Source organism: Ranitomeya variabilis, chromosome 6, assembly GCF_051348905.1.
Source record: "Ranitomeya variabilis isolate aRanVar5 chromosome 6, aRanVar5.hap1, whole genome shotgun sequence".
Taxonomy (NCBI): Eukaryota; Metazoa; Chordata; class Amphibia; order Anura; family Dendrobatidae; genus Ranitomeya; species Ranitomeya variabilis.
The window spans coordinates 354,619,377-354,763,555 of NC_135237.1; the positions used below are offsets into that span (position 1 = coordinate 354,619,377).

The 144,179-nt window shown below is 45.0% G+C and overlaps 1 protein-coding gene across 1 annotated transcript; it reads right to left on the reverse strand.

Annotated features, from left to right (window-relative positions):
- Positions 1–1,425: 1,425 nt before the first annotated feature.
- Positions 1,426–87,887, reverse strand: DEK (DEK proto-oncogene). Its single transcript, XM_077269951.1, has 11 exons — positions 87,492–87,887; positions 38,870–39,038; positions 37,407–37,502; positions 35,408–35,517; positions 34,763–34,857; positions 34,567–34,687; positions 34,258–34,455; positions 22,345–22,480; positions 21,496–21,659; positions 2,272–2,340; positions 1,426–2,091 (listed from the first exon to the last, which is right to left on the reverse strand). The coding sequence occupies exons 2-11, from the start codon at positions 39,027–39,029 to the stop codon at positions 2,080–2,082; spliced, it is 1,161 nt and encodes a 386-aa protein (XP_077126066.1). The 5' UTR covers positions 39,030–39,038; positions 87,492–87,887; the 3' UTR covers positions 1,426–2,079.
- Between the last annotated feature and the right edge of the window lie 56,292 nt (positions 87,888–144,179).

The following is a 144,179-nucleotide window of genomic DNA, read 5'->3' on the forward strand; positions in this document are numbered from 1 at the left end:
TCAAACTTTGATTCGTCTGTCCATAACACTTTTTTCCAATCTTCCTCTGTTCAATGTCAGTGTTCTTTTGCCCATATTAATCTTTTCCTTTTACTATCTAGTCTCAGATATGACTTTTTCTTTGCCACTCTGCCCTGAAGACCAGCATCCCGGAGTCGCCTCTTCACTGTAGACGTTGACACTGGCATTTTGTGTGTACTATTTAATAAAGCTGCCAGTTGTAGACCTGGGAGGCTTCGATTTCTCAAACGACAGACTAATGTACTTGTTTTGCTGCTCAGTTGTGCAGCGGGGCCTCCCATTTCTCTTTCTACTCTGGTTAGAGCCTATTTGTGCTCTACTCTGAAGGGAGTACTACACACCGTTGTAGGAAATCTCCAGTTTCTTGGCAATTACTTGCATGGAATAGCCTTCATGTCTTAGAACAAGAATAGACTGTCGAGTTTCACATGAAAGTTCTTTTTTCCTGGCAATTTTGAGAGTTTAATGGAATCAACAAATGTTGCTCCAGATTCTCAACTAGCTCAAAGGAAGGTCAGGTTTACAGGTTCTCTAAAAAGCCAAACTGTTTTCAGTTGTGCTAACTTAGCTGCACAAGGATGTTCCAGGGTATTTTTACCATTCATTAGCCTTCTTACCGTCCATTAGCCTTCTTACACAGTTAGCAAACACAAAGTACCATAAGAACACTGCAGTAATGGTTGTTGGAAATGGGCCTCTATACACCCATGAAGATATTGCATTACAAGCCAGACGTTTTCAGATATAATAGTCATTTACCACATTAACAGTGTATAGCGTATTTCTGAATTATGGAATGTTAGCTTCAGTGGGGGAAAAAAAAACTGCTTTTCTTTCAAAAATAAGGAAATTTCTAAGTAACCCTAAACTTTTGAACAGTAGTGTAGGTTTTCATTAACCTGTTGGAAGGTTTACCTTGTATAATTAGAATATGTACCATACTCAACTTTGTCAGTTTTTAAGAAGCTAATTTAAAAAGCTTGGTTCTGTAGCCTTATCTGCCCTCTTGATTTGTCTGGTAGCAAATTTCTGACCATATGCACACATTCATTAGTTATTTGGTCAAATATAAGACCAAACTAATATAGACAATTTTTATTTTAAAGAAGTGGTGTAGGGTAGGTTAACATTCCAAACAAATGGATCTTAAATGCTTTCTAATTAATAGACACATTCATTTGTGACACCACAACATACACATCCTCCATCTTACTCCCTCTTTCCTAGTCATTCTGACCTGTGCACATTGGAATATTTCAAAGCTTTCATTACTTTCTGCTTTGACTTTTTTAGCAGAGTTTTTACGCTGATGTGAAGTAGTTTGCTCCCAGACAGATGACGACCAACCTTCACTTTTCACGCATACATTAACTGTGGTCAATATCTTTCACATATATACAAAGGTCAGAATTTTCTCTTTTTAATGGCTGGAGTTTTCCAAATTTTAAAATTTACACTTGAGTGATAAAAAGTTAAAAATAAAAATAGAAGATTACAAAAATATTAACACCTACTTGCAATGAAAAACAATCCACATTCAATATACAACCAAAAAGGTGACAATATTTTAAAACATTTACCTTAAATGTTGAAGTCTTAGAATCCCTTATTCATTTCATAGGTAAAAGTCAGTAAGAAAACAGTCATCAATTTACAATGCCGAGTTGTGTTTTTGTTTTGTAATTCTGATGTGCGTTATTTCTTTCAAGAAGAAAGTATTTTATTCAAAGCACAAATGTGTGATTGTGTAATTTTACAACATAAGTCCCTGTACAAATGGTCTCTACTATGAACAAACACTAACAAAGGATATTGAATAGGACATGGGAAAACTGACTTCAAAACAAAAAAAAAACAAGGGGAAGTTTAAAAAATAAAAATGGTAAAAAAAAAAATTATGCAATTTACAAACGTTTTAAATCAAGGACAGCAAAATCTGCTTAAAATACGCTGTACCAAAGTGGTAAAAATAATACATTTTTGCTGGTGTGATTTCTTGGTGCATGTAATCCAACAATCCATGTATTCTCCATGAATAAAAGAAATAATTTGTATGAATCAGGATATTAACTGGAAGAAAAAAAAAAGTGCAGGTTTATAATAAATCTTTAAAGACAAATATACTTTTACATCATTTTTCGTCACACTGTTAAGACTCAATAATGGAAAGTGTCCCCCAATTGCATAGGTTTAATTAGCATTTTAATTATAAATGGGGGGTATGGATGATTATAATAGGCAAACACTTACTTCTTTAACTGTGGTCTTAATGAATGCCTTTCTTGGGGACAAGTCACAGTTCGGATAGCCTTCATACACCTTAAAAATATGTGAAACATTCTATGACAATCGTGGGACATTTATACACCAGTGTAGCATGCTGTATCAGTTTGAGAAGACCCCTTCAGCACCTCCGAAAGGTATGCTCTAATACTTTTGTTCTCAAATGGTTCTGGAGCATTTTTGTTCATAGCTCTATGCTATACGGTTTATTTTTGTATCCTTCCTCAATATGTGTGAATAAATTGGCAAGTCAAATGTCAACACTCAAATTGTCTCAATCAAACTAAGAAAAACTCTTAGTTAACCCCTGACATTTGACGAACAATTACATCAGATGCAAGTTCCCAGAATTTGTTTTGAGCTCAGGAACTGAGCACATAATACCGGCAGATGATGGCTGTGATATTCTCTGCCATAGATGATAGTGGACTATTCAAACATTACCTTGCCTCTAATAACCACACATGGAGCAGAGCTCCACCTGACGCTGTTAACCTGTCAAAGGTCTCCGACAGCAGCATTTATAGTTCACTGGCAAAAGGGGGAAGGGTTGCTTCACTGTATGTGCCCATCGATGCATGACTGCACTCCTGGTGTTCACAGGAGACAGTGATTTTTTTTGCTATACACACACCAATGCAGTGACATTGCTGTAGACAGCACAAGCAATCGGATGATCGCAGTTTGAAAGTCCCTTTGTGGGACTAACCAATAGAGAAACACAAAAAAAATAAATAAGACAGACAAAACCAGGTCAAATTACCTGTCTCCTCCCTCAACCCTCACTATCTATATATATGCACACACACATATACATACAGGGGTTGGACAAAATAATGGAAACACCTAACGTTTTGGCATCATAATCTTCGAACATGTGATAAACATGCAAACCGTGACATATGGTAATGTTTTGTAGTTGAATATTTGTGTTATGTGATATGTGTATGTAAATTAACTGTTTGTTTTGCATAATTGTAAGGACATTGAAAATCTGAGAGGTCTGCCATTGGTATCAGGTTCTCATCAAAGAGGCCAAATTGTTGGTGCTCGTATGGCAGGCGCTAGTGTAACAGAAAGTGCCCGAATGCTTGGCGTGTCAAGAGGTACTGTCTCCAAAGTAATGACTGCTGCGGACGTTTTTCCTTCTCTTTCAAATGCAAAGCACAGGTCCAGCCAAAAGTCAAAGTTGACAGAGACCGTCGGACTCTAAAGCGAATTGTGACAGAGGATTGCAAGACCATGGCTCCGAAAATCACTGCTGAGCTCAATGAACACCTACAGAACCCAGTTTCCACGAAAACTGTTCGTCGGGAGCTGCACAAATCTGGATTCCACGGAAGAGCTGCAATTGGAAACATTTGTCATTAAGAGCAGCCGTTTTGTAAGCGTTTAGAATGGTGTAGAAACCTCCAGAATTGGTCCCTCGAGCAGTGGAAACATGTGATATTCTCAGACGAATCATCGTTTACCCTATTTCCGACCTCCGGCCGAGTGTACGTTTGGAGACAGCCGAAAGAAGCATTCCATCCAGACTGCCTTCCCCCAACTGTAAAACATGGTGGAGGTTCTGTGATGATCTGGGGTGCTATTTCGTGGAGATCCGCCGGGCCAATGATATCCCTTCATGGAAGAATTAGCAACCGAGATTATTTAGGCATTTTGGGCGACCAAGTGCATCCAATGGTTCAGGCACTGTTCCCGGAGGGGATCGCCTTCTTTCAGGATGATAATGCATCAATTCATACAGCTAGAATCGTTAAAGCATGGCACGAGGAACATTCTAATGAAGTTGAGCATCTCATCTGGCCCCCACAATCCCCAGACCTCAACATTATTGAGCATTTATGGTCGATTTTAGAGATTCAATTTAGACGTAGATTTCCGCCGCCATCGTCGCTCAAAGAACTGGAGGGTATTTTAACTGCAGAATGGGCTAAAACTCCTTTGGAAACAATTCACACCTTGTATGAATCCATACTTCGGAGAATTGAGGCTGTAATTGTGGCAAAAGGTGGACCTACACCATATTAAACTAACTTTTGTTGATGTTTCCAGGTGTTTCCATTATTTTGTCCAACCCCTGTATATATATAGGGGTTGGACAAGATAATGGAAACACCTGGAAAAATCAACAAAAGTTAGATTAATCTGGTGTAGGTCCACCTTTTTCAGCGATTACAGCCTCAATTCTCCGAGGTATGGATTCATGCAAGGTGTAAATTGATTCCAAAGGACTTTTAGCCCATTCTGCAGTTAAAACACCATCTAGTTCTTTGAGCGACGATGGCTGCGGAAATCGACGTCTAAGGCCTCTTTCACACTTCAGTTGTTTGGCGTCAGTCTAAATCCGCCATTTTCCTCAAAAAACGGATCCGTTGTTTTTTTTCGACGGATCCGTTTTTTCCCCCATAGACTTGCATTAGCGACGGATTGTGACGGATGGTCGTCCGTTCCATCAGTCATGCGACGGATCCGTCAAAATTTGGCGGACGTCATCTAGACATTGACGGTCATTGCAACGTTTGTCTGCGTTGAAATGGCGGATCGCGACGGATCCGTCATTTCATAGAATGGCCACCTATGGGCGACGGATCCGTCGCGACCGTCATTTCGGCGGATCAGTCGCCCCAATCTGTTTTTTCAATTTTTTTCAATTGCGCATGCTCCAAAAAGTATATACAACCGAGTAACGGATCCGTCAAAAAAAACGGATCCGTTACATCCGTTTTTTCAACTATTGTGACGGATCCGTCGATCCGTCATTATGTCGGAAGTGACAGACGCCAAAAAACTGAAGTGTGAAAGAAGCCTAACTTGAATCTCTAAAATCGACCATAAATGCTCAATAATCTTGAGGTCTGGGGATTGTGGGGGCCAGATGAGATGCTCAACTTCATTAGAATGTTCCTCGTACCATGCTTTAATGATTCTAGCTGTATGAATTGGTGCATTATCATCCTGAAAGATGGCGTTCCCCTCCGGGAACAGTGCTTGAACCATTGGATGCACTTGGTCGCCCAAAATGCCTAAATAATCTCGGCCGTTAATTCTTCCATGAAAGGATATCATTGGCCCGGCGGATCTCCACGAAATAGCACCCCAGATAGTCACAGAACCTCCACCATGTTTTACGGTTGGGAGAAGGCAATCTGGATGGAATGCTTCTTTCGGCTGTCTCCAAACGTACACTTGGCCGGAGGTCGGAAATAGGGTAAATGATGATTCGTCTGAGAATATCACATGTTTCCACTGCTCAAGGGACCAATTCTGGAGTTTTCTACACCACTCTAAACGCTTGGAAACATTTGTTATTGAGAGTAGCCGTTTTCTAATTGCAGCTCTTCCGTGGAATCCAGATTTGTGCAGTTCCCGACTAACAGTTTTCGTGGAAACTGGGCTCTGTAGGTGTTTATTGAGCTCCGCAGTGATTTTCGGAGCCGTGGTCTTGCGATTCTCTCTCACAATTCGCTTTAGAGTCCGACGGTCTCTCTGTCAACTTTGACTTTCGGCCGGACCTGTGCTTTGCTGCGGTGGTTTTTCCTTCTCTTTCAAACGCAGTCATTACTTTGGAGACAGTACCTCTTGACACGCCAAGCATTTGGGCACTTTCTGTTACACTAGCGCCTGCCATACGAGCACCAACAATTTGGCCTCTTTGATGAGAACCTGATACCAATGGCAGACCTCTTGGATTTTCAATGTTCTTACAATTATGCAAAACAAACAGTTAATTTACATACACATCACATAACACAAATAATCAACTACAAACCATTACCATGTCACGGTTTGCATGTTTATCACATGTTCGAAGATTATGATGCCAAAGCGTTAGGTGTTTCCATTATTTTGTCCAATCTATATCTCTCTCTATATATTTTTACACATACAAATAAACACATCTACACAAACACTCCTTAAAAATACACGTATGTGGTACACTCCTTAACCCCTTCACGACATGCGCTGTACTATTACTGCGCATGTCGTGTCTTCCCCTTTGATGTGGGCTCCGGCGGTGAGCCCACATCAAAGTCGCGACATGTCAGATGTTTTGTACAGCTGACATGTGCGCGCAATAGCGGTGGGTGAAATCGTGATTCACCCGCCGCTATTAAACCATTAAATGCCGCTGTCAAACGCAGACAGCGGCATTTAACCGGAGCTTCCGGCCGGGCATGACCTCATCGCCGACCCCCGTCACATGATCGGGGGTCGGCGATGCATCAGGATGGTAACCCAAGAGGTCCTTGAGACCTCTATGGTTACTAATGCCGGCCTGCTGTGAGCGCCCCCCTGTGGTTGGCGCTCACAGCACACCTGCATTTCTGCTACATAGCAGCGAACATCAGATCGCTGCTATGTAGCAGAGCCGATCGAGTGGTGCCAGCTTCTAGCCTCCCATGGAGGCTATTGAAGCATGGCAAAAGAAAAAAAAAAATGTTTTTAAAAATATGAAAAAAAAAAAAAAAAATATGAAAGTTTAAATCACACCCCTTTCGCCCCATCTAAAATAATAATAATAAAAAAATCAAATCTACACATATTTGGTATCGCCGTGTTCAGAATCGCCCGATCTATCAATAAAAAAAGGCATTAACCTGATCGCTAAACAGCGTAGCGTGAAAAAAAATTCAAAAGGCCAGAATTACGTTTTTTTGGTCGCCGCGACATTGCATTAAACTGCATTAACGGGCGATCAAAAGAACGTATCTGCACAAATGTGGTATCATTAAAAACGTCAGCTCGGCACGCAAAAAATAAGCCCTCACTCGACCCCAGATCACGAAAAATGGAGACGCTACGGGTATCAGAAAATGGCGTTTTTTTTTGTTTGTTTTTTTAACCCCTCTGTGACCTTAGACGTACTATCCCGTCGAGGTGACCTGGGCCTATCTGACCCTCGACGGGATAGTACGTCATAGCCGATCGGCCGCGCTCACGGGGGGAGCGCGGCCGATCGCGGCCGGGTGTCAGCTGCATATCGCAGCTGACATCCGGCACTATGTGCCAGGAGCGGTCACGGACCGCCCCCGGCACATTAACCCCCGGCACACCGCGATCAAACATGATCGCGATGTGCCGGCGGTGCAGGGAAGCATCGCGCAGGGAGGGGGCTCCCTGCGGGCTTCCCTGAGCCCCCCGCAGCAACGCGATGTGATCGCGTTGCTGCGAGGGTCTTACCTCCCTCCCTGCCTGCTCCAGACCCGGATCCAAGATGGCCGCGGATCCGGGTCCTGCAGGGAGGGAGGTGGCTTCACAGAAGCCTGCTCAGAGCAGGCACTGTGAAGCAGCCTGCACTTCTCGCAGATCGGTGATCTGTCAGAGTGCTATGCAAACTGACAGATCACCGATCTGTATTGTCCCCCGCTGGGGCAAAGTAAAAAAGTAAAAAAAAAATTTTCCAAATGTGTAAAAAAAAAAAAAAAAAAATAAAATTCCAAAATAATGAAAAAAAAAAAAAAATATTATTCCCATAAATACAATTCTTTATCTAAATAAAATAAAAAAAACAATAAAAGTACACATATTTAGTATCGCCGCGTCCGTAACGACCCGACCTATAAAACTGGCCCACTAGTTAACCCCTTCAGTAAACAGCGTAAGAAAAAAAAAAAAAAAACGAGGCAAAAAACAACGCTTTATTATCATACCGCCGAACAAAAAGTGGAATAACACGCGATCAAAAAGACAGATATAAATAACCATGTTACCGCTGAAAACGTCATCTTGTCCCGCAAAAAACGAGCCGCCATACAGCATCATCAGCAAAAAAATAAAAAAGTTATAGTCCTGAGAATAAAGCAATACCAAAATAATTATTTTTTCTATAAAATAGTTTTTATCGTATAAAAGCGCCAAAACATAAAAAAAATGATATAAATGAGATATCGCTGTAATCGTACTGACCCGACGAATAAAACTGCTTTATCAATTTTACCAAACGCGGAACGGTATAAACGCCTCCCCAAAAAGAAATTCATGAATAGCTGGTTTTTGATCACTCTGCCTCACAAAAATCAGAATAAAAAGCGATCAAAAAATGTCACGTGTCCGAAAATGTTACCAATAAAAACGTCAACGCATCCCGCAAAAAACAAGATCTCACATGACTCTGTGGACTCAAATATGGAAAAATTACAGCTCTCAAAATGTGGTAACGCAAAAAATATTTTTTGCAATGAAAAGCGTCTTTCAGTGTGTGACGGCTGCCAATCATAAAAATCCGCTAAAAAACCCGCTATAAAAGTAAATCAAACCCCCCTTCATCACCCCCTTAGTTAGGGAAAAATAAAAAAATTAAAAAATGTATTTATTTCCATTTTCCCATTAGGGTTAGGGCTAGAGTTAGGAATAGAGTTAGGGCTAGGGTTATTGCTAGGGTTAGGGCTAGGGTTGGGGCTACAGTTAGGGTTGGGGCTAAAGATAGGGTTAGGGTTTGGATTACATTTACGGTTGGGAATAGGGTTGGGTGTGTCTGGGTTAGAGGAGTGGTTAGGGTTACTGTTGGGATTAGGGTAAGGGGTGTTTTTGGATTAGGGTTTCCGTTATAATTGGGGGGTTTCCACTGTTCGGGCACATCAGGGGCTTTCCAAACGGGATATGGCATCCGATCTGAATTCCAGCCAATTCTGCTTTGAAAAAGGAAAACAGTGCTCCTTCCCTTCCGAGCTCTCCCGTGTGCCCAAACAGGGGTTTACCCCAACATATGGGGTATCAGCGTACTCAGGACAAATTGGACATCATCTTTTGGGGTCCAATTTCTCCTGCTACCCTTGTGAAAATACAAAACTGGGGGCCAAAAAATAAGTTTTGTGGGAAAAAAAAGATTTTTTATTTTCACGGCCCTGCGTTGTAAACTGTAGTGAAACACTTGGGGGTTCAAAGTTCTCACAACACATCTAGATAAGTTCCTTGGGGGGTCTAGTTTCCGATATGGGGTCACTTGTGGGGGGTTTGTACTGTTTGCGTACATCAGGGGCTCTGCAAATGCAACGTGACGCCTGCAGACCAATCCATTTAAGTCTGCATTCCAAATGGCGCTCCTTCCCTTCCGAGCTCTGTCATGCGCCCAAACAGTGGTTCCCCCCCACATATGGGGTATCAGCATACTCAGGACAAATTGGACAACAACTTTTGAGGTCCAATTCATCCTGATACCCTTGTGAAAATACAAAACTGGGGGCTAAAAAATCATTTTTGTGAAAAAAAAAAGAATTTTTATTTTCACGGCTCTGCGTTATAAACTGTAGTGAAACACTTGGGGGTTCAAAGCTCTCAAAACACATCTAGATAAGTTCCTTAGGGGGTCTACTTTCCAAAATGGTGTCACTTGTGGGGGTTTTTAATGTTTAGGCACATCAGGGGCTCTGCAAACGCAACATGGCATCCCATCTTAATTCCAGTCAATTTTGCATTGAAAAGTAAAATAGCGCTCCTTCCCTTCCGAGCTCTGCTATGCGCCCAAACAGTGGTTTACCCCCACATATGGGGTATCGTCGTACTCAGGACAAATTGCACAACAACTTTTGTGCTCTAATTTCTTCTCTTACCCTTGGGGAAATAAAAAAATGGGGGTGAAAAGATCATTTTTGTGAAAAAATATGATTTTTTATTTTTACGGCTCTGCATTATAAACTTCTGTGAAGCACTTGTTGGGTCAAAGTGCTCACCACACATCTAGATAAGTTCCTTAGGGAATCTACTTTCCAAAATGGTGTCACTTGTGGGGGGTTTCAATGTTTAGGCACATCAGGAGCTCTCCAAACGCAACATGACGTCCCATCTCAATTCCAGTCAATTTTGCATTGAAAAGTCAAATGGCGCTCCTTCCCTTCCGAGCTCTGCCCTGCGCCCAAACAATGGTTTACACCCACATATGGGGTATCAGCGTACTCAGGACAAATTGCACAACAATTTTTGGGGTCCAATTTCTTCTCTTACCCTTGGGAAAATAAAAAATTGGGGGCGAAAAGATCATTTTTGTGAAAAAATATGATTTTTTATTTTTACCGCTCTGCATTATAAACTTCTGTGAAGCACTTGTTGGGTCAAAGTGCTCACCACACATCTAGATAAGTTCCTTAGGGGGTCTACTTTCCAAAATGGTGTCACTTGTGGGGGGTTTCAATGTTTAGGCACATCAGGGGCTCTCCAAATGCAACATGGCGTCCCATCTCAATTCCAGTCAATTTTGCATTGAAAAGTCAAATGGCGCTCCTTTCCTTCCGAGCTCTCCCATGCGCCCAAACAGTGGATTACCCCCACATATGGGGTATCAGCGTACTCAGGACAAATTGTACAACAAATTTTGGGGTCTATTTTCTCCTGTTACCCTTGGTAAAATAAAACAAATTGGATCTGAAATAAATTTTGTGTGAAAAAAAGTTAAATGTTCATTTTTATTTAAACATTCCAAAAATTCCTGTGAAACACCTGAAGGGTTAATAAACTTCTTGAAAGTGGTTTTGAGTACCTTGAGGGGTGCAGTTTTTAGAATGGTGTCACACTTGGGTATTTTCTATCATATAGACCCCTCAAAATGACTTCAAATGAGATGTGGTCCCTAAAAAAAAAAATGGTGTTGTAAAAATGAGAAATTGCTGGTCAACTTTTAACCCTTATAACTCCGTCACAAAAAAAAATTTTGGTTCCAAAATTGTGCTGATGTAAAGTAGACATGTGGGAAATGTTACTTATTAAGTATTTTGCGTGACATATGTCTGTGATTTAAGGGCATAAAAATTAAAAGTTGGAAAATTGCGAAATTTTCAAAATTTTCGCCAAATATTCGTTTTTTTCACAAATAAACGCAACTTATATCGAAGAAATTTTACCACTATCATGAAGTACAATATGTCACGAGAAAACAATGTCAGAATCGCCAAGATCCGTTGAAGCGTTCCAGAGTTATAACCTCATAAAGGGACAGTGGTCAGAATTGTAAAAATTGGCCCGGTCAATAACGTGCAAACCACCCTTGGGGGTGAAGGGGTTAAGCAAAGTTTGGAATTTTTTTTCACCACTTAGATAAAAAATAACCTAGACATGTTTGGTGTCCATGAACTCGTAATGACCTGGAGAATCATAGCATCAGGTCAGTTTCAGCATTTAGTGAACCCAGCAAAAAAGCCAAACAAAATACAAGTGTGGGATTGCACTTTTTTGCAATTTCACCACACTTGGAATTTTTTTCCCATTTTCTAGTACAAGACATGGTAAAACCAATGATGACTTTCAAAAGTACAACTCATCCCGCAAAAAACAAGCCCTCACATGGCCATAATGACGGAAAAATAAAAAGTTAGGTCTCTGGGAAGGAGGGGAGCGAAAAACGAAAACACAAAAACGAAAAAGGGCCGCGGCATGAAGGGGTTAAAAATACACGTATGTGGTATCAATACTTCATTTAAAAATATATAAATCAAACTGATCAATAAGGTAATGTGGGGAAAAAAAAAAAAATCTACATGCCAGAATTCGTTTTATGACTGCCACAACACTGGAGGAAAAAAAAAAAAAATGCAATTAGCGAGTGATCAAAACATCGTATCTACTCCAAAAAATGGTGTTAAAAAAAAAAAAAATGCAGGCTCAGGGCTCAAAAATCAAGGCCTCACACTCACACAGCTTTATCAACCTAAAATTGAAAAAAATTTACGGGTCTCTGAAAATTGCAACTTTTTTTCTTCTTTATTGTGGATTTGTGCTTTTAATCACCACACTTGGAATTTTTTACCCCCAATTTCCAGTACATTACGTAATAAAATGAATGGCTTCATTCAAAAATACAACTTGTACCTTCAAAAACAAGACATCATATGGCTTTTCAAGGACGAGGAAGAAAAAACAAAAACATATAAACAGAAAAGTGTCAGGGATTGAAAAGGGCTCCAGAAAGATTAGATTATGGAGAACACAAATACAGCAAAAGAGCAGGGAGGTAAACTTTAAAGCGGTATTTTCAAAACATTATGGCATTATGTTACAGTGCTTTTGCAGTCATGTGTGCCATTGGATGCAATTACCAAAAATGTACTATATTTCTGAAACACTCCAAAACATACCCTTTATTCTTTGTTAGTACCTTATAGTGAGATGGCATCCATGGTAGTTTTTTTTTTTTATTTATTTAAAACCTCTCAGGGTAAACCTGGACGGCAGACCATAGCACAGTACAAGGGAACACAACAAAGTTACCGGGAAATTTACTCTTCAGCCATGTTCATACATTGCTTTTTTCTGCAGCCAAACCCTGATCTCTTGGAGGTAAAAAAGCTGCAGACAAAGCTGTGTTTTGCAGCATTTTTTCAGGATCCAAAGTACAGCTTTGCTTACACCAGACAAGCATGAACAATGCAAGGTGTTCGGCCAGGATATAACATTTTTTGGTAAAAGTAGGAATTAGTCCTACTGGTAATTATATTTCCAGGAGTCCATCATAACAGGAGGTAGGTGCTTCTCGTCCTCTAGGGAGAGAAAACACATGAGACATTAAAAGCGGCCCTGCGCTTAGTAACCCGATATTTACCCTGGTTACCACTGTAAAACATCGCTGGTATCGTTGCTTTTGCTGTCAAACACAACGATACACGGCGATCTGACGACCAAATAAAAGTTCTGAACTTTAACCAATGACCAGCGATATCACAGCAGGATCCTGATCGCTGCTGCGTGTCAAACACAACGATATCGCTATCCAGGACGCTGCAACGTCACGGATCGCTAGCGATATCGTTTAGTGTGAAGGTACCTTAAGTCTGGTGATCGCTTTAGAAAACCTAGCAACCCAGGGATTGTTTCTTAGCAGGTTTGTCAACAAAGGCGCTCAGGGCTGAGATCTGCATTCTAAAGGCCCCGTCTCACTTAGCGACACTAAAGCGATCCCGACAACGATACAACCTGTCAGGGATCGTTGCTGCGTCGCTATGTGGTCGCTGGTGACATGTCAAACAGTGAGATCTTCCCAACGATCGCTGCTGCGATCTCACTGTTTGACATCTCACCAGCGACCTGTAGCGACCTGTACAACGATGTCACATGGGAGCTATTATGACGATTCAGTGTCTGAGTCGTCAACGAGGTCGTTGGTAAGGTGTCAAACACAGCGATGTGTGCTACCCAGCGGGACCTCAACGATCAAAAAAAGGTCCAGGCCATTCCGACACGACCAGCGATCTCACAGCAGGGGCCTGGTCGCTGCTACGTGTCACACACAGCGAGATCGCTACTGAGGTCGCTGTTGCGTCACAAAACTTGTGACTCAGCAGCGATCTCGCTAGCGATCTCGCTTAGTGAGACGGGGGCTTTAGTGTATTAGGTCTTAATCCTTGTTCAAATCCTAGCTGGAGAAATTCTAGAAATTTGGATATGTCGGGCTGGGAGGAGTACCCCATGGATTCTCCAGGTAGCGGATATTCCTACTTCCCTGCATTGTTTTAACTACTCCATCTGACAGACCCTTAGAGATTCAGATATGCCTCTCAGGATCCAAGCTGTCAGATGCAGTAGGTGTATATCCTGATGTATGAGGGGCCCCTGAGACAGAAGGTTGTACCTCTCTGGAAGAGGAAGTGGATCCTCTAGAGCCATGTGGTTTAATAAGGGAAAACAACTTATTTTGGGCCAGAAGGGGCCTATTTAGTATTACTGTGGCTCGATTTTCCTGGATTTTCTGTGAGACGCTTCTGATTAATGCAAAAGGGGGGAAAAGCATATAGTATATATCCATCCCAGTTTTCAGACAGCGCATCCACATCCTCCAGGTTGGCTTCTGAATTTATAGAAAAGAAAATCGGTCACTTGTATTTCTCCAAGTTGTGACCATGTCTATAAACAGTACCCTTATCTGGAGCTTTGTTAGGGATGTCCACCAGGACAGTGAAGACTTGTGGATATGTTCATCTTTCTGTATAATACGGATGGTTGTTCTAGTCTGAGAATGGCTTCCTGCAACCCTTTGAGTGGGCCTGGCTCCACTTTTTGCTTGGGATGTAAAATCCAAGATTTTCTTTGCATACCCGACCAAAGCCCTTTTCTTCCTCTGGAAAGACTGAATTCCGTTTCGGATTTGCTACATTTTTATAAGGGGTAGGTAGGATATACTGAAATGGAGTTGAGGAGAACCCCTAAAAATACTTTCCACGTGTCTGGTTCTAAATTGGACTTCACTCAATTGATGAGGCACCCTAGATTTCATAGAGTGAGAATAGTGTCGAGAAGATCAATCACCGAGAGAAGATCAATCACCGAGAGCAGATCGTCCAAGTGTGTGACACTAACTATCCCTTTCCTTCTCAAGAAAGCTGCCACCTTAGTCATTAGTTATGTAAAAATACGAGGTGCCGAGGACAGGCCGAACGCTAGGAACTGGAATTGGTGTATTATTCCGATACTGCAGTGCAAACCTCAGGAATTTTTGACAGGCCAGATGGATGGCCACATATGCGTCTTTTAGATCTAATGTGATCCCTGAATACCTCCGTATTAATGGGATAGTTAATTTTATAGAAAATCAGGCGTGTCCAGTGAGTAGCCAAGGTAAAAAATAACTTTTAATGAAAATAAAAAAAAAATAAAAAAAAAAATAAAAATAAAAAAAAATATATATATATATATATATATATATATATATATATATATATATATATATATATATATATATATATATATATATATATATATATATATATATATATATATATATATAGTATCCAGCACTTAGTACACACTGGCTATAGAACCTAATGACGAGTTGATTTTATAGTCTCCAGTTTGAACTTCCTGTACCTGCCCCGCTGATTTAGGGGCTTTAGGTTTATAATGGTACCTCATTTTCTGGAATATCTCTTTATGAAGAAGAGAGTAGAACAGTGGCCCCGACCAACTTCCGAGAGGGGAAGGTACTGAAATGACTGCAAATTGAGGCAAAACTTTTGAGGGACAGGCTGGGTAAATTCAATTCTGCAACCTTCCCCTACAGTTTGTGGAATGCATTGATTTTCCGACATGGCCTGCCAACACTGCCACACAGAAAAAAAACTGCATCTAGCCCAGAGGTGTCAAACTGCATTCCTCGAGGGCCGCCAACAGGTCATGTTTTCAGGATTTCCTTAGCATTCCACAAGGTGCTGGAATCATTCTGTGCAGGTGATTAAATTATCACCTGTGCAATACAAGGAAATCCTGAAAACATGACCTGTTGGTGGCCCTCGAGGAATGCAGTTTGACACCTCTGATCTAGCCCTTTTGTGACGGGATGTGCTCTGTACCGTCTGAGGGGGGTACAAGACTGGAGACGATGCTCTGTACTTCCTCCCCAATCATGGATTGCATATCGGTCATAAATTAGGTTTGTTCTTCTGTAACCCTTTTCTGACCTCTGACGGGATAGTACGTCTGAGGTCAGAACCCCCGCTTTGTGCGGGCTCCGGCGGTGAGCCAGCATCAAAGCCGGGACATGTCAGCTGTTTTGTATAGCAGACATGTGCCCGCAATAGCGGCGGGTGGAATCGCGATCCACCCACCTCTATTAACTAGTTAAATGCCGCTGTCAAACGCTGACAGCAGCATTTAACTAGCGCTTCTGGCCATTGGGCCGGAAGGGAGCGCATCGCTGACCCCCGTCACATGATCAGGGGTCAGAGATGTGTCGGCATGACAACCAGAGGTCTATTGAAGACCTCAATGGTTGTTGATGCCGGCTTCCTGTGAGCGCCACCTGTGGTCGGTGCTCATAGCAATACAGCTCCTCTCTCCTTCCCTCTCCCATGTACAGCTCCCATGCACTTCTCACCTTCCTGGAAAACCTCAGCCCATCTTGCCCAAACACACCGCACAAAAAAACTTCATACACTTCCATAAACTACTTGCTTTATATCTTCCTACTCCTACTGATTTCGGGGGACATCTCCCCCAACCCCGGTGCCCCATCCCCCAACTTCAACCGCTACCCTACCTCATATCAAAACCATACTAACCTTATTAATATTACTTGCACTCCCTCACCTCTCTCTTTTAATTGTGCCCTTTGGAATCCACGATCTGTATGTAACAAGCTTCCTTTCCTGCACAACTACTTTCTGAACAACTCTCTAAATCTGTTGGCCCTCACTGAAACCTGGATCCAGGACTCTGACACTGTCTCCCCCGCTGCCATTTCTCATGGTGGCTTACAATTCTCCCATTCCCCGAGACCCACAAACAGACCTGGTGGTGGAGTCGGCATACTCCATCACGCTCATTCCCTTCTTTTGAGGTCCACACCATCAGGCTCTTTCGTCCCCTCTCCCTCAGAGTAGAGGTCATATACCGGCCCCCAGGCTCACCCACCCACTTCCTGGACCACTTCTCAGCCTGGCTGCCGCACTTCATGTCCTCAGAACTTACAACCCTTATCATGGGAGACTTCAACATCCCCATTAACAGCCCCACTTCCACATCTGCATCCCAGCTTCTATCATTAACCACGTCTCTAGGCATCTCACAGCTCTCAACCTCTGAAACACACAAAGACGGTAATACCCTGGACCTGGTCTTTGTCCGGCTCTGTTCAATCTCCTACCTAGATTACTCACCGCTTCCCCTCTCTGACCACAACATTCTGTCTTTCACACTCACAATTCCTCCCCCACCCCAGCACTCTCCTACCTACAACACATTCAGAAATCTACATGCCATTAACCCTCATACACTTTCATTCTCCCTACATTTATCATTGTCCCCAATCTCTTCTTTTTCATGTCCTGATCTGGCTGTACATCACTACAACGACACTCTTAGAAGCACCCTTGAACAAGTAGCTCCCCTCACCCTCAGAACCTCCAAACAGAGTGAAACAGCCCTGGCTCACATCGCAAACCCGATTTCTCCAGCGATGCTCTAGGAGTGCTGAACGCTTACGTAGGAAAACACACACACCAGAAGACTTCACACACTTCAAATTTATGTTAAGAACATAGAACTCTGCCCTTCACCTCGCCAAACAGACCTACTACACCACCCCGATATCCTCACTATCCAGCAACCCCAAGAAACTTTTTAACACCTTTCACTCCCTCCTCAGGCCAAAAGCACAAGATCCTATCACAGACATTTGTGCTGATGACCTGGCCTCCCACTTTATAGAGAAAATAGACAATATCCGTCAGGAAATCCGTTCCCAGACACCAAGTGCAATGACTCCCATCCCTCCCTGCATCTCCCCTGGCTCACTCTCGATCCCATCACAGAAGAAGAAGTCTCCAAGCTCCTCTCCTCTTCTCGTCCGACTACATGCACTACCGACCCCATTCCCTCACACCTCCTCCAGTCTCTCTCTCCAGTTGTCACAACACACCTAACCACAATCTTTAATCTCTCCCTCTCCTCTGGCATTTTCCCCTCCTCCTTCAAACACTCTACCATTACTAAAAAAAAAAAAACACCCTCGACCCATCCTGCACAAACAACTACAGACCGGTCTCCAATCTCCCCTTCATCTCAAAACTCTTGGAGCGCCTGATCTACTCCTGCCTTACCCGTTACCTCTCCACTCATTCCCTCCTAGACCCTTCACAGTCCGGTTTCCGCCCCCTACATTCGACAAACTGCACTTATCAAGGTGACCAATGACCTTCTGACAGCAAAATGTAACGGTGACCACTCTCTGCTCATTCTCCTCGACCTTTCTGCAGCTTTTGACACTGTTGACCACCCTCTCCTACTCTCTAGGCTCCAGTCACTAGGCATTAAGGACACTGCTCTCTCCTGGTTCTCCTCCTATCTTTCTGACCGCTCCTTCAGTGTTCTGTTCTCTGGTTCCACTTCATCTCCTCTTCCTCTCACTGTCGGGGTACCCCAGGGCTCAGTCCTTGGCCCCCTTCTCTTCTCCCTCTACACAGCCCCAATTGGACAGACCATCAGCAGATTTGGCTTTCAGTACCATCTTTATGCTGATGACACAACTATACACGTCATCCCCTGACCTTACCCCCGCTGTACTACAGAACGCCACTGACTGTCCGCAGTCTCCAACATCATGTCCGCTCTCTATCTGAAACTCAACCTCTCCAAAACTGAACTTCTGCTCCCGCCATCTACTAACCTCCCTAAATCTGTCATTTCCCTCTCCGTGGGTGGCACCATAATAACACCCCGGTAGCAGGCATGATGTCTGGGTGTTTTGTTTGACTCCGATCTCTCCTTCACATCCCATATACAATCTCTTGCCCGCTCGTGCCGCTTACACCAAAAGAACATCTCTAGAATCCGCCCTTTTCTTACCATGGAGACAACAAAAACCCTCACTGTCGCCCTGATCCACTCCCACCTGGACTACTGCAATGCTCTATTAATTGGCCTCACCCTTACTCGACTTTCCCCTCTCCAGTCCATCCTTAATGCAGCAGCCAGGGTTGTCCATCTGGCTAATCGTTACTCAGATGCATCCGCTCTTCGCCAGTCATTACAGGATACAATTTAAAGTTCTTGCTCTCACCCACAAAGCTCTCCACAGTGCGGCACCCCCATACATCTCCTCCCTCATTTCGGTCTATCGGCCTAACCGACCTCTGCAAATGACTTTCGACTAACCTCGGCCTTAATCTGTACCTCCCACTCCCGACTCCAAGACTTCTCCCGTGCTGCGCCAATCCTCTGGAATGCTCTACCACAACATATTAGGACCATCCACAACTTGCATAGTTTTAGGCGCTCCCTCAAAACACATTTGTTCAGAGTTGCCTACCACATTAACTAATCAAGGTCATTTTATGTTTGTGTGTGTAGCCCTTTCACTATCTCCATCTATCCCCCACCCCCTGAAGATGGCTGGACCATCATTGTAAATACACACCTTTATTTTGTATCTCCCCCACCTCATTGTAGATTGTAAGCTCTCACGAGCAGGGTCTTCTTATTTTGTTTTATTATTGTATTGCTAACATTGTTACCTATGATTGTTGTTTGAAACTGTAAAGCGCTGCGGAATATGTTGGCGCTATATAAAGATTATTATTATACAGCAATTCTACTACGTAGGAGCGATCTGAGCATCACTCCTATGTAGTAGAGCCGATCAAGCTATGTAAAAATTATATATATATATATATATATATTATACACACATACGTTTAGATCACCCCCCCTTTCGCCCCATTCAAAATAAAACAAAAATATAAATCAAATATACAAGTATTTGGTATCGCCGCGTTCAGAATCGCCTGATCCATCAAAAAAAAAAAAAGGGGATTAACCTGATAGCTAAACAGCAAGCGAAAAAAAAAAGAAAATTGAAACGCCAGAATTACGTTTTTTGGTTGCCGCGACATTGCATTAAAATGCAGTAACGGGCTATCAAAAGAACGTATCTGCACCAAAATGGTATCATTAAAAAAGTCAGCTCAGCACGCAAAAAATAAGCCCTGACCCAACCCCAGTTCACGAAAAATGGAGACGCTACGGGTATTGGAAAATTGCGCAATTTTTTTTTGTTTTTAGCAAAGTGTAGGTTTTTTTTTTATCCAAGTGGTAAAAAAAAATTCCAGACATATTTGGTGTCTATGAACTCAATGACCTGGAGAATCAAAATGGAAGGTCAGTTTTAGCATTTAGTGAACCTAGCTAAAAAGCGAAACAAAAAACAAGTGTGGAATTGCACTTTTTTTTGCAATTTCACAGCACTTGGAATTTTTTCCCCCGTTTTCTAGTACACGACATGCTAAAACCAATGATGTCGTTCAAAAGTACAACTTGTCCGGCAAAAAATAAGCCATCACATGACCATATTGACAGAGAAATAAAATAAAGTTATGGCTCTGGGAAGGAGGGGAGCGAAAAATTAAAACGCAAAACTGAAAAAAGCTGGGGTCATGAAGGGGTTAAAGGACTTTCATTATACATTCAGCACATAATTGCTTTTTATGTGCCTCTCAGTTTGGTGTTACATGCCAGACATCTTCTGGCTTTCTTCCTGGAGGAAGAACCAGATCCTAAAAAGAACTCTTCTGTCCTAAATTTATAAAAGACAAGAGACCTACAATTGAACTAAAAACTCTCAGGAGGGTTACTGGGGCCAATAAGATTATAAACTTACAATGCCCAGGGATTGTCCAGACGGTGTCAAGAGTGTAGGATTAACATTCATGGTCAGACGGTGTACAGCAATTACATCACCAACAACCCTTTTATAATGCTTTACCTTGCCCCAGGTGCATGGCATGCTCACTGTCCATAATGCCTTGTATTCCATGCTGAACACGCGCTGCGCCGTCTATTTCCTGTGTTTCCCCTTGAAACAGAAAGTGTATTCCAACCTGGAATGCACTTACGCTGGCAAAGTCCTCTGGAAGCAGGAAATGCGTTCCACCATGGAATGCATGCCTCATGTCTCGCCGGATGTGCCCCCAGGGGATGCAGCATGCAGAGCCCTCCACCGAGGTAAGAGGTGAAACTAGGAGTCACTTTCTGCTCTACTGACCTAGCAGAAGGACCCCTGCCCAGCGAGGTATCAGCCCGGAGCCTCTTCACAGAGGGAAGGGAAGAGATTTATCGCCTCCAATTTCCCTGAGCTCCAAAGGTAAAATCTTCACTTCATTGCGCAATGCGCATACATTTCCTGCTAGGGACAGGAAAACCACAGAGGTTGAGATGGAACAATCCCTGTCCCTAGAGGATGAGATGGACTACCTACTGTCGTGAGGGATGTCCTGGTAATTGGCAATTTGATAAAATTATTTAGTGGAACAAGAATTGTATGTCTGAAAAAATAAAATAGTGTCTATTATGAAACAAAAAAGTTCATGAGTCGATAAAAAAAAAAAAAAATACAGAATAGCAAATTAAAAAAACAAGGGAGTTTAATTGGTCAGGAAGAGGTTACCTAGGACATTGGCAGTGCATATTGTAGTTCAGGCAATGTTTACTTTCACATATCACTAATGTATCTGTACTAATCCTAATTAACCCTTAATTTGTATTAAAAAAAGCAGCAGAAACACAACATGTGAACATAGCCTTAGCTAGGGATTACTTGGATAGCTGTACCAGACCAGCCACCTTCTCAATGCTGCAAGAAAAGAGCCACCAGGATCGAGAACATAACGAATAAATATTTTCTTAAGCGTTGGCTGGCACTATAGTATTTAATAAAATATATAAAGAGGGGATGGAGTTCTATAAAAGATGACTTTACCAGGCAGATACAAGTACCTTTTTGCAGATTTGTTTCATTGTGACAGTTTCCAGATTTGCTTTAGCCAAAAGATTCTTTATGGTTTCACGTAGCTCTTCATCAGTTGGTGGTTTTTTCACCTTTTTGATGAGTGGTTCATCATCTGAGCTATCATCCTCACTCTCTGACTGAACAGCTTTTTCTGTAAAACACATTTGGCAATATGTAAAAAAAGCAATTCATGCATATGTCACAGGACAAAAAAAAAAAAAGTTTTTCTTATTATGTGGTACTTATAATCTCTAAAACTACATATGCAAGTTAAGATAAATCAGAAATTAGGTAAAATTTAATAAATCTGAGCAAACCTCCATATCGATGGGAAGGGACCTCCAGTGACAATGTTTTAGCCACAATGGGGAGTGATTGGGGTGACTACAATACTGTAACTAGCACACAATAGCACTGTTGCTTTGCAGAGCTGGGGTCTTGGGTTTAAATTCCACTAAATACAAAATCTGTGAGATTCCTCCCACATGCCAAAGACATACTAATAAAGAATCTAGATTGTGAACCCAAGTGAAGATAGTGATATGTCTGAAAAGCCCTGTAGAATATGACAATGCTATACAATCAAGCTTAATAGTTACCATCCGCAGGTTTCATGATGCAAATTCGAAAGCCTCATGTATGCCCATGAGGCTGTCTAGTTTAGGAGACCCGCGGCTGTGCATCATGGCCTTACCATACTGAAGAAGTAGCTACTCCCAATACCTCTAGACCAAAACAGACACCACAGTACTACAGGATGCATCTTAAACAGCATCACCCTTTCAGAGATCTTAGAGGGGTTTTTCAGTCAGTATAATCCAACAGTCAAAACTTACCTTTCTTGGAATTATTTTTACTTTTATTAGTAGTACTACTATCTGCTTTTTTTATGTTTGAAGACTTTGCAGCTTTCTTATTTCTGGATGTCACTTTGGGTCTGGCCTTTTCTTTCTTGGCAACCTTCTTTGGAGGCTAGAAGGCAGAGTAACAAATACCAATATTAAACCTAGCACTAAACTGCAGGAACATGACATTTAGTACATGTAACTAGAGGTGATCCTATCCGAAACAAGTTTTTTTTCCCATCATCAAAATGGCAAATTTCTTGATCACTCAAGACTCCCCAAGATTTACATGCACAGAAACAGTTTTTGACTGAAATACTGCATACAGATTCCCATTAACCCCTTCCCAACATATGACGCACCGGTAAGTCATACTTTGCCGGTATGTCATGGCAATCGTGAGGGCACAGGAGCTGTACCCCGACAATCGGCACCCGGAATGACCAGATATATAAAATAGTCATCACACAGACCCCTATAGTGAAGGCCGTAAAAATTTAAAATAAAATTATGCAGCAAACACGGTTTCATCGTATAGCCAACAAAAAAAAAAAAAGCGGAATAACATGCGATCAAAAAGTCATATTTAAAAAGTAATGGTATAGCTGAAAATGTCATCTTCTCCCATAATTTTTTTTCGAAAGAAAAAAAATTGTGTCAAAGCAGCAAAGCAAATACAAAATGTAGCATCAATAGAAAATGTTCTGTTTTTTCAATAATTTTGAAAGAATAATAATGACGTCTTATCACTTATTTTTTACACTGTTCACTGTGTGTTATAAGTGGAACAAATTCTTGACCTGCTGTTTATTTGTTCTTTCTGCCTCTGATTAATCGCAGTAAGGCTCAGGTAACATTTTCAGTTTCCGGGTAAATCTCTGAAACACGCGATTCAGACGGAAAATTCACTGTAATCAGGCAAATTGAGTCATTCTCAACTCTCGTATGGCCGGTGAACCAGCGGTGTCTGTTCCTTTTACGCATCTTTTTAGGCATGCACAAAAGCAGTCAGTCCACCAAAGTTTTGTGAACTTTTCAAAAGACAGACACTGCTGAACAAAGAGCCAGACAGAGTCCATAGTAACTCTGGTACCTCATTAATGAATAAATCTGTGGGGAGGTTTTGTCTGAATCACATTTCAGAGATGTAGATGGAAACACAAATGTAAGTGCTCAGCTTAGAACACAGGATAAATGTGAGTTGATCAAAAAAGGTTTTGTACCCCAAAATGCTACCAATTAAAGCTTCAACTCGCCTCAAAAAAAAAAAAAAAAAAAGTCTTGACTCAGATCTATCATGTGTTAATGAAATTAGGGGGCTTCCATGTTACTGGTAGCATAAAGGCTCTGGAAAAGAGCTATAGCTCCTCAACCCCCCCCCCCAAAAAAAAAAAAAAAAATTCCAGTAAATTCTGCACTCCTAAATCCAAGTCCTCCTTTTGAGCCCCACAGTGTGACTAAACCAGATTTAGCATCCACAAGTTCTGCATTACTGTAGCGATGAGAGCCCGCCTAATTTACAGGTGCGCTTCTCCACAAGCATGAACTGGGCAGAATGTACTGGGCAATACAACAGCAGTTTTGCAATTCTCACTCAGCAACATCCACTGCTGCTTGTTTCTGGAAAACACCAATGAAGTCAAAAGAGGGATTTTTGGTTCTTATCGTAAAATCTCTTTCTTGGAACCTTCATTGGGGGACACAGGTAACCATGGGTGTATGCTGCTGTCACTAGGAGGCTGACACTATGCAAATAAAGAAGAAGTAACTCCTCCCCGGCAGTATACACCCTCCGACAGGCACCAGGCAACTCAGCTGGTGCAAAAGCAGTAGTAGGAACAGGTAATATAAAACTCAACCTATGTACCAACCCACAACAACGGCCCGTTGGCCAACACGGTACAACTTCAAGGGAGGGTGCTGTGTCCCCCAATGAAGGCTCCAAGAAAGATTTTACGGTAAGAACCAAAAATCCCTCTCGCCTCATTGTGGGACACAGGTAACCATGGGACGTCCAAAAGCAGTCCCTAGGGCAGGATATTCTGCAGAAAAAGAGGAGTTAGGTCGGCCGGTGAGAAACCGCCGCCTGCAGTATCCTCCTACCCAGGCTCGCGTCCACAGAAGCCGGAGTATGCACCTTGTAGAATTTGACAAAGGTGTGAATGGATGACCACGTTGCGGCCTTGCAAACCTGCGAGGCCAAAGCTTGGTGACGAACTGCCCAGGAAGCTCCCACAGCCAGGGTAGAATGAGCCTTCACCCCCTAAGGAGGCCGTTGGTCTTGGACACGGTATGCCTCCAGAACCGCCAAACGGATCCAACGAGCAATAGTGGACTTGGAGGCGGGGAGCCCCTTTCGCCGCCCTTCCGAGACGATGAACAGAGGATCGGCCTGACGAAAAGAGGCAGTTCTGGAGAGATAAATCCGGATAGCCCTCACCACATCCAACTTGTGAAGAGATTTCTCCAAGGGATGAACCGGGGAAGGGCACAAGGAAGGGAAGACAATGTCCTCATTGATGTGAAAAGCCAAAACTACTTTTGGTAGAAAGGAAGGAACCGGACGAAAAACCACTTTGTCCTGATGCAGGACTAGAAAAGGAGAACGACAGGATAATGCCGCCAGCTCCGACACTCTTCTAATGGAGGTGATGGCGACCAAAAAGGCTACCTTCCAGAATAGAAGCGAGAAGGAAATGTCCTGAATCGGTTCAAAGGGCGCACGCTGGAGGGCGTCTAACACGAGGTTGAGATCCCAAGGCTCGACAGGAGGACGATAAGGGGGGAGCTATATGAGCGACTCCCTGGATGAAAGTCCTCACCTGAGGCAGGAAGGCCATGTCTCTTTGAAAAAGGATGGACAGAGCGGAAATCTGACCCTTCAAGGTGCTAAGGTAAAGACCCGAATCTAGACCTGCTTGAAGGAAACTGAGAAGGGATGGAAGGGAAAAGGTAATAGGAAACAGATTGTTGTCCTGACACCACCGGAAAAAGGCCTTCCAACATCTGTGGTAAATACGCGAGGAAGCCGGTTTTCTCGCTCTTATCATAGTCTGGATGACGCTACGAGAAAAACCTGCGTTCTTCAGGACCGCGGCCTCAACGGCCATACCGTTAAATTCATGGACCGAGAATTCGGGTGGAAGAGGGGCCGATAGCATGTTCACCAGTTCGGCATACCAGGCCTTGCGAGGCCAATCTGGAGCTACTAAGAGTACGGGGACCCCTTCTGTCTTGATCTTTTTTACGACCCTTGGGATCAAGGGGAGGGGTGGGAACAGATATGGCATCTGGAACGGAGTCCACGAGATCACGAGTGCGTCGCATCCGACGGCCATCGGATCCCGAGATCTGGAGACGTACTGGGGAACCTTGTGGTTTGCCCGGGAGGCCATCAGGTCGACGTCTGGGACACCCCACAGCTGGCAAATCTGGCTGAAGATAGCGGGAAGAAGAGACCACTTGCCCGCCACGATGCCCTGGCGACTTAGGATGTCGGCTTCCCAATTGTCCACCCCTGGGATGTGGACGGCTGACAGAAAGAACGTGACCCTCCGCCCAACGCAGAATTTTTGCCACTTCCGCCATGACTTGGCTGCTGCGAGTCCCTCCCTGATGGTTTATGTAAGCCACGGCTGTGGCTTTGTCCAACTGAATGCGGACTGGTTTCCCTGAAAGGAGGGACTCCCAGCAGATGAGGGCTAGGAAGATGGCTCTGATTTCCAAGAGGTTGATAGGGAGGCACGCCTCATGAGCAGACCAGCGGCCCTGGGCCGTGAGGTGGAGAGAAACCGCTCCCCAACCTTGGAGGCTGGCGTCGGTGGTGATCACCTGCCAGCGGGGAGGGAGGAATGACCACCCGCGCAGAATGGAGGTGGACAGCGTCCACCAAGAGAGTGACTGTTTCACCCTGGGCGAGAGGCAAAACGGGCGATCCAAGGAAAGTGGGTTCCTGTCCCAGGCAGACAGAAGGGCCAGCTGGAGGGGACGAGAGTGGAACTGGGCATAGGGGACCGCTTCGATAGAAGCGACCATTTTCCCCAGAACCCTAATGGTGAGGCAGAGAGACAGAAGATTCGGGCTCTTTAGCGCTCTGACGCCCCGACGAAGAGAAAGGAACTTCTCCTTGGGGAGAAAGACCTGAGCGGTATCAAAATCCATGCCCAGGAACTCCAGACGCTGAGATGGAATCAAGGAAGACTTCTGGTAATTGATTATCCAGCCAAGGCTTAGAAGCATGTCCAGAGTAAGCTGGAGGCTCTGGCTGCAATCCTGACAGGATGGACCCTTGATCAAGAGGTCGTCGAGGTATGGGATTACCAGAATCCCCTTTGAAAGTAGAATGGCCATGACAGCTGCCATGACCTTCGTAAAGACCCTGGGCGCAGACGCCAGACCGAAGGGGAGAGCCGTGTACTGATAGTGATGTTCTTGGATCGTGAACTGGAGGAATCTCTGATGCCGTACGCAAATAGGGACGTGAAGGTACGCATTTTGGATGTCCACGGAATACAGAAACTCTCCCGGTTCCATGGACGCGACCACAGAGCGTAGGGACTCCATCCTGAAGCGCCGAATCCGGAGATGGCGGTTCAACTGCTTGAGATCCAAAATTGGACGGAGAGTCGTCCTTTTTTGGAACCACGAACAGGTTTGAGTAAAAACCCGAAAACCGCTTGCAATAAGGCACCGGAACTAAGACTCCTGAGGCGAGGAGCGAATCGATGGCCTGGAGAAGCCCTGGGAGATGGGAGGGCTGTTTGGAAGGACGAGAGAGCAGGAAACGACTTCCTGGGGGAGAAGAAAATTCTATTTTGTAGCCTGACGTGACGATCTCCCTGCCCCAGGCGTCGTCGACTACCGAAAGCCAAACCTCTGAGAACAGAAGAAGCCGGCCTCCCACCCTGGAGGAATTTCCAGGTGGGGGTGAACCGTCATTTATTAGAAAACCTGTGGCTTCGAGGTCCAGATGGTTCTGAGGAGTGGCTCTTAGCTCTCCAGCGCGGGGGAGGCCTGAAAGAAGGCTTCTTCCGGTCTCCTTGTGAGGAAGAGCGGTCCTGATTGGGGTTTCCTGAGGAGGCAAAGGACAGAAAGGGACGAAAGGACTGGGGGCCCCTCCTGTTGAAGGTACGCTTTGGCTTGGACTGGGGTAAGGAGGTACTCTTACCACCCGTAGCGTCTGAGATCATTTGATCCAGCTGCGTGCCGAAGAGTCTAGAACCCTGGAAGGGTAGACCAGTGAGGGATTTTTTAGAAGCGGGATCAGCATTCCACGCTTTTAGCCAAAGAACCCAGCGAATGGCCACAATGTTGCTGTTAGCCCTAGTCGAGCAGGCCGCCGCATCAAGGGATGCATTCATGAGATATTTACCCGCAAGAGAAATCTGATCCGCCAAATCGGACAGTTCCTCAGCAGGAGCAGAGGCCAAAATGCCTCTGCGCAGGGTTTTGGCCCAGGCTAACACAGCCTTGGCTACCCAGGAGGAGGCGAAACTAGGGCAGAGGGAGGCTCCGGAAGCCTCAAATGCAGATTTTGCTAATGCCTCGATTTGTCTGTCCGTGGGGTCCTTAAGGGAAGCCGCGTCCCGAATAGACAGAACCGTCTGAGAGGATAGCCTGGACACGGGAGGGTCGACCTTAGGAGACTCGGACCATTTGTTGACCAGGTCGGAGTGAAACGGGTTTAACACGTCTAGTCGTTTCCTGCCCTGGAAACGCTTACCAGGGTTTTCCCAGTGTGTAGAGGTAGTGTTGTCGAACTCCCTGTGATTAGGAAAGATCCTAGAGGGACTTTAATCCGTTTAAACGCGACTGAGACGTCCTGAGAGCTTGCCTCATCCTCCTTAAGTTCAAGCGTCTGAACAATAGTTGAAATAAGGCTATCTACCATCTCCTGCGTTCCGGAAGTCTGATCTGCATCAGAGTCAGATTCCGACTGAAAGGATAGGTCAGACCCGACGTCCGCCTGCGAGGAGGGGGAACGGGCAGATTGGGGAACCCCGGCGTGGTCCAGGGAACTGGAAGAGGATCTAGATAAGGTCCTTTTTCTGTCTCTTGTCCGGTGATGGTCTAGGACAGGTGCGAGCGAATCGCCGTGTGAGGCGTTCGTGGCACTGGTGGCACTAGACAGAAGCGGGATACGTTCAAGTGCCTGGACCAGAGACTGAGACACCTTAGTCAGGTCAGACACTGATTGAGACATTTCAACAGCCCACTCCGGGGGAGGGGGGGTGCACTCATTCGAAGACCTAGGAGCTTCCTGAGGGACGGACACGGTGGGAGGAACGCAGGATGTGCAGAAAGGAGAAGACAGTGAGCGCAGGCGTAATGGATGGCCGTAGTGGCAAAGGCTGGAGTGGGGTCGGACATAGGTAGAGATATTACCTTGTCCAGGAGCGGAGAAGTACTGCCGGGAGGAGTGGAGCCCGGGAGGGCAGTAGCGCTGAGCCTGCTGAAGGACAGCGACAGCGGAAGCCGCAGGAGTCTGTGCCTGTGTACCCCCGGGCTAATGGTGACCCACTCGGTGTGCAGGAGACGCTGGCCGGAAGAGGAAGTCGCTGTGGAGCGCGGGAACCACGCGACGAGGTGGGCGCGTACAAGCGCCGAAGAGGAGAGAAGGAACACCCCTGAGAGCGCTGGACTCCTGGCCGCCGGAATGCAGGGCGCCGCAAGGGGGCGTGGTCGGCCGGGCGCCAAAGAAGGCTGCATGAAGCCGGAAAAAAAATGGCGGGCGCAGGTTTGAATAAGAGATTCAAAGATCTGCCATGCGGCGATATAAGAAAGAAAAAAGCCCCCTTCTTTACTCTTACCCCTGTGACTGTCGCACCCGCAAAGCTATTACCCCCTTCCATATAATGTGCTCCGGCAGGGCCCTTTAAAAGATCGTTTGCAGGGCGGGGGGCCGGGGATCATCCTGCGCTGCCTTCTACATGTTGCTTTAAGGTTCCCTACCTGATGTTGAGGAACGCATCAGGATCCCTTGCCAGAGGAGAGGGTCCTGGAATGAAGTCCTCCTTCCCGTGCCACGAAACTCCGGCGCAGAGAGGGTCACAGGAAGTGACCGCCGTCTTCCTCTCAGCCCACTCCGAGGAGAGGGATGAGGAGGGGAAAAGGGCAGGACTGGCCACCGAGAGGGTCACCCTGAACACCCGAATGGGTGACAGGGGACAAAGTCCTGCCCAGCAGGTCCGAGAGGGTGCGATGTGGGTGATACCACACTGCTCTCTCCGTCGCTAAAATTGGGGAAAACGGTGAGAAAACTGCACCCTGTTACCCTGAAGCAAATATCTGAAAAAGAAAGGAGAAATGATTAATAACAAACAACAATCCCTGTAAAAGAAATGCGGATCTGGTGTTAGATCCAGGTCCGCCTCCTACAGACACTAAGCAAAAACTGAGTTGCCTGGTGCCTGTCGGAGGGTGTATACTGCCGGGGAGGAGTTACTTCTTTATTTGCATAGTGTCAGCCTCCTAGTGACAGCAGCATACACCCATGGTTACCTGTGTCCCCCAATGAGGTGAGAAAGAAATAGTTACTACACCTGCAGATAAATTCCCAAAACGAGTTCATTTGAGGGAGGTATTCTGCTCTTTTGGCACTTTGGGGATCTGCATATGGAGTCCGCAGACTATTCTAGTACAGTTTGTTCTCTAAGAGTCAAATAGCGCTCCGTCACTCCAGAGTCTCGCTGTGTGGCCAAGCAGCACTGCACAGCCGCATATAGAGTATATCCATGTTAAGCAGAATTTGTGGGACAAATTTTGGTTCCATCTTTACTCATTTCCCAGTGTGAACATGAGAAATCTGGGGCTAAAGGAACATTTTGTTATTAAAAATGTAATTATTTTTTCTTCACTGTCCAATGGGAATCGGTGACACCAATGGTGTCAATATGATAATTGAACCATTAGATGAACTCTGAGCGGTGTGATTTGTAAAATGGGGACACGAAGGTGGGGTGGGTGTTAACGTTGAGTTCTGCTGTTCTGGTACCTCAGGGACTCTTCCAGTGGGTCGTGATACCTGCAAACCAAAATGACCAAATCTGCACTGCAATATGGCACTCCTTCCCTTCTGGGATTTGTACTGTGATTGGGAACTACTTTTCAGGCACACTGAAGTACATTTTTTCCTACTAACCCTTATATAATTAAAAGGTTGGGGCCAAAACATTTTAGTGGTAAAAATGTAATTCTCTCTTCAGTGTCCAATGGTATAAAATTATATGTGAGGCATATGTGGTGTCAACATGCTAACGGCACCCCTAGACAAATTCATTAGGGGGGTTAGCTTGCAAAACAGGGTCCCTTATAGAGGGGTTCTGTTCTGGCACCTCAGGGGGCTCTGCCAGTGTGACATGGCACCCTGAAACCATTCCAGAAAAATTGGAACTCCAATATTGTTGTTATTCATTATTATAGCACCATTTATTCCAAGGCGCTTAACATATGAAGGGGGTACACTACATGACACTCCTTCCTTTCTGAGCTTTGCACTGGGCTTCAAAAGTAGTTGTTGACCACATATGGGATATTGGAATGCTCAAGAGAAAATGCGTAGAATTGTACCGTTCATTTTCTCCTATTATTCCTTTTGAAAAATTAAAAACTTGGGGCCAGCCAATGTAACACTTTAGTGGAAAAAAAAAATGGTATTTTCCATTTAGTTAGTCCAATGTTATACAATTCTGTGAATCAACTGAGGGTTAGAAATGCTCACTACACCCTTAGATGAATTCCTAAAGAGGTGTAGTTGAAAAAATGGGGCCACTTGTGGGGATTTCTGCTATTTGTGACAAGGCATCCACAATCTATCTATTCCAGCCAAAAATGCACTCCAGCATTCAACTGGCGCTCCTTCCTTTCAGAGCCATGTCGTGTGCTCAAACACTGGTTTTCCACTACATATGGGGTATCTGTGTACTCATTAGAAATTGCACAACAAATTTGGGGATACTTTTTCTGTTAATCTTGTGAAAATGAAAAATGTGGGTCTGAAGCAACATTTTCATTTTTCTGGAAAATGTGTTTTTTTTCTTCTTCATTTTCACAGCACAACGTTCTAAAATTTTGTGAAGCGCCCGTGGGTTCAAGGTGCTCACCACACATCTAGGTAAGTTCCTTGAGGGATGTAGTTTCCAAAATGGGGTCACTTGTGAGGGCTTTCCACTGTTTAGGCACATCAGGGGTTCTGCAAATGCAACATGGTATCAGCTATCGATTCCAGACAATTTTGCAGTCAAAAGACAAATGGCACTCCTTCCATTCCAAGCCCTGCGCCCAAACAGTAGCTTCCCACCACATATAAAGTATCGGCATACTCTGGAGAAAATGTACCATACAATTATACAATTTGTTGTGCAATTTCTCCTGTTATTGTTGTAAAAATGAAAAATTTGGGGCAAAAGCAACATTTTTATGGAAATTTTTTTCCCCCTTACACATTGTTTTAATTCCTGTGAAGCACCCTCAAGAGTTTTTCTGTCACTTAGACCTCTCAAAGTCAGTTCAAATGTGTTACGGTCCGAAAAATAAAAACAATTTTTATTGTGTTAGAAAAATTAAAAACAGTTTACAGGTGCGCGTCTCCAGGTGCATGCACTGGGCACTTCAATGGCAGATATGCAGTCTTCACCAAGCCAATGATGCTTGTTTCTTGAAAACACCCAAAATGGTCACTGCACTCCTAGATAAATTCCCTGGCACTTAGGGACTCTGCATACTAATAAATACATATTATTAGTATGCAGAGTCGTCCCCCCCCCCCCCCAGTGCCAGAAGAGCAGAATTCTCCCCCCCCCCCATATATGCATATGCAGTACTGTACGGCCACATTCATTGAAAGTTTTAGTTTGTAAAACTAGGTGACGGTGGGGCCCTGCCAATGAGACATGGCACCTGAAAACCATTGCAGCAAAATCTGCACTACAATATGGTGCTTCTCCCCTTCTGATTTTTGCACTATGTCTCAAAAGTAGTTTTTGACCACGTACTCTGGACAAATTGCACCTTTCGTTTTCGCTTATTACCCCTTTTGAGAACTGAAAGCTTGGGATAAAAGCAACATTTCAGTGAAAAATTTAGTTTCCCCATTTACTCAGCCAAGGGTATAAAACGATTAAATCGTCTGAGACTTAGACATTGTCACTACACCCTTAGATTAATTCCTCAAGAAATGTAGTTTCCAAAATGGGGTCACTTGTGGGGGTTTCTGCGGTTGTCATGTCAAGGGCTCTGCAGGCGTCCATTATCTTTTCTAGCAAATTTTGCATTCAAAGAGTCAAATGGCGCTCCTTCCCTTTCGAGCTCTGCACCCAAACATCAATTTTCCACCACATATGGGGTATCTGCGTACTCAGGAGAAATTGCACAAATAGTGGAATCCATTTTCTTCTGCTACCCCTTGTGAAAATTAAACATTTGGGGCCAAATTAAAAAATTTTTGGGGGGGAGAATCAAGGTGCACAGGCAGCTAGATTAATTCCTTGATGGTTGTAGGCTTGAAAATTAGGATACTGGTGGGGGGGTTTCCACTGTTTAGGCACATCAAGGGTTCTGCAAACGTGACATGACGTCCATTATCTATTCTAGCCAATTTTGAGCTCCAAAAGTCAAAATAGTGATCCTTCCTTTTGAGCCCACCAGTGCACCCAAACAGTAGTTTTCCACCACATCAGTGTACTCAGAGGAAATTGCACAAATTGTATTGTCCATTTTCTCCTGTTACCCTTGTGAAAATGCAATATTTGATGTTAAAACAATATTTTGAGGGGAAAAAAATATAAAATTTTCATTTTTCCTTCTACACTGCTTTTAATCCCTGTGAATCATCTAGAAGCGTTAATAAACTTCTTGAATGTGGTTTTGAGCACTTTAAGGGGTGCAGTTTTAAAATGGTGTCACTTTGGGGATTTTCTGTCACATAGGCCCCCCCCTCAAAGTCACTTAAAATGTAATATTCCTAATAAAAATGGTTTTGCAAATTTGGTTGGAAAAATGGAAAAAATTGTTGAACAACTTTAATTTTTTATGAAGTTAGAAAAAGAAAGTTTCTAAAATTATGCTGATGTAAAGTAGACATGTGGAAAATGTTATTAACTACCGTATTTTTCGGACTATAAGACGCCCCCGGACCACAAGACGTACCCCAAATATTCAGAAGGAAAATAGGAGGAAAAAAAAAAAAAAAAAAAGTGTCAAATGGTGGTCCGTCTTACAGTCCGAACTCAGCTTACCGGGGGGAGATCGGCACAGAGCGTGGTGACAGGGGTTGTTCGGTGGTCCAGGCTGGTGCAGTGGCCTCCGGTAAATCCCATCTCAGGCTGGTGCAGCGGTGGTGCTCTGGGGTTCCCGGTGGTTCTGCTGGCATTTTGCAACAGGTGCGGTGGTGATGCTCTGTGGTGCGGCAGGGCTCCGCAGGCATTTTGTGAAACCCCGGAGGCCCCCGCTAATCAATTGCTGCGATGCGGTGGCCTCAGGGAAAATGGCTGCAGGGGGGGCGGCGCATGCTCAAGATCTTGGGACGAGATCTCAGTGCCGCGATCTCAATCTGAGCATATGCCGCTCCCAGCGGCCACCGCATCACAGCAATAGACCTGCGGGGGCCTCCGGGCTTTCACAAAATACCTAGCATAGATAATAATGTCTGTCTATCTTTGCATCTCTATATAAAGGAAGGTTATACCCTAAACACTTATCATGGACAGGTGATAAAATATGAGATCACTGCTAGTTTAGACCGGTGGGATCTTAGGAACAAAGGTTCCCAATTCCACATGAATGAAGCTGCGCTGTGCATATCTGAGCCCCTTTCCAATCACTACTGTGGGAATATGAGAGTGGTAGTAAACATGTGGAACCACCATAGATTGAATAGAGTAATGATCACACACTTCTCATTTGTACCTCTTCATCTTCTACTTCCTCCTCACTTTCCTGATCATCAGCTGAAGACTCCTCTTTATCCTTTGTCTCCTCCTCACTGCTAGACTCGTCAGTCAAAATTACATTGGATCTACGAGACTTTGATCTTCGAGCAGATCCAGAGCTGCTTCGTTCTTTTTTACCACCTTTAGGAGGCTTTGATTTGGATTTTGGCAGAGGCTGGAAGGGGAGCATAAATAGTTTGTTAAAAAATAATGTAACATTTTTGAAGACACTGGTAATTTGACATTCACAATGATCAACTTTCAAGACTAATAGTTTAATACATACTTTCCCAGTAGACTTTGGCTCCATGAGGAAAGTTATAATTCTAGAAACCAATTCACTGTTCGCTCCAGATTTTTCCAGATCAAGTACACCACAGATATTTTTTAAGTCGTCTTTTTTAAACCTAGGTGGGGGATACAAAAACATTGAAAAAATACAACATTCACCCATCCCCCACAATCCATCAACAAATACGTACTTCTTAAGCATATCCTCTTTCTTTTTGTATAGGTCGCTGCTTTTTTCAAATGGAAATCCATTAAACTGACCAATATTTTTCTTTACCATGTTCACCTAAAAAGAAGCAGTTATAGCAATCAGTCTTGCACCTTCCTGATATTTCTAATGAATTGCTGCATATTATACACAAAATTGAAGAACGAAAAAGTCAATTTATTTTGTATGCAAATATGTAAAAACTGTTTCATAAAAAGAATACATAGCCCAAACATCAAATCCACAGCATAGACAGTGTAATGCATGCAAACCAGATGAGATGTCCAATACCCATTCATAAATTACCAGATTATTCTGCCCATTTTCAGGTCTAATATATTCCAACCATGAAGCAAACATTTAGGATCTTCCAGGCTCCAAACCTTATTATCAGGCTGGATATTATCAGCATCTTGAAATATTTGCTAATATATTGGTTACAGTCACTGCAGGGAAACTTAAGGGAACTGGGACAAATAACTGTAAAATTATTTAATTGTGCATTTCTTAAAAGTAATGTCTAATTAAACATTTATCTGAAACAGGGGACCAATATACATGATGCTATAGCACATGTTATGATAAAAGATTAGAAATGGAGATCAAAAGTTATCCATGTCATACTTACTGTGCCCTGACGATTGAAAAGCAATCGATGTAAGAGTCTTAATTCTTCACATTTCTTTTTCTTTAAAAAGAATTGTACTCTTTCAATATCATACAGCTTTTTTCCCTTTCCTAAAAAAGGCAGGAATGAAAGAATGAAATTCCCACGCATCCTACAAACTGTTGAAGGCCAAAATCAGAGTAATTGAAAGAAATCTGAATATTAACGCATCAAGTGGAGAGATGTTCCACTGAATACAGTTAACCATGCTACCAATAAAAGTGGTCAATGCAAAAGCAATACGTGGATACATATTGACACTTGCAGGTTTTATTAAAGCTACAGATCCTCCCAATGCAAATATTCCCATAAAGGGAACCTGACAGACGATGCATGCTGCTTAAGCCACGGGCAAAATGTATTAAACAGCGGCTGTAAGATTTCAGCAAGGCATGTTTGACATGCTGCAGGGTTTCAGAGAACATACTTTACAAACTGCCGGTGATTGAGCCACCAGCTTTCAAATTTACTATAAAACATGATGTACCTCCTTTTTAATGGAATCCGTCACCGCTTTTTTGGCATATCATGTAAAAATATCATTCAATTTTGTGTCACTATGCATTATACAAGTACTTTTTATACGCCTTGACTCCCCACCAATGATACATAAATACCGTTTTTATTCATCCTGCGGTGTATGTAAATATGCTCGGTCCAGTCCGATGGGCGTGGCTTATTGTCCATCTCTCCCCCCCTCTTGGCTTGCTCTACGCATTCCCTTTAGGTAATTCCTGCGTTCGCGTAGTGTCACCGCGTGTGCGCATTCAAATGGTCCCTCACGCGTGTGCAGTATGCTTTGCCCAACTGTGGGCAAAGCCGAAAAACAGTATTGCGCATACGCGCTTGCATGCTACGGCCTTAAGTATACTTGTATACTTCCGGGCCATAGAAAACCATGGCGTATGCGCAATACTGATTTTATGCTTTGCCCACAGTTGGGCAAAGCATACTGCACATGTGCGAGAGGCCATTTGAATGTGCACAAGCGGTAACTGTACGCCATCTGTGATATTCACAGAAACGAATATGTACAGCAAGACGAGGAGGGGGTGGAGACTGACAATAAGCCCCGCCCATCAGACCGGGCCGAGCATATTTACATACATGGTGGGAGGAATAAAAACGGTATTTATGTATCATTGGTGGGGAGTCAAGAGGTATAAAAAGTACTTGTATAATGCATAGCTGACACTAAACTGAATATTTTTACATGATATGCCAAAAAAGTGGTGACAGATTCCCTTTGAGGCCATGTGCCCATGTTGCAGATTCGTGTGCGGATTTTTCCGCACCGTTTTTGCAAACTCAGCAGGTAAAATGCACTGCGTTTTACTAGTGGATTTACCACGGATTTCCTGCGGTTTTACACCTGCGGATTCCTATTGAGAAGCAGGTGTAAACCGCTGCGGAATCCGCACAAAGAATTGACATGCTGCGGAAAATACAACACTGCGCTTCCGCGCTGTATTTTCTGCACCATGGGCACTGCGAATTTAGTTTTCCATAGGTTTACATGGTCCTATAAACCGCATGGAAAACAGCTGCGAATACGCAGCGGCCAATCCGCTGCAGATCCACAGACAAATCCGCACCGTGTGCACATAGCCTAACAGTGAACACTATTCATCTCAGCTGCTGAATACCACCATGCGAACAATCAAAATGCCATATTCTGGGCACCCCTTCAGAATAAGGCCACATATGACAACACTTTGCATAGTCACAAACTGATGTTGTATCACATCATGCAGTAAGTAAGCATTGTGGATTGGTACCATTATGTATAATATTGAGGAAATATTGGGCACTTTCATACTGGATGAAAGCAGCATGAAGATTGCGTTTTACATGTTCAGCGACATAACCAATGATTGTGGACACACAATAGGCCATGACAAAAAAGCTGCCCAATGTCTATATATACTGCTATACACTACAAGTGAAATAAAGTCATTACCTTCAGTTAAGGCTGGTTCTTTTTTCACTGACGATTCAAAGCACAATCTCTCCACTTTCTTCTTTTCTCTTTTGCCCTCTACAATAAGGCTCTTTTCTGAGTGAAAAAAACAGAAATCATCCTTTTATTTAATTAAAAAAAATAAATAAAAAATAAATCTGTAGTCCTGCATGCAGAGCAACTTATTCCATTCTAAAAGACTACATACTAATCAATATAGTCCCTGCTTCACTTTGCATAACTGATGCAACCGATTACTTATTCCACTTGTCTATTCTTAAAAAGGAACAGACATGTGAAACGAGTCTTGAGCAAAATGGGGGTACTGTCCCTCAGCAAAATTTGAAATAAAGTTACAGGAAGCCACCACACGATTCATACTACCCAAACCGCAAATAGCATTAATTGTAGCTAGACAATGCTGTTCTCTGAAATACTCAAAACACTTTGAAGATACTGCCAGAGACAAGACTTGTCCGCCTCTGTCCTCGGACAACTCTTGCCACTGTCCCTTGTAAAATCTCTCCATATGTACATGCCTAAGAAAAAAAAAAGCATCAACCACCAGCAGCATTGTTAAGACCTGTCTAGGGGCAGAGCCTGACTAGTCTAATCTTCATCTATGGCTCCTGGCTGGAATTTCATAAATTAATATTACTTTCTACAACCGTGCAACCAGGTTCGGATTCATACGACCTGTGGTATGGACATAAATCACTTGACAAATTCCCTTTAAAAAAAGAAAACAAAAAAACCCTAACGATTTGTTGGTGTCAGCTCACAGCAACATCAATGACCGGCTAGAATTACACCACTAATCAGTCTTTTACAGCATATAAAAGGGTTTTTCCAAATTTTATATGGATGTTATATCCACAGCTCTCCCCAACAAAGTCATGTTGAAAAATTCCCTTAATGTTTGTATTGACCATTTAACTGAACATTGGAAACAAGTCATTGGAGATCCCCATTGGGGACAGCGATGACAATGTGTGCAAACTGTAAAGCGCTGCGGAATATGATAGCGCTAAATAAAAATAAAGATATTTATTACTTGTACTCAGAACAATGCTATACTGTTGACGTGCCAAGGAGTCAAGAGATACATGAAATGCAGGTTCACAAAGTAATGTAAATTAAACTGCACTGTGGCCAACCACAATATCAAATGAACAAAACTCTTGCTCATTTGGGGGGGGGGGGGACATTTTGCTTAGAAATCACCATTTTTAACAGCACATGTTCAGGACAAGAACATGATGCTCTATGAGCACAGAACGATGGCATTAACAATCACACTTTGTGCATGAAGCGCAGTTAACCTGTCTAACCAGTCTATTAAAGACCACAGATCAGATATCCTTTAATGTCTGCAGGTGGAGTCTAAATAAGCCCTTATTCCTAACTCCAGCATATTACATGATGTATTTCACATTTTGACAGTCTATACTAAACGTACAGACCTTTTTTCTCATCATCCTCTTCATCGTCATCTTCCTCTTCTTCATCATTTTCTTCTTCTTCACTTCCATTGGCAGTCTCGTCCTTTGCTTTCTCTTCTGTGGCCTTCTCCACAGTCTCAGATTCCTCTTTAAGTGTATCTGATGTTGCAGCTGATGACATGTTTCTCCTCTGAAAAAAAAAAATAAATAAACACCCACAAAAGGAAAACAAGCGTCAGTGTTGCAAGCAGATCTTACTAAACCCCGTGTTTTCGCAAACCCAAATCTCAATAGTGCAAACTGTATGGGGATCAAAGACTGTAGCAATGATCTTTGGTTTTACATGAGGCATTTACCATGAATGTGCAATGGCTGTTTAACCCCCTTAACAACATATGACTGCTATCAAAACATCATATCTACCCCAAAATGGAATAAACAAGAACATCGGCCCAGGGTGCAAAAAAAAAACCACACACACACACAAAAAAAAAAAAAAAAAAAAAAGAAGTCCCTCATCCAGCTCCACCTCCCAAAGATGTAAAATGTTACAGCTCTCAGAAATACGTAAGCTACTTACCGGTAGCGGTGTTTTTCAGGAGCCCATGACAGCACCACGAGAGGGGCTCCGCCCTTCAGGGACAGGAAACCTACAGACATAAAAAGGGCGGCACCTCTCTCCCGCATCAGCTGGTTTACAGAGCATGAGAGGACCTCCCTGGTTAGTAGCATATAAACAATTTAAACATAGTACAAGTCACCCGGTGAAAACTACTTAATGGAAAGAAGGTGTTGACCCCTACGAGAAAAGGGTAGGGAATATAAGGGTGCTGTCATGGGGCCCTGAAAAACACCGCTACCGGTAAGTTGCTTACGTATTTATTCAGTCGCCATGACAGCACCACGAGAGACTTTCAGAGAAGTAAAAGACTAGGGAGGGACAACTGCTTCAAGCACCCTTCTCCCAAATGTGAGATCGGAGGAGCTACCCAGATCTAGTCTATAGTGTTTAAGAAAAGTAGATGGAGAAGACCATGTGGCCGCCTTACAAATGTCTTCAATCGACACCTCTGATCTCTCCACCCAGGAAGTAGCCATGGCTCGAGTGGAGTGAGCTTTAATACCTTCCGGGATCTGAACGCCACCTGCTGAATAAGACAGAGAGATTGCCTCCCTGATCCATCTAGCTAATGTGTTTGTGGACACTCTTAAGCCCCATTCTAACTCCCTAAAAGGATACAAATAGGGAATTATCTTTCTTCCAAGAGCTAGTAGCCGAAATAAATCTTAGAAGACACCTTCTTACATCTAGAGAATGGAATTTTCGCTCTTTATCACTGTTGGGATTAGAAAAGAACGAAGGTAGAACAACTTCCTGTAATCTATGAAATTTTGAAGCGACTTTTGGAAGGTAAAGAGGATCAGGTTTCAAAATGATTATCTTCTCTAAACTGCATGTATGGAGGCTGTCTAGACAGGGCTTGTAGATTGCTAACCCTTTTTGCGGATGTAAGGGTATGTGCACACGTCCGGATTTCTTGCAGAAATTTCCTGAAGAAAACCGGTATCTTTTCTCCTTATGGAGAGTGACATACCATCTCTGGCTTGTCAAGGTAAGGAGGCTTATTCGCCGTGCAATGCTCCTTGGGAAATATAATATGCAAATTGCCTCTTCTGAGAAAAAGAGGACTTACCGTATATACTCGAGTATAAGCCGACCCGAGTATAAGCCAACCCCCCTAATTTTGCCACAAAAAACTGGGAAAACTTATTGACTCGAGTACAAGCCTAGGGTGAAAAATGCAGCAGCTACCGGTAAATTTCAAAAGTAATAATAGATACCAATAAAAGTAAAATTAATTGAGACATCAGTAGGTTAAGTGTCTTTGAATATCCATATTGAATCAGGAGCCCCATATAATGCTCCATACTGTTCATTATGGCCCCATAATATGTTCCATATTAAAATATGCCCCATATAATCCTGCATAAAGGTTAATAAAGGCCCCATAAGATGCTCCATAGACACATTTGCCCAATATAATGCTGCACAAATGCTGATTATGGCCCCATAAGATGCTCTATAAAGATATTTGCCCCTTATAGTGCTGCACAAACGTTATGGCCCTATAAGATGCTCCATACAGACACTTGCCCCATATGCCGTAGTGCCCTACAAACGTTAATTATGGCCCCATACAGACACTTGCCCCATATAGTGCTGCACAAACATTATGCCCCTATATAGTGCTGCACAAACGTTATGGCCCCATATAGTGCTGCAGGAACGTTATGGCCCCATATAGTGCTGCAGGAACGTTATGGCCCCATATAGTGCTGCAGGAACGTTATGGCCCCATATAGTGCTGCAGGAACGTTATGGCCCCATATAGTGCTGCAGGAACGTTATGGCCCCATATAGTGCTGCAGGAACGTTATGGCCCCATATAGTGCTGCAGGAACGTTATGGCCCCATATAGTGCTGCAGGAACGTTATGGCCCCATATAGTGCTGCAGGAACGTTATGGCCCCATATAGTGCTGCAGGAACGTTATGGCCCCATATAGTGCTGCAGGAACGTTATGGCCCCATATAGTGCTGCAGGAACGTTATGGCCCCATATAGTGCTGCAGGAACGTTATGGCCCCATATAGTGCTGCAGGAACGTTATGGCCCCATATAGTGCTGCAGGAACGTTATGGCCCCCATATAGTGCCGCAGGAACGTTATGGCCCCATATAGTGCCGCAGGAACGTTATGGCCCCATATAGTGCTGCAGGAACGTTATGGCCCCATATAGTGCTGCAGGAATGTTATGGCCCCCATATAGTGCCGCAGGAACGTTATGGCCCCATATAGTGCTGCAGGAACGTTATGGCCCCATAGATGCTCCATACAGACACTTGCCCCATTTGCTGCGATAAGAAAAAAATAAAAATCACATACTCACCTCTCCGTCGCTCAGGCCCCCACACTTTCAATAGTCACCTGCTCCTCGTTCCGGGCGCCGATCTGTCTCCAGCACTGACGTTCAGCAGAGGGCGCGCACTGACCACGTCACCGCGCCCTCTGACCTCAGCATCACTGCTGGAGACAGATCGGCGCCCGGAACGAGGAGCAGGTGACTATCGCGCAGCGCTGCGCTCCCCTCCCCGTATACTCACCTGGTCCTGCCGCTGTGTAGATCCTGCTTCCCCGACGCCGCAGCGCTTCATCCTGTACTCAGCGGTCACATGGTCCCGCTGATTACAGTAATGAATAGGCGGCTCCACCCCTATGGGAGGTGGAGCCGAATGTTCATTTACTGTAATGAGCGGGACCAAGTGACCGCTGAGTACAGGAAGAAGCTGAAGCTGCTGATGCCGGCGCCGGGGAAGCAGGGACCGCGCCTGGACTAGGTGAGTATTTTTAGACAGCCCCCGCTCCCCCTCCCCTGCCGACCCCCGGTATGACTCGAGTATAAGCCGAGAGGGGCAATTTCAGCCCAAAAAAGTGGGCTGAAAATCTCGGCTTATACTCGAGTATATACGGTAACTCTATAGCGCCACCTGTTGGAAGTAGCGATCCTACAAGTCACAACCCTTTAACGAGTCGTGCAATATGACTTAGGATAAAAGCCAAATCAGTATCTCAATTCGCAGACACGGTGTTTCGGGCTATTGGCCCTCGTCAGTGCGAAGCATGAGAACTGATTTGGCTAGGTGAGAGGCTCTGGACTGGGGTCTAAGGGGTATCTTTTCTCCTTATGGAGAGTGACATACCATCTCTGGCTTGTCAAGGTAAGGAGGCTTATTCGCCGTGCAATGCTCCTTGGGAAATATAATATGCAAATTGCCTCTTCTGAGAAAAGGAGGGCTTAACTCTATAGCGCCTTAGACCCCAGTCCAGAGCCTCTCACCTAGCCAAATCAGTTCTCATGCTTCGCACTGACGAGGGCCAACAGCCCGAAACACCGTGTCTGCGAATTGAGATACTGATTTGGCTTTTATCCTAAGTCATATTGCACGACTCGTTAAAGGGTTGATTGTGACTTGTAGGATCGCTACTTCCAACAGGTGGCGCTATAGAGTTAAGTACTCTTTTTCTCAGAAGAGGCAATTTGCATACTGAAGAAAACCAGAAATTTTCTGCAAGAAATCCGCATTTTTTTTTTTGCGTTTTTTTTCCGTTTTTTTCACGGTTTTTTTTAGCATTCCGCAAGCGTAATTAGCTTGCAGAATGCTAAAGTTTTCCAAGCGATCTGTAGCATTGCTTGGAAAACTGACTGACAAGTTGGTCACACTTGTCAAACATACTGTTTGACAAGTGTAACCAACTTTTTACTATAGATGCTGCTTATGCAGCATCTATAGTGAAGGATAGAATGTTTAAAAATAATAATAAAAAAAAAAATGCTTATACTCACCTGCAGACAGCCAATTTCCTCAGCGGCGTCCGTTCCTATAGCTGGTGTGTGTGCGCAGGACCTTCCATGACGTCGGTCACGTGAGCGGTCACATGACCGGTCTCGCGACCAATCACAGGACCGCGACGTCATCGCAGGTCCTTCACCGCACACCAGCTATAGGAACCGAAGCGGCAGCATGCACCTGAGAGGCGGGAAGACATCGAAGGTGAGTATATCACTATTTTTTATTTTAATTCTTTTTTTTTGACCAATTATATGGTGCCCAGTCCGTGGAGGGGAGTCTCCTCTCATCCACCCTGGGTACCAACCGCACATAATCTGCTTACTTCCCGCATGGTGTGCACAGCCCCGTGCGGAAAGTATACAGATCAATGCACTCCTAGGTGTGCGGAATCCCCACAATTCCGCATTTTTAATGAACATGTTGCTTTTCTTTCCGCGATGCAATTTTTTTGCACAAGAAATGCGGAATACACTGTAAATAATAGGAGGCATATGTTAGCGTTTTTTTCGCGTTTTTATAGCGAAAAAACGCAAAAAAACCGCGAAAAATACTGAACGTGTGCACATGGCCTAAGCGCGACTAAAAGGGCAGTTTTAAAAGATAGGATTTTAATTGGGACAGTATCAATAGGTTCAAATGGCGCTCCCATCAGGGCTGAGAGCACAAAATTTAGGTCCCATGGAGCCAATTTTTGCTTAACCCCTTCATGACCCAGCCTATTTTGGCCTTAATGACCTTGCCGTTTTTTGCAATTCTGACCAGTGTCCCTTTATGAGGTAATAACTCAGGAACGCTACAACGGATCCTAGCGATTCTGAGATTGTTTTTTCGTGACATATTGGGCTTCATGATAGTGGTAAATTTAGGTCGATAATTTCTGAGTTTATTTGTGAAAAAAATGGAAATTTTGCGAAAATTTTGCAATTTTCACATTTTGAATTTTTATTCTGTTAAACTAGAGAGTTATGTGACACAAAATAGTTAATAAATAACATTTCCCACATGTCTACTTTACATCACCATAATTATGGAAACAAATTTTTTTTTTGCTAGGAAGTTATAAGGGTTAAAATTTGACCAGTGATTTTTCATTTTTACAACAAAATTTACAAAACCATTTTTTTTAGGGACCACCTCACATTTGAAGTCAGTTTGAGGGTTCTATATGGCTGAAAATACCCAAAAGTGACACCATTCTAAAAACTGCACCCCTCAAGGTGCTCAAACCAACATTCAAGAAGTTTATTAACCCTTCAGGTGTTTCACAGCAGCAGAAGCAACATGGAAGGAATAAATTAACATTTAACTTTTTAATCACAAAAATGATCTTTTCGCAATAATTTTTTTATTTTCCCAAGGGTAAAAGGAGAAACTGGACCACGAACGTTGTTGTCCAATTTGTCCTGAGTACGCTGATACCTCATATGTGGGGGTAAACCACTGTTTGGGCGCACGGCAGGGCTCGGAAGGGAAGGAGCGCCATTTGACTTTTTGAATGAAAAATTGGCTCCAATCTTTAGCGGACACCATGTCGCGTTTGGAGAGCCCCCTTGTGCCTAAACATTGGAGCACCCCCACAAGTGACCCCATTTTGGAAACTAGACCCCCCAAAGGAACTTATCTAGAAGCATAGTGAGCACTTTAAACTCTCAGGTGCTTCACAAATTGATCCGTAAAAATGAAAGTACTTTTTTTTCACACAAAATTTATTTTAGCCTCAATTTTTTCATTTTCACATGGGCAACAGGATAAAATGGATCCTAAAACTTGTTGGGCAATTTCTCCTGAGTACGCCGATACCTCATATGTGGGGGTAAACCACTGTTTGGGTGCACGGCAAGGCTCGGAAGGGAAGGTGCGCCATTTGACTTTTTGAATGGAAAATTAACTCCAATCGTTAGCGGACAACATGTCGCGTTTGGAGAGCCCCTGTGTGCCTAAACATTGGAGCTCCCCTACAAGTGACCCCATTTTGGAAACTAGACCTCCCAAGGAACAAATCTAGATTCATAGTGAGCACTTTGAACCCCCAAGTGCTTCACAGAAGTTTATACCGCAGAGCCATGAAAATAAAAAAATTTTTCTTTTCTCAAAAGTGATTTTTTAGCCCACAATTTTTTATTTTCCCAAGGGTAACAGGAGAAATTGGACCCCAAAAGTTGTTGTCCAGTTTCTCCTGAGTACGCTGATACCCCATATGTGGGGGTAAACCACTGTTTTGGCACACGTCGGGGTTTGGAAGGGAAGTAGTGACGATTTGGAATGCAGACTTTGATGGAATGGTCTGCGGGCATCATGTTACGTTTGCAGAGCCCCTGATGTGCCTAAACAGTAGAAACCCCCCACAAGTGACTCCATTTTGGAAACTAGACCCCCAAGGGAACTTATCTAGATGTGTGGTGAGCACTTTGAACCCCCAAGTAGTGTTGAGCATTCCGATGCTGCAAGTATCGGGTATCGGCCGATACTTGCTGTATCGGAATTCCGATACCGGGATTCCGATACTCTTGTGGTATCGGGTATCGGAACAACATTAATGTTAAAATGTGTAAAATAGAGAATTAAAATAAAAAATATCGCTATACTCACCTGTCCGACGCAGCCGGGACCTCAGCGCAGGAACCGGCAGCGTTGTTTGTTTAAAATTCCCGCTTTTACATGGTTACGCGAAGTCCCGGCTTGTGATTGGTCAGGGCGGCCATGTTGCCGGGCCGCGGACCAATCACAGCAAGCCGTGACGAAAATACGTCACGGCTTGCTGTGATTGGTTAATGGCGGCCATGTTGCCGCGACGCAACCAATCACAAGCCGTGACGTCACGGGAGGCTGGACACGCGCCCTTTTTAAAATGAGCGCGTTTCCAGCCTCCCGTGACGTCACGGCTTGTGATTGGTTAATGGCGGCCATGTTGCCGGGACGCGGACCAATCACAAGCCGTGACGTCACGGGAGGCTGGAAACGCGCTCATTTTAAAAAGGGCGCGTGTCCAGCCTCCCGTGACGTCACGGCTTGTGATTGGTTGCGTCGCGGTCAACCAATCACAAGCCGGGAGGCTGGACACGCGCCCATTTCAAAATGAGCGCGTCCAGCCTCCCGGCTTGTGATTGGTTGCGCCGCGATCAACCAATCACAAGCCGTGACGTCACGGGAGGCTGGACACGCGCCCATTTCAAAATGAGCGCGTCCAGCCTCCCGGCTTGTGATTGGTTGATCGCGGCGCAACCAATCACAAGCCGTGACGTCACGGGAGGCTGGACACGCGCCCATTTTAAAATGAGCGCGTGTCCAGCCTCCCGTGACGTCCCGGCTTGTGATTGGTCAGGGCGGCCATATTGCCGGGACGCGGACCAATCACAGCAAGCCGTGACGTAATTTCGTCACGGCTTGCTGTGATTGGTCCGCGTCCCGGCAACATGGCCGACCTGACCAATCACAAGCCGGGAATTCACGTAACCAAGTAATAGCGCGATTTTTAAACAAACAACGCTGCCGGTTCCCTCGCTGAAGTCCCGGCTGCGTCGGACAGGTGAGTATAGCGATATTTTTTATTTTAATTCTTTCTTTTACACATTTATATGGTTCCCAGGGCCTGAAGGAGAGTTTCCTCTCCTTCAGACCCTGGGAACCATCAGGGATACCGTCCGATACTTGAGTCCCATTGACTTGTATTGGTATCGGGTATCGGATTGGATTCCGATACTGTGACGGTATCGGCCGATACTTTCCGATACCGATACTTTCAAGTATCGGACGGTATCGCTCAACACTACCCCCAAGTGCTTCACAGAAGTTTACAACGCAGAGCCGTGAAAATAAAAAATCATTTTTCTGTCCTCAAAAAAGATGTTTTAGCAAGCAATTTTTTATTTTCACAAGGGTAGCAGGAGAAATTGGACCCCAATATTTGTTGCCCAGTTTGTTGTGAGTACTCTGGTACCCCATATGTGGGGGTAAACCACTTTTTGGGTGCACGTCAGGGCTTGGAAGGGAAGTAGTGACATTTGAAATGCAGACTTTGATGGAATGGTCTGCGGGTGTCACGTTGCATTTGCAGAGCCCCTGATGTGCCTAAACAGTAGAAACACCCCACAAGTGACCCCATTTTGGAAACTATACCCCCGAAGGAACTTATCTAGATGTGTGGTGAGCACTTTGAACCCCCAAGTGCTTCTCAGAAGTTTATAACGCAGAGCCGTGAAAATAAAAAATAATTGTTCTTTCCTCAAAAATTATGTTTTAGCAAGTAATTTTTTATTTTTGCAAGGGTAATAGGGGAAATTGGACTGCAACAGTTGTTGCCCAGTTTGTCCTGAGTACGCTGGTACCCCATATGTGGGGGTAAACCACTGTTTGGGCGCACGCAAGGCTTGGAAGGGAGGGAGCACCATTTGACTTTTTGAAAGCAAGATTGGCTGGAATCAATGGTGGTGCCATGTTGCGTTTGGAGACCCCTGATGTGCCCAAACAGTGGAAACCCCTCAATTCTTACTTCAACACTAACCCCAACACACCCCTAACCCTAATCCCAACTGTAGCCCTAACCCTAATCACAACCCTAACCCCAACACACCCGTAACCCTAATCCAAACCCTAACCCTAATCCCAACCCTAACCCTAATCCCAACCCTAACCACAACTGTAACCCCAACACACTCCTAACCCTATCCGTAAGCCTAACCACAAGCCTAATCTTAACCCTATTTCCAACCCTAGCCCTAATTCCAACCCTAACTCTAATTCCAACCCTAACCCTAAGGCTATGTGCCCACGTTGCGGATTCGTGTGAGATTTTTCCGCACGATTTTTGAAAAATCTGCAGGTAAAAGGCACTGGGTTTTACCTGCGGATTTACAGCGGATTTCCAGTGTTTTTTTGTGCGAATTTCACCTGCGGATTCCTATTGAGGAACCGGTGTAAAACGCTGCGGAAACCGCACAAAGAATTGACATGGTGCGGAAAATACAACGCAGCGTTTCCGCACGGAATTTTCCGCACCATGGGCACAGCGGATTTGGTTTTCCATAGGTGTACATGGTACTGTAAACCTGATGGAAAACTGCTACGAATTCGCAGCAGCCAATCCGCTGCGGATCCGCAGCCAAATCCGCACTGTGTGCACATGCCCTAACCCTAACCCTACCCCTAACCCTAACCCTTGTTCTAACCCTAACCCTAGTGGAAAAAGAAAAAAAAAAATATTTTCTTTTTTTTATTATTTTGCCTACCTATGGGGGTGATAAAGGGGGGGGGGTCATTTACTATTTTTTTTATTTTGATCACTGTGAGGTTTTATCACAGTGATCAAAATGTACATGGAACGAATCTGCCGGCTGGCAGATTCGGCGGGCGCACTACGCATGCGCCCGCCATCTTGGAAGATGGCGGCGCCCAGCGAGGAGACGTACGGACACCGGGAGGATAGGCAAGTATGAAGGGGTGGTGGGGGGGGTGATCGGAGCACAGGGGGGGTGGATCCGAGCAAGGAGGGAGCGGACAGGAGGACGGGGGAGCGGGCAGGCGGACGGAGGGGACCGGACCACATAACGGAGGACTGGGGGGGCGATCGGTGGCGGTGGGCAGATCAGGTTTTCCAGCCATGGCCGATGATATTGCAGCATAGTCCATGGCTGGATTGTAATATTTCACCGTTTTTTGGGGTGAAATATTACAAATCCCTCTGATTGGCTGTTGAAAGTGAGACTGCCAATCAGAGCGATCGTAGCCACGAGGGGGTGAAGCCACCCCCCCTGGGCTGAAGCACCACTCCCCCTGTCCCTGCAGATCGGGTGAAATTGGAGTTAACCCTTTCACCCGATCTGCAGGGACGCAATCATTCCATGACGCATACGCTGCGTCACAGGTCGGATTGGCACCGACTTTCATGACGCAGCGTATGCGTCAAAGGTCTGGAAGGGGTTAATGACTGGCCTGGACCTAGTTTCAGCCTTGAAGAACCTAGATATCCAGTGATTGTTGGCTAACTTACTATTGTACAGCGCCCCCAGAGCCGACACTTGAACCCTGATAGTGCTTGTGGCTAAACCCATTTGCAATCCCTTTTGTAAGAATTCCCAAAATTTTTTAATACAAACTTTTTGGCCAACATGTGCCCCTGAGACCTCTAATAATTTCTTCCAAATTCTGACACAAATGTTTGTCGTAGACACCTTTCTACTCTTTAGTAATGTATTTACTAGGTCTCGAGAAAACCCCTTCACCTTTAGTAATGACCTCTCAAATTCCACGCCGCTAGATGTAAACTGGCGACTCGTGGATGGAGAATTGGGCCCTGGGAGAGATCTGGTATTTCTGGGAGAATCCAAGGCTGGGAAATGGACATCTTCCTCAGCCACGGAAACCATGACCTTCTGGGCCAGAACGGGGCTATCATGATTACCCGGGCCCTGTCCTCCCGTATCTTCCTCAGAACTATCGGAATTAAGTTTAGAGGGGGAAAGGCATAAGCGAGATTGAAGTGCTACGAGATTAGGAGAGCGTCCACTGCATATGGGTTTTCCTTGGGGTTTAAGGAGCAGAATCGATGCAACTCTGTTTTCCTTGCTTGCGAAAAGGTCTATGTCTGGGCACCCCCATAATTGTACAATCTGGTTGAAGATGGTCTGATTCAATGTCCAATCTCCCTGTCCGAGTTTGTTGCGGCTTAGGTAGTCGGCCACAACATTGAGCTTTCCTTTTATGTGAAGAGCCGCAAGAGATAGTAGATGATTTTCAGCCATCTGGAAAATACGATCCGCAACATCCATTAATAAGCCTGACCGAGTACCTCCTTGATGGTTAATATAGGCTACGGTCACCTGGTTGTCTGAAAAAAAAATCTGACATGTCTACCCTGTAGGGGTATAAGGAAATTACTTAAAAGAATTATTAGCGGTAGAACGCGCTTTAAGTTGGATGATTAATTCTGCTCAGATTGAGACCACAGTCCCTGGACCCAACTATTTTCCATGTGCGCTCCCCATCCCCTGGGACTAGCATCTGTAGTTACTATTCGGGACATATCGTTTGTCCAGGGAACACCTCTACGTAAATTTGAGATATGTGTCCACCAATGTAAGGATTGTATAGATTCAGTGGATAGTGAAAAAATATCATCAAGGTGACCCGACAAGTGACGGGTGTTACGTAATATGTCCCACTGTAGTGTTCTGGTGTGATATTGGGCCCAGAGGACCGCCGGGATACACGATGTGAGTGATCCTAACAGTGACATTGCTCTTCTTATAGAGACTGAAGGTTTTTTAATCACTTTAGTTACTAGTTGTTGGATCCTATCCACTTTTGCATCTGGAAGACTACATTCCTGCCTACTAGAATCTATGACAAGACCCAAAAACTAATGTACTTTTTAGAGGGTTGTAAACTGGATTTTTTAAGATTTATGATCCAACCCAATTCCTTCAACACTGAAGTCACCTTCCCTAACTGGTCAGTGCAGTGTGATTCCGAATGCCCCACGATTAATAAGTCATCTAAATAGGGAATTATTAAGATGTCCTGTTTGTGAAGGTGCGCCATGTCTTCTACCATTATTTTAGTGAATACATGGGGTGCAACCGCGACACCAAAGGGAAGTGCTCGGTATTGGAAGTGCTCTATTGTACCATTAATTGAAACTGCCACTCTAAGGAATTGTTGGTGGTCTGCGTGTATTGGGACATGATAATAGGAGTCTTAAATCTAAGACAACCATGAAGCAATTGTTAAACATAAGTTTTATTGCCGTCTTCACAGACTCCATCTTGAAGGAACCAGCAGAAATTTATTCAGACCTTTTAAGTTAATGATGGTACGGAAGGACCCATCAGGTTTTTTAATCAGGAAGAGGGGGGAATAAAACCCCTTACATCTCTGTATTGTGGGCACTTTAATCAGCACTCCTTTTTACTGAAGTTCCTGGACTTCTGATTCCAGTGCCAATTGTTCTGCAGAAGAAGAACGAATGGGTGTTAGACAAAATTTGTCCTGAGGAATCCTTTAGACCAGTTGCAATAATACTGAGGACCCACAGGCTATTGGAAATTTTCAACCAGGCAGAGTAGAAGGCTAAAAGTCTTCCCCCCCCACCTGGTCCAGCAGTCATTGAGGTTTTTTATAGTCCCGAGAGGTGTTAAAGATATACCCTCTACCTCTTTTCCTGTTACTGTCGTATCTGGATCTCTCTTTATTTGATCTTTTGCGGTTGAACCATCCTTTATTGTATTCCCGTCTGTATGAGGGTCTTCCTAGGAAGGGAAATCGTTTTTTTTTTTTATTATCGCCTGCTTTTTCTAACAGTTCATCCAGTACTGGCAAAAACAAGTGCGCCCCCTCACAGGGGATGCCACATAATTTTGATCTGGCCTGCAAATCTCCTGGCCAACACTTTATCCATAGAGCCCTACGGGCCGCATTAGAAAGGGCTGAAGATCTAGCTGCCAATTTCACCGAATCTGCCGAAGCGTCTGAAAGAAAAGCTGCTGCTTCTTGAATTATAGGAAGGGAGGATAAGATCTCATTTCTAGGAACTTTGTTTTTAAGTTGATCTTCCAGGCGGCCAAGCCACACCATTAGCAACCGTGCTGTACAAGTAGCCGCAATTGCTGGTCTCAGGGATCCTGCCGCCGTCTCCCAAGTACCCTTAAGAAAAACGTCAGCCTTTCTGTCTAACGGGTCTTTTAGATTGCCTAGATCTTCAAATGGTAGCGAGGTCTTTTTACACGCTTTGGCTACTGCAGTGTCTAGCTTCAGGGCTTTATCCCATGAGGATGATGCTTCTTCCTCGAATGGATACCTCCTCTTAAACGCTGGTGGGAGCGAACCTTTCCTCTCAGGTTTCTTCCTCTTCCTTGTGATTAAAGCGTTTATTTCATCAATCACTGGGAAAGACCTACAGGATTTTTTATCTAACCCCTTAAACATTATGTCCTGCATCGACCACTCTGACTGGGGCTCCTCAATCCCCATTGTATTATTTACTGCTTTAACCAGCCGATTAATTTTATCTAGTGGTAAGCAGGAGTGACCCGATTCAGCGTCCATGGATGAAGAGGAAGATGGAGAGGAATCTGAGCTTAGGTCGCCCGAGTCTGAACTAAAATCCGACACTGGGGATCTAATTTTTTTTCCCCCTTTTTAAAATCTGTTCTCCGGGATTTAATAGAACCCCTGATTTCTTGTCTAACCATATCTCTTAAGGTAGACATAAGGTCAGGGGCCTCGTCCTCTATAATAATAATAATAATCTTTATTTTTAAGCGTTGTATGCAAGGTTTGCACAACCTTTTCTCATAACTATCCGGGAGTGGTTCCCCACACTCGCCACTCCCTGTGTTTGGCCTTGGTGGAACACTTTCTCCCCTAATCAAGAGAAAGGGAACAAAGAGGGGCAGAGGATCACTAAGTGAACTTTCACGTAGATCACTTACCCAGAAGCGTAGTACACGGTACCGTAGTTAGTGGGGGGTCCTTTCTGACCGGCGATGTTTTGCGGCCTGAGGACTTGCTTGACTTCTGAACGCTTTTGGCTCCACCAGCGCGACTACTGCCACTAGATCGCCGCTGGGAGGTAGCATGGGTCTCTATGGGCTGAGGCTGCTGCCGCTTCTCCAGCTGCGGTGCTTCTTGCTCCGACGACTACATTTGAAAAAATGGGTCTGAGACACTCAGCAGCCGCCATATCCCTTTTTTAAATAAGCCCCCAACGGTACCGCCCCCGGATGGGGGTCAGCAGGATCTCCGCGTGACCTGCCCAGCACCAACGTGAGGATTGGCCTCCCCCTCCTGAGGGGCTGATGATAGGGTCCTCCCCCCCCCCGCCGCATTCACCGCCGAGTGATACGTCTCCAGCCGGAGCGGCTCCACCGTGCATGCCCGGCCGCGTCATCAGACTGCGCCGCTGGTCTCGCCAGGGAACGCCCCTTCCGGTCGCGACCACAGCGAGTCCATACACACCCGGACATGCCGGCACCGCCCGGATTAGAGCGCTCAGCACCACAGGACACGACCAGACCCGGAAGGAGGCGCCAGATCACGGTCCCAGGAGCAGGTACCATATACTTACCAGGTAGCTGCGGCGACGGGTCACCCAAGAAGCAAGCCGTTCCAAAGGCTGCTCTCCTCTGCTGACACCTGACAAGGCAGTCCCCCTGCTGTGTGGTGCTTCCTGCGTCCTGGACAGTCCGAGGTAGGGGCCCTACCGCTACCTGCGTTGGACCACCAGGACTGGGTAATCTTTTCTTCAACCTTCTTCACAAGGTCTGTCTGAAGAGATTCGCCTGTCAGGGACAGGAAACCAACTGCTGCGGGAGAGAGGTGCCGCCTTTTTATGTCTGTAGGTTTCCTGTCCCTGAAGGGCGGATCCCCTCTCTCGTGGTGCGGTCATGGTGACTGAATAAAATGGCAAACTAAAATTGTGTTTTTTTTAATTTCTGAATTTTCACCACTGAAATAAAAAACAAATCGATGCACGTTTAGTACTGCTGTAAGGGTACTGACATGTAGAATCATATTGGCAGGTCAATTTTCACAGCAAACTGAGAATTCTAAATATACAAAAAAAAAAACAACTAAATTTGACTTTTTGGCCACATTCGCCACAGTTATTTACCTTTAACGGTATTTCTCTGAGCCCATGATGGAACCACAGAGAGAGGGGATCCGCCCTACAGGGACAGGAAACCTACAGATAAAAAGGCGGTACCTCTCTCCCGCATCAGTTGTTTACAGAGCATAAACGGAACTTCAGATTAACAACATGGACACAAAATAATTATTATTACTATGAGCTAATGGAGACACCGTGTGTCAAAACAACCACACTAAATTAAGTGTGCACACCCACACGAAGGGAAGGCATGTACGGGTGCCGATCATGGGCTCAGAGAAACACCGTTAAGTAAATGACTATGTTTTTCTCTTTCCCCCATGACGGCACCTGCGAGACAATTGCAGAGATTGTACATCGCCTCCCGACGAGTCACCAAAGCCCCAGGGCACACCCCAGCTCCGGGCTACACGTCACAAGCAGCAGCACGCCGGAGACCATGCAGCACCTGCACAGGAATACTTACCTTCTTCTGGCACTGACCTTCAAGAACTTGGTAATCCTCCCCCGACACCACTTCACCTGCTCCACTCACTGTTGTGCAGTCCACCCCCTGGACCCACCGTGGTACATCTAGGGATCCCGCACTGGCCGAGGCAGGGTACCCCGCTGCCTGAACAACCGGCTGGGCCTGTGATCCGTTGATCCTCAAAATGTATGTCTGTATGGATAGGGTTCCCGTCGAGGACAGGAAACCAACTGATGCATGGGAGAGGTGCCGCCCTTTTAGGTCTGTAGGGTTCCTGTCCCTGAAGGGCAGATTCCCGCTCTCGAGGTGCTGCCATGGGAGACCAAATTAAAAAAAAACAAAAAACGTTGTTCCCGCCCCAAATTCTTAAACATTCACAAGGATAGCAAAAGAAAATAGACCCCAAAATGTGTGCAATTTCTCTTGAGGACGCCCATACCCAATATGTGGTTGAAATCTACAAAGTGCAAAGCTCAAAAGGGAAGAAGCGCCATATTGAAGTTCAGATTTGCTAAACTGGTTTGAGGGTGCCATGTCACATTAGGAAGGCCCCTGAGGTGCCAGAATAGTAGAACCCCCCATAAGACTTTAATGACTATTGAACACAAACTCACCACGTGTCTGGTTTCACCATGGTGACAACTAGCAGTGACCTATGTTTACAGTAGTTATAAAGGCCCCCTGAAGAAGATGGATGAAATATGCTCGTCGGGATTGAAGGTAGGCGCAACTCACATACTTTGTATATAGCGATCCACTACACAGGAAAAACAGATTTACTCATTATCTATTCTAATGGTCAATACAATGTTATGAGCAATTAATGAAATCTGAGTCGTTATTATCATTTTCATTAGGATGAACTATATGCACTTTGCATTACTTATCCTGACAGCCTGACCATTACTATTTAGGTCTGATTTGTTTATATGCACTATTGCACTTTGCACTCTTGATTTAAATTAAGATTACCAATTTAGCAAAAAGGTAATCAACAGTGTACTTGTAACACAAGTGTATTGGCGCTTATCTACTATAGAACAATTGGAAAAATAAAAGGTCCTTATTGCTTTGCGGTTTATGGTCACTTTCATTTACACTATGTTGGTATGCGGTATGTCAAGAGTGGACACCTACCACCCATTGGCTGAATAAATGACCACAACCTTTAGGGTATGTGCACACGTATTTTGGAGCTCTGCGGATTTTTCCGCAGCGGATTTGAGAAATCCGCAGGTAAAAGGCACTGCGTTTTACCTGCGGATTTACCGCGGTTTTTATGCGGATTCCTATTGTGGAGCAGGTGTAAACCGCAGCGGAATCCGCACAAAGAATTGACATGCTGCGGAATGTAACCCGCAGCGTTTTCGCGCATTTTTTTTCCACAGCATGGGCACTGCGGATTGCGGTTTCCATTGTACTGTAAACGCATGGAAAGTTGCTGCGGACCCACAGCTGCAGATCCGCAGCAAAATCCGCAACGTGTGCACATAGCCTTAAACTCGGATTTTGAAAAGGGTTGGGGAGAGATTTGTATGCACTAATTGGATAGGAGCACTCTGGCTACTTTCACATATAAGGTTTTTGCCGTCAGGCACAATCCGGCGATTTTTGAAAAAAAACTGATCCGTTTTTTTTCCCGCCGGATCAGTTTTTTTTTCTCAAAGTTGTATTAGCGGCAGATTGTGCCTGATGGCCACACATTTCATCCGGTTTTTTCTGCCAGATCCGTCCAAAATTTATTTTCCGGCGGACGGAGAAGACGTCCATATGAATGCTTTTTTTCTGTCCGGTGAAAAAACGCCCAGCGACGGTTCCAGCGATAAACGGATGAAACGTGTGGTGTATTGACTGGATCCAGCTACAGATTCAGTTTTTTCGCACTGAGCATGCCCTGTTCCTGCATATCTCTCTCTCATCCCAAAATACTGATGTGTGAAAGTAGCCTTATACATTTCATGACATGCGATTGATTACCTTTTTGTCCAAATGTTTGGAATACCAGCTAGTTCTATGAATCGCAGTCTGTAATTGATGATTAGAAGGTATATATTTATTATATTTAAATGTTGGAAACACCAGCTAATGCTATGACTCAGTTATGCAATAGGATACAATAATAGTCACATGTCCATTTCTGGGGTTTTTTGCCTGTTTCGCCATCATTGTATTTTTTTTTTTTTTTCATAGCTAGTTCATTTATTAACAGCATACAGTTACACCATTTCGAAATACAATCAAAGGCCAGCGTCACACTAGAGGGTTTTACGGACGTATGAGAGGCGCAAAAACTACACATTGCACACGGACCAATGATTTTCTATGGGGCAGCTCCTATCTGCCATATATTTCTCAGCCGTATTTTACCCCGTTATGGGGGCGAGAAAAATACGGATTACACACGGACCATGCGTGTGACTTGCGAGAAATATGCACCGGTGTTCTAGAGAAAAGCCGGCAATTCAGTGCGGTGTACAGTAAAATCACACTGACAGGTTAGAATAGAATAGATCAAATATATATATCTACTATATAATTGTCTAAGGGTCACTTCCGTCTGTCTGTCTGTAACGGAAATCCCAAGTCGCTGATTTTGCCGCGACCAATCAGCGACGGGCACAGTCCGGCGGCAAAACGGCCGGCCTTTCTTCCCCGCAGTCAGTGCCCGCTCCATAATCCCCTCCAGTCAGCCCTCACACAGGGTTAATGGCGTTAACGGACCGCGTTATGCCGCGGTGTAACGCACTCCGTTAACGCAGCTATTAACCCTGTGTGACCAACTTTTTACTATTGATGCTGCGTATGCAGCATCAATAGTAAAAAGATCTAATGTTACAAATAATAATAATTAAAAAAATGGTTATTCTCACCTTCCGACGTCGCGCGCTGTCCTAGGCAGTGCAAGCGGCAGGTTCCGGTGCCAAGGATGCTATGCGAGAAGGACCTGCCATGACGTCACGTCACACCGGAAGCTGCCGCGTGCACCGCACACAGGCGCCAGGACTTCAAGGGGCCTTCGGAAGGTGAGTATGTTTATTTTTTAAGTCTTTTTTAACCACGCATCTGGTGCCCAAATTGCTATATACTACGTGGGCTGTGTTACATACTGCGTGGGCTCTGTTATACAGGTCCTTCTCAAAAAATTAGCATATAGTGTTAAATTTCATTATTTACCATAATGTAATGATTACAATTAAACTTTCATATATTATAGATTCATTATCCACCAACTGACATTTGTCAGGTCTTTTATTGTTTTAATACTGATGATTTTGGCATACAACTCCTGATAACCCAAAAAACCTGTCTCAATAAATTAGCATATTTCACCCGGCCAATCAAATAAAAGTGTTTTTTAATATCAAACAAAAAAACCATCAAATAATAATGTTCAGTTATGCACTCAATACTTGGTCGGGAATCCTTTGGCAGAAATGACTGCTTCAATGCGGCGTGGCATGGAGGCAATCAGCCTGTGACACTGCTGAGATGTTATGGAGGCCCAGGATGCTTCAATAGCGGCCTTAAGCTCATCCAGAGTGTTGGGTCTTGCGTCTCTCAACTTTCTCTTCACAATATCCCACAGATTCTCTATGGGGTTCAGGTCAGGAGAGTTGGCAGGCCAATTGAGCACAGTAATACCATGGTCAGTAAACCATTTACCAGTGGTTTTGGCACTGTGAGCAGGTGCCAGGTCGTGCTGAAAAATGAAATCTTCATCTCCATAAAGCATTTCAGCCGATGGAAGCATGAAGTGCTCCAAAATCTCCTGATAGCTAGCTGCATTGACCCTGCCCTTGATGAAACACAGTGGACCAACACCAGCAGCTGACATGGCACCCCACACCATCACTGACTGTGGGTACTTGACACTGGACTTCAGGCATTTTGGCATTTCCTTCTCCCCAGTCTTCCTCCAGACTCTGGCACCTTGATTTCCGAATGACATGCAAAATTTGCTTTCATCAGAAAAAAGTACTTGGGACCACTTAGCAACAGTCCAGTGCTGCTTCTCTGTAGCCCAGGTCAGGCGCTTCTGCCGCTGTTTATGGTTCAAAAGTGGCTTTACCTGGGGAATGCGGCACCTGTAGCCCATTTCCTGCACACGCCTGTGCACGGTGGCTCTGGATGTTTCCACACCAGACTCAGTCCACTGCTTCCTCAGGTTCCCCAAGGTCTGGAATCGGTCCTTCTCCACAATCTTCCTCAGGGTCCGGTCACCTCTTCTCGTTGTACAGCGTTTTCTGCCACATTGTTTCCTTCCAACAGACTTACCATTGAGGTACCTTGATACAGCACTCTGGGAACAGCCTATTTGTTGAGAAATTTCTTTCTGGGTCTTACCCTCTTGCTTGAGGGTGTCAATGATGGCCTTCTTGACATCTGTCAGGTCGCTAGTCTTACCCATGATGGGGGTTTTGAGTAATGAACCAGGCAGGGAGTTTTTAAAAGCCTCAGGTATCTTTTGCATGTGTTTAGAGTTAATTAGTTGATTCAGAAGATTAGGGTAATAGGTCGTTTAGAGAACCTTTTCTTGATATGCTAATTTATTGAGACAGGTTTTTTGGGTTATCAGGAGTTGTAGGCCAAAATCATCAGTATTAAAACAATAAAAGACCTGACAAATTTCAGTTGGTGGATAATGAATCTATAATATATGAAAGTTTAATTGTAATCATTACATTATGGTAAATAATGAAATTTAACACTATATGCTAATTTTTTGAGAAGGACCTGTATACTGCATCTCTGTGCTATATACGGTACTCTGTAGCTGGGCAATATACAACGTGACTGTCCAATATACTACGTGCTCTGTGTAATATACTACGTAGCTGTGCAATATACTATGTGGCTGTGTCGGTTCTGTTATATACTACGTCGACTGCAATATACTACGTGGCTGTTATATACTACATGGCTGTGCAATATACTACGTGGCTGACCAATACACTACGTGGCTGACCAATACACTACGTACACTGTTACATACTACGTAGCTCTGTTATATACTACGTCACCGTGCAATATAGTACGTAGCCTGTGCTATATACTACCTACATATTCTAGAATACCCGATACGTTAGAAGTGTGTGTGTGTGTGTGTGTGTGTGTGTGTGTGTGTGTGTGTGTGTGTGTGTATGTGTATGTGTATGTGTGTATATATATATATATATATATATATATATAGTAGATGGAGATATCTATCTAAGGGTCTCTTCCGTCTGTAACGGTTATTCGTTCGCTGATTGGTCCGGAAGAAAATGGCCACTCCTTACTCCCCGCACTCACTGCCCGGCGCCCGCATACTGCCCTCCGCTCACACAGGGTTAATGCCGGCAGTAACGGACCGCGTTATGCCGCGGGTAACGCACTCCATTACCGCTGCTATTAACCCTGTGTGACCAAGTTTTTTACTATTGACGCAGCCTATGCAGCGCCAATAGTAAAAACATCTAATGTTAAAAATAATTTTAAAAAATTAAAAAACGATTATATACTCACCTACGCCGCCTTTCCCGCTCCTCGCGATGCAACCGGCACGTTACGGTGGCAAGGATGGTCTGGCAGAGGGACCTGCCATGACACCACGGTCATGTGACCGCGACGTCATCACAAGTCCTGTGCGGAAAGGACCTGCCGTGACGTCACGGTCATGTGACCGCGTCACGGTCACGTGACCGCAACGTCATCACACCCTGGGACCGGAAGATGCCACCTGCACCCCACACACGCAACAGAGCTACAACGCACCTGCGGAAGGTGAGTATATGTTTATTTTTTTAACCCGTGTCATACGTGGATGGGCAATATACTACATAGCTGGGCAATATTCTACCCGTGTCATACGTGGCTGGGCAATATACTACATGGGCTGTGCAATATACTACGTGGACATACATATTCTAGAATACCCGATGCGTTAGAATTGGGCAGCCATCTAAAAATATATATATATATATATATATATATATATATATATATATATATATATATATATATATATATATATATATATATATATATATATATATATATATATATATATATATACACACACACACACATACATACTCGAGTATAAGCCGACCCCCCTAATTTTGCCACAAAAAACTGGGAAAACTTATTGACTCGAGTATAAGCCTAGGGTGGAAAATGCAGCAGCTACCGGTGAATTTCAAAAATAAAAATAGATGCTCCATACCATTCATTATTGCCCCATAGATGCTCCATATAAAGCTGTGCCATATATAATGCTCCATACCATTGATTATTGCCCCATATATTATCCATATATAGCTGTGCCATATAGAATGCTCTGCACCGTTCATTATGGCCCCATAGATGCTCCATATAAAGCTGTGCCCTATATGCTCTGCACCGTTCATTATGGCCCCATAGATGCTCCATATAAAGCTGTGCCATATATAATGCTCTGCACCGTTCAGTATGGCCCCATAGATGCTCCTTATAAAGCTGTGCCCCATATACAATGCTCTGCACCGTTCATTATGGCCCCATTGATGCTCCATATAAAGCTGTGCCCCATATACAATGCTCTGCACCGTTCATTATGGCCCTATAGATGCTCCATATAAAGCTGTGCCATATACAGTGGGGCAAAAAAGTATTTAGTCAGTCAGCAATAGTGCAAGTTCCACCATTTAAAAAGATGAGAGGCGTCTGTAATTTACATCATAGGTAGACCTCAACTATGGGAGACAAACTGAGAAAAAAAAAAATCCAGAAAATCACATTGTTTTTTTATCATTTTATTTGCATATTATGGTGGAAAATAAGTATTTGGTCAGAAACAAAATTTCATCTATATCCTTTGTTGGCAATGACAGAGGTCAAACGTTTTCTGTAAGTCTTCACAAGGTTGCCACACACTGTTGTTGGTATGTATGTTGGCCCATTCCTCCATGCAGATCTCCTCTAAAGCAGTGATGTTTTTGGCTTTTCGCTTGGCAACACGGACTTTCAACTCCCTCCAAAGGTTTTCTATAGGGTTGAGATCTGGAGACTGGCTAGGCCACTCCAGGACCTTGAAATGCTTCTTACGAAGCCACTCCTTCGTTGCCCTGGCGGTGTGCTTTGGATCATTGTCATGTTGAAAGACCCAGCCACGTTTCATCTTCAATGCCCTTGCTGATGGAAGGAGGTTTGCACTCAAAATCTCACGATACATGGCCCCATTCATTCTTTCATGTACCCAGATCAGTCGTCCTGGCCCCTTTGCAGAGAAACAGCCCCAAAGCATGATGTTTCCACCACCATGCTTTACAGTAGATATGGTGTTTGATGGATGCAACTCAGTATTCTTTTTCCTCCAAACACGACAAGTTGTGTTTCTACCAAACAGTTCCAGTTTGGTTTCATCAGACCATAGGACATTCTCCCAAAACTCCTCTGGATCATCCAAATGCTCTCTAGCAAACTTTCAGACGGGCCCGGACATGTACTGGCTTAAGCAGTGGGACACGTCTGGCACTGCAGGATCTGAGTCCATGGTGGCGTAGTGTGTTACTTATGGTAGGCCTTGTTACATTGGTCCCAGCTCTCTGCAGTTCATTCACTAGGTCCCCCCGCGTGGTTCTGGGATTTTTGTTCACCGTTCTGGTGATCATTTTGACCCCACGGGGTGGGATTTTGCGTGGACCCCAGATCGAGGGAGATTATCAGTGGTCTTGTATGTCTTCCATTTTCTAATTATTGCTCCCACTGTTGATTTCTTCACTCCAAGCTGGTTGGCTATTGCAGATTCAGTCTTCCCAGCCTGGTGCAGGGCTACAATTTTGTTTCTGGTGTCCTTTGACAGCTCTTTGGTCTTCACCATAGTGGAGTTTGGAGTCAGACTGTTTGAGGGTGTGCACAGGTGTCTTTTTATACTGATAACAAGTTTAAACAGGTGCCATTACTACAGGTAATGAGTGGAGGAAAGAGGAGACTCTTAAAGAAGAAGTTACAGGTCTGTGAGAGCCAGAAATCTTGATTGTTTGTTTCTGACCAAATACTTATTTTCCACCATCAAATGCAAATAAAATGATAAAAAAAACAGACAATGTGATTTTCTGGATTTTTTTTCTCAGTTTGTCTCCCATAGTTGAGGTCTACCTATGATGTAAATTACAGACGCCTCTCATCTTTTTAAGTGGTGGAACTTGCACTATTGCTGACTGACTAAATACTTTTTTGCCCCACTGTATGCTCTGCACCGTTCAGTTTGGCCCCATAGATGCTCATTATAAAGCTGTGCCCTATATGCTCTGCACCGTTCAGTTTGGCCCCATAGATGCTCCACATAAATCTGTGCCATATACAACGCTGCTGCTGCTGCAATAAAAAAAACAAAACACATACTCACCTCTCTTGCTTGCAGCTCCCCAGTGTCCGGTCCCGGCGTCTCTCCGCACTGACTGATCAGGCAGAGGGCGGCGCGCACACTATATGCGTCATCGCGCCCTCTGACCTGAACAGTCAGAGCGGAGAAACGCCGGGAAGACAGAGCGGCGCCCGGCGTGTGGAACGTGGACAGGTAAATATGCGATACTTACCTGCTCCCGGCGTCCCGCTCCTTCCCCCGGACAGCTGGTCTCCGGGTGCCGCAGCCTCTTCCTCTATCAGCAGTCACCGGCACCGCTGATTAGAGAAATGAATATTCATTTCTCTAATGAGCGGTCCCACGTGACCGCTGTACAGGGGAAGAGCTGCGGCACCCGAAGACAGTGTGACGGGCAGGGGGAGCGTCAGGATCGCCGGGACTAGGTAAGTATGCCTCAGCGCTCTCTCCCCCTCACCCGCCGACCCTGCCACAGACCGTGACTCGAGTATAAGCCGAGAGGGGCACTTTCAGCCCAAAAATTTGGGCTGAAAATCTCGGCTTATACTCGAGTATATACGGTATAATATATATATATATCACACAGCCCACGCAGTACATATCACACACAGCCCACGCAGTACATATCACACACAGCCCACGCAGTACATATCACACACAGCCCACGCAGTACATATCACACACAGCCCACGCAGTACATATCACACACAGCCCACGCAGTACACATCACACACAGCCCACGCAGTACATAAAACCAGGGCTGTGGAGTCGGAGTTAGTTTTGGTCGGAGTCTGTAGAAATGTACCGACTCCAGCTTTAAAAAAAAATGTATTAATATTTCATAATTGAACTTTCATATGAATTTTATAAATGTTACTTAAATATATATGTTCTATCAAACTATGAACAACAGTGATAAGCAGTTCTGCTGGAGATAAAAACATTTCTTACTTCTAGTGTGCCAGGCCATGTGCACACATTCAGTATTTTTCGCGTTTTTTTCACTATAAAAATGCGAAAAAAACGCTTACATATGCCTCCCATTATTTTCAGTGTATTCCGCATTTTTTGTGCACATGCTGCATTTTTTTCCGCAAAAAAAATAGCATCGCGGAAAAAAAAGCAACATGTTCATTAAATTTGCGGAATTGTGGGGGTTCCGCACACCTAGGAATGCATTGATCTGCTTACTTTCCGCATCTGGCTGTGCACACCATGCGGGAAGTAAGCAGATCATGTGCGGTTGGTACCCAGGGTGGAGGAGAGGAGACTCTCCTCCACGGACTGGGCACCATATAATTGGTAAAAAAAAAAAAAAAGAATTAAAATAAAAAAATAGTCATATGCTCACCCTTCTGATGGCCCCGGAGTGTTCCCGCCTCTCAGCGGTGCATGCTCTCTCTTCCGTTCCTATAGATGGTGTGGTTCAGGACCTGCGATGACGTCGCTGTCTTGTGATTGGTTGCGTGACCGTGACGTCATCGAAGGTCCTGAACCACACCATCTATAGGAACGGACGATGCTGAGGAGGTCGGCTGTCTGCAGAGGGTGAGTATATCCATTATTATTTTTAACATGATATCTTTTTACTATTGATGCTGCATAAGCAGCATCTATAGTAAAAAGTTGGTCACACTTGTCACAGTATGTTTGACAAGTGTGACCAACCTGTCAGTCAGTTTTCCAAGCGATGCTACAGATCGCTTGGAAAACTTTAGAATTCTGCAAGCTAATTACGCTTGCAAAATGCTAAAAAAAAAAAGCGAAAAAAAACGGGGGGAAAAAAACGCAAAAAAAAAAAATATGCGGATTTCTTGCAGAAAATTTCCAGTTTTCTTCAGGAAATTTCTGCAAGAAATCCTGACGTGTGCACATATCCTCACTGTTCTCCACTGCTCTTATCTTATCTTATACTTGGTTAACCTCATGCTGCCCCAACCCCCCTACTTACAATGTATGAAACTGAAAGTGAAAATGTGTTGCAAATTCTTAGTAGTAAAGCTCCTCCTCTAGACTAGATGTTTACTAGGTGTGAGTCTTCCAAGCATCTCACAGCTGCTACTCAGAAGAGGAAGACTGTAAGAAGTATTATCCTTTCAACAAACTTTGCATCAGATAACTGAGTACTGAGGAATAACAGTATTACTGACCACTATATCAGTTGTACGACCTGGCAATAATTTTGTACAATTGTTTTTAAGAAAAACAATTGTCATTTGGATTGTGAATGCAGAATTAAAGGGAACCTGTCACCACGTTTTTGGAAGATGGGATAAAAATAGCGTTAAATAGGGGCAGAGGTGGGCGTTACATTAGTGTGTGTGTTATGCGTTTATTACCCACCTAAGTTGCCGAAATAACTTTGCAAAGTCTCCGTTTTCGCCTGTCAATCAGGCTGGTCAGGTCGCATGGGCGTTGTCTTCCCCCAGATTTGGCGTAGTTTTCCGTTGGTGGCGTAGTGGTGTGCGCATGCCCAAAGTCCGGAATCCTCTTCCAGGGGATTTAAAATAGCGCGGTGTTCGTTATTGCATTGGTGATCGGTGGGCGCGGCCATCTTCCTTTGGCCGCGCGTGCGCAGAAGCGGCGCTCTGCTGGCCGCGGCTTCAGGAAAATGGCCGCCGCGATATCCATCTGCGCACGCGCGGCATCCCGCGGCCATTTTCCTGAAGCCGCGGCCAGCAGAGCGCCGCTTCTGCGCACGCGCGGCCAAAGGAAGATGGCCGCGCCCACCGATCACCAATGCAATAACGAACACCGCGCTATTTTAAATCCCCTGGAAGAGGATTCCGGACTTTGGGCATGCGCACACCACTACGCCACCAACGGAAAACTACGCCAAATCTGGGTGAAGACACCACGCCCATGTGACCTGACCAGCCTGATTGACAGGCGAAAACGGAGACTTTGCAAAGTTATTTCGGCAACTTAGGTGGGTAATAAACGCATAACACACACACTAATGTAACGCCCACCTCTGCCCCTATTTAACGCTATTTTTATCCCATCTTCCAAAAACGTGGTGACAGGTTCCCTTTAAAAACCTGAGAATGTCAAAGAAGCGTCACATTAAATCAGCTGTATTTGAACATTTCACCATCACTCAAGATAGAAAACATTGTCTGTCAGTGTATGACAAATGATCCAGACGAAAACAAATGCTGTGAAGCCAAGATCAGTGCATATTCAGGCAAAGATAAAAATGCAGAGACATTTACAGCGCTTTCATCCAGAAGTACTGAAAGCAGTGGATGAGAGACTGCATCCCAACCAATGAACCAGTGCCCAGCTCTTCCAGCCAAACAAAGGAGCAGAGAACTTTGCAGCCATCAGTTGCAAGATATTTTGTCAGTGACAAAGTTACTGTGACAATGACAGTAGATACATTTAAAAAAACAGATCATAGCGCTTGTTGTAAAGGATAGTGTGCCTATTTCATTATTTTCTCGACCAGCTTTTATGTGTCTGAATGGGGAAATGGCCCGCAAGCTTGGTGTTTCTCTGGAGAGAGAGAGAGTATTAGAAAATTAGTAATCGAAGAAGCTTTTAAACAAAAGGAAGAACTTAAAAAAACTCTCAAGGGATGCTTTCTGTTTCTTAAAATGGATGCCTGCACACGTCACTGATGGCAAAATAGTTCACTCTATGTCCGATTTGTTTGTGACAAAAATGAAATAGTTACCAAGACATTGGCAGTAAAAGACACCAAAGCTCATCACACCAGTGAGTTTCTCCAGGTCTTGGTGGAAAAGGTTCTGCAAGACTATGAACTTAAAATAGAGCAAGTTCTTTCTGTCGTAACTGACAATGCTTCAAATATGATAAATACTATTAAGCTAATGAATGAGAGTAATGATGGTGACCAGCAGCTAGAAGAACATTCTGGGTCCACACACACAAATGTTTGAAATAGAGGAACACAGTATTGTAAAACTGAGGAGCAAACTGAAGTTGCTTCAGATGAACAGCAACTTGATAGTTTAGATGATCTTGTTGAAACTGTGTCAATACGTTCTTTCATTCATCACATGCGCTGTGTTGTGCATACACTACAGCTGGCTATAAGACAGTCTGCAAGAAGGATATGCTGCTGCACTGATTGGCAAAGTGAGAAAATTGGCTACTGTTGCCAGAACCCCTAAAGTTGACTCAATTTTGAAGAGATGTGCTGGAAAAGGGGCAATTATTGATCAAGCCACACGATGGGGCAGTACTTAGTTAATGATTCAGCGCTTGGTTGAACTGAAAACCTTTCTTGTAGACATGGCTAACCCTCAACTGACGCTAAATGAAAGTCAGTGGAATCGGGTGACCGAGCTGGAAAAATTGCTAGAGCACCCATTTACAGTGACTAAAAAATTACAAGCAGAGGACTTAACTCCAGGTATTTTCTTAAAGGAGTGGAAGAACCTGATGTTTCGCCTTTCCCAAAGAGGAGGGTTAATTGCAAGTGGCATTGCTACATCAATGAAACGGAGAGAGGAGCTACTATTACAAAATAACATTCTTTTGGCAGCTGTTTATGTAGACCCAATGCATCGGATTCTTCTAGATGATCAACAGCTAACTAAAGGAAAAGAAGCTGTTTGAAATAGCAGTAAGGATGAAAGGGTTGCAGAACAGTCAGGAGGAACAAGAAGAATTTGGTCGTCCTGCCACATCTTCACCCTCATCGACTGATGAAGAATTAATGTTGAAAAATATTTGGATCACAAGGACCGTGCAAAGCGTTCCCGCATAGAAGAAGAGTCATCCCCATCAAAGAACACAGCCAGTACATTTCAGCAGAATTTTTCATGTGCACTAAAAGAAATTGAGAAATTTGACCATTCATCAAAAATAACAGTGCAACAAGCGATTCCTCTGTATCCTGACATTGTCAGAGATGTTGCCCGAGTGGTTACTGCTTTGCCACCAACCCAAGTTAGTGTAGAGAGGTTGTTCTCTGCTCTCAAAATAATTAGATCAGATTTGAGGGCATCCATGAAGGAGGATCTGACAGAGGTAATACTTTTTCTGAGGAAAAATATATAGATTTCTTCTTATTAACTGCATAACAGTGTTTATTGCATATTTACTTACAAGAGTTTATAAAAGTTTATAAAAGTTATTTGCTATATTCTAATTGTATTCTAATAAATATAGTTTTTGCTCTAAGTGGTCTGATTACTTATGATGGTGAGAAACTGAATAAGCATGATGTTAATATTTTACAACAGTAAATTTATTGTTACGAATTGGCTATTTATGAAGCAGTCGGAGCCGGAACCTGATAAAATCCAGGAGTCGGAGTCGCAACTGTGGCTTACCGACTCCACAGCCCTGTATAAAACACAGCCCATGCAGTATATAGCAGTGTGGGCACCATATCCCTGGTTAAAAAAAAATAAAAATAATTAAAATAAAAAATAGTTATATACTCACCCGCCGGCGTCCACGAAACTGCCCCAATGCGCGCGCTGCTGCCGCCAGCTTCTGTTCCCAGCGATGCATTGTGAAATTACCCAGATGACTTAGTGGTCTCGCGAGACTGCTAAGTCTTCTGGGTAATTTCGCAATGCATCTCTGGGAACGGAAGCTGGCAGCAGCCGCGCATGGCAGACGACGGAAGGTGAGAATAGCAGGTTTTTTGATTATTTTTAACATTAGATCTTTTTACTATTGATGCTGCATAGGCAGCATCAATAGTAAAAAGTTGGTCACACAGGGTTAATAGCCGAGTTAACAGAGTGCGTTACCCGCGGCATAACGCGGTCCGTTAGTAATCACAAAATACTTGGCACTCAGTTTTTTTGCAGAGAAAAGTTGAACATTTAGTTTGTGTATCCAGTTTAAAGATTTTAAATGTTTTCGGTCTAATCACAAGACCTTCATCAGAATGATCTTTATCACAACTGGAATAATGAGCACGATATATGGGGCTGCAGGCCTGCGTATAAATATGACCCGGGAAAATTACACCTCGAGGATCCTGGAGAGTGCCTGAGCATAGAGGCGGAGAGGTAGGGCGAGTCGTCGCAATATGGGCTGGCGCTTAAGCTTCCAGGTCCGTGGTGTAGAGCTGCAAAGAAGCCGGTGGCCCCGGAGAACTCACGCGTGGTAATTTTTCTGAATATTTTCTCACGCTAGAGTTCATGCGAGTTTATACCAGCAGGGGGCGCAGCACCGCAAGTCTACGATGCTATGTTCCCCTGCTTTCAATTCATTCCCCAAATTTTACAGTCAGGAGCACAGCTGCAATAGCAGGCTCCGGGCTGTAAAATTATTTAACCCCTTCAGATGGATTTACAGCGCGAAACGTGACTGAGCGCCGGAAAGGTATGGAATATTGTTGCTTTTTTCTTTTACAGAACGAGGGTCGTCATTTGGATTAAGAGTATAATAAACTAACACCCTGTGTCTTTATTTCAATAAAATACTTTTTTCCTAGTGTGTGTGTTTTATTAACCATTTACTACTATTGGATTAATAATGGATAGGTGTCTTATTGACACATCTCCATCATTAACCAGGCTTAATGTCATCTTACAATAGCAAGGTGGCATTAACCCTTTATTACCCCATATCCCACCGCTACAGGGGAGTGGGAAGAGAGTTGAAGTGCCAGAATAGGCGCATCTTACAGATGTGCCTTTTCTGGGGTGGCTGGGGGGCAGATGTTTTTTAGCCGGGGGGGGAGGGCGGCAATAACCATGGTCCCTCCCTAGGCTATTAATATCTGCCCTCAGTCACTGGCTTTCCCACTCTGGCGGGGAAAATTGCGCGGGAGCCCACGCCAGTTTTTCCGCGATTTAACCCTTTAACAGCTAGAGCCCCAAAATTTTGCACAGACTCTACTAACATTAGTAGTGAGGAATAAGCAAAAAAAAAAAAAAAAGGGATATGAAATGGTTTACTGTATGTAAACCATGACTCATCCTGTCGGGTTTGGGAGGGAGAGAGCAAAAGCCGGCAATTGAAAATATTATAATATATATATATATACATATATACACACACAGATTAGTTAAGGACAGTGGAGAACAGTGACACACAAGAAGTAAGAAATGTTTTTATCTCCAGCAGAACAGCTTATCACTGTTGTTCATAGTTTGATAGAACATATATATGAGTAACATTTATGAAATTCATATGAAAGTTCAATTATGAAATATTAATACATTTTTTTTTTTTTTAAAGCTGGAGTCGGTACATTTCTACCGACTCCAACCAAAACTAACTCCGACTCCACAGCCCTGGTTTTATGTACTGCGTGGGCTGTGTGATACGTACTGCGTGGGCTGTGTGATACGTACTGCGTGGGCTGTGTGATACGTACTGCGTGGGCTGTGTGATACGTACTGCATGGGCTGTGTGATTATATATACATACGTTTTCACGAATATTTGAGCCCATGGATCCATTCTATGTCCATTTTGCAAGCCTGCGAGAAAATCTCGCCGTACAGATGCCATACGGAGGTTTACATGCGCAGCCACACCCTGCCTACGGATGACATACGGATCACTGTTTTGGGATCATTTCTGCGTATTACGCCTGTAAAATACGGACCGAATTTCCCTACACTGAGTGTGACGCCGGCCAAAAAGGTGGTTTTCATCATAGTGATACAGACCATAGTGAAACGGTCAGCTATCATAATATTTTTAGAGCAAGTGCTTTTTCTTTCTAGCACCTATTCCTAATTTAATTTTTTTTTTTTTTTTAAAGATGATTTACTAATAAAAATGTAATGTTTTTATAACTAATAATGTGTCACTTCTAGTTGTCACCATGGTGAAATCAGACACCTGGTAAATGTATTTACCATTTATGTAATGAGAACAATTATTGCTAACCTCTCAATGAACTCATATAGGGGTGCAGTGATCATATTGAACCCCCTAGCTGTGTCACATAATTTTAGACCATTAGGCAGTGAAGAAAAACACCAAGGTTACTTACGGGTAGCCGGTTTTTCCGGAGCCCATGACGGCACACCTGAGAGAGGGGATCCGCCCAGTCAGGACAGGAACCCTACTGAAAATAAAAGGGCGGTACCTCTCCCTCGCTTCAGTTGGTTTTCAGAGCATGAGAGGCCCCCCTGGTTAGTATACATGGCAATCCAACACCACATTATATTAACTAAACACACCCAAAACAATAGTGCACACCGAAAGGGTGAAAAAAGGGGGGGAATATACGGGTGCCGTCATGGGCTCCGGAAAAACCGGCTACCCGTAAGTAACCTTGGTGTTTTCCCTTCCCCCATGACGGCACACCTGAGAGAATTTTGTAGAATGAAACCTTAGGGAGGGACCACCGCTTGGAGCACCCTTCTACCAAAGGTTAGGTCAGCAGAGGAGGAAAGGTCTAGCCGGTAGTGTTTGAAAAAAGTTGAGGGTGAGGACCAGGTAGCGGCCTTGCAAATTTGGTCAATTGATACCTCAGCTTTCTCTGCCCAGGAGGTAGCCACGGCTCTGGTGGAGTGAGCCTTGATGCCGTCAGGAACCGGAGTGCCACTTGCAGAATAGGATAAACTAATGGCCTCCCTGATCCATCTAGCAATGGTACTTTTAGCTACCCCGCACCCTCTTTTGCTACCCTGAAAGGCTACGAATAGGGTTTGGTCTTTCCTCCACTGATTAGTCACAGACATGTATTGTAACATAGATCTTCTCACATCTAACATGTGGAACCTTTGTTCCCCTGGATTTTTAGGATTACTACAGAAAGATGGTAAAGTAATCTCCTGACTCCTATGGAACTTTTGAACCACCTTGGGGAGATAAGCCGGGTCTGGTCTTAGAACAATCCTGTCATCAAAAACCTGAGTATAAGGAGGGCATATTGACAGGGCCTGTAAATCACTTACCCTACGTGCCGATGTTAAGGCTACTAGTAAAACTGTTTTAAGGGTAAGTAACTTAGGTGATAACTCCTGCAAAGGCTCAAAGGGCTGTTTAGTCAGGGCTTCTAAGACCAAATTTAGATCCCAAGGAGGGATTTTTGGGATAATAACTGGCCGAGATCTACTACAAGATTTTATGAATCGTGAGACCCATTTATTTGAGGCAAGATTACAATTATATAGGGCCCCCAAGGCAGAAACCTGAACTTTAAGGGTGCTGGTTGCTAACCCAAGATGTAATCCTGCTTGCAGAAACTCTAGGATAGGACCTATTGGAGCCACCTCCCCCAATGGTTCCCCCAGGAAGTCGAGAAATTTTTTCCATGTCCTACCATAGATTCTAGAGGTTATGGGTTTTCTGCTTTTCAACAGGGTGGAGACTAACCCTGGAGAGAATCCTTGGCGACTTAGTAACGCCCTCTCAAATTCCAGGCTGCGAGATGGAAGCCCTTCACCTGAGAGTGGGTCACTGGGCCCTGGGTTAGCAGGTCCGGAACCTCTGGCAGGATCCATGGGTCTGTTACCGACATCTGCCTTAGAAGGGAGAACCAAGGTCTCCTTGGCCAAAAAGGAGCTATGAAGATGATATTCGCCTGATCCTCTCTGATCTTCCGGATCACAGCTGGAATCATCACTATCGGGGGGAATGCGTAGGCCAGAGAAAACTTCCAAGGTATCAGTAGGGCATCTACTGCGAAGGGATGTTCTCTCGGATTCAAGGAGCAGAACCTCCTGACTTTTCTGTTGTGGGAGTTGGCGAACAAGTCTATCTCTGGTGTGCCCCAGGCTTGGACTATTTGTTGAAATATCTGGGGGTTTAATGACCATTCCCCCTGCCTTAAGCCTCTGCGACTCAGGAAGTCCGCTTGAGTGTTTTCTGTGCCTTTGATGTGCAATGCCGACAGAGATGACAGGTGTTGTTCTGCTAGTTGAAAGAGTATGTTTGATGCCTGCATGAGGCCTTTGGACCTCGTTCCCCCCTGATGATTGACATACGCCACCACTGCTCGATTGTCCGTCAGGATTCGAGTATGGCGACCCCGGAGTAAAGGAAGAAAATGTCTTAGGGATTTCTCCACTGCCCACAGCTCTTTTTCGTTTGATCCATAGTTCTTTTCTCGTATGGACCAGGTCCCTTGTACAGAGTGAGACCTCAGGTGAGCCCCCCAACCTGTACCGCTTGCGTCGGTCGTGATAATGTCTATGACCGGATTTTGCCACCGGACCCCCATTGTCAGGTGGTTTCTCACAGTCCACCAAACTAGGGAATCCCTTACGCCCAGGGAGAGACATAGATTTCCTTCTAAATGCCCTTTTAGCAGTCTTTGGGCTGAGAGAACTTCCCACTGTAGTTGTCTTAGGTGGAATTGTGCCCATTCTACTGCCGGAATACACGATGTTAACGAGCCTAGAAGGGACATTGCCTTTCTCAGAGTCATTGTCGGCTGGCGTATTGCTGTACCGGTCAGATTTATTATTTTGTCTACCTTGTTTTCTGGAAGAAGGCAGAGCTGACGTTCGGAGTCCAGTATTAACCCCAGGAAGGACTGTAATTTTACTGGCAGCAGTCTGGACTTGGGGATATTTATTATCCAACCCAGCTCCCTTAGAGTTGATGTTACCACTGATACTTGATGAGTGCAGTGGGACTCTGATCTTCCTATTACCAGGAAATCGTCCAGATATGGGACAATGACTACATCCCGGGACCGGAGGTATGACATTACTTCCACCATCACCTTGGTGAACACCCTGGGAGCTGTAGACAGACCGAACGGAAGGGCTGTGTATTGATAATGTTTCATCTGGTTCTGGACATAGAGAGCTACTCTCAAGTATTTCTGATATTCCGGATGCATTGGTATATGATAATACGCATCTTTCAAGTCTATTACTGCCATGAAGCAGTGTTGGAAAAGGAGTTTTATGGTCGTATTTATAGACTCCATCTTGAAAGAGTAGTTCTCTATGGATTGGTTGAGTTTTTTTTAAGTTTATAATAGTTCTCCAAGAACCATCCGGTTTTTGGATTAAGAAGAGGGGGGAGTAAAACCCGTCTCCCTCCTCCTGAACCGGAACCTCCAGAAGAACCTTTTTGTGGATAAGTCCCAGGACTTCGGCTTCTAGGGCAGATTGTTCCTGCTGGGACTTTCTTCGGGGAGTTATAATAAAGTTTCGTCTGGGTGGACAGGTGAATTTTATTTTGAGGCCGTCTCTGATTATATTTATGACCCAGGTACTGGGGGAGATGTTTACCCAGGCCGGAAAGAAGAGGGAGAGTCTTCCTCCCACTTCTGGCGTAATGTCATTGGGGGGATTTCTTTGCCGATGTAGAGGGCCCTTTGAACATGTAGCCTGAGCCTCTCTTATCCCTAAAGTCCCAGTTTTTTCTTTCTCCTGGGGGGCGACCTCTATTAAATCTTCTCCTCCGAAAAAAGGGTTTTTTGGACTCTTTAGGGATATTGGGAAAGCCTTTCTTTTTATCTCCTGCATGTTCCAGGATTTCTTCAAGTTTTTTCCCAAAGAGGAGTTGGCCATCACATGGGATGGAGCACAGCTTGTGTTTAGATGGTAAATCCCCCGGACAACCTTTGAGCCAGAGGGCTCTTCTTGCCGCATTAGACAAGCTCGCTGCTCTGGCCGTTAGTCTTGCGGAATCCGCAGAAGAGTCTGCTAAAAAGGCTGCTGCCCCTTGCACCAAGGATATATTGGCAAGGATGTCGGATCTGGGTACCTTGTCCCTTAGCTGATCCTCTATCTGCTGTAGCCAGACCATCAGAGCGCGGGCCGTACAAGTTCCAGCGATTGCTGGCTTCAGGCCCCCTGCTGAGGCTTCCCAGATATGTCTGAGAAAACCATCTGCTTTTTTGTCAAGCGGGTCTTTAAGAACACCCGAGTCTTCTAATGGAAGGGATGATTTTTTTAAGCATTTGGCTACCGCTCCGTCAATTTTGGGGATCTTTTCCCAAGGTTCAGAGTCTTTATTTTCAAAGGGATATCTCCTTTTGGATGAAGAGGGCAAAGAACCCATTTTTTCAGGTCTTTTCCACTCTTTCTCAATTAATGCTTTTATTTTTGCATTAACTGGAAACGTGCGTTTCCTCCTCTCTTCTAAGCCACCAAACATGACATCCTCTAGTGACCTAGGTGTCTTCTCCTCTTTAAGGCCCATTGCAGACCTAACTGCTTTGACTAATTTGTCCACGTCCTCCGTGGGAAGGCACGGACGACCTCCTGAATCACTGTCCGAGGAGGAATCTGAAGAGTGGACCGAGGCTGGGGAAGTAGAGGGAGATCGGGATGTTTTATGACTCCCTTGTCTCTGAGAGGTATCCGACTCTGTAGACGCCCTACGGCTTCCCCCTCTTGGTTCGCTAAGGGCCAATTTTAAGGAGTCTTTTATTTCAGCCTGTATTATGGCTTTAAGGCTAGTGGTGAAATTAGGGGTTTCTTCTTGAATAGTCTTATTTATGCAGTCAGCACAGAGATCCTTCCGATACTGCACTGCGAGCGGGTTTTTACAAAGGGCACACTCTCGGTTCTTTGTTTTACCGGTAGCTTTCCTGGACCCCTAGTGATCAAAACAGAAAAATGGACCCTGTTACCATAAGGGATACATTCACGTAGATCACTCACCACCGCCGACAATCAAGGGTACCGATTTTTGAGGCTGGACAGATGCACGTGAAGCGTCCCTCCTGGACGTTGACGAATCTTGCCGGACGGAACGACCACTGTTTTTACCACTTGAGCGGCTGCTCCTGGTATGTTGGTGGCTCGGCAAGGCATCTGGTGAGAGCTCCGGCTGCTGCTGCTGTGAAGACTGCTGCAGCTGCTCTTGTTGTCCTACCTCCATGGCGAAGTTTTTGGACATGAGCGCGTCTTCTGTGGTCCAGCACCCTTTTATGGGGCGACCACTGCACTCCCCGCCTCTCCGGTGCCCAATAGTGATCCCTCCCCCTCTCTGCCATGCCGCCGGAGTCTTCATTCACCGGCCGGCGTTTTCTTCATGGGCGCCGCCATCTTGGATCCGGCGCCTGCCTCCGACGTCACACGGGCACGCCCATTCACAGCGGGCCTGACGTGCGACGTCAGAAGAGCGACCCGGAAGCGGCCGCCGCGCCGGCAGAGAGGGGTGGGCGGCGTGGCAGCCATGGAAGGAACCCGGTCCTCCAACCATGCTGCACAACGCCCGCACGGACGCAGTGACCCGGGGGGACCTGCGGACGGCGCCTCCAGGACCCGAACCTCCGACGCACAGGCGCTGCCTGTTCTTCCACGCCGGGACGGGACCTGGGTAAGTCGAACCGCCGTGTTCAGCACAAGGGTCCCTGTCAGGACAGGAAACCCAACTGAAGCGAGGGAGAGGTACCGCCCTTTTATTTTCAGTAGGGTTCCTGTCCTGACTGGGCGGATCCCCTCTCTCAGGTGTGCCGTCATGGGGGAAGGGAAAATAAAATTACTTTTACCACCAAACTTGTTCTAGCCCCAGATTTTATATTTTCACACTGTAAAATGGGTAAAAAAATGGTATCAAAATGTGTCCCACAATTTGTGATGAATGTAGAAATACCCCATATGTGGCTGTACAGTACTGAATTCACATTCAAGTGAGCCCATTTTGGAAAGTATAACCCTTTAAAAATGTACCGTATATACTCGAGTATAATCCGACCCGAGCATAAGCCGACCCCCCTAATTTTGCCACAAAAAACTGGGAAAACTTATTGACTCGAGTATAAGCCTAGGGTGGAAAATGCAGCAGCTACCAGTGAATTTCAAAAATAAAAATAGATGCTCCATACTGTTCATTATTGCCCCATAAGATGCTCCATATAAAGCTGTGCCATATAGAATGCTCCATACATTTCATTATTGCCCCATAGATGCTCCACATAAAACTGTGCCACATATAATGCTCCATACTGTTCATTATTGCCCCATAAGATGCTCCATATAAAGCTGTGCCATATATAATGCTCCATACCGTTGATTATTGCCCCATAGATGATCCATACATAGCTATGCCATATAGAATGCTCTGCACCGTTCATTATGGCCCCATAGATGCTCCATATAAAGCTGTGCCATATAGAATGCTCTGCACCGTTCATTATGGCCCCATAGATGCTCCATATAAAGCTGTGCCATATAGAATGCTCTGCACTGTTCATTATTGCCCCATAGATGCTCCTTATAAAGCTGTGCAATATATAATGCTGCTGCTGCTCTAAAAAAAATATATATATATATATATATATATATATATATATATATATATATATATATATATATATATGACGTACTCACCTCTCTTGCTGCCCGCAACTTCTCAGCGTCCCGTCTCGGCGTCTCTCCGCACTGACTGTTCAGGCAGAGGGCGACGCGCAGATTAGTACGTCATCGCGCCCTCTGACCTGAACAGTCAGAGCAAGAGGACGGGAAGACGGAGCGGCGCCCGGCGGGTGGAACGTGGACAGGTAAATATGTAATACTCACCTGCTCCCGGCGTCCCTGGCTCCTTATCCCAGACAGATGGTCTCCGGGTGCCGCAGCCTCTTCCTCTGTCAGCGGTCACAGTTACCGCTCATTAGAGGAATGAATATGCGGCTCCACCCCTATGGGAGTGGAGTCCATATTCATAACTTTAATGAGTGGTCCCACGTGACCGCTGAACAGGGGAAGAGCTGCGGCACCCGAAGACCATGGGACAGGCAGGGGGAGCGCCAGGAGCCCCAGAAGCAGGTGAGTATATGACAGACCTCTCTCCCCCTCACCCGCCGACAGTGACTCGAGTATAAGCCGAGGGGGGCACTTTCAGCCCAAAAATTTGGGCTGAAAATCTCGGCTTATACTCGAGTATATACGGTATCTACAGGCGTAGTGACGATTTTGACTCCATGGGAATTCCAGAAACAAGAAGCAGTGGATGTTACCGAGTGAAAATTGCAAACTGGCGTTGTAGTGACCAATATATTATGCCCAGCTCATGCACCTGTAAATTAGGCAGGCTCTCATCGCTAGAGAAATGCCAAACATGTGGATGCTAAATGTGGATTAGGAAAACTGGGGCTCAGAAGGGAAGGGGAGCAGTTGCATTTGGGAGTGCAGAATTCACTGGATTTCTTTTGGGAAGCAAGGCGCCATTTTGCTTTTCCAGAGCCTTTGTACTATCAGTAACATGGAAGCTCCCTATAATTCCACTGATAGATGACGAACCTTAGCGGGGACTTGCTTTTTTTGTGGATTAATTTAAAGCTTTTATTGGGAACATTTTACATTAACTATGGGATTACATTTATCCGGTACTCTACACTGAGCACTTACATCGGGGTTTCCATCTAAATCTCTGAGTGACGCAATTCAGATGAAACCCCGAGGGGATCCGTTCACTATAATGATGCAACAGAGATTCTCTGGACTAACTGGCCTCTGTTCAGCGGTGTCCTTTTCAGAAATGATAAAAACTGTGGCCGACAGCACTTTAATGCACGCCTAAAAAGACAGACACCATGCAGGATCATAGGCCAGACGATGTCCACAGTGCCTCCATCTGCCTCATTATAGGGAATATTCTGCAGAGGGCTCCGGCTGAGTCACACATTTCAGAGATATACAAGGAAACCCCGCTGTAAGCACTCAGCATAGAGCGCAGGATAAATGTTAGCAGAGCCTTACGGCGATCTTTGGGAGGCAGAAGGAAGAAAAAAATAAAAATAAAAACAGCAGGTAAAGAATAGGTTTTATTTTTTACGCTGTTCCTCGTGCGGTATAAGTGATTAGACCACTATTCTTCAGATCGGTGCGATTACAGCGATACCAAAAGTATAGCTTTTATTTTCATGTTTGGCTGCTGTCACACACACACGACTTTTTGAGAGCTATAATTTTTTCCATATTTCTGCGGAGTCATGTGACCGTTTTTTGTCGTTTTTTTGGCGGGACAAGTTCATGTTTTTATTGGAACCATTTTTGGGCACATGACTTTTTTTGATTGCTTTTATTCTGATTTTTGGGAGGTAGAATGAACAAAAAAGCCGGATTACTTACCGGTAATACTCTTTTAATGAGTCCACGACAGCACCCCACATGAGAGAGGGATCTGCCCCATAGGAACAGGAAACCTACAGAATAAAAGGAGGCGGTCCCCTCTCCTCCTCAGTTTAGTTTACAGAGTACAAAAAGGGAACCGCAAAAGCTTTAGTATTAATTCTTATTCAGCAACAAAAATATCTTAAACTCTATACAACCATTATTTGTGAACTTAAAAGAAAGAGCTGTGCATAATTTAGGGAGGGTAATAAATGGGTGCTGTCGTGGACTCATTAAAAAAGAGTATTACCGGTAAGTAATCCGGCTTTTTACCCTTCGCCACGACAGCACCCCACATGAGAGATTTTCAGAGAGTCATTATTTGGGTGGGATTACTGTACTAAGAACAGCTCTACCAAAGTTCAGATCAGAAGATGTAGATAGATTGAGTCTATAATGGTTGTAAAAGGTAGAAGGTGTAGACCAAGTTGCGGCCTTACATATTAAATGGATCGGTACATCTGCTTGTTCCGCCCAGGAGGAAGCCATGGCTCGTGTTGAGTGCGCTTTTATACCCACTGGAGGAATCTCGCCTTTTGACGTATAGGCCAAGCAGATAGCATCTGTGATCCATCGAGATATGGTAGCTCTTGTGACCCCATGTCCTTTCTTGTGGCCCTGAAAGGAGATAAACAGAGCCCTACTCTCCCTCCATGTCTGAGACCTTTCTATATAAGTCAGGATGGCTTTTCTGACATCTAAGGTGAGGAACTTATGTTGTTCTGGAGTTATAGGTGAATCAAAAAAGGAAGGGAGAAATATCTCTTGAGATCTGTGGTAGGTGGATGCTACCTTAGGGAGGTATGAGGGGTCTGGTTTTAGGACTATCCGATCATGAAATATCAGTAAGAAGGGTGGGTCTACTAATAGGGCCTGGATGTCGCTAACCCGTCTAGCTGAGGTTAGGGCTACCAATAGGGCTACTTTATATTTCAGGACATTTAAAGGTATGGAATATAGTGGCTCAAATAGGGAGCTGGTTAAGGCCTCTAGTACTAGATTTAAATCCCACGGAGGTAGACGGGGAATATGAACCGGTTTACTACGTTCACAAGATTTTATGAATCTGGAGATCCACCTATTAGCTGCTATATTGCATCCATATAGGGCTCCTAAGGCCGAGACCTGAACTCTCAAGGTATTTACAGATAATCCTAATTCTTGGCCTTTTTGCAAGAACTCTAGAATAGGTGTGATCGGAACTTGCTTAGTGAACGGTACTGTGTAAAAATCCAAAAATGTATTCCATACCCTACTATATATTAGGGTGGTAGATCTTTTTCTGCTCAATAAGAGGGTGTTTACTAGTTCTACTGAGAACCCTCTTGAATTTAATAGTTGCCTCTCAAATTCCACGCCATCAAGTGAAGACCTTTCACTTGCGGGTGGAAAAAGGGGCCTTGGGACAGCAGCTCCTTGTCTGATGGGAGAATCCATGGGTCGCATAGGCACATGGTCTGGAGACAAGAGAACCATGGTCTTTTCGGCCAGAACAGTGCAATGAGGATTACTCTTGCTTGTTCCCTCCTGATTTTTCTGATCACTAGTGGAATCAGAGACATCGGAGGAAAGGCGTATGCCAGTTTGAACCTCCAAGGATGGTGGAGAGTCTCCAACATATCTGGGTGATCCATGAAGTTCAGGAAGCGAACCTTTTTACTTGCCGGTTGTCTCTTGTGGCAAATAGGTCTATTTGTGGTATACCCCATGATTCGGTTATCATTCTGAATATGGATTTGTTTAAGGTCCATTCCCCTTGACGTAACTCCTTTCGGCTGAGGTAGCCTGCCCTGATGTTCTCTACACCTGACGTGCAGGGCTGTTAGGGATGCGAGACGAGTCTCTGCCAGCTGGAAGATGTCTGCTGCTATGGTCATTAGACTTCCTGACCTTGTACCACCCTGACGGTTCACATATGCCACTGTGGTGGAATTGTCCGAGTAAATTCTTACATTTGCTCCTTGAATCTGCGGAAGAAAATTTAAGGCATATTCTACCGCTTTTAATTCTTTCCAATTGGAGTAACACGTCAATTCTGCTTGGTCCCAAGTATCTTGGGCCAGACTATCTTCCATATGTGCACCCCACCCAATAGGGCTGGCGTCGGTGGTAATTATCTTAGAAGGGTCTATTATCCATGGTACACCCTTTGAAAGGTGTTCCATGTCTAGCCACCAGGATAGAGATTCTAAGACATCTTTGGAAAGGGTTATTTTACTTTCCAGATGTCCATGTTTTCCCTGAGCTGACAATACTTCTTACTGTAATTGACGAGTATGAAATTGTGCCCACGGTACAGCTGGGATACATGATGATAATGATCCCAGTAAAGACATGGCTTTTCTTAGTGTCATGTAGGGGTTGCTCATTGACTATACAATCAAGGGTATCAGAGGCAGTCTTTTTGACTGAGGAAGGAAGCATCTCAGACTTACAGAGTCTAGCTGGATTCCTAGAAATGTTTGAACGGTCTCTGGATTCAGCCGGGATTTTTCGAAGTTGACGATCCAACCTAACTCCTGTAGGGACGAGATCGTATTAGATAAACGAGCTTTACACTTTAGTATAGAGTTTCCTACTACTAGAAAATCATCTAGGTAGGGCATTATCAAAGTGTCCCGTTGGCGTAGATAAGCCATCACTTCTAATATCATCTTAGTGAAGATGCGGGGAGCCATAGAAAGCCCAAATGGCATTGCTACATACTGAAAGTGACGAACCTGTCCCTCCAGAATGACTGCTACCCTTAGGTACTGCTGATGTTCGGCATGTATGGGAAGATGATAATAGGCATCTTTTAAGTCTATTCCCGCCATGATACCTAGGAAATAAAAGTTTTATGGTAGAACTAATGGATGCCATTTTGAAGGTATGATTACGCAGGAAGGAATTTAATCTTTTGAGATTTCTGATGGTTCTGAACGAACCGTCTGGCTTATTGATCAAGAATAAAGGGGAATAGAACCCCTTCCCTTCTTGATCCTGGGGAACTTCTATCAGGACTTTAGATAGAAGAGATAAGATCTCTGATTCCAGAGCCCTTTGTTGATCTCGTCCTTTTGGTGATGTTACTATAAAGGAATCCCAAGGGATTCGATCAAACTCCCATTTTAGGCCATATTGCACAATGTCCAGAATCCATTGGCTAGATGTTATTTGTTCCCATTTGGGAAGGAAGAATTTTAATCTGCCGCCCACTTTCTGGTTAGCGGTATTTGCGTTTTGGATTATGGGACCCGCTAAAAAAAAGGCACCTTTTTTGCTTCGGGTCCTTCGACTCCCATCGCTCCCTTTGTTCGAACGGTTTGTTCCTGGTAAAGGGGCGTCTTCTGAAGGCTCTCCTGTAAGACGGAAGATATTGGTTAGGGAATCCTTTCTTCCTTTCTCCTGCTTTATTCAGGAGTTCATCCAGCGTCTTTCCAAAAAGGAACTCACCCTGGCAGGGGATCGCACAAAGTTTTGCTTTGGCCTGTGCGTCCCCTTTCCAGTTTTTTAACCAGAGTGCTCGCCGGGCTGTGTTCACTAGGCCGGCTGACCTGGCTGCTAGGCGTAGTGAATCCACGGAGGCATCAGCCAGGAATGCTACTGCTTCTTTAAATTAGAGGGAATTTCGGCAGGATTGACTCTCTCGAAGTTCTACCTCTAATCTGTTCCTCCATCCACACTAGTAACGACCTTGCAGTGCAGGTACTAGATATGGCGGGCCTGAACGCCCCCGTGTTAGCTTCCCACGATCTTTTTAGTAAAGCTTCTGCTTTACGATCCAGCGGGTCTGTCAGGACTCCTGAATCCTCCACTGGTAAGACCGACTGCTTGGTTGTGGAGGCTACTGCGGCATCAACCTTCGGCACCTTTGACCAGGAATTCAGCTCCTCGTCGCTGAAGGGATAGCGTCTTTTAGAGGATGATGGCAAAAAAAACTTGTGTTTTGCTTATCCCATTCTTTTTTAATAATTTCTTTAATAGTTGGTATGACGGGGAAGGATCTACGTTTTTTCTGTCCTAACCCCGCAAACATTATGTCCTGAGCTGATTTCTTTTCCTTCTCGTCTGAGCACCCCATCGTGCTCCTGACAGATTTCACCAAGTTATCCACACTGCTATTGGGTAGACAAAGCCCCCCTTCAGTTTCGGATGAGCTCGGCTGAGATCCCGATTCGCCCGAGGATATATGTACATCCTCTGACTCAGAACTAACTGGAGATCAGGACCTGCTAGGCTGACGGGTACTGATGCTACTTGTCTGCGCCAAACCTTGCATTTCTTCCTGGATTATGGCTCTGACATCTGATGGAGTCATTATATTTTCCTGCCGCAAGGTCTGTATGATACATTCTGAACACAGTTTTTTAGCATAATCATCCGGGAGGGGCTGCGTACATAAAGCACAGTCCTTGTGCTTGGACTTGTGTGTCCTTTTCTTAGTCTAGAGGAAGGGATACAGGAGGAATATATATCAGCATATAGGAAGAGATTCTTTCAAAAACTCACCCAGTGAAGCTGACAGGTACCAGTTCTGGAGGCGGATTTCGTTTGGTGGTAGATCCCTTCTCTGGAGGTCGACCACCACTTTTTGTGCTGCTCCTAGCGCTTCTCTCCTTGCTGGGAGAACGCTGTTCTGCTGCGGGCAGGTGCGCTTCGTCGGCCGGTGAAGCCATCTCACACACACCGGTCCGACGCTAGCGCTGCTTTTTTAAATCTGCCGCCGAATCTCCGGCCTCCCCGGACCAACCCGGAAGTGCTCCAGCGACTTCCGGGTTAGACGCGCCGCTCTCACTCACCATGCAGCAGCGGCCAGAGGTATTAAGCCGGCCGCCGCAGCGCGCGCGTCCTCATGGTGCCGGGCGGACGCACGGTGACCGGACCCGGACCATGGATGTTCGGCCAGACGAGGGGGGAGGCTGCAAGCAGGGGCTCCCCCGCCGCTGCTTCTGGAACCGCAGCCCCTGCCGTTCCCTCGGACACCGGCGCAGGCGGGTGCATGGCCCAGGGATCCTCTTCATCTGTAGGTAAGCCGGGTCCCTATAGGAACAGGAAACCTAAACTGAGGAGGAGAGGGGACCGCCTCCTTTTATTCTGTAAGCTTCCTGTTCCTATGGGGCGGATCCCTCTCTCTCTCTCATGTGGGGTGCTGTCGTGGCGAAGGGTAAAACCAACAATTTACAAATTGTTTTTTTTTGAGGATTTTTTATGCCATACATGTAGTAAAATTTATAGGGCAGCTTTCTTCTTCAGGTCGCGGATTTGCCTGTGGAATTTTCTGTGTGGATTCTGCATCTCTTGGCAGAAAACGCAGGTCAAAATCTGCACTTTTTGTATGCGGATTTTGCGCAGATTTGAAGCGTTTTTACCCGTGCGTTTTCCTATAATGGAATGGGTGCAGAAAGAATTGACATGGTCCTTATTTTAATCCGCTGCAAAATTTTCCGCACCATTAGCGCAGCATTTTTTCCCCCCCACTGATTTACATTATACTGTATATCACTTGCGGATCCGCAGCATGTGCACAAAGCCTTACTGTTATACCATATTTACTGTATTTTTCGGATTGTAAGATGCTCCAGATTATAAAACGCACCCCAAATTTTGAGGGGGGGGGGAATAGTTTTTTTTTTTTTTTTCTTTTCTTTTTAAATAAAATTGTGGTGCTTCTTATAATCCATTGCTTACTGGGGGTGGTGGCTGCGGTGAAGCGGGGTCCCAGGTGGAGGCGCAGGATGGGATGAGGGGTGTTCCAATGTGTGGCGGGCCACTGCGGCTTCCCAGTAACAAACACTGCTACGTTTCATCTTTTTTCAACACCTGTCTAAAACTTATTTACAGTGATACATATGCCCAAAGGCTGCCCCCTGTTGTCAGCTGCAGTCTGTGATGGAATCCAGACAACTGTTTATTGCTCTAAAGAGTCACAACAGTTCTCACTGAAATTGGTAACCTGTCCATGTCAAATAGTAAAAAAAAAAAAAAACTACAGGATCCTCCAAGTAGAAAGATGCACTTTGATCCAGGTACCTGCTGTGGCATTAGCTGCGGGTGTCTCCGGTGCTAGGGGGGTGTTAGGCGCTGATGGCAGTGCCACGGGGTGTCCGGCGCTGCGGGGGGTGTTGCGCAGTGCTGCCCGGTGATGCTCATGCTGGTCTCCGGTGGAGCCCCCGGCAGTTCCATGGGTTTCCACCTGTGTGGTGGACTCCGGGAAAATGGCCACCGGGGGCAGCGCATGCGCAGATGGAGATCTCGGCACCGAGATCTCGGGAGATGAGATCTCAGCACTGAAATCTCATCTCCGGAGATCTCGGCGGCCATTTTCCTGGAGTCCACCGCACAGGAGGAAACCCATGGAACTGCCGGGGGCTCGAAAGGAGACCAGCATGAGCACCACCAGGCAGCACCGCCCAACACCCCCACAGCACCACCAGCTGCGCTGAACACTCCCTCATCCAGCCTGCAGCAATGCTACTGGGTAAGGTATATCTGCATTATAAGACGCATCCCCATCCCCCCCCCCCCCCAAGTTTTGGGGGGGGGGGGGGGGGGGGGGGGGGAGTGCGTCTTATAATCCGAAAAACACGGTATACAGCTTTTTGTGTTTTGGTTCTTTTACCAGGGCTGTGGATGCGGTATCAGCTCAGACTCCTCAATTTTCTTGACTCCACAGCACTGGTCACTACGGAGCACGGACATAAAGTGCAGCACAGATTCATCTCAACTAAAAGCCGAAACCCTTAGATCAGGAACAGAACAGACATTTATAGGACATTATATAACTTTCCAAAATTCTTATGAAAACATTTACAGCACATCCTGCATTCTACTACTGTACCCAATTTATTATATGTTTTAGGAGTAGGTTCATTTTATATCAACTCAGACTCCACAGCCCTGGCTTTAAAGCAGTAAAAAACATTTTTATAGAGAAAATAATTATTTTTGTATTGCTCAATTCTGAGAGCTAACACTTTATTTTTCTACTAATAAGACGCTGTACAGCTGTTTTTTTGCGGGACAAAATGACATTTTCAGCTATACCATTTTTATTCACATGTCTTTTTGATTGCGTTTTATTACACTTTTTGTTTGGCGGTATGATGAAAAAAAACTTGTATTTTTTTTTACGGTGCTCACTGAAGGGGTTAACTGGTGGGACAGTTGTATAGGTCAGGTCACCCCAGACGTGGTGATACCAAATGTGTACTTCGTTTTTTAAAAAAAAAAACACATTTATGGGTACAATATTTTTTTAATTTTTTTTTTTTTTTTTTTTTTTTTATTTAGTCCCTCTATGGGACTTTCACTTTCTGCAGTCTGATCATAGTTCTAACGCATTGCAATACATTGTGTGAAAACTGGCTGACAGTTACAAACTTGTTAGATCATGCACTAAGCATGATCTAACGGTTTGCTAGAGCCTGGTGACCCAGATGTTGTCATGACATTGGGTTACCATGGAAACGATTGCTTGGGCTCTCATGATGACGTTGAGGGGAGCACCGATAACGATAAATCTGGCACCCACGGCCATGCTAATACACCGAGTGCCATATGCTCTCCCAAATTATAAGGCTCATGATTGAAAGGAAACATGTCACGTCAGATAACGCTGTTAGCCTAGGTTCACATTTGCGTTCAGGAGGGCTGCGTACTTCCTCCTTGAAGCTCCGCCTATGATCTGCCTACTTCTGTATGCGTCCTGATCACCTATCTTTAACATTGGGTACGCAGGGACATGCTTCGTATGCCGATGCAAAATTTTGCGTTTTCATGCAGTCGCCGCACACGTCAAATCGCTGCATGCGGACGCATCGGCATACAACGCAAATCCCTGCGTACCCAATGTTAAAGATAGGTACGCATACAGAAGTAGGCAGAGCTTCAGGGAGGAAGAAGTACGCAGCCCTCCTAACGCAAAAGTGAACCTAGCCTTAGAAAGGTGCCTGGAGGACATATTGAAAGTGCAGCTACTGGGAGAAAATTAACTTTATTCCTCCTGGGAGCTGCCGGCATTTAGTCACGCTGGCGCTGCTACAGTCGCTCAGTCCTCAGTGACACTGACAGCCAGGCTGTGCTTACAGGCGTGACATAGCACAGAAAACGTGCACAGCAATGTTGTTTTGACATTGCTGTGCATTGTTCATTTTACAGGTGCTTTCTGCCACCTGAAATAGAAGCTGCAAGTACACAGCCTGAAAATCACCAACTGTAGTCCACAAGCCTGTAAAATGGCTACTTGTTTTTAATTTTGCATATAAAAAAAGGTCTGGTAAGTGAACACTTTTTTTTAACCCTCAAATACAAATAAAATAAAAGCCAAATTGCTGAGAACGTTACACAGGGTCAGGTTACTTTTTTCTCACTAACAATTTCTATGTAGAAGGCATCAGTGTCGGACATGGAAGCATTGATGGCTCGGTGTCAGCGCGGTAACGGATTCGTGTACAGCCCTGATCTCGGAGCCATGTGGCGTCTCCTTACTACAGATCACAATTAGTAACGTTTCCCTGAAGGATCCAGGTCATCATAATGAAATTATGTGGTGAGAGCTGCTCCCTGCAGACATGATGGCAGCTCCCCAGGAGGCAGGAAGCACAAGCTGCTCCTCCAGCTGCACCTGAGCTCTGTGCAGAGACCAAGGGGCACAGCCCTGGCAAGTGCGGGGCATCCATGTATAAGGGGCCGTGACGGGCATCATCAGGTGTGAGCAGCGCACACGGGGACATTACAGCGCGGGGGTCCCTGAGTGGGATCACCCGCCCGTCAGCCTGTGCCCCCGCACTGGAAATAAGCAGCAGCTACCGCCGAGCACACAGCTACCTCACACAGACACGTCCCGGACACTCACCGTGGGCTCAGGCCGGAGAGAGCAGATGGCGCAGCGGGAAGATGAGAGATTTACAATTAGAACCGACTGGAAGCTTCCGCCAGCCCTGCGGCGACTCCCGAGCTACGTGCAGCTTGCGGCTCCGGTACACCGACTCTAGACACTGTTCCCGCCAGCAGAGCAGCTCATACACGGGAGGAGATAATATTTACTTATTTTTTATTTAAAATGGCGGTGGAAGACCAAAGCGGGAAAACAGCGACCAACCACAGGCGGAGAGGAGGAGCAGCGTCCTGTTAGGGCGGGAACAGGAGACAGCAGAGCTGACAGGACGGAGGGGCGGCAGCCCCGGAAGAGGAGAGGCTCGTGCAGCTCTCCTCCGGCCGGGACAGCTGTGGTGCTGGAGGAGCCGCCTTCATGGCGGGAAATGCTCAGCGTGTTTTATGGCTGTGATCGCAGGTGTGACGTGTGAGCATCGGTGCAGGCTCGGGGAGTCTTCTTGGAAACGTCAGAATTTAGGGCTGCCGTCACACTATCAGTATTTGGTCAGTATTTTACATCAGTATTTGTAGCCAAAACCAGGAGTGGGACAATTAGAAGGAAAAGTATAACAGAAACATATGCACCACTTCTGCATTTATCACCCACTCCTGGTTTTGGCTTACAAATACTGAGGTAAAATACTGACCAAATACTGCTAGTGTGACGGCAGCCTAAGGGTATGTGCACACGCTGTGGATTTTGCTGCGGGTCCGCAGCAGTTTCCCATGCGTTTACAGTATAATGTAAACCTATGGGAAATGAAATCCGCAGTGCACATGCTGCGAAAACGCAGCGGTTTACATTCCGCAGCATGTCAATTCTTTGTGCGGATTCCGCTGCAGGTTTACACCTGCTCCAATAGAAAACTGCAGGTGTAAATCCGCAATAGAAACCGCGATAAATCTGCAGGAAAAACCGCAGCGGTTTTGCCCTGCGGATTTATGAAATCCGCTGCAGGAAATTCCGCAATGGAATCCGCAGCGTATGCACATGGCCTCAGAGTGGTGACTTCCTGTTTCTTATCATCTACACTCTGCAATATTAGTATATTACAGTATACAGTGTAATTGTATAAAGGTCAGCACCCTAGGCACATCTGAGTAACGAGCACTGGAGCTCATCTCTAGTCATCTCCAGTGACATAAAAATGTAATTCACCAACTATTAAGGGTTCATGGAAACATGTTAGAACTTTTATACGAATAGTTCCCTGCAGTTAGAGAATACTTTGTGTTTTGTAGCTTAAGGCTGCCATCACACTAGCGAGTTTTGCGGACGTATGAGCGCGTAAACTACGTCCGTAAAATACGCATTACACACGGCCCAATGAATCTCTATGTCCCAGCTCCTATCTGCCGTATATTACGCATCTGTAATATACGGTCTGGTACGGCCGTAGAAAATCGCAGCATGCTGCGTTTGTCACCGTATTGCGCAAAAAAAATCGCCAATGAAAGTCTATGGGGGCGAGAAAAATACTGATTCCACATGGACCAGCAGTGTGACTTGCGAGAAATACGCAGCGGTGTTAGTGAAAAGCCGGTAATTCAATTGCCGGCTTTTCATTTCTCCTTCACAAACCCGACATGATATGAGACATGGTTTACATACAGTTGACCATCTCATATCCCTTTTTTTTTTTTTGCATATTCCACACTACTAATGTTAGTAGTGTGTATGTGCAAAATTTGGGCGCTGTAGCTTATAAAATAAAGGGTTAAATCGCGGAAAAAATTGGCGTGGGCTCCCGCGCAATTTTCTCCGCCAGAGTGGGAAAGCCAGTGACTGAGGGCAGATATTAATAGCCTAGAGGGGGACCATGGTTATTGGCCCCCCCTGGATACAAACATCTGCCCCCAGCCACCCCAGAAAAGGCACATCTGGAAGATACGCCTATTCTGGCACTTAGCAACTCTCTTCCCACTCCCCTGTAGTGGTGGGATATGGGGTAATAAAGGGTTAATGCCACCTTGCTATTGTAAGATGACATTAAGCCAGATTAATAATGGAGAGGCGTCAATTATGACACCTATCCATTATTAATCCAGCCCCAGCTGTGAGCTTTGGCTTGGCTGGGTATCGAAAATAAAAAAAAAAATGGCATGGGGTCTCACCATTTTTGACAACCAGCTAAGCTAAAGCAGTCAGCTGGGGGCTGGTATTCTCAGTCTGAGAAGGGGGCATGGATACTGATTCTCCCCAGCCAAAAAAATGGCAGCCCCCAGCCACCCCAGAAAAGCCACATGTATTAGATGCGCCAATTCTGGTGCGTTGCCCGTCTTTTCCCACTTGCACTGTGGCAAGTGGGGTAATAAGGTTGGAGTTGATGTTACCCTTGTATTGTCAGCTGACATCAAGCCCATGGGTTAGTAATGGAGAGGCATCTATATGACGCCCCCGTTGCCCATAGTGATTTAATATTGTAATAAAGACAGTAAGAATAAAGTCCTATATTTTAAAATAAAAACTTCCCACCCTCTTTTACCCATTTATTTACAAAAATTAAAAACAAAAACACCATATTTCTCACCTGTCCGATGATAATCCAAATGTGTCACATGAAGCACTCCAACTTTGCTATATCTGGATTGCACGGCTGAGTGGTGGCATGATGCAACCGCTCAGCCATGAATCCAGAAGATACTGAGCTGAGGGTAAGAACTCAGCTGCAGCGCAGATCGGTGACATCAATAAAGTGAGCAGAGTTCATAGTCTATGAATTCCGTTGACCTCCCTGACGTCAGCACTGGCTGCGTGAGAACTTTCTCACTAGCGCCGATGTCAGTGAGTTTACTGTAGTTCATTGACTATGAATTTCGATGACCTCAATGATGTCACTGCCAGGCTCACACTCAGTGTCACCTGCATTCACGACTGAGCAGTTGCATCATGCCACCGCTCAGCCATGCAATCCAGATGTAGCAGAGTTGGAGCGCGTTATGGGACATTTGGATTATCATCAGACAGGTGAGGAATATGTTTTTGTTTTTTAATTCATAAATGGGTAAAGAGGGTGTGAACTTTTATTTAAAATAAAAAACTTCATTCTGGCTTTTTCTAAAAAAAAAAAAAAAAAAAAGCCTATGAGGTTAGTAATGGGGGCAAATATTACCCCACGTAAAATCGCATCAGGGCAATCGTGAAGAGCCGAGGCCAAGCGCCAGAATTGTTACATCTTATAGAACGAACCAGAACCAAATATCTGCTATTGTCTTTTATTTTTCTTCTCACTGTGTATGTTTATGGGGTTTATACCACTATACCATCTAGCAACTTATTTTAATGTGCCTGCGTAATGTTTGGTATAATTCATTGGTTGTATTGTAGGATGTACTCACTGTTTGATGTATATCAATTACTGTGGCCACTCTAGATACAATCAGGTGAAGGTGTTATAGCATGTTGCCAGCCACAATGCCTTTGATCATTTAACCACCCCCTGGTGTGCTGGCCCCAGCTGCCAAATTATCCCCACCCTGGTCCCATAATCCATCTCTTCTGACCCATCACTGGACTATAAGGCCATGTGCACACGTTCAGGATTGTTAGCGTTTTTTTCGCGTTTTTTCGCTATAAAAACGTGATAAAAACGCGAAAAAAAACGCTTACATAAGCCTCCTATTATTTACAGGGTATTCCGCATTTTTGGTGCAAATGTTGCGATTTTTTCCGCGAAAAAATCGCATAGCGGAAAAAAAAGCAACATGTTCATTAAAAATGCGGAATTGCAGGGATTCCGCACACCTAGGGGTCCATTGATCTGCTTACTTCCCGCACGGGGCTGTGCACACCATGCGGGAAGTAAGCAGATTATATGCGGTTGGTACCCAGGGTGGAGGAGAGGAGACTCTCCTCCACGCACTGGGCACCATATAAGTGGTCAAAAAATAAGAAATAAAATAATAAACAGTCCTATACTCACCCTCGATGTCTTGCCGCCTCCTCGCACGCTGCCGTTCGGTTTCTGTACCTGGTGTGCGCTGAAGGACCTCGCCGAATGACGTCACTGTCCTGTGATTGGTCGTGAGCGGTCATGTGACCGCTCACGTGACCGTGACGTCACGGGAGGTCCTGTGCGCACAGACCAGCTATACGGAACGGACGCCGGTGAGATGTCTGGGTGAGTATAAGCATTTTTTTATTTTTTTTATTATTTTTAAACATTCTATCTTTTACTATAGATGCTGCATAGGCAGCATCTATAGTAAAAAGTTGGTCACACTTGTCAAACGCTATGTTTGACAAGTGTGACCAACCTGTCAGTCAGTTTTCCAAGCGATGCTACAGATCGCAGGGAAAACTTTAGCATTCTGCAAGCTAATTACGCTTGCAGAATGCTAAAAAAACGCGAAAAAAACGGAAAAAAAACGCAAAAAAAAAAATGCGGATTTCTTGCAGAAAATTTCCGGTTTTCTTCAGGAATTTTCTGCAAGAAATCCGCAACGTGTGCACATACCCTAAATGTAGAACCATCCTTAGGGGGGCACGCTAGTGGGGGTGCACGCGTCACATAAGCAAAGCGTCACGGAAGATAAGCGTTGTGATACCGCAGTTATTCCATGGCAGTTAGTCAGGGCAGGAGTCAGGTAACCCACACTCTGTTTTCCCTTCTCACCATGTGCTTTATTCCTATCCTCCTATGCTCCCTTGCAATCCACATTCACCGCCCAATCCCCCCTCCACCACGACTCATACACATCAGCTCCTCTCTCCTTCCCTCTCCCATGTACAGCTCCCATGCACTTCTCACCTTCCTGGAAAACCTCAGCCCATCTTGCCCAAACACACCGCACAAAAAAACTTCATACACTTCCATAAACTACTTGCTTTATATCTTCCTACTCCTACTGATTTCGGGGGACATCTCCCCCAACCCCGGTGCCCCATCCCCCAACTTCAACCGCTACCCTACCTCATATCAAAACCATACTAACCTTATTAATATTACTTGCACTCCCTCACCTCTCTCTTTTAATTGTGCCCTTTGGAATCCACGATCTGTATGTAACAAGCTTCCTTTCCTGCACAACTACTTTCTGAACAACTCTCTAAATCTGTTGGCCCTCACTGAAACCTGGATCCAGGACTCTGACACTGTCTCCCCCGCTGCCATTTCTCATGGTGGCTTACAATTCTCCCATTCCCCAAGACCCACTAACAGACCTGGTGGTGGAGTCGGCATACTCTTGTCCCCCCAATGCACGTTCCAGGTTATACCCCCAGTTGTTTCACTTTCATTCCCTTCTTTTGAGGTCCACACCGTCAGGCTCTTCCGTCCCCTCTCCCTCAGAGTAGCGGTCATATACCGGCCCCCAGGCTCACCTACCCACTTCCTGGACGACTTCTCAGCCTGGCTGCCGCACTTCATGTCCTCAGAACTTCCAACCCTTATCCTGGGAGACTTCAACATTCCCATTAACAGCCCCACGTCCACATCTGCATCCCAGCTTCTATCACTAACCACTTCTCTCGGCCTCTCACAGCTCTCAACCTCTGAAACACACAAAGACGGTAACACCCTGGACCTGGTCTTTGTCCGGCTCTGTTCAATTCCCCACCTCGATAACTCACCACTTCCCCTCTCTGACCACAACATTCTCTCCTTCACACTCACAATTCCTCGCCCACCCCAGCACTCTCCTACCTACCACACATTCAGAAATCTACATGCTATTAATCCTCACACACTTTCAGACTCCTTACACTCATCACTGTCCCCAGTCTCCTCTTGTCCCTGTCCTGATCTGGCTGTACATTACTTCAATGACACTCTTAGAAGCACCCTAGACCAAGTAGCTCCCCTCACCTTCAGAACCTCCAAACACAGAGTGAAACAGCCCTGGCTCACATCGCAAACCCGATTCCTCCAGCGATGCTCCAGGTGTGCTGAACGCTTATGGAGGAAAACTCGCACCCCAGAAGACTTCTTGCACTTCAAATTTATGTTAAGGACCTATAACTCTGCCCTTCACCTTGCCAAACAGACCTACTTCACCACCCTGATCTCCTCACTATCCAACAACCCCAAGAAACTTTTTGACACATTTCACTCCCTCCTCAGGCCAAAAGCACAAGACCATATCACAGACATTTGTGCTGATGACCTGGCCTCCCACTTTATAGAGAAAATAGATAACATCCGTCAGGAAATCCGCTCCCAGACACCAAGTGCAATGACTCCCATCCCTCCCTGCATCTCCCCTGGCTCACTCTCCACATTCGATCCCATCACAGAAGAAGAAGTCTCCAAGCTCCTCTCCTCTTCTCGTCCGACTACATGCACCACCAACCCCATTCCCTCACACCTCCTCCAGTCTCTCTCTCCAGTTGTCACAACTCACCTAACTGCAATCTTTAATCTCTCCCTCTCCTCTGGCATTTTCCCCTCCTCCTTCAAACACTCTATCATTACTCCATTACTAAAAAAACCCACCCTTGACCCATCATGTGCAAACAACTACAGACCGGTCTCCAATCTACCCTTCATCTCAAAACTCCTGGAGCGCCTAGTCTACTCCCGCCTTACCCGTTACCTCTCCACTCATTCCCTCCTAGACCCTTCACAGTCCGGGTTCCGCCCCCTACATTCAACAGAAACTGCACTCATCAAGGTGACCAATGACCTTCTGACAGCAAAATGTAACGGTGACCACTCTCTGCTCATTCTCCTCGACCTTTCTGCAGCTTTCGACACTGTTGACCACCCTCTCCTACTCTCTAGGCTCCAGTCACTAGGCATTAAGAACACTGCTCTCTCCTGGTTCTCTTCCTATCTTTCTGAACGCTCCTTCAGTGTTCTGTTCTCCGGCTCCACTTCATCTCCTCTTCCTCTCACTGTCGGGGTACCTCAGGGCTCAGTCCTTGGCCCCCTTCTCTTCTCCCTCTACACGGCCCCAATTGGACAGACCATCAGCAGATTTGGCTTTCAGTACCATCTTTATGCTGATGACACACAACTATACACATCAGCCCCTGACCTTACCCCCGCTGTACTACAGAACACCAGTGACTGTCTGTCTGCAGTCTCTAACATCATGTCCGCTCTCTATCTGAAGCTCAACCTCTCCAAAACTGAACTTCTTCTGCTCCCGCCTTCTACTAACCTCCCTAAATCTGACATTTCCCTCTCCGTGGGTGGCACCATAATAACACCCCGGCAGCAGGCACGCTGTCTGGGTGTCATGTTTGACTCCGATCTCTCCTTCACCTCCCACATACAATCTCTTGCCCGCTCGTGCCGCTTACACCTAAAGAACATCTCTAGAATCCGCCCTTTTCTCACCATGGAGACAACAAAAACTCTCACTGTCGCCCTAATCCACTCCCGTCTGGACTACTGTAACTCTCTTTTAATTGGCCTCCCCCTCACGCGACTTTCCCCTCTCCAGTCTATCCTTAATGCAGCAGCCAGGGTCGTCCATCTGGCTAATCGTTACTCGGACGTGTCCGCTCTTCGCCAGTCATTACACTGGCTGCCCATTCATTACAGGATACAATTCAAAGTACTTGTTCTCACCCACAAAGCTCTCCACAGTGCTGCACCCCCTTACATCTCCTCCCTCATTTCTGTCTATCGGCCTAACCGACCTCTGCGCTCTGCAAACGACTTTCGACTAACCTCTGCACTAATCCGTACCTCCCACTCCCGACTCCAAGACTTCTCCCGTGCTGCGCCAATCCTCTGGAATGCTCTACCCCAAGATATTAGGACCATCCACAACTTGCATAGCTTTAGGCGCTCACTCAAAACTCATTTGTTCAGAGCGGCCTATCGCGTTCCCTAATCAGTCATTTTATGTTTGTGTGTGTGTGTAGCCCATTCACTATCTCACCTACCCCCCACCCCCTGAAGATGGCTGGACCATCATTGTAAATACATCATTGTAAATACACACCTGTACTTTGTATCTCCCCACCTCATTGTAGATTGTAAGCTCTCACGAGCAGGGTCGTCTTATTTTGCTTTATTGCTGTATTGTTAACATTGTTACCTATGACTGTTGTGTTTGAAACTGTTAAACTGTAAAGCGCTGCGGAATATGTTGGCGCTATATAAATAAAGATTATTATTATTATTATTATTATTATTATTATTTATGTGTAATTATTAGGCCGGCGTCACACTAGCAAGTTTTACAGACGTATGAGAGGTGCAGAAAATACGGATTGCATACGGTACAATGATTCTCTATGGCCCAGCTCCTATCTGCCATATTTTACTGATCCGTATTATATGGTCTTGTACGGCCGTAGAAAATCGCAGCATGCTGCGTTTGTCACCGTATTGCGCAAAAAAATCACCAATGAAAATCTATGGAGGCAAGAAAAATGCGGATTACACACGGACCATGCGTGTGACTTGCGAGAAATACGCACCGGTGTTATAGAGAATAGCCGGCAATTCAGTGCGGTGTACAGTAAAATCACACTGACAGAATAGAATAGGTAGAATAAATGTCTACACACATATATATATATATATATATATATATACTAGATTGTGGCCCGATTCTAATGCATCGGGTATTCTAGAATATGCATGTCCCCGTAGTATATGGACAATGATGATTCCAGAATTCGCGGCAGACTGTGCCCGTCGCTGATTGGTCGAGGCAACCTTTATGACATCATCATCGCCATGGCAACCATTATGACATCTACGTCGATACTGTGCCCGTCGCTGATTGGAATCAGAGACGCGGGATTTCCATTATGACATCATCGTCGCCATGCTGTGCCCTGGCGGCCTCGACCAATCAGAGACGCGGGATTTCCAGGACAGACAGACAGACAGACAGACAGACAGACAGACAGACAGACAGACAGACAGACAGACAGAAAAACCCTTAGACAATTATATATATAGATATTCTATTTTATACAGCGCTCTCTGCTTGAGAAAGGCTCAGTGTGAGCCGGAACGTCGCACAGAGATGTGGGCTGAATAAACTACACACGTTTTTCACCCTGAAAAGGACTTGGAGTGCTGCCCTCTTTTTTTCTATTACCGTATTTTCCGGCGTATAAGACGACTTTTTAACTCCTAAAAATTGTCCCAAAAGTCGGGGGTCGTCTTATACGCCGGGTACGGCGTGTGCAGGGAGCGATCCTGGATGTTCCCAGGGTCTGAAGGAGAGGAGACTCTCCTTCAGGCCCTGGGATCCATATTCATGTAAAAAATAAAGAATAAAAATAAAAAATATGGATATACTCACCCCTCCGAGAAGCCTGGCTGTCACCGCTGCAAGCGTCTGCCTCCGTTCCTAAGAATTGCAGAGCTTGAAGGACCTTCGATGACGTCGCAGTCAGGTGACCGGTCACATGAGCGGTCACGGACCAATCACAAGACCGCGACGTCATCGAAGGTCCTTCACGCTCTGCAATTCTTAGGAACGGAGGCAGATGCTTGCAGTGGTGACAGCCAGGCTTCTCAGAGGGGTGAGTATATCCATATTTTTTATTTTTATTCTTTATTTTTTACATGAATATGGATCCCAGGGCCTGAAGGAGAGTCTCCTCTCCTTCAGACCCTGGGAACCACACGCCGTATAAGATGACTGGGCGTATAAGATGACCCCCGTCTTATACAGCGGGCATATCCCAAATTCCATATTTTATATGGAAGAGTTGGGGGTCGTCTTATACGCCCAGTCGTCTTATACACCAGAAAATACGGTGTGTGTATATGTATGTATGTGTGTATATGTATATATGTATATGTATATATATATATATATATATATATATATATATATATATATATATATATATATATATATATATATATATATATATATATATTTATTATGTGTGTGTGTCTCAATGACATACAGGTCCTTCTCAAAAAATTAGCATATAGTGTTAAATTTCATTATTTACCATAATGTAATGATTACAATTAAACTTTCATATATTATAGATTCCTTATCCACCAACTGAAATTTGTCAGGTCTTTTATTGTTTTAATACTGATGATTTTGGCCTACAACTCCTGATAACCCAAAAAACCTGTCTCAATAAATTAGCATATCAAGAAAAGGTTCTCTAAACGACCTATTACCCTAATCTTCTGAATCAACTAATTAACTCTAAACACATGCAAAAGATACCTGAGGCTTTTAAAAACTCCCTGCCTGGTTCATTACTCAAAACCCCCATCATGGGTAAGACTAGCGACCTGACAGATGTCAAGAAGGCCATCATTGACATCCTCAAGCAAGAGGGTAAGACCAAGAAAGAAATTTCTCAACAAATAGGCTGTTCCCAGAGTGCTGTATCAAGGCACCTCAATGGTAAGTCTGTTGGAAGGGAAACAATGTGGCAGAAAACGCTGTACAACGAGAAGAGGTGACCGGACCCTGAGGAAGATTGTGGAGAAGGACCGATTCCAGACCTTGGGGAACCTGAGGAAGCAGTGGACTGAGTCTGGTGTGGAAACATCCAGAGCCACCGTGCACAGGCGTGTGCAGGAAATGGGCTACAGGTGCCGCATTCCCCAGGTAAAGCCACTTTTGAACCATAAACAGCGGCAGAAGCGCCTGACCTGGGCTACAGAGAAGCAGCACTGGACTGTTGCTAAGTGGTCCCAAGTACTTTTTTCTGATGAAAGCAAATTTTGCATGTCATTCGGAAATCAAGGTGCCAGAGTCTGGAGGAAGACTGGGGAGAAGGAAATGCCAAAATGCCTGAAGTCCAGTGTCAAGTACCCACAGTCAGTGATGGTGTGGGGTGCCATGTCAGCTGCTGGTGTTGGTCCACTGTGTTTCATCAAGGGCAGGGTCAATGCAGCTAGCTATCAGGAGATTTTGGAGCACTTCATGCTTCCATCGGCTGAAATGCTTTATGGAGATGAAGTTTTCATTTTTCAGCACGACCTGGCACCTGCTCACAGTGCCAAAACCACTGGTAAATGGTTTACTGACCATGGTATTACTGTGCTCAATTGGCCTGCCAACTCTCCTGACCTGAACCCCATAGAGAATCTGTGGGATATTGTGAAGAGAAAGTTGAGAGACGCAAGACCCAACACTCTGGATGAGCTTAAGGCCGCTATTGAAGCATCCTGGGCCTCCATAACATCTCAGCAGTGTCACAGGCTGATTGCCTCCATGCCACGCCGCATTGAAGCAGTCATTTCTGCCAAAGGATTCCCGACCAAGTATTGAGTGCATAACTGAACATTATTATTTGATGGTTTTTTTGTTTGGTATTAAAAAACACTTTTATTTGATTGGTCGGGTGAAATATGCTAATTTATTGAGACAGGTTTTTTGGGTTATCAGGAGTTGTAGGCCAAAATCATCAGTATTAAAACAATAAAAGACCTGACAAATTTCAGTTGGTGGATAAGGAATCTATAATATATGAAAGTTTAATTGTAATCATTACATTATGGTAAATAATGAAATTTAACACTATATGCTAATTTTTTGAGAAGGACCTGTATATATACTGTGTATATGTTTTAACGAACATTTGAGCACATAAATCCATTAGATGTCGGTTTTGCAAGCCTGCGAGAAAATATCGCAGTACGGATGCCATACGGATTACATACGGAGGATGACATGCGCAAAATACGCTGCCACACCCTGCCTACGGATGACATACGGATCACTATTTTGGGAACATTTCTGCGTATTACGGCCGTAAAAAACGGACCGTAATTTCATACGCTGAGTCTGACGCCGGCCTTACAAGGGGGTTACCCGCTTCCCTTCCCGTTTTTATTATGTGTTTTGGTATAAATATAAAGGAATGTTTGATTACATTTTTTTTTTTATATTTTTTATTTGCGATATTGTAGTGCCTTACAGCATCACGTCATCCTTGTTCACATTAAATGTGATTAGTCGCCATTTAGTCTCAGGATAAGGCTGGCGTCATACTAAACGTATGGAAAATTGGTCCGAGAGTTGCACGAGTGTTCTCCGTATGGTCATCCGTGTGTAATGTGTTTGCAATGCGATTTTTCTCCAACCCGTGTATCCATAAGACATCCGTATGGCTTTACATTTCTCACTGATTTTCCCCATTGAATTAAATTGCTCAATGGGCTGAAATGAGGAAAATGTGCGTGTATTTTATTGCAAGCTAGACATATGCTCCATGTGGTGTCTGAGTTTTTCTCGCACCCTTAGGCTTCCATTGGCAAGTCTCGGATGATATACGCTGTAGTGCCTCCATCCCGGTCTACTCACGCTGCCTGGACGCAGGCCTCTTAGCACACCAATAAGGGCATACGCGCTTGCACTCCCGGTCTCTTAATGGGACAGCGTGATATTTCCTAATTATGTAATGTACAAAACACGGCACTCTGCTGGATGGTGAGATATGGTGCTCAAGTAGGGTCTCCAACCCGTCAATCAATGTATACAATAAACTTGGCACTCAAATCGGTTGTAAGGTGAAGTTAATTGACTTTATTGCACGTCCCAGATACAGTTTCAACAGTTAAACGTTTTCGGTCCCACTGGACCTTCTTCAGAACAATTTCCAATTTATCTGGTTAAGCTGGTTACAACATGTTGAAGGAAAAGTCACCTTATAACAAGAAACTGTGGAGCAATGCAATAAATGAGAAAACGAATGGGCTCTAGGCGAACTAAGCCGCTAATGGAGTCTGTGGCCCATGATCAGGATGAGGAGCTCAGATCTGCGTGGCGCTGGATCACCAGAGAGGGATGTACGTCCCTCTCTGGTGATCCAGCGCCACGCAGATCTGAGCTCCTCATCCTGATCATGGGCCACAGACTCCATTAGCGGCTTAGTTCGCCTAGAGCCCCTTTGTTTTCTCATTTATTGCATTGCTCCACAGTTTCTCGTTATAAGGTGACTTTTCCTTCAACATGTTGTAACCAGCTTAACCGGATAAATTGGAAATTGTTCTGAAGAAGGTCCAGTGGGACCGAAAACGTTTAACTGTTGAAACTGTATCTGGGACGTGCAATAAAGTCAATTAACTTCACCTTACAACCGATTTGAGTGCCAAGTTTATTGTATACATTTCCTAATTATGTGTCAGCCAATGGCTGAGTGTCTCGTACTACTTCAGGCACCTCAGCCCTTGGGGAGGTGCCTGAGCAACAAGTGTTTCCTGTTACTAGTTTTCAGGTTGCCTGCGTGTTTGCTCTGCTTGCGTCTCGCTAACACTGTTTCCTCAGTGTGTCCTCCGTGTCTCCATGCCACCTGGCACTTCGCCTGCTACCCGCTTGAGTCGCTTGTCTCCTGCCTAGTTCTTTGCTACTTGTTGCACTCGCCTGCCCGCAAGTCTGGCCGAGTCAGCTACCATGTACCCGGGGTCTAACTGGAGGTATCACCTTGCGTCTCCTGGGCTTTCTATTCAGGCCCGTCTTACTATGGGAGTCCGGGGCTCGCTTAGTCACTCCCCCTTCGGAGCCCCCTGGGTAGTGGCTCAGTGGTCTCACAATTAGTTCAATAAATGAATGTGCACTTTACCATCTGTGCCTCCGTTTCCATTCGTTACATACACGTACAATAGCAGCATGCTGCGATTTTACACGCATGTCGAATACGCCTGAGAAAAAATAAGGGGATGTGAGCTGCCCCATAGATTAACCCTGGTCCAAGTGCTATGCAATGTTTTCTCACACAGCACTTGCCCGTATTCTACAGTAGTGTGACACCGGCCTCACAGTAGATGCAGGATCCACATCACACAGAGCCGCAGTTTTTCAAGTTGCCTATTAACCCCTTAACGACCGCTGATACGCCTTTTCACTGTGGCAATTAAGGGTACTTAAACCACAGTGCCGCTTTTTAACGGCACTGTGGAAAAAGTGTATAGCGCCCCCCAGAGTCGGAATTTCTCCGGGGTCTCGGCTGCCGGGGGTAGCTGAAACCCCAGAGAACATGATTCAGGTCGGTTTTTACCGACCCCGGGGTTGCGATCGCCGTTATTAACCGTATAACTGCAACCGTAAAAAAAAAAAAAAAAGGCCGATATGCCATTTAACTTCACACATAAGAGAAGCGAGAAATAGGATCACTGATCCTCCCCCCCCCCCCAGTACCTCCCGGTGTCCCTGTGTCCTCCTGCCTGCTTCCCCCCACAACTGCCATCGTCTTCTTCCAGCCTTAAGAGATCTGCCAGCCGGCACCTGGCAACAATAGATTTTTCCTATTGGTTCATTCTGATCACTGTGATAGGGTCTCACAGTGATCAAAATAAAAAAAATAGTAAATAAAACGCCCCTTAGTTAGGGAACAATAATGAAATTAAAAAAAATTACATTTTTCCATTAGGGTTAAAGTTGGGCTAAAGTTAGGCTTAGGGTTACAACTATTGTTACGGTTAGGGTTGGGATTACATTAGGGGGTGTGTTAGGGTTGGGGCTAGAGTTTGGATTATGTTTACAGTTGGAACTAGATTAGTGGTTAGAGTTATGGTTAGGGGTGTGGTTAGGGGTGTGTTGGGGCTAGGATTGGAGTTAGAATTGGGGGGGTTTCCACTGTTTAAGCACATCAGGGGCTCTCCAAACGCGACATGGCATCCGATCTCAATTCCAGCCAATTCTTTGTTGAAAAAGTAAAACAGTGCTCCTTCACTTCGATCCGATCATGGACCACAATGCACGGACTGGCCCACAGCGCCCCAACTCGAGTGTGATGGCCTCATAGAAATATATAAAGCTGTCATGCTCCAGTTGGGAGAACCGCAGCCAGTATTTAATTGATTGGCCCTGCCATGGTGTACCGAACGGCAGGAATTAGTTTGGACAGTCCCTTTAAGTTCACCTTTCTACCTGCTTGTTTTCCCTCAATCTTCACACCCCACTCTTTGACAGCTCTGGCTTCAAAGAGCTGGAGAAGGGCACAGAGAGATGGAAAACAGGTAGGAACATGCACTTACATGATTTGCCCCACTATGCTGCGCTGCACCGAGCACCTGTACTTGGTTTGAACAGTCATTCTGTGCCGACATAGTCCCTTTAACTCCTTCACGACCGCCGACAAAATAAACATCGGTGCTTTGTGCAGCGCGCCAACTTCTCTACAGTTGGTGGTCTAGTGGGGCTCAGGACCCCAAGAGTCCTTCAAGCACGGGATTTCAGTGCAGAGTTATAGCTCTGACTGGCAACATCATCGGAACCTGATTGGCTGAGATCCCGATGATGTTAACTCTGTGCTATCTTCTAGATGCTGGAATCAATAGAGCTTTGCAGCATTTAGAAGTTTGTGAGAGAGAGGGGACTACTCTCACCCCTCCGGCACCCCCGAGACGACGTCACCACGGGGCAACTGAGGATTTTCATGGCAGCTGGAGGTCAAATGATGACCTCCGGGTCTGCTAGTTACAGTGGCCTGTTAGACTCAGCAGCAAGATTTAACAGATGTTCTGACAGTGTAAGGCCACGTTCACAAGTTCAGTATTTGATCAGTATAATACATTTGTAAGCGAAAATTAGGAGTGGAAAACTCAAAGGAAAAGTGTGGAGACATGGGGGGGGGGGGGGTCGACGGGCGCCCATGTCCACCAGACGAAACCGCATGGACCAGGGATTGTCCCACTGAACACACACTCTCCTTTTAAATGTTGGGATAACACTACTCAGACAAAGGGTGAGGGTAATACAGTGTGGCAATGCTTTATTGAACCACAAAATAGACAAATAACATAAAACAGTCCCAGCAAAATACCCAAAGATGGTGCACATTACAGAGTGTCATCCTTCCGCTGACTCGCCGGGATAATGGCAGCTGTTACGTCAGAGCTCCCAGGATCGACTACCTCACCTGTGGCACACACACAGAGGAGGTAACGACAAGCTTTGGAAGATGACAGTCCATTGAGGTACAAGGCCAGTTGACCCAAGGGTCACAACCTGGCTTCTCCTAACATCTCCATGAAACCAGGCAACCAGCGTGTCCCAATCCTGGCATTAAAACAAAAGAAAAAGAAGCCACTCAAGAATTTAATGCACACCACCAATGGTAATTATCAAAAAGGAACAACTTTAATGGTAAGACAAAATTAAAAACAATTAAGAACAAACACCAAATAACTCCCCCATCAGGCCCGTTCAAAAATGATAGCTGCAAACATGACATAGAGAATTGCTATGCATACTATATAGGGAGAAATGCCAACATGATGCACAGTAACAAACCCACAGGATATAAGCACACATGCTGATATACAACCATTTAGACAAAAGCAAAATAGCATATGCTGCACATGGATAAAGATAATAGAAACGGGAAAATCCTGTATAAATCAGCAACTATAGAAAAGCAGCGAGTTGCCTGGCAACAGCACATGGTAAAGTGGCATAAGTCATGCTGCCCTTAAATGAAGATAATAAGAACAGGAATATCAATATGAGTCAGCAGCTAAAGAAGACTGATGTATACCCAATAACCCAATAGTCACCTAGACTGAGGATAGTGAATAAGCAGCCAAACGAGGAACGGGACCGTCAGGCAGGAGATCCCAACGCGTGTCGCGGCTACGAGGGCCACTTCGTCAGGGGAAGACTTTTTCAAGGGGAAAAAGCGAGCAAACGGTAAAGCGAAACGCGCGTCGGGGTGTCACCCAATCGAGCCTGTCTCCCACTTTCGGTAAGAGGACCAATATGGTATCCCCATTACTATGTTTTACGCCAGTTGGCATGCTATGAATACGGTGTTATGGGGGTTTCTTGCCATAGTGCGCTCTGAGCCCTGGATCTATTGATTCTTTGTGGACCAAATGTATTGATTACTAATAGCACCTTAAATTGATCCTCATGTGGGTTACGGATGTGGTATATCCTCCTATTTGATGTGTAATTTTGCATGGTTTGGTCATTGCTCATTGTATTGTGTGTTTCACGGGAGACTAGCTTTTGGTGTCCGGATTTATGTATGTGTATATGTGTTTTATGCTTTATTTTTCTAATAAACTTTTGTATATTTTTATATAAATATTTAATGCTCCAGTCTTTCTCCTTATTTTGTAAGTACTAGTTTGGAGTAATATATATAATTGCCAGGATATGGTTCTCTCCTTATTTTGTAAGTACTAGTTTGGAGTAATATATATAATTGCCAGGATATGGTTCCTGGACAGTTTGCAATATGAGTCTGGGTTTATGTATATTGACAATGCATAATTAGCATATCAGTATTCATCATTAATCATCAAGTATAAGAGCACAATATGGTATATGAAATGTAAGCTTACAAGCAATATTACAGGCTTAGGCTACTTTCACACTAGTCCGTCGGTACGGGCCGTCGCAAACCGTCGGCCCGATGTACCGACGGACAGTGTGTTAATGTAGCACAACGTGGGCAGCGGATGCAGTTTTACAACGCATCCGCTGCCCATTGTGAGTTCAGGGGCGGAGGGGGCGGAGTTTCGGCCACGCATGCGTGGTCGAAAATGGCCGACTCGATGCACAAAAAAAGTTACATGGAACTTTTTTTGTGCCAACGGTCCGCCAAAACACGACGCATCCGTCGCACGACGAATGCGACGTGTGGCAATCCGTCACAATGCGTCGCTAATGAAAGTCTATGGAAAAAAAAAACGCATCCTGCAGGCAACTTTGCACGATGGTTTTTTTTCTCCAAAACGACGCATTGAGACGTGCGTCACACGACGCTAATGTGAAAGTAGCCTAAGGCTACTTTCACACTAGCGTTGTTTTGCATACGTCGCAATGCGTAGTTTAGGAGAAAAAACGCATCCTGCAAAGTTGTCTGCAGGATGCGTTTTTTCCCCATAGATTTACATTAGCGACGCATTGCAAAGTATGCACACATGTCGCAACCGTCGTGCGACGGTTGGTTGCGTCATGTTTTGGCGGACCGTCGGCACAAAAAAACATTACATGTAACTTTTTTTGCATGTCGTGTCTGCCATTTTCGACCGCGTATGCGCGGCCATAACTCCGCCCCCTCCTCCCCGGACCTTACAATGGGGCAGCGGAAGCGTCATAAGACTGCTTCCGCTGCCCACGTTGGGCATCACTTTCACAACGCGCGTCTGGCCGACGCTAGTGTGAAAGCAGCCTAACTCAAACAAATGTCTGTTATCATGACCAGCCTGAAAGAAATGCTTAAATTCAAAAGTCAACATATAGATAACAGCCTATTTTTCTTAGACTTCTTTCACACTTAAGTTGTTTGGCGGCAGTCACTTCCGACATAGTGACGGATCGACTGATCCGTCACAATTGTTGAGAAAACGGTTCCAACGGATCCATTTTTTTGACGAATCCGTTACTTGGGGGTTGTCTGGGAAAAGTATCTACTTTTTGGAGCATGCGCAATTGAAAAAGCGGATTGGGGCGACTGATCCGCCGAAATGACGGTCGCGACGGATCCGTCGCCCATAGGCGGCCATTCTATGGAATTACGGACGCGACGGATCCGCCGCGAACCGTCATTTCGGCGTTGACAAAAAACGTTTCAATGTCCGTCTATGTCTAGACAACGTCCGCCAAATTTCGACGGATCCGTCACATGACGGATGGAACGGACGACCATCCGTCACAATCCGTCGCCAATGCAAGTCTATGGGAAAATAACGGATCCGCCCCAAAAAAATGACGGATCCGTTATTTGAGGAAACTGGCGGTTTTAGACTGACGCCAAACAACTGAAGGGTGAAAGAGGCCTTAGTTTGCTAAAAATAGTTGTCTGGTTAAGATACAATTTTGTGTCTTCTCAAAAAGTATCATAGAATTGCATCATCACCACTTCTTCATTTTTCACCCACTCCTGATTTTGGTATACAAATACTAATGTAATATATTGACCAAATACTAAGCATGTAAATGTAGCCTACAACTGATAGTTCTCATGCATTGAGTTACATATTGTTGTAGATCGATTCACTCGGCTTCTTAAAGAGGTAATCAAAGAAAGTTTTCAACTGGTTTATTAAAACCATACTGCATAAACCAGTCCAAAAGTAGGTAAACAAACAGATTACTTCTGACATAACGGGAAAAACTAAATAGCATACAGTAGAGGTCTGTGTGCCTGCGAGGATATGCCCACTCAGGGGAACAAAAACAAGGTTCAGTTCTCTTTAACACGAGCACAGCTCTAACCATCTCATCTCCTGACACACTGAACATTGAATTAATCCAAAGGCTCAACATTTACCTTTTGGACCACACTCTGGGGTGGAGGATATGGTGAACAGACCTCCCATCCACTTTTCAGCTGTTCACGAAAGCCTATCCCTTAATATGGTCAATTAATTCATCTTTAAAGTTAGTATGCTGGAGCATTTTTCCAGGTTCATATCACTGAGACTAACATCCTGATTGACAAATTTCTTCCTTCCAGTATTTTCAGTGACTTTCTCACAATATGATTTGCAATGCTTGAGAACAGCGATCAGAGAAATAAAGTTGCAAGTCCCATACAGGGACTAAGTAAAATCAACATTGTTTTTAAAACTATTTAATAAAAAAACTACAAAATAAAAAAAAAAATAGTTGAAAAAATATTAAACCAATAAATACATATGTGTTATGACTTTGTTGTCCGATATGCCAGGGGCTCCTTCCCTGTCCCTAGCGCTACGGGCACCGTAGCTATGCTTGCTCCCTGGATTACTTCTAAGGGTGAAGATGCCAGGGCCACGTACCTTGCTGAGCTCCTGAATCACCCCTTAATCATATCCATCCCCCACCCAGGGAAGTGCAGAGTAGTAGTGTATGTAAATACATCAACCAGATGGTGAGGTGCTACTTGTCAGTGCGGGAAATCAGATGCTTCAGTCTTCTGGCACCTTTATGTTGCGGTAAGCCCCTGACAATATACTTACCGTATTTTCTGGCGTATAAGACGACTTTTTAACCCCTAAAAATTGTCCCAAAAGTCGGGGGTCGTCTTATACGCCAGGTACGGCATGTGCAGGGAGCGATCCTGGATGTTCCCAGGGTCTGAAGGAGAGGAAACTCTCCTTCAGGCCCTGGGATCCATATTCATGTAAAAAAATAAAGAATAAAAATAAAAAATATGTATATACTCACCCCTCCGAGAAGCCTGGCTGTCACCGCTGCAAGCGTCTGCCTCCGTTCCTAAGAATTGCAGAGCGTGAAGGACCTTCGATGACGTCACGGTCAGGTGACCGGTCACATGAGCGGTCACGGACCAATCACAGGACTGCGACGTCATCGAGGGTCCTTCATGCTCTTCAATTCTTAGGAACGGAGGCAGATGCTTGCAGCAGTGACAGCCAGGCTTCTCGGAGGGGTGAGTATATACATATTTTTTATTTTTATTCTTTATTTTTAACATGAATATGGATCCCAAGGGAAATGGTGTGTTCTGAAATTCGTAGGTTTTTTTGTGATCCTCTGGAGCTTCTGTAGGAGTGGGTGATGTTAATGTGCGCCACAGAATATGTTTACTGTGAACATTTGGAATACGAAACTGGCTGGAGCATTCTCTCTGAAGACCTAGCCTATGAAGCAAAGAAACCTTTCACTACATCAATACAGTCACTTACCAAATAAAGGCAGCTATACATTACAATCATAATTATTTTATTGGGATTGGTAGTTTATGGTTGCAGTTACAACTTAATTTATATTTTTATTCATACTGCTAGCAATATGCTGGAGTAACAATATTATTAACGGGGTGTTTTATGGAGACTTTTTTCATATCATTAAAGCACAACGGTGTATTAATACACATTTATTGTTTGGTTTTTTTTATGACATGGAGACATTTTTTTTCCTCTAGCCATTTTGAGAGATTTTTTTTTTAGAATCAATGTATAAAAGACTAAACAAAACAATTTACTGCACATTATACATGCGATCATGCTGCAGCGCAGGCGCTGCCACCTGCCTGCTGAATGTGTTTTGTTTTGTTTTTTTTCAGTACATATAATAATCAGCATGTAAAATAGTGGGCAGGTCACTGAGGGATCAATGACCTGTCATAAGCCATCAGTATGAATACCTAAGCAGAGCACCACATAAAGACCCCGCCACAGGCCTCTCCAGAGTATGAGAATCTCATTAATCTTTATTTTCAGTGTTCAGTTAAACAATAACCACAAGACAGATTTCATCGACCAAGGTATCATTTTAATCAGTGTAACGGCGCTGACCTGACCCTGTCTGCAGGTTACGGAGCACAAGCTTGCTGACAGGTTCCCTTTAACCCCATCCCGACATCTGACGTACGTCAGATGTCCCCTCCTTCGCTTTTATACGGGCTTTGACGCTGAGCCCGCACCTTTTCCGGAACATGATATCTGATCTGATCAGCTGACATATGCCCCTAACAGCCCCGGTCCACCCATGGCCATTAATATGCTAAATGCCGCTGTCAAGCTCCGACAGAGGCATTTAACATGCACGTGCCGGGGGCGCCTCACAAACCCCGCCCATGTAACATGACCGCAGGTTGCTGATGGGTTGGCATGACAACACGTGGTCTGCAGGAGACTACTGTGGTCGCCCCGCCATCGGCGCTCATAGCAAGTGATCATTTTAGCTACATAGAGCAGGGTTGAAGCCCTGATGTGTGTAGCCCAAACGATCGGATGATTGCAGCTTCTAGTCTCCCATGGACACTATTGAAGCCAGTGAAAAGTAAGAAAAAAAAGTTTACAAAAAAACCAAAATATAAAAGTTTAAATAACCCCCCATTCGCCCAATTCAAAATAAAACAATTAAAAATATATAAAAAAATATATATTTGGTATGACCGTGTTCAGAAATCGCCCGATCTTTCAATATATAAAAAGAATTATTCTGATTTTTAAACGGCGTAACGAGAAAAAAATCAAAATGGCAGAAATACAGTTTTCTAGTCGCAGCAACATTGCATTAAAATGCAATAATGGGCGATCAAAAGATCATATCTACACTAAAATGGTATCAATAAAAAAGACAGCTCAGCACATAAAAAATAAGCCCTCATCCAATCCCAGATCCCATAAAATTGAGTCTCTAGGGGTCTCCGAAAATGACACAATTTTTTTTTTTAAACAAACTTTGGATTTTTTTTCACCACTTAAATAAAAAATAACCTATACAAGAACTCATAAATCATATGAACTCATGATTCATAACGGCAGGTCCGTTTTAGTTTTTGTTGGTGAACATGGTAAAAAAAAAACAAAAAAAACAACAACTGAAAAACAACTGAGAATTGCACTTTTTTTAAAATTTAACTGCACTAGGATTTTTTATTCCTGTTTTCCAGTATATTGTATGGTAAAATCAATGGTGTCATTCAATAGCACAACTTGTCCCACAAAAAACAAGCCCTCACATGGCCATATTGACATAAAAATAAAAAAGATATGGCTCTACGAAGAAAGGGAGCAAAAAACAGAAAATGGCCCAGGGTTGAAGGTTGTCCATAGATTATTTAGATACTGTAGGCCAACAGAGACCTCTTCTGACTTCTCCATACACATGAAAGCTCTGATCTGCCGAATCTTTCAGTGGTCATTCAGGGGTGGATGAAGAGTAGTCAGGGCCCCGGGCAGTTTAGAAGGTGTGAGGCCCCCAGCACCCGATGTATCACATGACATGTCACATGATCCCCTTTGAGAAATCATGTGATAGGTCATGTAATTAACACACAGGTGCACATGTGCAAATGTAAGACGACAGAGACAGCAGCATTCAACGTGCCACGCACATTTTTCCCCCTTATGTACAGTGCTATAAATAACATCGCACTATACATAATAGAGGATACTAAGTAAAAAAGTAACGGCACTATATATAACAAGATGACGCTATATAATACGGAACAGCACTATACACTCACTGGCCACTTTATTAGGTACACCTGTCCAACTTCTTGTTAACACTTAATTTCTAATCAGCCAATCACATGGCGGCAACTCAGTGCATTTAGGCATGTAGACATGGTCAAGACAATCTCCTGCAGTTCAAACCGAGCATCAGTATGGGGAAGAAAGGTGATTTGAGTGCCTTTGAACGTGGCATGGTTGTTGGTGCCAGAAGGGCTGGTCTGAGTATTTCAGAAACTGCTGATCTACTGGGATTTTCACGCACAACCATCTCTAGGGTTTACAGAGAATGGTCCGAAAAAGAAAAAAAATCCAGTGAGTGGCAGTTCTGTGGGCGGAAATGCCTTGTTGATGCCAGAGGTCAGAGGAGAATGGGCAGACTGGTTCGAGCTGATAGAAAGGCAACAGTGACTCAAATCGCCACCCGTTACAACCAAGGTAGGCCTAAGAGCATCTCTGAACGCACAGTGCGTCGAACTTTGAGGCAGATGGGCTACAGCAGCAGAAGACCACACCGGGTACCACTCCTTTCAGCTAAGAACAGGAAACTGAGGCTACAATTTGTACAAGCTCATCGAAATTGGACAGTAGAAGATTGGAAAAACGTTGCTTGGTCTGATGAGTCTCGATTTCTGCTGCGACATTCGGATGGTAGGGTCAGAATTTGGCGTAAACAATATGAAAGCATGGATCCATCCTGCCTTGTATGGAGCATCTTTGGGATGTGCAGCCGACAAATCTGCGGCAACTGTGTGATGCCATCATGTCAATATGGACCAAAATCTCTGAGGAATGCTTCCAGCACCTTGTTGAATCTATGCCACGAAGAATTGAGGCAGTTCTGAAGGCAAAAGGGGGTCCAACCCGTTACTAGCATGGTGTACCTAATAAAGTGGCCGGTGAGTGTATAAAGCAAGAGGACGCTATATAATACGGAACGGCACTATATATAACAAGAGGATGCTGCATAATACGGGACAGCGCTATATATAACAAGAGGACTCTATATAATACAGGATGGTGATATATATATATATATATGTGTATATATATATATATATATATATATATATATATATATATATATATATATATATACAGTACAGATCAAAAGGTTGGACACACCTTTTCATTTAAAGATTTTTCTGTATTTTCATGACTATGAAAATTGTACATTCACACTGAAGGCATAAAAACTATGAATTAACACATGTAGAATTATATACTTAACAAAAAAGTGTGAAACAACTGAAATTATGTCTTATATTCTAGGTTCTTCAAAGTAGCCACCTTTTGCTTTGATGACTGCTTTGCACACTCTTGGCATTCTATTGATGAGCTACAAGAGGTAGTCACCGGGAATTGTTTTCACTTCACAGGTGTGCCCTGTCAGTTTTAATAAGTGGGATTTTCTTGCCTTATAAATGGGGTTGGGACCATCAGTTGTGTTGTGCAAAAGTCTGGTGGATACACAGCTGATAGTCATACTGAAAAGACTTGTATAGAATTTGTATTATGGCAAGAAAAAAGCAGCTAAGTAAAGTAAAACGAGTGGCCATCATTACTTTAAGAAATGAAGGTCAGTCAGTCTGAATAATTGGGAAAACTTTGAAAGTGTCCCCAAGTGAAGTGGCAAAAAACATCAAGCGCTACAAAGAAACTGGCTCACATGAGGAAAGGAAGACCAAGAGTCACCTCTGCTTCTGAGGATTAGTTTATCTGAGTCACCAACCTCAGAAATCGCAGGTTAACAACAGCTCAGATTAGAGACCAGGTCAAAGCCACACAGAGTTCTAGCAGCAGACACATCTCTACAACAACTGTTAAGAGGAGACTTTGTGCAGCAGGCCTTCATAGCAAAACGGCTGCTAGGAAACCACTGCTAAGGACAGGCAACAAGCAGAAGAGACTTGTTTGCGCTAAAGAACACAAGGAATGGACATTAGACCAGTGGAAATCTGATGAGTCCAAATTTTAGATCTTTGGTTCCAACCACCGTGTCTTTGTGCGATGCAGAAAAGGTGAACGGATGGACTCTACATGCCAGGTTCCCACCGTGAAGCATGGAGGAGGAGGTGCGATGGTGTGGGGGTGCTTTGCTGGTGACACTGTTGGAGGTTTATTCAAAATTGAGGGCATACTGAACCAGCATGGCTACCACAGCATCTTGCAGTGGCAAGCTGTTCCATCTGGTTTGCATTTAGTTGGACCATCATTTATTTTTCAACAGGACAATGACCCCAAACACATCTCCAGACTGTGTAAGGGCTATTTGACCAAGAAGGAGAGTGATGGGGTGCGACGCCAGATGACCTGGCCTCCACAGTCACCAGACCTGAACCCAATCGAGATGGTCTGGGGGGAGCTGGACCGCAGAGTGAAGGCAAAAGGGCCAACAAGTGCTAAGCATCTCTGGGAACTCCAGTCCAGGGAGTGGCGGAAAACAGCAGCTATACTATACTATATAGGCGTAGATTAGGGAGATTAAGGCCACCTAGGGATTTAGTTTGTGGCAACTTAAAAATACTAAGGGTACCGTCTCACAGTGGCACTTTTGTAGCTACGACGGTACGATCCGTGACGTTCCAGCGATATCCATACGATATCGCTGTGTCTGACACGCAGCAGCGATCAGGGACCCTGCTGAGAATCGTACGTCGTAGCAGATCGTTTGGAACTTTATTTCGTCGCTGGATCTCCCGTTGTCATCGCTGGATCGGTGTGTGACACCGATCCAGCGATGCGTTCGCTTGTAACCAGGGTAAACATCGGGTTATTAAGCGCAGGGCCGCGCTTAGTAACCCGATGTTTACCCTGGTTACCATCGTAAATGTAAAAAAAAAAAAAACGTACATACTCACATTCCGGTGTCCGTCAGGTCCCTCGCCGTCTGCTTCCCGCACTGACTGTGAGTGCCGGCCTTAAAGTGAAAGCAGAGCACAGCGGTGATGTCACCGCTGTGCTCTGCTTTTACTTTCCGGCCGGCAGTCAGTCAGTGCGGGAAGCAGACGGCTAGGGACCTGACGGACACCGGAATGTGAGTATGTACGGTTTTTTTTTTTTTACATTTACGATGGTAACCAGGGTAAACATCGGGTTACTAAGCGCGGCCCTGCGCTTAGTAACCCAATGTTTACCCTGGTTACCCGGGGACTTCGGCATCGTTGGTCGCTGGAGAGCTGTCTGTGTGACAGCTCCCCAGCGACCACACAACGACTTACCAACGATCACAGCCAGGTTGTATCGCTGGTCGTGATCGTTGGTAAATCGTTTTGTGTAACGATACCCTAATTCTAGAGCCCTAAATAAATTGATGAAAGACTTTTGTTAGAAGCCTGTCATCAGTTTTAGATAGTAAAACTGATAGCGTCTCTAAGGGAAAAAGTATTTTAGGGAAAGAGATCATTTTAATCAGATGGGCCTTGCCCGCAAAGGATAATTTAAGAGATTTCCAGGATTGTATTTCCTGTATAACCAAAGAAATGATGGGTCGAACATTTAGTTTATAAATGTTATGAGGATGTGAGGGTAAATATACCCCAAGATAACACAAGGAATCTCTCTACCACTGAAAGGACAAAGAAAACGACCACCGTTTCTGAGCAGTTTTGAAGCTTGCCAAAGCATGAAATTTATCATAATTTATGTGAAATCCTGAAACTACTCCAAGCTCATTAAAGGCATCCATTATAAAAGGAATGGATTCCTTAGGATTGGCTATCATGAGTAAGATATCATCAGCAAATTCCACTGTTTTAAGCGTACTGTATGGTAGCCGATCTCAATACCCCCAAAGGAAGGGATCATCTCCAGATATCTTAGTAAAGGGTCTAGGGCAATATTAAATAACAAAGGTGACAAGGGATATCCCTGCCTCGTACCCCTGAAGATGGAAAAAGAAGTTGACTGCCATTAAGGCTACTTTCATACTAGCGTCTTTTGTCCTCCGTCGCAATGCGTCGTTTTGGAGAAAAAACGCATCCTGCAAAAGTGCTTGCAGGATGCGTTTTTACTCCATTGACTTGCATTAGCGACGCATTGAGACGGATTGCCACACGTTGCATCCGTCGTGCGACGGATGCGTCGTGTTTTGGCGGACCGTCGGCACAAAAAAAGCTACATGTAACGTTTTTTTGTGCGACGTGTCCGCCATTTCCGACCGCGCATGCGCGGCCGGAACTCCGCCCCCTCCTCCCCGGACCTTACAATGGGGCAGCGGATGCGTTGAAAAACTGCATCTGCTTCCCCCGTTGTGCGGCGCTTTCAACGCTAGCGTCGATGCGTCGCATTGCGACGTGCAGTGCATGACGCTAGTGTGAAAGTAGCCTAAGCCATAACGAAGATTTGGATTTGGTATAAATTGTCCTTACAAAGTTAAAGAAAGTAAAGCCAAACAAGCTATACTTAAATGTTCGAATGAGGTGAGACCAGGATACTCGATCAAAAGCTTTATCAGCATCAAGGCTGACCAATATATGTTGCTTGGCTTTGGCCTGGTAACTATGTATAATGGCAGCTAATGCTGTCCTAACACTATAAGTGATAGACCGACCATGAACAAAGCCAGTTTGAGATGGGGTAAAAATATATATTTTGGTGAGCAATTTAAAATCAACGTTTAGGAGGGAGATCGAACGGTACAAGGCAGTTAGAAGCGGGTCCTTGCCTGATTTTAGCAACAAAGATATACAAGCCTCGTTGAATCGGTCAGGCATAGAACCCGAATCAATAATATGATTGAAAAGAGAAGTTAGGTGAGGACTGAGTAAACGTTGTAGCATTTTATAAAATTCCCCCGAAAACCCATTGGGGCTAAGTGCTTTAATCAACTTTAACTCCTTAATCCCATATGACGTACTATCCCGTCGAGGTGGGGTGGGCCTTAATTCCCACCGACGGGATAGTACGTCATATGCGATCGGCCGCGCTCACGGGTGGAGCGCGGCCGATCGGGGCCGGGTGTCAGCTGACATCCGGCACTATGTGCCAGGAGCGGTCACGGACCGCCCCCGGCACACTGCGATCAAGCATGATCGCAGTGTTCCGGCGGTATAGGGAAGCATCGTGCAGGGAGGGGGCTCCCTGTGGGCTTCCCTGAGACCCTCGGAGCAACGCGATGTGATCGCATTGCTCCGAGCATCTCTTACCTCCTCTCCCTGCAGTCCCCGGATCCAAAATGGCCGCGGGGCTGCATCCGGGTCCTGTAGGGAGGCGGCTTACCAAGCGAATGCTCAGAGCAGGCGCTGGTAAGCCAGGAGCGCTGTAAGTCAGATCGCCGATCTGACAGTGTGTTGTGCAAACTGTCAGATCAGCGATCTGTGATGTCCCCCCCTGGGACAGAGTGAAAAAAAAAAAAATTTCCACATGTGTAAAAAAAAAAATTCCTAAATAAAGAAAAAAAATATATATTATTCCCATAAATACATTTCTTTATCTAAATTTAAAAAAAAACTATAAAAGTACACATATTTAGTATCGCCGCGTCCGTAACGACCCAACCTATAAAACTGTCCCACTAGTTAACCCCTTCAGTGAACACCGTAAAAAAAATTTTTTAAAAACGAGGCAGAAAACAACGCTTTATTATCATACCGCCAAACAAAAAGTGGAATAGCACGCGATCAAAAGGACAAATATAAATAACCATGGTACCGCTGAAACGTCATCTTGTCCCGCAAAAAAACGAGCCGCCATACAGCATCATCAGCAAAAAAATAAAATAGTTATAGTTTTCAGAATAAAGCGATGCCAAAATAATTATTTTTTCTTTAAAATAGTTTTTATCGTATAAAAGCGCCAAAACATAAAAAAAGATATAAATGAGGTATCGCTGTAATCGTACTGACCCGAAGAATAAAACTGCTTTATCCATTGTACCAAACGCGGAACGGTATAAATGCCCCCCCCCCCAAAGAAAAAGAAATACATGAATAGCTGGTTTTTGGTCATTCTGCCTCACAAAAGTCGGAATAAAAAGCGATCAAAAAATGTCACCTGCCCGAAAATGTTACCAATAAAAACGTCAACTCGTCCCGCAAGAAACAAGACTTCACATGACTCTGTGGACCAAAATATGGAAAAGCAAAAACTTTTTTGCTATAAAAAGCGTCTTTTAGTGTGTGACAGCTGCCGATCATAAAAATCCGCTATAAAAAATGCTATAAAAGTAAATCAAACCCCCCTTTATCACCCCCTTAGTTATGGAAAAATAATAAAATTAGAAGAATGTATTTAATTCCATTTTCCCTTTAGGATTAGGGCTAGGGTTAGGGCTAGGGTTAGGGTTGGGGCTAGGGTTGGAGCTAAAGTTAGGGTTAGGGCTAAAGTTAGGGTTAGGGTTGGGGCTAAAGTTAGGGTCAGGGTTTGGATTACATTTACGGTTGGGATTAGGGTTGGGATTAGAGTTAGGGGTGTGTCAGGGTTAAGGGTGTCGTTAGGGTTACCATTGGGATTAGGGTTAGGAGTGTGTTTGGATTAGGGTTTCAGTTAGAATTGGGGAGTTTCCACTGTTTAGGCACATCAGGGGCTCTCCAAACGCGACATGGCGTCCGATCTCAATTCCAGGCAATTCTGCGTTGAAAAAGTAAAATAGTGCTCCTTCCCTTCCGAGCTCTCCCGTGCGCACAAACAGGGGTTTACCCCAACTTATGGGGTATCAGCGTACTCAGGACAAATTGGACAACTTTTGGGGTCCAATTTCTCCTGTTACACTTGGGAAAATACAAAATTTGGGGCTAAAAAATAATTTTTGTGGAAAAAAAAAATATTTTTTATTTTCACGGCTCTGCGTTATAAACTGTAGTGAAACACTTGGGGGTTCAAAGTTCTCACAAAACATCTAGATATGTTCCTTGGGGGGTCTAGTTTCCAATATGGGGTCACTTGTGGGGGATTTTTACTGTTTAGGTGCATCAGGGGCTCTGCAAATGCAACGTGACGCCTGCAGACCAATCCATCTAAGTCTGCATTCCAAATGGCGCTCCTTCCCTTCCGAGCTCTGCCATGCGCCCAAATGGTGGTTCCCCCCCACATATGGGGTGTCAGCGTACTCAGGTCAAATTGGACAACTTTTGGGGTCCAATTTATCCTGGTACCCTTGTGAAAATACAAAACTGGGGGCTAAAATATTTATTTTGGTTCCAAAATTGTGCTGATGTAAAGTAGACATGTGGGAAATGTTACCTATTAAGTATTTTGTGTGACATATCTCTGTGATTTAAGGGCATAAAAATTCAAAGTTGGAAAATTGCAAAATTTTCAAAATTTGCCAGATTTCCGTTTTTTTTTTTCACAAATAAACGCAAGTTATATCGAAGAAATTTTACCACTATCATGAAGTACCATATGTCACGAGAAAACAATGTCAGAATCGCCAAGATCCGTTGAAGTGTTCCAGAGTTATAACCTCATAAAGGGACAGTGGTCAGAATTGTAAAAATCGGCCCGGTCATTAATGTGCATACCACCCTCGTGGCTTAAGGGTTAAAGACTTGATGATTTCTCCAGGAGAGATTGGTTCATTTAAAGTGTCCCTTTGGGAAGAGGAAAGTTTTGGCGGATCAACCTTCTGTAAAAGTTTGTATCCATCCTCCCGGGAGTCTAGGGATGGGCCATAAAGATCTGCGTAAAAATCTCTAAAAACCGCACAGATTTGAGTTGGGTCATGGGTAATAGAGCCATTGGGTAATGTAATATTAGAGATTCTAGTAGCCACTTTGAATGGCTTCGTCAAGGATGCCAAAAGACAACCTGGTTGATTAACCCCTTTCTGCCAGCTGACGGAATAGTACGTCAGCTGGCAGAACCCCCCCTCTTTGAGGTGGGCTCCGGCGGTGAGCCCACCTCAAAGCCACGACATGTCAGCTGTTTTGTACAGCTGACATGTGCGTGCAATGAGCGCGAGCGAAATCGCGATCTGCCCACGCCCATTAACTAGTTAAATGCCGCTGTCAAACGCTGACAGCGGCATTTAACTAGCGCTCCTGGCCGCGCGGCCGGAAGTACTCACACCGCTGGCCCCCGTCACATGATCGGGGGTCATTGGTGCATTGTCATAACAACCAGAGGTCTCTTTGAGACCTCTATGGTTGTTGATGGCCGATTGCTTTGAGCGCCACCCTGTGGTCGGCGTTCAAAGCAACCCTGCATTTCTGCTACAAAGAGGTGATCTGTGCTTCACCTCTATGTAGCAGAGGCGATCGAGTTGTGCATGCTTCTAGCCTCCTATGGAGACTATTGAAGCATGCTAAAATAAAAAAAAAAATTTTTATAAAAAATATATAAAAGTTCAAATCACCCCCCTCAAAATAAAGCAATAAAAAAAGATCAAACCTACACATATTTGGTATTGCCGCGTTCAGAATCGCCCGATCTATCAATAAAAACAAAGGATTAACATGATCGCTAAATGGCGTAGCGAGAAAAAAAAATCAAAACGCTAAAATTACGCTTTTTTGGTCGCCGCAACATTGCATTAAAATGCAATAATGGGCGATCATAAGAACATATCTGCACCAAAATGGTATCATTAAAAACGCCAGCTTAGCACGCAAAAATTAAGCCCTCACCCGACCCCAGATCCCGAAAATTGAAGACGCTACCGTTATCGGAAAATTGCGCAATTTTTTTTTTTTTTTTAGCAAACTTTGGAATTTTTTTTTATCACTTAGATAAAAGAGAACCTAGACATGTTTGGTGTCTATGAACTTGTAATGACCTGGAGAATCATAATGCCAGGTTAGTTTTAGCATTTAGTGAACCTAGCAAAAAAGCCAAACAAAAAACAAGTGTGAGAATGCACTTTTTTTGCAATTTCATCGCACTTGGAATTTTTTTCCCGCTTTCTGTTACACGACATGGTAAAACCAATGGTATCGTTCAAAAGTACAATTGTCCCGCAGAAAATAAGCCCTCACATGGCCATATTGACAGAAAAATAAAAAAGTAATGGCTCTAGAAATAAGGGGAGCGAAAAACGAAAAAAGCTCCGGGGGTGAAGGGGTTAAACCACCGAAAATATCGGTTATGTTGATGAGCTAATTGATTGTGTGCCTGTTCGTGCAGTAGAGTCTTTAATTTTTGTTTAGCTGTAAGATAAGCCTCTCTGAAAGAGGAAGTATTATCTAGTTCAAAATCCCTATATGCTTGAGAAAGCCGGTCTAAGAGAGTCCGCAGGGAGGACAACAATTTCTTTTTTTTGTTGAGACACAAAGAAGATAATATGTCCCCTAAGCACCGTCTAGTAGTGGCCCAAAATAATTTAATATTGTCCAAGTGTTTCAAGTTATCCTCTTTGAAAGTCTCCCACAAACCAATTATATAGCGTTTGAAGTCATCCGAAGTGTAAAGATATGAGGGAAAACGCCAACGAAAAGAAACAGTTCTACTAGTGGGGAGTTCCAATGTAAGTAAAACTGGAGAATGGTCCGAGATAACCGATGGGAGTATATCAACTGTTTTCAAGAAGGAAAGAAGAGGGGCAGAGAATAACCAGTAATCAATGCAAGTATGGACGTCATGTACTCTAGAATAAAATGTATATTCTCTCTCTCCATAGAGTGGCAGCATCTCCAAGCATCAACTAGATCAAGCCTATCTAATAGAGTAGAAAGCACTCCAGTAGGAGAATGAGATGCAGATATAGGTGTAGATCTATCAAGGAAGACGTCATGAAGGGTATTTAAATCTTCACCCAATAATATATTAGTGGGATGCCAGCCATAAACAACTTCCACAAGTCTAGCGAAAAAAGGATTGGCAGTGTTGGGCACATAAATTTTAATGAGGCAGTATTCCCGCAGTTCAATAAGGATTCTAACTAGTAAATATTGTCCCGCCTTATCTCTCACTACATCTTGTATAGAGTATTCGACATCTTTATGAAACAAAATGGCCACCCCACGCTTCTTCTGTGAAAAGGAAGCCTCTAAGCACTCCAAATAATGTCTATTACGGAGCGCTGAGTAACCTCTGCAAAGCTAGTGAGTTTCTTGTAAAAAGACAATATGCGGGTGGAGGCGGGTTAGGGTACGTGTCCACGTTCAGGAAACGCTGCGTGTTTGATGCTGCGTGGGGCCGCAGCGTCAAACACGCAGCGTCCAGATGTTCCAGCATAGTGGAGGGGATTTTTTGAAATCCCGTGTCCACTATGCGTGGAAACACGCATCCGTCGGCCCTGCGACTCCGGACATGCTGTGCGTCTTTTAAGATCGCAGCATGTCCGTGTTCCTTGCGGCGATGCTGCGCCGCCGCAAGGAATAACACAGGGCCCTATGCGAGGGGTGCGATGATGCCGGATGTGTTGTCATGATCTCAATGGCAAGAGAACATAGCATAAGCATATATAGGAACTAGCTCTTGGAAGATGGGAACTGAGCTGACCATGAACTAAACCTAACGCACAACTAGCAGTGGCCGGGTAGCATGCCTACGTTGATTCTAGATGCCCAGCCCAGCCGGAGGACTAAATAAAGCTAGCAGAGGAAAATATTAGTCCTAGCTCACCTCTAGAGAAATACCCCGAAAGGAGACAGAGGCCCCCCACATGTATTGGCGGTGAGTTGAGATGAAATAACAAACGTAGTATGAAAATAGGTTTAGCAAATTTGAGGTCCACTTACTACATAGCAGAAGACAGAAAGGACACTTTCATGGTCAGCTGAAAACCCTATCAAAAAACACCATCCAGAAATTACTTTAAAACTCTGGCATTAACTCATAACACCAGAGTGGCAATTCCCGTTCACAAGAGCTTTCCAGACACAGTAACGAAACTACAGCTGTGAACTGGAACAAAATGCAAAAACAAACATGGACAAGAGTCCAACTTATCTAGTAGTTGTCTAGGAGCAGGAACAAGCACAGAGAGGCTTCTGATAACATTGTTGACCGGCAAGCAACTAACAGAGCAGCAAGGTTATATAGCGACTCCCACATCTTGATGGGAACAGGTGAACAGAGAAGATGAAGACACCAGTTCAATTCCACCAGTAGCCACCGGGGGAGCCCAGAATCCAAATTCACAACAGTACCCCCCCCTCAAGGAGGGGGCACCGAACCCTCACCAGAACCACCAGGGCGATCAGGATGGGCCCTATGAAAGGCACGAACCAGATCGGAGGCATGAACATCAGATGCATTCACCCAAGAATTATCCTCCTGGCCGTATCCCTTCCACTTGACCAGATACTGGAGTCTCCGTCTGGAAACACGAGAGTCCAAAATTTTCTCCACAACGTACTCCAACTCACCCTCAACCAACACCGGAGCAGGAGGCTCAACGGAAGGCACAACCGGTACCTCATACCTGCGCAATAATGACCGATGAAAAACGTTATGAATAGAAAAGGATGCAGGGAGGTCCAAACGGAAGGAAACAGGGTTAAGAATCTCCAATATCTTATACGGGCCGATAAACCGAGGCTTAAACTTAGGAGAAGAGACCCTCATAGGGACAAAACGAGAAGACAACCACACCAAATCCCCAACAGAAAGCCGAGGACCAACACGACGGTGGCAGTTGGCAAAAAGCTGAGTCTTCTCCTGGGACAACCTCAAATTGTCCACCACCTGCCCCCAGATCTGATGCAATCTCTCCACCACAGCATCCACTCCAGGACAATCCGAAGATTCCACCTGACCAGAGGAAAATCGAGGATGAAACCCCGAATTACAGAAAAACGGGGACACCAAAGTGGCAGAGCTGGCCCGATTATTGAGAGCGAACTCCGCCAATGGCAAAAAAGCAACCCAATCATCCTGGTCAGCAGACACAAAACACCTCAGATATGTCTCCAGGGTCTGATTAATCCGCTCGGTCTGGCCATTCGTCTGAGGATGGAAAGCGGACGAAAAAGATAAATCTATGCCCATCCTAGCACAGAATGCCCGCCAAAATCTAGACACGAATTGGGTCCCTCTGTCAGAAACGATATTCTCAGGAATACCATGCAAACGAACAACATTTTGAAAAAACAGAGGAACCAACTCGGAAGAAGAAGGTAACTTGGGCAGAGGAACCAAATGGACCATCTTAGAAAAACGGTCACACACCACCCAGATGACAGACATCTTCTGAGAAACAGGCAGATCTGAAATAAAATCCATCGAGATGTGCGTCCAAGGCCTCTTAGGAATAGGCAAGGGCAACAATAATCCACTAGCCCGAGAACAACAAGGCTTGGCCCGAGCACAAACGTCACAAGACTGCACAAAGCCTCGCACATCTCGTGACAGGGAAGGCCACCAGAAGGACCTTGCCACCAAATCCCTGGTACCAAAAATGCCAGGATGACCTGCCAACGCAGAAGAATGAACCTCAGAGATGACTCTACTGGTCCAATCATCAGGAACAAACAGTTTATCAGGTGGGCAACGATCAGGTCTCTCCGCCTGAAACTCCTGCAAGGCCCGCCGCAGGTCTGGAGAAACGGCTGACAATACCACTCCATCCTTAAGGATACCTGTGGGCTCAGAGTTACCAGGCGAGTCAGGCTCAAAACTCCTAGAAAGGGCATCCGCCTTAACATTCTTAGAACCCGGTAGGTATGACACCACAAAATTAAACCGAGAGAAAAATAATGACCAGCGCGCCTGTCTAGGATTCAGGCGCCTGGCGGTCTCAAGATAAATCAAATTTTTGTGGTCAGTCAATACCACCACCTGATGTCTGGCCCCCTCAAGCCAATGGCGCCACTCCTCAAAAGCCCACTTCATGGCCAAAAGCTCCCGATTCCCAACATCATAATTCCGCTCAGCGGGCGAAAATTTACGGGAAAAGAAGGCACAAGGCCTCATCACGGAGCAGTCAGAACTTTTCTGCGACAACACTGCCCCAGCTCCGATCTCAGAAGCGTCGACCTCAACCTGAAAAGGTAGAGCAACATCAGGCTGACGCAACACAGGGGCAGAGGAAAAACGGCGCTTAAGCTCCCGAAAGGCCTCCACAGCATCAGGGGACCAATCAGCAACATCAGCACCCTTCTTAGTCAAATCGGTCAATGGCTTAGCAATATCCGAAAAACCAGCAATAAATCGACGATAAAAGTTAGCAAAGCCCAAAAATTTCTGAAGACTCTTAAGAGAAGAGGGCTGCGTCCAATCACAAATAGCTTGAACCTTGACAGGATCCATTTCAATGGAAGAGGGGGAAAAAATATATCCCAAAAAGGAAATCCTCTGTACCCCAAAAACACACTTAGAACCCTTCACACACAAAGAATTAGACCGCAAAACCTGAAAAACCCTCCTGACTTGCTGGACATGAGAGTCCCAGTCATCCGAAAAAATCAGAATATCATCCAGATACACAATCATAAATTTATCCAAATAATCGCGAAAAATATCATGCATAAAGGACTGGAAAACTGACGGAGCATTAGAAAGACCAAAAGGCATCACTAAATACTCAAAGTGGCCCTCGGGCGTATTAAATGCGGTTTTCCACTCATCCCCCTGCCTGATTCGCACCAAATTATACGCCCCACGAAGGTCAATCTTAGAGAACCACTTGGCCCCCTTTATGCGAGCAAACAAATCAGTCAGCAACGGCAATGGGTATTGATATTTAACAGTGATTTTATTCAAAAGCCGATAATCAATACATGGTCTCAAAGAGCCGTCTTTTTTTGACACAAAGAAAAAACCGGCTCCTAAGGGAGATGACGATGGACGAATATGTCCCTTTTCCAAGGACTCCTTTATATATTCTCGCATAGCAGCATGTTCAGGCACAGACAGATTAAATAAACGACCCTTTGGGTATTTACTACCCGGGATTAAATCTATGGCACAATCGCACTCTCGGTGCGGAGGTAACGAACCAAGCTTGGATTCTTCAAAGACGTCACGATAGTCAGACAGGAACTCAGGAATTTCAGAGGGAATGGATGATGAAATGGAAACCACAGGTACATCCCCATGAGCCCCCTTACATCCCCAGCTCAACACAGACATAGCTCTCCAGTCGAGGACTGGGTTGTGAGATTGCAGCCAAGGCAATCCTAGCACCAAATCATCATGTAGATTATACAGCACCAGAAAGCGAATAATCTCCTGGTGATCCGGATTAATACGCATAGTTACTTGTGTCCAGTATTGTGGTTTATTATTAGCCAATGGGGTGGAGTCAATCCCCTTCAGAGGAATAGAAGTCTCCAAAGGCTCTAAATCATACCCACAGCGTTTGGCAAAGGACCAGTCCATAAGACTCAAAGCGGCGCCAGAGTCGACATAGGCGTCCGTGGTAATAGATGACAAAGAGCAAATCAGGGTCACAGATAGAATAAATTTAGACGGTAAGGTGCAAATGGAAACAGATTTACCAAGCTTTTTAGTGCGCTTAGAGCATGCTGATATAACATGAGTAGAATCACCACAATAGAAACACAACCCATTTTTCCGTCTAAAATTCTGCCGCTCGCTTCGGGACAGAATTCTATCACACTGCATACTCTCTGGCGACTTCTCAGTGGACACCGCCAGATGGTGCACTGGTTTGCGCTCCCGCAAACGCCTATCGATCTGAATAGCCATTGTCATGGACTCATTCAGACCCGCAGGCACAGGGAACCCCACCATAACATCCTTAATGGCATCAGAGAGACCCTCTCTGAAAGTCGCCGCCAGGGCGCACTCATTCCACTGAGTAAGCACAGACCATTTACGGAATCTTTGGCAGTAAATTTCCGCTTCATCTTGCCCCTGAGATAGGGACATCAAAGTTTTTTCTGCCTGAAGCTCCAAATGAGGTTCGTCATAAAGCAACCCCAAGGCCAGAAAAAATGCATCCACATTGAGCAACGCAGGATCCCCTGGTGTCAATGAAAAAGCCCAGTCTTGAGGGTCGCCCCGGAGCAAGGAAATCACAATCCTGACCTGCTGTGCAGGGTCTCCGGCAGAGCGAGATTTCAGAGACAAAAATAATTTGCAATTATTTCGAAAATTCTGAAACCCGGATCTATTCCCCGAGAAAAATTCCGGCAAAGGAATTCTCGGCTCAGATACAGGTGCATGACAAACAAAATCTTGCAAATTTTGTACCTTCGTGGCGAGATTATTCAAACCTGCAGTTACACTCTGAAGATCCATTACAAACAGGTGGACACAGAGCCATTCAAGGGTTAAGAGGAGGTAAGAAGCAGCTAGACAGCAATTAAGGGCTAGGCAGCAAAACTCTGAGGGGGAAAAAAAAAAAAAAAAATTTCCCTTCAACACTTCTTTTCCTCCTGCTTCAGCCCAAACAATTAACACTTTGCGGGCCGGTCAAACTGTCATGATCTCAATGGCAAGAGAACATAGCATAAGCATATATAGGAACTAGCTCTTGGAAGATGGGAACTGAGCTGACCATGAACTAAACCTAACGCACAACTAGCAGTGGCCGGGTAGCATGCCTACGTTGATTCTAGATGCCCAGCCCAGCCGGAGGACTAAATAAAGCTAGCAGAGGAAAATATTAGTCCTAGCTCACCTCTAGAGAAATACCCCGAAAGGAGACAGAGGCCCCCCACATGTATTGGCGGTGAGTTGAGATGAAATAACAAACGTAGTATGAAAATAGGTTTAGCAAATTTGAGGTCCACTTACTACATAGCAGAAGACAGAAAGGACACTTTCATGGTCAGCTGAAAACCCTATCAAAAAACACCATCCAGAAATTACTTTAAAACTCTGGCATTAACTCATAACACCAGAGTGGCAATTCCCGTTCACAAGAGCTTTCCAGACACAGTAACGAAACTACAGCTGTGAACTGGAACAAAATGCAAAAACAAACATGGACAAGAGTCCAACTTATCTAGTAGTTGTCTAGGAGCAGGAACAAGCACAGAGAGGCTTCTGATAACATTGTTGACCGGCAAGCAACTAACAGAGCAGCAAGGTTATATAGCGACTCCCACATCTTGATGGGAACAGGTGAACAGAGAAGATGAAGACACCAGTTCAATTCCACCAGTAGCCACCGGGGGAGCCCAGAATCCAAATTCACAACATGTGTGCAATGAACACATCCGGCATAATTGCGTCCCAGAAGGGGGCGGGGCTTATCGCCGAGCGGGTGTGCCGCTCCGACGATACCGCCGGCCATCCTGATCGTGGACACGTACCCTAATATGGTCTAATACCTTCTTACGCTTAACTGGCGAATTCTGACCAGCTACATTCAAGGAGAAAAGTTTGAGAGAGTCTATATTGATATGAGAAGCTACATCATTAAATGCAGCCATATTATCCTATCCCACATGGAGGCCAGAAAATAGAAGTAGTAAGAAAACGACATATGGGCAAAGATCTGTCCCAGCGAGCGGACCTCAAGTCCAAAAATAACCAAAAAGACTGGAGTACAGAGTGTGCCCAAAGAAATTAAACTCACCACCCACCCCAAACAAACTGAAAAACAACATACACATCAAATTACTGAACATCAAATTAGATTAACTTGACTAATAGTAACCCCTGGAAAGGAATTTTACAAATTAAGAGCAAACATTGTGCAAGCTATAAAGAAAAAAAAAAAAGAAGAAACCGCTAGGTGATAATTGTACAATGAAATCACATCACCACCTAGATCCCAATATTCAAAGAAAATAGAACATATGACCAGAAAATAAAGTCATGTAACCAGAGATGGTGTCCGAGAGGAAAGCTCTACCTCCCCAAAGGCTGTATCAGGATAGTCGAAGAAGTCCGCCATCTTTTTAATGTTGATGGAATTATTCCGTTTCCAACCCTGCAAGAAAAATATCATCTCCACTCAGAGAAATATTTATCTGCAACTCAAAAACTTTGTTACTTCATTGCTAAGAAACTCTGTTTCACCTTACGCGTTTACTCCTTTCGAGCAAAGATGCAGCCAAAATCCATACTCCCCAGGTACTAATGTAAGGAGAAGGACTGGAACGGGCGTACCTTTTCTGTTGCGGATCCTGAACTGTCGGGGCTGTCACCCAAGTTGCATGGGGGAAAGCTTAAAACCCCGGACTGACCTTTGCACCCAGTGTTAGGGGACACGGCTATACTAAAGGAGCTTCAGCGTGTGGGAAGCGGGGCAGACTTGGTGGTAACGTGCAGCACACAGGAGGACATAGTCAGGGCTCCGACCTGTGTGCAACGGGACAGAGCAAGCCCAAGCCTAAAGGGCCTCAGATCCGCAACCAGAGACTGCTGACAGAGACCAGCAAAGTAGACGCTGACACCGGAGACCGTGAATGACAATGTCCTCTGTCAGGACTTAGACGCGCGCGTGCTGAGACAAGAAAGCCGGGTTACCCCGCTGTGAATTGTATCCTGATACACCTGCTCTTGCTTCTGCCGAGTAACATCATACTCTGGCAGTACCTCTACTCAGTTTTCTGGACCCAGGACCCCCGTCAGGACAACGAGGATACACTGCCACCAGGACCCCGTCAGGACAACAAGGATTCACCACCTCCGCCAGGACCTGGAATGCCATTTTCCTCAGGATGCCGCCGGACCTCTTGTGCGCCATAGTCTTGGTGCCACAGCTTGAATTCAGGTTTCCAGATTCTGACGTCGTCGGACTGATAAGTGTAACATTACTGAACTTCCCCTTTAAATTGCCCTCACCTGTTTTATTCAAAGTTGACAATTACTGTTCAAACCAGTTTTATCCCCTTTCATCCCTGCGTGGAGAATCCACTGTTAAAATAAATCCCATGATAACCCTTGCTCTGCCTCTGGTCCGTTACTGCATCCCGATATCTACTCACATTTGGCGTAGTCGGCAGGATGCAGTCTACTAGCACAGAGGTAGCAGACCAAGAGGCTGGGGAGGGCCCTAGATCCAGCATTTCCCTGGGGGCCATGTTAAACAACCTCCCGAAATTTAATGGGAATAATACTATGCTATCGAGCTGGACTGAGTGTATTAGGGGAATGATGAGGATGCACCCCATGGTTCCTGCCCTACAGGCAGAGGTGGCCATGATGGCTTTGGACAGAGAGGCGAGGGACTAAGTTATGCTATGACCCCCCTGACAGCAGGATACTTTTGACAAAGTATTGCGCATTCTGGCGGAGACCCATGGGGACACCACACATGTAGGGGAATTGCGCATGCGATTGTTTAGCGAGATTCAAAGATAGGGGAAGACTGTGACTCAGTACATGAATGTACTGCAGGAGATCCACACTGCCATATAGGGTTGAGCGAAACGGGTCGATCATTTTCAAAAGTCGCCGACTTTTGGCTAAGTCGGCGTCTCATGAAACCCGATCCGACCCCTGTGCTTGTCGGCCATGCGGTACGCGACTTTCGCGCCAAAGTCGCGTTTCAATGACGCGAAAAGCGCCATTTCTCAGCCAATGAAGGTGAACGCAGAGTGTGGGCAGCGTGATGACATAGATCCTGGTCCCCACCATCTTAGAGAAGGGCATTGCAGTGATTGGCTTGCTGTCTGCGGCGTCACAGGGGCTATAAAGGGGCGTTCCCGCCGACCGCCATCTTACTGCTGCTGATCTGAGCTTAGGGACAGGTTGCTGCCGCTTCGTCAGAAGCAGGGAGAGCGTTAGGCAGGGTCCACTAACCACCAAACCGCTTGTGCTGCAGCGATTTCCACTGTCCAACACCACCTTCGGTGTGCAGGGACTGTGGAAGCTATTTTTTTTTTTTTTTCCCCTCAGCGCTGTAGCTCATTGGGCTGCCCTAGAAGGCTCCGTGATAGCTGTATTGCTGTGTGTACGCCACTGTGGAAACCAACTGCTTTTTTCAAAGCACAAATCCTGTTCCTTCCTTTCTGCACAGCTATCTTTTTTGTTTGTCCACACTTTTTATTTAATTTGTGCATCAGTCCACTCCTATTGCTGCCTGCCATACCTGGCTTACATTACTGCAGGGAGATAGTAATTGTAGGACAGTTTTTTTTTTTTTTTTGTTTTTTTTTTGTGGGAGATTAAGATTGGCATTTCTGCTACAGTGCCATCCCTGTGTGTGCCATCTCTCACTGAGTGGGCCATAGAAAGCCTATTTATTTTTTCCGTGATTTGTGTTCTAAAATCTACCTCAACACAAAAACACTACATCAATCAGTGGGAGAAAAATATTGGCCTCAGTCAGGGCTTGTGTGCCACTGCTGTGTGTGCTATCTCTCATTCAGTGGGCTATAGCAAGCCTATTTTTTTTTTTTTTTTTTTTTTTAATATTATTTGGTTTCTAATTCTCCCTGGAAAAAAAAAAAAAAACCTAAAAAAACAGTGGGAGAATAATATTGCCCTTTCAGCTTGTGTGCCAGTCTTGACTCCTGGGTGTGCCACCTCTCTCCCTCTCATTCAGTGGGCCATAGAAAGCCTATTTATTTTTTTTTTTTAATATTATTGGGTTTCTAAAGTCTCCCTGAAAAAACAAAAAATACATAAAAAAACAGTGGGAGAGTAATATTGCCCTTTCAGCTTGTGTGCCAGTCTTGACTCCTGGGTGTGCCTCCTCTCTCCCTTTCATTCAGTGGGCCATAGAAAGCCTATTTATTTTTTCCGTGATTTGTGTTCTAAAATCTACCTCAACACAAAAACACTACATCAATCAGTGGGAGAAAAATATTGGCCTCAGTCAGGGCTTGTGTGCCACTGCTGTGTGTGCTATCTCTCATTCAGTGGGCTATAGCAAGCCTATTTTTATTTTTATTTTTTTTTTTTAATATTATTTGGTTTCTAAAGTCTCCCTGAAAAAAAAAAAAAACCTAAAAAAACAGTGGGAGAGTAATATTGCCCTTTCAGCTTGTGTGCCAGTCTTGACTCCTGGGTGTGCCACCTCTCTCCCTCTCATTCAGTGGGCCATAGAAAGCCTATTTATTTTTTTTTTTAAATATTATTGGGTTTCTAAAGTCTCCCTGAAAAAACAAAAAATACATAAAAAAACAGTGGGAGAGTAATATTGCCCTTTCAGCTTGTGTGCCAGTCTTGACTCCTGGGTGTGCCACCTCTCTCCCTTTCATTCAGTGGGCCATAGAAAGCCTATTTATTTTTTTTTTTTAATATTATTTGGTTTCTAATTCTCCCTGAAAAAAAAAAAAAAAACCTAAAAAAACAGTGGGAGAATAATATTGCCCTTTCAGCTTGTGTGCCAGTCTTGACTCCTGGGTGTGCCACCTCTCTCCCTCTCATTCAGTGGGCCATAGAAAGCCTATTTATTTTTTTTTTTAAATATTATTGGGTTTCTAAAGTCTCCCTGAAAAAAAAAAAAATACATAAAAAAACAGTGGGAGAGTAATATTGCCCTTTCAGCTTGTGTGCCAGTCTTGACTCCTGGGTGTGCCACCTCTCTCCCTTTCATTCAGTGGGCCATAGAAAGCCTATTTATTTTTTCCGTGATTTGTGTTCTAAAATCTACCTCAACACAAAAACACTACATCAATCAGTGGGAGAAAAATATTGGCCTCAGTCAGGGCTTGTGTGCCACTGCTGTGTGTGCTATCTCTCATTCAGTGGGCTATAGCAAGCCTATTTTTTTTTTTTTTTTTTTTTTTTTTAATATTATTTGGTTTCTAAAGTCTCCCTGAAAAAAAAAAAAAACCTAAAAAAACAGTGGGAGAGTAATATTGCCCTTTCAGCTTGTGTGCCAGTCTTGACTCCTGGGTGTGCCACCTCTCTCCCTCTCATTCAGTGGGCCATAGAAAGCCTATTTATTTTTTTTTTTAAATATTATTGGGTTTCTAAAGTCTCCCTGAAAAAACAAAAAATACATAAAAAAACAGTGGGAGAGTAATATTGCCCTTTCAGCTTGTGTGCCAGTCTTGACTCCTGGGTGTGCCACCTCTCTCCCTTTCATTCAGTGGGCCATAGAAAGCCTATTTATTTTTTTTTTTTAATATTATTGGGTTTCTAATTCTCCCTGAAAAAAAAAAAAAAAACCTAAAAAAACAGTGGGAGAGTAATATTGCCCTTTCAGCTTGTGTGCCAGTCTTGACTCCTGGGTGTGCCACCTCTGTCCCTCTCATTCAGTGGGCCATAGAAAGCCTTGTTTTTTTTTTTTTTTTTAATATTATTTGGTTTCTAAAGTCTCCCTGAAAATAAAAAAAAAATACATAAAAAAACAGTGGGAGAGTAATATTGCCATTTCAGCTTGTGTGCCAGTCTTGACTCCTGGGTGTGCCACCTCTGTCCCTCTCATTCAGTGGGCCATAGAAAGCCTTGTTTTTTTGTTTTTTTTTTAATATTATTTGGTTTCTAAAGTCTCCCTGAAAATAAAAAAAAAAAAAAACATAAAAAAACAGTGGGAGAGTAATATTGCCCTTTCAGCTTGTGTGCCAGTCTTGACTCCTGGGTGTGCCACCTCTGTCCCTCTCATTCAGTGGGCCATAGAAAGCCTTGTTTTTTTTGTTTTTTTTAATATTATTTGGTTTCTAAAGTCTCCCTGAAAATAAAAAAAAAATACATAAAAAAACAGTGGGAGAGTAATATTGCCATTTCAGCTTGTGTGCCAGTCTTGACTCCTGGGTGTGCCACCTCTGTCCCTCTCATTCAGTGGGCCATAGAAAGCCTTGTTTTTTTGTTTTTTTTTTAATATTATTTGGTTTCTAAAGTCTCCCTGAAAATAAAAAAAAAATACATAAAAAAACAGTGGGAGAGTAATATTGCCATTTCAGCTTGTGTGCCAGTCTTGACTCCTGGGTGTGCCACCTCTCTCTCTAATTGTGGGCCATAGAAAGCCTTTTTATTTTTTTCCTTCATTTGTGTTTTAAAATCAACCTCAACACAAAAACACTACATCAATCAGTGGGAGAAAAATATTGGCCTCAGTCAGGGCTTGTGTGCCACTCCTGTGCGTGCCATCTCTCATTCAGTGGGCCATAGAAAGCCTTGTTTTTTTGTTTTTTTTTAAATATTATTTGGTTTCTAAAGTCTCACAGAGAAAAAAAAATATAAAAATTAGGTGGGAGATTAATATTGACATTAGTGCTTGAGTGACAGTCCTGCGTGTGTGTCATCTCTGTGATTTGGTGTCACAGAAAACAGAGTGTGTAACATTGTGCCTGATTTTCCTTGTGGTCTCACCAACCTGTTAAGGGATATTGAAATCATACTGAAGTTATAGCTCACCGTGTAAGTTGTTTGACAGCAACAAATAAAGTTAGTTTGGTTACGATTTTTAAACAATGAGGAAGTCTGGTGCAAGAGGTCGTCGTGGGCGTTCATTGTCAGCTGGTAATGATGGTAGTGGTAGTGGAGCATCAGGTGGTCGTGGGGATAAAAATATTCCACCTAAGTCTGGAGCTGTGGAGCCAGTTTCGTCGTCAGGCTACACAAGGCCTCGAACGCTCTCTTTTCTGGGAGTAGGAAAACCGCTTTTAAAGGCTGAGCAGCAACAGCAAGTTTTGGCTTACATTGCAGACTCAGCCTCTAGCTCTTTTGCCTCCTCTTCCGAAACTGGTAAATGTAAAAGCAGCGCGTCGCTTGTGGATGTTCACGGTCAGGGACAAGTCGCTTCCTTGTCCTCCTCAGCAAAAACTACAACAAGAGAGAAGGATGCAGCAGGCGACACAACGGGTCACTCCATGGAGCTCTTTACACATACCGTCCCTGGCTTAGAAAGTGAAACATTTAACAGGCCATGCCCATTACAAGTAGATTCTGACATGGAGTGCACTGATGCACAGCCACAGCCAGAGTACTATGCTGCTCCTTTGACTCAGACCACCACATTGCCCTCTCAGGGTACAGATCCACAATCAGACCCTGATGAGACTATGTTGCCCCGCCACGAACGCTATACCACCGACCGACACAGTGACACAGACGAAGTTGCACACGAGCTCGAAGAGGAGGTAATAGATGACCCAGTTATTGACCCCGATTGGCAGCCATTGGGGGAACAGGGTGCAGGCGGCAGTAGTTCAGAAGCGGAGGTGGAGGAGGGGCCGCAGCAGGCATCAACATCGCAACAGGTTCCATCTGCCGGGCCCGTATCTGGCCCAAAACGCGTGTCAAAGCCAAAACCTGTTGGAGGACAGCGTGGCCATCCGGTTAAAGCTCAGTCTGCAATCCCTGAAAAGGGATCCGAGTCTAGGAAGAGTGCAGTCTGGCATTTTTTTAAACAACATCCAACTGATCAGCGCAAAGTCATCTGTCAAAAATGTTCAACTAGCTTAAGCAGAGGTCAGAATCTGAAAAGTCTAAATACTAGTTGCATGCATAGACACTTAACCACCATGCATTTTCAAGCCTGGACTAACTACCAAACGTCCCTTAAGGTTGTAGCACCCTCGGCCAATGAAGCTAGTCAGCAACGCAACATCCCTTCCGTCACTGTAAGGCCACCATTTTCCGCACCACCGGCAGTATCTGTGCAGGTTTCTTTGCCAGCCAAAAGCAGTCAGGGTCAGGGAATCACCAGTTTAGTAGGAGGAAATATTGCATCTAGGGCACCGGCGGAAACAATACCGTCTCCAACCGTCTCTCAGTCTGCCATGTACACCGGCACACCCGAAAGTTCCACGATCTCCTGCTCTCCAGTCCAGCTCACCCTACATGAGACTCTGGTTAGAAAAAGGAAGTACTTATCCTCGCATCCGCGTACACAGGGTTTTAACGCCCACATAGCTAGACTAATCTCGTTAGAGATGATGCCCTACCGTTTAGTTGAAAGCGAAGCTTTTAAAGCCCTGATGGAGTACGCTGAACCACGATACGAGCTACCTAGTCGACACTTTTTTTCCAGAAAAGCCATCCCAGCCCTGCACCAGCATGTTAAACAGCGCATCGTCCATGCACTTAGGCAATCTGTGAGTACAAAGGTGCACCTGGCTACAGATGCATGGACCAGTAGGCATGGCCAGGGACGTTATGTGTCCATCACGGCACACTGGGTGAATGTGGTGGATGCAGGGTCCACAGGCGACATCAATTTAGGGACAGTTGTGCCTAGCCCACGGTCTAGGAAACAGTTGGCTGTAGGCGTTCGCACCCCCTCCTCCTCCTCCTCGTCCTCCTGCAGAAGCTACAGCTCTTCCACAGAACGCAGTCGGCCAACCACTCCATCGGCAGATGACACTGTTGCACACCAGTTGTCCCATTATGGGCCAGCTACTGCCAAGCGTCAGCAGGCTGTATTGGCTATGAAGTGTTTGGGCGACAACAGACACACCGCGGAAGTTCTGTCCGAGTTCTTGCAACAAGAAACGCAGTCGTGGCTGGGCACAGTAGATCTTGAGGCAGGCAAGGTAGTGAGTGATAACGGAAGGAATTTCATGGCTGCCATCTCCCTTTCCCAACTGAAACACATTCCTTGCCTGGCTCACACCTTAAACCTGGTGGTGCAGTGCTTATTGAAAACTTATCCTGGGTTCTCCGACCTGCTCCTCAAAGTGCGTGCACTTTGCTCACATATCCGACGTTCGCCTGTACACGCCAGCCGTATGCAGACCTATCAGCGGTCTTTGAACCTTCCCCAGCATCGCCTAATCATAGACGTTGCAACAAGGTGGAACTCAACACTGCACATGCTTCAGAGACTGTGCGAACAGAGGCGTGCTGTTATTTATTTGTGGGAGGATACACGGGCAGGCAGTAGGATGGCAGACATGGAGTTGTCAGGTGTGCAGTGGTCGAAGATACAAGACATGTGTCAAGTCCTTCAGTGTTTTGAGGAATGCACACGGCTGGTTAGTGCAGACAACGCCGTAATAAGCATGAGCATCCCCCTAATGCGTCTGCTGATGCAAAGTTTGACGCACATAAAGGAGCAGGCGTCTGCACCAGAGGAAGAGGGAAGCCTTGATGACAGTCAGCCATTGTCTGGTCAGGGCAGTGTACAGGACGAGGTAGCGGGCGAAGAGGAGGTGGAGGACGAGGAGGATGATGGGGATGAGTATATTTTTAATGCGGAAACTTTCACGGGGGCACAGGAAATTGGTTGCGTGTCACGGCCGGGTTCTGGTTTTTTGAGGGACACAAGTGACGTAGATTTGCCTGCAACTGCCCCTCAACCAATCACAACCGGAGATTTGACAACTGGAACTTTGGCCCACATGGCGGATTATGCCTTACGTATCCTAAAAAGGGACACACGCATTACGAAAATGATGAACGATGACGATTACTGGTTGGCCTGCCTCCTTGATCCACGCTATAAAGGCAAATTGCAAAATATTATGCCACATGAGAACTTGGAACTAATATTAGCAACCAAACAATCAACTCTTGTTGACCGTTTGCTTCAGGCATTCCCAGCACACAGCGCACGTGATCGTTCTCACACAAGCTCCAGGGGGCAGCAGACTAGGAGTGTTAGGGGTGCACACATCAGAAGTGGCGTTGGACAGAGGGGTTTTCTGACCAGGTTGTGGAGTGATTTTGCTATGACCGCAGACAGGACAGGTACTGCTGCATCAATTGAAAGTGACAGGAGACAACATTTGTCCAGTATGGTTACTAACTATTTTTCATCCCTTATCGATGTTCTCCCTCAACCGTCATTCCCATTTGATTACTGGGCCTCCAAATTAGACACCTGGCCAGAATTGGCAGAATATGCATTGCAGGAGCTTGCTTGCCCGGCAGCAAGTGTCCTATCAGAAAGAGTATTCAGTGCTGCAGGTTCAATATTAACCGAAAAAAGGACTCGTCTGGCTACCCAAAATGTTGACGATCTAACATTCATTAAAATGAACCACAACTGGATTTCGAAATCTTTTGCCCCACCTTGCCCGGCCGACACCTAGCTTTCCTATGAAAAGCTCTTGCCTGTGAATTACTTTTCTAATGTCTAATTTGCTGCAGCTGATTGTACAGCATACGACATGTTTACACCTCCCTAAATGGCAAAACTCCCCACACGGGGCCGTGGTATCGCGACTTGGCACAAGCACCCGTGAGACTGCTGTTTGTCTGAAGAGGTGGGTGTGCTCGCTTTTGGTTGACGGCATTGCTACTGGGTCCCTCATAGTACAATGTAGTGTCTCTGGCGGTGGTGGTGCGCACCCAACGTCAGACACACCGTTGTAACATGAGGGGCCCTGGGGCGGTCCCGCCGGCCTCAAGAGAGTTCCCCCCTACCCCAGCTCAAAATGTGCTCTACCACGTGCAAAATTATGTCGCACAGCTCCACCAATCTTTAGTCTATTCGCTGACATCATTCAATGTCTGGCACTGACAATACAAATTTGTAGACATCTATGATGCAACTTAAAGTAGTCTGTGTCTGTGTCCTATATTGGCACCATTAAATAGTTACTGCCAAATTACTATGTCAGAAACTCAGTAGATGAGCCCACCCCTGTACCTAAGTATGCCACCTTTTTTTTTTGTTTTGGTTGTTTTGCGAGACATTAACATCTATTTATATTTTGGGAGTACTGGGACAGACACTCCTTGCACTACTCCTCCACTCACCACCAAGCTGCCTGTGTATCCATGTAACCGCTGTAAAACTGCCATGAGCCTATTGTTTGTTATTTTAGGCCTTTGATAGCCTGTCTGCGGTCCCTACTTTAAATACTCCTCCACTGACCACCAAGCTGCCTGCCCGTGTATCCATGTAACCGCTGTGAAACTGCCATGAGCCTATTGTTTGTTATGTTAGGCCTTTGATAGCCTGTCTGCGGTCCCTACTTTAAATACTCCTCCACTGACCAGACCACTGCTGCCCGTGTACCCCTGGAACCAATTATAAAGTGCCTACAGCCAGCCCATTTTCTTATGTTAGGCCTTTGAAGCCTGTCTGCGGTCCCTACTTTAAATACTCCTCCACTGACCAGACCACTGCTGCCCGTGTACCCCTGGAACCAATTATAAAGTGCCTACAGCCAGCCCATTTTCTTATGTTAGGCCTTTGAAGCCTGTCTGCGGTCCCTACTTTAAATACTCCTCCACTGACCAGACCACTGCTGCCCGTGTACCCCTGGAACCAATTATAAAGTGCCTACAGCCAGCCCATTTTCTTATGTTAGGCCTTTGAAGCCTGTCTGCGGTCCCTACTTTAAATACTCCTCCACTCACCACCACCAAGCTGCCTGCCCGTGTATCCATGTAACCGCTGTGAAACTGCCATGAGCCTATTGTTTGTTATTTTAGGCCTTTGATAGCCTGTCTGCGGCCCCTACTTGCAATACTCCTCCACTGACCACAATGCTGCCTGGAGTGCCTGCCTGTGTATCCATGTAACCGATGTAAAACTGCCATGACTGCCTACTGTTTGTTATTTTAGGCCTTTGATAGCCTGTCTGCAGCCCCTACTTGCAATACTCCTCCACTGACCACACCAATGCTGCCCGTGTACCCCTGGAACCTATTTAAAAGTTCATAGAGCCTAGTTATATATTTTATTTACTATTAATAAGGCCATGATGGACTACGCTGTACCACGCTACAAGCTAACCAGTCGACACTTCTTTTGCGAGAAAAGCCATCCCAACCCTCCACCAGCATGTAGAAGACCGCATTGTCCATGCACTCTGGCAATCTGTGAGTACAAAGGTGCACCTGACAACAGACGCATGGACCTGTAGGCATGGCCACGGAAGATTACGTGTCCATTACGGCGCAATGGGTTAATGTGGTGGATGCATGGTCCACAGGGGACAGCCTACTAAGTCTGTCTGCAGTCCCTAATTCAAATTGTCCTCCACTGTCTAAATCGGAACTTCCACCTTCTGGCTTTCGGCCTATAGTATCAGAAATTAAACTGCATTTGGCCTTCAACTTTGGTTAGGGCCTACTAACGGCTTCTGCCCCTCCCTGGTGTTGTCCTCAACTAAATAAAGCTGAGCTTCAACCTTCCGGCTCTCATTAAGTGGTTTTAAAACAAAAATGGTGGTTAGGGCCTACTAACGGCTTCTGCCCCTCCCTGGTGTTGTCCTCAACTAAATAAAGCTGAGCTTCAACCTTCCGGCTCTCATTAAGTGGTTTTAAAACAAAAATGGTGGTTAGGGCCTACTAACGGCTTCTGCCCCTCCCTGGTGTTGTCCTCAACTAAATAAAGCTGAGCTTCAACCTTCCGGCTCTCATTATGTGGTTTTAAAAAAAAAAATGGTGGTTAGGGCCTACTAACGGCTTCTGCCCCTCCCTGGTGTTGTCCTCAACTAAATAAAGCTGAGCTTCAACCTTCCGGCTCTCATTAAGTGGTTTTAAAACAAAAATGGTGGTTAGGGCCTACTAACGGCTTCTGCCCCTCCCTGGTGTTGTCCTCAACTAAATAAAGCTGAGCTTCAACCTTCCGGCTCTCATTATGTGGTTTTAAAAAAAAAAATGGTGGTTAGGGCCTACTAACGGCTTCTGCCCCTCCCTGGTGTTGTCCTCAACTAAATAAAGCTGAGCTTCAACCTTCCGGCTCTCATTAAGTGGTTTTAAAACAAAAATGGTGGTTAGGGCCTACTAACGGCTTCTGCCCCTCCCTGGTGTTGTCCTCAACTAAATAAAGCTGAGCTTCAACCTTCCGGCTCTCATTATGTGGTTTTAAAAAAAAAAATGGTGGTTAGGGCCTACTAACGGCTTCTGCCCCTCCCTGGTGTTGTCCTCAACTAAATAAAGCTGAGCTTCAACCTTCCGGCTCTCATTAAGTGGTTTTAAAACAAAAATGGTGGTTAGGGCCTACTAACGGCTTCTGCCCCTCCCTGGTGTTGTCCTCAACTAAATAAAGCTGAGCTTCAACCTTCCGGCTCTCATTATGTGGTTTTTAAAAAAAAAATGGTGGTTAGGGCCTACTAACGGCTTCTGCCCCTCCCTGGTGTTGTCCTCAACTAAATAAAGCTGAGCTTCAACCTTCCGGCTCTCATTAAGTGGTTTTAAAACAAAAATGGTGGTTAGGGCCTACTAACGGCTTCTGCCCCTCCCTGGTGTTGTCCTCAACTAAATAAAGCTGAGCTTCAACCTTCCGGCTCTCATTATGTGGTTTTAAAAAAAAAAATGGTGGTTAGGGCCTACTAACGGCTTCTGCCCCTCCCTGGTGTTGTCCTCAACTAAATAAAGCTGAGCTTCAACCTTCCGGCTCTCATTAAGTGGTTTTAAAACAAAAATGGTGGTTAGGGCCTACTAACGGCTTCTGCCCCTCCCTGGTGTTGTCCTCAACTAAATAAAGCTGAGCTTCAACCTTCCGGCTCTCATTATGTGGTTTTAAAAAAAAAAATGGTGGTTAGGGCCTACTAACGGCTTCTGCCCCTCCCTGGTGTTGTCCTCAACTAAATAAAGCTGAGCTTCAACCTTCCGGCTCTCATTAAGTGGTTTTAAAACAAAAATGGTGGTTAGGGCCTACTAACGGCTTCTGCCCCTCCCTGGTGTTGTCCTCAACTAAATAAAGCTGAGCTTCAACCTTCCGGCTCTCATTATGTGGTTTTAAAAAAAAAAATGGTGGTTAGGGCCTACTAACGGCTTCTGCCCCTCCCTGGTGTTGTCCTCAACTAAATAAAGCTGAGCTTCAACCTTCCGGCTCTCATTAAGTGGTTTTAAAACAAAAATGGTGGTTAGGGCCTACTAACGGCTTCTGCCCCTCCCTGGTGTTGTCCTCAACTAAATAAAGCTGAGCTTCAACCTTCCGGCTCTCATTATGTGGTTTTAAAAAAAAAAATGGTGGTTAGGGCCTACTAACGGCTTCTGCCCCTCCCTGGTGTTGTCCTCAACTAAATAAAGCTGAGCTTCAACCTTCCGGCTCTCATTAAGTGGTTTTAAAACAAAAATGGTGGTTAGGGCCTACTAACGGCTTCTGCCCCTTCCTGGTGTTGTCCTCAACTAAATAAAGCTGAGCTTCAACCTTCCGGCTCTCATTAAGTGGTTTTAAAACAAAAATGGTGGTTAGGGCCTACTAACGGCTTCTGCCCCTCCCTGGTGTTGTCCTCAACTAAATAAAGCTGAGCTTCAACCTTCCGGCTCTCATTATGTGGTTTTAAAAAAAAAAATGGTGGTTAGGGCCTACTAACGGCTTCTGCCCCTCCCTGGTGTTGTCCTCAACTAAATAAAGCTGAGCTTCAACCTTCCAGCTCTCATTATGTGGTTTTAAAAAAAAAAATGGTGGTTAGGGCCTACTAACGGCTTCTGCCCCTCCCTGGTGTTGTCCTCAACTAAATAAAGCTGAGCTTCAACCTTCCGGCTCTCATTATGTGGTTTTAAAAAAAAAAATGGTGGTTAGGGCCTACTAACGGCTTCTGCCCCTCCCTGGTGTTGTCCTCAACTAAATAAAGCTGAGCTTCAACCTTCCGGCTCTCATTAAGTGGTTTTAAAACAAAAATGGTGGTTAGGGCCTACTAACGGCTTCTGCCCCTCCCTGGTGTTGTCCTCAACTAAATAAAGCTGAGCTTCAACCTTCCGGCTCTCATTATGTGGTTTTAAAAAAAAAAATGGTGGTTAGGGCCTACTAACGGCTTCTGCCCCTCCCTGGTGTTGTCCTCAACTAAATAAAGCTGAGCTTCAACCTTCCGGCTCTCATTATGTGGTTTTAAAAAAAAAAATGGTGGTTAGGGCCTACTAACGGCTTCTGCCCCTCCCTGGTGTTGTCCTCAACTAAATAAAGCTGAGCTTCAACCTTCCGGCTCTCATTATGTGGTTTTAAAAAAAAAAATGGTGGTTAGGGCCTACTAACGGCTTCTGCCCCTCCCTGGTGTTGTCCTCAACTAAATAAAGCTGAGCTTCAACCTTCCGGCTCTCATTAAGTGGTTTTAAAAAAAAAATGGTGGTTAGGGCCTACTAACGGCTTCTGCCCCTCCCTGGTGTTGCCCTCAACTAAATAAAGCTGAGCTTCAACCTTCTGCTCCAAATTACCATTTTAAAAAATGCAATAGGCTTTTCCGGCCTACTAAAGGTGTCTGCCACTCCCTGGTGTTGTCCTCAACTGAACAAAGCTGAGCTTCCACATTCTGGCTTTCGCCCTATACTATCAGATATTAAACTGCATTTGGCCTACTAGTGTGGTTAGGCCCTTGAAACAGTGTCTGCTGCTCTTGGGTTTGCTACTCCACTGAACAAAGCAATGCCGCCTGTTTAGTCCTGTTACCAATTTTGAACTGCATGTAGCCTACTTTATTCTTTGGCCCTATATCTGTTTCCTCCTCATCCTGCCCATTGCCCAGCCACTGCTAAATGAGTCTGCTGGTACATTGACCTAGACCACTACATTCCCCTTGTACTCTACACAGCCAGAATCTGTCCCTGCTGAAAGTAAGGTTCCCCTTCCCGCATGTTATACCACCTTACACAGGGACAAAGAGGAAGGTGCAGATGAAAGTGCAGGTTCCTTCATCAGGTGGGGGGGCATACTCGTTGGCGACGTCACTGGCACAGGGCCCCTCAGAGTACGCAAAAGTGTCGCTGCTGGTGGGAGGCGCCCCCGCCATGCAAACACACCGCCGTACTTTGAGGGGCCCTGTGCCAGTGGCAATGCGAACGAGTGGGCCCCCCCCCTGCTTGCTCAGGATCACAGCACTTGCAACTTTTAAATACTTACCTTTCCCTGCAACACCGCCGTGACGTAGTCCGCATTTCCTGGGCCCACGAAAAACTTGAGCCGGCCCTACTCCCCCCACAACTTTTGCCAAATGACCCCCAATTCCCTATGCCCAACTATTATTATAAAGTTAATTAAGATTGACAAGCTTCAGAAACAAGAATGGATGTTTTTGGCATTAAAATGGGCACTGTAGGTGTTTTCCTGGCCTCCACTCACTGCCGACTATGCTTCCCCATTGACTTGCATTGGGTTTCGTGTTTCGGTCGATCCCCGACTTTTAGCGATAATCGGCCGACTGCACTCGACTCGACTCTGGACAAAATCGGGTTTCCCAAAACCCTACTCGATCTTAAAAAAATGAAAGTCGCTCAACCCTACTGCCATATACAGAAAAGACGGTGTGGGCATAGGGTCGACTGATATAGTGTTGCGGGACCAGTTGGTGACCGGATTGAGGCCCTGTGAGAGCGTTTTTCAAGTAAACCAGTGCATGACCTTTGCAGAAGTTGGTAGTGATGCACGCGCGTGAGCAAGAGCAGAGGGTGACAGTCTCGGCGGCGAAGGTCTGGAGCGGAGAGGTATCTGTGAATCTAGTCACTGAACCCGGATGGGTAGAAGACTTGCGGAAGGAGATGCAAGTTATGCAGGAAGACCTGACGGAAACTAAAATGAAGGTAACCACATTACGCTGAAAAAGAAGGTAACCACATTAAGATCACCCAGGGGCAGAACTATCCAAGAACCGCGACGGGGCATGAGAACATATCATTGGGAGGAACTCCCTACATGCTAGATCTGTAGAGAACTGGGACATATGGCCCCAGTTTGTCCACACCGAGGATGGCCTCTTCAGCGTCGCCCGTTAAACTAGGAGGCTCGGGGACGCCGCCTGGAGCCAGAAGAGTCAGGAAGGAGAATAAGAAGTCCCACCAATTTAGTTTCTGTGTGTCCTCTAGTCTGGGCCAAAATGGATGGTCGGGCCGTCTGCTGTCTGGTAGATACCAGCTCACAAATGACTACAATGCCCGAGACATACTTTAAAAGACATTTCCCTGAAGCAATGAGGCCCGAGTGGGGCCCGGTGATAAAGTGGATGGCCGCCAATCAGTTGTCCATCCCGATTGCAGGGGTGGCCTGGATGCAGGTCAAGGCCTGTGGCAAAGACCTGGGCCGCAAAGGTGTGGTGCTAACTGCGGGAGACACAGAACGTGGATATGCTGTCACTATAGGGATGAATGTGCTTAAGGAGTTCGGGACTCTTCTCATTAATGTGTACCCAGACGTGTTTTTGAAACAATGGAATCTGCGAAAGCCTCAAAGAGAAATGTTTCAGCAGTTGATCTGGACAGCTTGAGCGCAAGAGGCCTCCTTTGATGAAAAGGTGCTGGGAAAAGTAGTTATTCCAGCTGCAATCTTGAAATATCACCGGGGCAAACCGGGCTCTCCTTAACTGTCCGGGCTTGCACTCCTCTGTTGGGTGTTGAGATACAATTAGATCCGGCCGTTATGGAGCACTTACCCCCCAGGACTCCTAGTTGCCCGGACCCTGGCGACTGTAAATGATAGAATGGTACCCGTGCGGTGCGTGAATTAGAGAGAGGACAATCTGACACTTTCCCCCAGAACTGAAGTAGGGCAAATTGTAGGCATGCCGAAGGAGCTGCTACCCTACCAGGCCATTCAGTTGACGGCAAAGAAAGAAGACCCATGGACCGTAGCTGTAGAGACATCCCTAGCGTCAGAACCTCAACAACAGTAGAAAGGGAGTCGAATTTTGGAACAAATGCAGGCTGAATTAACGGAGTTCACACCGCAACAAGTACAGCAAGTGGAACCCGCTGGATCCCTGGTACCTCCGCCCGAGGAGCTATGTCGAAAGGTTACCAGTCTGAGGGATTAACAGGAAAAGATCACGACCTATCTGCGCAACTGTACCAGTCTCTGCTACTGGCAACCAGGTATCCAGTTGCACGGCAAGTAAAGGTCCTCGCCTGGCGGCCCCCACCCGCTTCCATCGCGACCCCGTTCAGTGTCGGGAGTTCATTAGCCAGTGCACGCTGCACTTTGAACTCCTGGGGCATACATTTGCTTCTGATCGAGCCAAGGTTTGCTTCATTATGTCTCACCTTGCTGGAGAGGCCCTCGCCTGGCTGAATCCGCTGTGGGAGAGAGGGGATCCTCTGGTTACTAATCTCCAGTCTTTTCTTGAAGCATTCCACAGGACCTTTGATGAACCCGGTCGTGCAACGTCTACAGCTTCGGCTCTTCTTCGGCTACACCAGGAGGCTCTTACTGTGGTTCAGTATGCTGTTCGGTTCTGTACCCTTTCGTCTAAGTTATCCTGGAACAATGAGGCGTTGGTGGCCGCCTTCTGGGAAGGTCTTTCGGGAAGAATAAAGGATATCTGTCAGGAAGGGACATGCCTACAACTTTGGATGACCTGATTTCCCTGGCAACCCGGATAGACCTACGGTTTCAGGAACGTTCCAAGGAAACCAAACGTGGTAAGAGGCCCTACTGTCTGGTTTCT

Bases quoted from the DNA above. Each gene is read 5' to 3' on its own strand.
- DEK (XM_077269951.1), bottom strand. From the start codon at position 39,029: ATGTCATCAGCTGCAACATCAGATACACTTAAAGAGGAATCTGAGACT. The intron at 35,518-37,406 runs GTAATGACTTTA...TGCCTTTTTTAG, and splicing joins AGAACCAGCCTTAACTGAAG to GAAAGGGAAAAAAGCTGTAT. The intron at 2,341-21,495 runs GTACTTGTATCT...CATATTTTTAAG, and splicing joins TGAAACAAATCTGCAAAAAG to GTGTATGAAGGCTATCCGAA.